This window comes from Bos indicus x Bos taurus, chromosome 27, assembly GCF_003369695.1.
Source record: "Bos indicus x Bos taurus breed Angus x Brahman F1 hybrid chromosome 27, Bos_hybrid_MaternalHap_v2.0, whole genome shotgun sequence".
Lineage (NCBI taxonomy): Eukaryota > Metazoa > Chordata > Mammalia > Artiodactyla > Bovidae > Bos > Bos indicus x Bos taurus.
The window spans coordinates 14,278,797-14,419,153 of record NC_040102.1 but is presented as its reverse complement, the minus strand read 5'-3'; the positions used below and the strand labels follow the sequence as shown (position 1 = coordinate 14,419,153).

The 140,357-nt window shown below is 42.1% G+C and overlaps 2 protein-coding genes and 1 long non-coding RNA gene across 6 annotated transcripts; 2 read left to right on the top strand and 1 right to left on the bottom strand.

Moving 5' to 3' along the window:
- The first annotated feature begins 25,184 nt into the window (after window positions 1-25,184).
- Window positions 25,185-34,869, top strand: LOC113885065. The gene is made up of 2 exons (XR_003509123.1): window positions 25,185-25,350; window positions 34,426-34,869. It is a non-coding gene; the product is annotated as an uncharacterized LOC113885065 (long non-coding RNA).
- On the bottom strand, window positions 34,695-74,108 carry TRAPPC11 (trafficking protein particle complex 11). Of its 2 annotated transcripts, none has more exons than XM_027530201.1 (30): window positions 73,871-74,108; window positions 68,595-68,819; window positions 67,555-67,724; window positions 66,222-66,292; window positions 65,295-65,409; window positions 64,441-64,540; window positions 64,008-64,081; window positions 62,342-62,438; window positions 60,191-60,324; window positions 59,393-59,540; window positions 56,927-57,020; window positions 55,904-55,983; window positions 55,718-55,796; window positions 55,556-55,610; window positions 55,055-55,200; window positions 54,512-54,573; window positions 54,283-54,415; window positions 53,555-53,685; window positions 52,168-52,323; window positions 49,926-50,113; window positions 49,674-49,822; window positions 49,368-49,489; window positions 47,934-48,053; window positions 46,770-46,835; window positions 46,505-46,661; window positions 43,950-44,061; window positions 40,592-40,683; window positions 39,209-39,342; window positions 37,604-37,771; window positions 34,695-35,659 (listed from the first exon to the last, which is right to left on the bottom strand). In XM_027530201.1, the coding sequence occupies exons 2-30, from the start codon at window positions 68,796-68,798 to the stop codon at window positions 35,615-35,617; spliced, it is 3,402 nt and encodes a 1,133-aa protein (XP_027386002.1). In that variant the 5' UTR covers window positions 68,799-68,819; window positions 73,871-74,108; the 3' UTR covers window positions 34,695-35,614. The 2 variants fall into 2 exon arrangements, with proteins under 2 accessions (XP_027386002.1, XP_027386001.1); XM_027530200.1 differs by lacking the exon at window positions 73,871-74,108 and adding an exon at window positions 73,658-73,735.
- A 120-nt stretch (window positions 74,109-74,228) lies between these two features.
- RWDD4 (RWD domain containing 4) lies at window positions 74,229-84,010 on the top strand. 3 transcript variants are annotated; one of them, XM_027530202.1, is made up of 8 exons: window positions 74,229-74,505; window positions 75,874-75,954; window positions 77,973-78,082; window positions 78,167-78,314; window positions 79,459-79,576; window positions 80,446-80,495; window positions 80,634-80,636; window positions 82,184-84,010. In XM_027530202.1, the coding sequence occupies exons 1-8, from the start codon at window positions 74,482-74,484 to the stop codon at window positions 82,214-82,216; spliced, it is 567 nt and encodes a 188-aa protein (XP_027386003.1). In that variant the 5' UTR covers window positions 74,229-74,481; the 3' UTR covers window positions 82,217-84,010. The 3 variants fall into 3 exon arrangements, with proteins under 3 accessions (XP_027386003.1, XP_027386004.1, XP_027386005.1); XM_027530204.1 differs by having other exon boundaries at window positions 74,248-74,505; window positions 77,977-78,082; XM_027530203.1 differs by lacking the exon at window positions 80,634-80,636 and having other exon boundaries at window positions 74,238-74,505.
- The last annotated feature ends 56,347 nt before the right edge of the window (window positions 84,011-140,357 follow it).

Sequence of the window (140,357 nt, the reverse complement as noted above, 5' to 3'; positions counted from 1 at the left end):
CAACAGTGGAGACGTACTAAAGCCATTGAGCTGTACACTTTAAAATTGCTTAAAATGGTGAATTTTATGTTATTTAAAATGTATTGTTGAAACATCTCTGGAAACTTACATCTCTTCCTTTGGAAACTGGAAAAGTTCTGCTCAGGCTATCCACAGAGTTTTAGCTATTTTGAGAGGAATCCCGTTTGCTCTTTGTTGAAACCCAGCAAGGCAGTGGCTCAGGGGCAGGGCTGTGGCCACGCCCGTATTCCCCTCTCCGCAGGTCCTTCCCTCCGCTTACCACATGCCCCCTCTGACTGCAGCGCCGAGCTCAAGCAGCTCTTTGTTTGAACACTTCCATTCCTTCTGTCCCCAGGACTGGGGCATGAGCTCCTCAAGCATTCTCTTGGGCTGCCTTCCAACCTGCTTAAGCCTCTGTCTTAACTACATTCAAGTCCATTTCCTCCCCTCCTCTGACATTTGCCAACCTCCCTCACTTGCCTCTCACCCTTGAAAAACAAACCCCAAAATGAAACACAAACAAGTCCTGCTACACTTTATTCCGCTTGCACTGAACCTTACTACACCAAGTTAAAACTGAAATCTTCATGAGTTCACGGTTTCATTCAACAAATGTTCCTGCACATCTGCTAGTGGCAGGGATAGAGTTTAGCTCGGAGACTATAAAGACAGTTAAGACACAATTATGCTTCCCAGGTGGCTCAGTGGTAAACAATCTGCTTGCCAATGCAGAAGATGCCAGGATGCATGTTCGATCCCTGGGTGGGGAAGATCCCCTGGAGGAGGAAATGGCAACCCACTCCAGTATTCTTGCCTGGAAAATTCCATAGACAGAGGAGCCTGGTGGGTTACAGTCCTTGGGGTCGCAAAGAGTCAGACACAACTGAGCGACTATGCACACGCAAGACACAGTTTCAGTCCTCGTGAAGTCTGTGGTCCAGCGGAGGAAACAAATACTCAGGAAATTACAACCCAGAGTAAAAATGCAACCGGAGGAGTGAGCACTGGGTGGGGTGGGGCACAGAGGCTGGGGTGGGATGAGGGCACACGACCCAGTGAAACGATGGAAAGAAGGGTATTTCAGAAAGAGGAGACAGTGTGTGAGGAGCCCGAGAGCAGCTGCTGCTGCTGCTGCTAAGTCGTTTCAGTCGTGTCCGACTCTGTGAGACCCCATAGACGGCAGCCCACCAGGCTGTCCCATCCCTGGGATTCTCCAGGCAAGAACACTGGAGTGGGTTGCCATTTCCTTCTCCAGTGCATGAAAGTGAAAAGTGAAAGTGAGGCACTAAAACAGGGCCTGTAACCAGGTTAGTCTTCCTCCTGGTTCTAGCATTGTGTGCAGGATAGGAAATGCAGCCTCTGAATAAAACTGCTTCTTTGGTTTCCCTGTGAAGTTCTATGGCCTCACCTTAGGAGCTCACAGCCCCAAATTGATTTTTCCAGTTTTCTTGTTCAAAATTTCAAAAGAACCGTAAATATCAGTGTGAGAAAGACCGCACGTCATCTTTGGAGCTTACCTCCTGGAAAAGATTCTGCTTTCAGGACCCTGACGCACAACGTCACCTCCCTTTCCCTGTGATTTCCTTCTTTACTTCACACTGGGTAGAAAGACACTGAAAATAATGTGCATAATGTGAAAGCAGCTTGAACGCTCAGAAGTATGGTCCGAGGGTGAGGGATGGATCGTCATAATTAATAAGCAGATACGTTGCTCAGTGGAAGGGAGTAGAGTCTGAAATCTTGGGTGTGGTCCCTCTTCCCTGAGTCTGTGATCTGGAGTACATTTGACACCTCTCTGCAGGGCACCTTGTCATTTTTTACTGTCTTGCATTCCATATTCTTAAGAAGTCGTTCATCCCTGACTGTACACACACACACAGATACAGGTAGATGATGCAAATGTGGATACATTAAAATGTTTAATATAAATAAGTCATTTTCTAGGTAATCAGTATACTATTCTTTTAATTTTCCTGAATGCTTGAAAATTCTTATAATACAAAATTTGTAAACAGCATTTTTATCTTCTGAACGGGAAAGTCATCACTCAGTCATGTCCAACTCTTTGCAACCCCATAGACTATATAGTTCATGGAATTCTCCAGGCCCAAATCCTGGAGTGGGTAGCCTTTCTCTTCTCCAGAAGATCTTCCCAACCCAGGGACTGAACCCAGGTCTCCTGCATTGCAGGCAGATTTTTTACCAGCTGAGCCACAAGGGAAGCCCAAGAATACCAGACTGGGTAGCCTATCCCTTCTCCAGTGGATCTTCCCAACCCAGGAATTGAACCAGGGTCTCCTGCACTGCAGGCGGATTCTTTACCAATGGAGCTATCAGGCTGGTTTCTAATCTGTGATCTGTGACCCTCTGTTGGTTCAAGGCTCCCTTTCGGGTCCCGCGTCATTTCACGCCACCTCTCCCTGCCATATCAGCATGTGCTCAGGAACGGACAGGAGCCCGCTACCACATCTCCTTCACTTGTGGTATGTTTATGCTAACTTCTTACCTTTTTAAGGGGCATTTTATCTCCAACTGTGACATAAAGGCTTTTAGGGATTTCAGGATGAACAAGTATTGAGAGGAAGTGGGGGAGGCAGATGTCTTCCCAAAGCCCAGAGAGGACATCACAGAGGCCAGATCCCCTGTCTACACGCATGTGGGCACACCGTGTCCCTCCTGAAGCCACATGTCTCAAAGCGGGTTCTGCTTTAACTTGGCTGCTGTTCTGAGTCCCATGCCTTCTCCGGACCACCCACTGCTCCTTTGGGAAGTACTGCCATGGTCCCAGCTGTGGACGGGCCGACTCTCCTAGGCTACATATTCAGCTTGTGCATCCCAGGCAGTGCAGCGGTAAAGAACCTGCCTGCCAATGAGTGCAGGAGACGCAGGAGACTCGAGTTCCATCCCTGGGTCAGGAAGATTCCCCTGGGAGGAGGAGACAGCAACCCACTCCAGTATTCTCACCTGGAGAATCCCATGGGCAGAAGAGCCTGGTGAGCTACAGTCCATAGGGTCGCTAGCAGTCAGATGTGACTGATGCACATGGTTGAGACACCAAAAACACTGGGCTGACTGACCTCCAGGACTCCGTCGACATGTAAGACACCGTAAGTTCATGACAAAGCAGAGCGGTTTGTGTCCTCACAGGAGTATCTCCCCAGGCCTTCTCCTACTTCTTCCTCACCCCCTACTCCCTCCCCATTATCTCATTACCCACACTGGTGACCTTGTTCTGAGCCTTTCATTCCCCAGGGGCTGGTTCTCCTGGACTCTGCTGATGTGTGACCCTAAAGCAAAAACGTTCAGAAGCAAAGTGGAATTGAGGCAAGTAGTCTAAAATCCAGACTTTTTTTTTTTTGGAAGCTGGGGGAGGAGGGTCATCCTTGAAAATAAAATTGCTTATCTCTCTTTCATGACATTAAAATATATTTTTTAAAAGCTAAACTGCCTTCACTATAGTTTAAGAGGGGTTTTCTGTTTTTCAGAACTCTCTTATTATGTCTTTTTTTGAGAAAAGCTTTGTCAAAGCATATTTCAGTCTAAAAATACAAATACTTTCCTTTAGGAAGTCACCGCTCCCTTCCCCTTACATATTTGAGGAAATACTGCAGATCTAGTCATGATGTTTAAAAAGGAAAAAAAAAAAGGAAGCCCTACCACAAAACAAATCCCTCTCCCGTGTTTTCACGGGAGCCAATAACAGTAAAAGCTGAAATGATGGGTGGTGGGTGGGGGCCTCTTTCCCCTCCAGGTCGACCCCCCACCTTCTGTTTTCTGTGGGTTGAACATTCAATAAATCTAAAGGAGAAACAACAAAAGTCCTTTCATTCTGAAAGTATACAAAAACACAGGCTTTAGGCCTGAGGTTTCTGTCTCTTCCGTCGGCTGAATGAACTACAGGAATTCGTGTAACGATCCCTGCGATGATCCTTCTTCAGAGCAGATGTAAACGCCTGGCTCTGTCTGACCGGCTCCAACTCTGACCCTTCTTTCTTCCCTGACTGTTCCCTGCCCTGACTTGCCTGGATTATGTGATTATCACGAGGAATTATCAGCCCCCGGGGGAATCCTTGAAGGCACCCTGACTACTTTCTCTTTGCTTCAGCACATTTCCAAGAATGGACACAGGCAATTCAGAAAAGCCTTCTTTCCTAAAGACAGCTGCTCAGGCCCCAGGTCTGCATACCTCACTCTGACGGTTTTGAGGCACTGAGTCAGTGTGGGAGGTTCTAAGGGGCCTACTGAATGGGCGCTATCAATTAGCTTTGGAGGTGAGCCTGCAAAAAGAAAATTCACACCATCTCTCAGAGAGTTTTATATTCAGCTGGAGGAGATAATTATCAATGAGTACATTTCAGTTAAAAGAAAGTGCATGCAGGACTTCCTTGGTGGTCCAGTGGCTAAGACTCTGCGCTCCCAGTGCTGGAGACCTGAGTTCGATCCCTGGTCAGGGAACTAGATCCCATATGCCGCAGCTAAATAAAGATCTTGGGTGCCTCAACTAAGACCTGGTGCAGTCAAATAAATTAATTAATTTAAAAAAAAAGAATGTGAATGCCATGAATTGCTAAAATCTGTGATTATCACCTGAAAAGAGTGTGCAGTTTGAGTTGAGTGTTTGGGGAACACTTTGTGCCAAATAAACAAAACAGAGGAGCAGTTAATGCCCTGGGCTTAGTCAGAAGGGTTTGGTACTTACTAGCTGCGAGAACCCAGAGAAGGCAATGGCACCCCACCCCAGTACTCTTCCCTGGAAAATCCCATGGACGGAGGAGCCTGGTAGGCTGCAGTCCACGGAGTAGCTGAGGGTCGGACACGACTGAGCGACTTCACTTTCACTTTTCACTTTCGTGCATTGGAGGAGGAAATGACAACCCACTCCAGTGTTCTTGCCTGGAGAATCTCAGGGACAGTGGAGCCTGGTGGGCTGCCGTCTGTGGGGTCGCACAGAGTCAGACACAACTGAAGTGACTCAGCAGCAGCAGCAGCAGCTGTGAGAACCAGGGCAAAATATTTCATCTATTTCTGCCTTAGTTTCTTTCCTCTTCTATAAAATGGAGATAATAAAAGTACTTATCTCCAAAGGCTGTAATAAAGAATGCACAAAAACATATTTACGTATATGTATGTATCTATAGTTAAATCTCTATTTTTTAACCTGGTTTCTCACTAGAATGTAAGCTCCATGAGAACAGGACTATTGATCATTTGCTGCTGGGATGACTATGCAATGTCAGCTTGATTAGGCTGGAAGAACTTGCCCAGCATTTTTTTCCGGCATGTTTCTGGGGTTAGGGTTGACCACAAGAGAAATTTGCACGCTATTTGGAAGTCAGGTGAATCCTGTGCCATGTTGGTAGGCTCTGAATAAAGTCAGTGCAGGGGCCCAAGCACCGTGTCAGCTCATATGTGGTGTCACTGATCTGCTGGCCACACCTGGTACAGCAGGCAGCTCCTTCTCCTCCATTTCCCACCAGATCTTATTGCCCAGCTTCTCCAACCCCTGGGCCAGACGTGTGTGTGGCTTGGTGGTGAAGACCAGCAGCTTCGTCAACATGTATTAGCAGGGTTGGGGGCAGTAGAGATAGACAGATTCTGGTTTGTTCTCATGGGTCCCAGTTGGTCTGGGCTGATTGCATTTCCTATCTAGCTTTCCTGCCCCCACTGTTGGTAACCTAGGTAACCTGTAAAGGCTTCAGGCTCATCACCAGATGCAGAGGCAACAGCCTTGCATAGACCCTGCCCCACAGCTGCCCCCACTACTATGTGAGGTCTCGTTCCTAGAATAAATCCATTTTTCACTTACAGTGATCCTGCTTCTCTGACTGAACCCAGATTATACAGAAATTAGTACCAGAAATGGTTCCAGAGGATGTGTTCTCAGTTCTAGGCCATCTGAAACTGGTTCTCTGATTGTATTCAATTTAAAGGTATTAGTGATGAGAATTATTAATAATGACTAATAATGGTAGTCCATGAGATGAGGTGGCAAAAATTAATTATTATTTGCAATCAAACGTTCATAGAAAGCAAGATTCTAGGTGACTAAGAAGCTTCTTCAATAAAAAGAAGCCCTTTATAGACAATGAGGTTGTTGGGCTACAGTCTGGAGAACGTGGGTAAAGAAAATGATGAGCTCAGGGCTTTAAATCCCCAGCTGAAGGTCTGGCTGAAGGATAAGAAATATTTTTTGAGCATGCGTGCTCAGTCTTGTGTGATTATTTGTGATCTTATGACTGTAGCCTACCAGGCTCCTCTGTCCATGGGGATTCTCCAGGCAAGAATACTGGAGTGAGTTGCTGTGTCCTCCAGGGGATCTTTCCCACCCAGGGATCAAACCGGTGTCTCTTGTGTCTCCCGCATTGGCAGGTGAATTTTTTTTTACCTCTAGTGCCAACCTGGGAAGCCTGAAACATTCTATAGTCACCCTAAAAACAAACAACCTTTTTCCTGTAGCTACAACACCAAGATTTCTGAAAACCAAACCAAAGTCCAATTCAGATGAATTCTAGTCTTCCAGGATCTCTTTTGTTAAAGTTAAGGCAATGATGGAAAGAAGTAGGACCCTAAAATTGGAGGAGACATACAGGCATAGTCAGTACAGCTGGGAACCTTGAGTTCGCAGATTCTGCCAAGTCTTCCATGCCAGTAAAAGAAATTCCATCTCCTATGTCTAAGGAAGGGATTGTCCTTGAGCCAGAAGATCATGCAATGGTCTCTTCCAAGATCTTTCAAAAGACCGGTGACCCTCTGCAGGATAAACTCATAGATCCTGTGCGTGCTCAGTCAATTCAGTCGTATCTGACTCTTTGCGATCCCATGGACTATATGCCTTCCAGGTTCCTTTGTCCATGGGATTCTCCAGGCAAGAATACTGTAGTGGGTTGCCATGCCCTCCCCCAGATCCTCCAGGGGATCTTCCTGACCCAGGGATCGAACCCACATCTCCTGTGTCTCCTGCATGGCAGGCAGATTCTTTACTGCTGAGCCACCAGGGCCAGACTCAAATTCCATCAAGTCCCAACAGATACTAAATATGACTTATGAGGTTGCTATGCACACCAGACGAATTGCAGGGTTTTACCAATATATATCAATAACAATTGGGGGCACATGTGTGGGAATCCAATAAATGTGTTAGATCATAGTGGAAGCTGTATAATGTTGAATTGGACTGAATTTATTTATATAAATACATGAAAATAAATGTTGTATAATGTAAATTAAAACAGAGATCCAAGTGTTCTTCATTCAGTGTGTTAGCCCAGTGGCTGGGAGTGGCCCTAATGGTTTCCTTAACTGACTGACAAAAATCTGGACTTAAAAGTAACAACACAAAATCCTTAAAAAAAAATTAGCAAAGAGAGACTTCTGACACAGAATGAACAGAAGATGGGAAAAGGTAATTCCAATTTCCGACACATTTGGCCTTCAAGAATGAATGAAAAGCAAAGAGTTTCATTTTATCCACGTCTAAGAGATTCAGCCTTTGTGAGGTTTGTCTCTGCTTTTTACACTGGGTCCACGTCGGAACACCATGCGTCATTTTTGCCCAGCTTTGTGTACCATCTGCAATTTGCAAATATTCTTGCGTGCTAAAGTCTGGAGATGCGGTTAATTTTAATGAGCAGTTATAATTAAATCATTTCGTCATTCAAGCACAAGACCCTTCCTTTTCCGTTGCTCTCTCCCCCATGGAACGAGTCCTGTGATTGAGGCCAGTGAGCACTGTCCCATTCCTAAGAACTACGAATTCCACCAGTTTTGTGGCTTTCAGTTTTGACCCCAAATTTCCTACCTCTGTGTGTTAGGAAAATGTAAACTTCTTCATGTCTTTCGTGGCTTTAATTAACATGCCTGGGCCAGAATCCAACAGACAACACGAGCCAACTCTAGACGAGGAGGAAAAGGAGGAGCCGGAATTCAATCCAGCTCTGGGGGCTTCCTCACTCTCCTGGCCCCTGGCCCCAGAAACACTCCAGTCTTTAAGAGTTTCAGCAGAAAAAGCTTTCATGGGTCTAAGAAATAAGTCATCTGCCTGAATTTGTCTTCTTTTAAGCACTTCTGTTCCCAAATACTGTTCATGCTCTTAAATTCTGTTTCTTATTTTGAAAAAAGTATTTACCTTTTTTTTGACAACTCTATCTTCTTTAAAGATCTTTTGTGCCAGTCACTCAGTTGTGTCCAACTCTTTGCGATTCCACAGTCTGTAGCCCGCCAGGTTCCTCTGTCCATGAAATTTTCCAAGCAAGAATATTGGAGCGGGTTGCCATTTCCTGCTCCTCTTCCCAACCCAGGGATCAAACCAATGTCTCCTGTGACTCCTGTATTAGCAGGTAGATTCTTTACCATCTTACTTTAAAAAATACTTGTAAATGGAGAACAATTATGCAGTGGCATTTTAGGAATCAAAATCATAATGTGTGGCCTAGGTGAATAATGTTTTTAAAAAACTCTTGGTGTAAACAGAAGGAAGAAAGTTTTCTGAAAATCATTGCTGAATGTTGAACTCATTTATAACACCCATCATTTATGTTAACATTAGTTATATTCCTTGAAATTATTTGAAGGGCAGAATTTGGTCTGTTTCTCTGAATTTATTTGGAACTTGACAATTTGATTTCATTTTAATTTCTTTTTATCCATTTTTTTATTTAGGAAATTTAATCCTTTATCATACCAATATCATAATGGAAAAGTTAGGCCATTACAGTGTGAGAGATTAGTTTAACATCTACTATTTATTATAAATATTTAGCAAAAAAAAATCTATGGTTTGGTTAAATGCTGCATTATGTAACCCCTAACATATTTGAATTCCAATTTATCTAATTATTAAATTCAGAACAATTTATTGCAATTTTATGTTTTTCCAATTGTAAGATAAGAAAAATATTGACTGCTGTTACCACTGTACTGAGAGTATGAACAGGGAATTCCCTGTTGGTTCAGTGGCTAAGACTCCATGCTTCCACACTGGAGGCGCTGGTTTGATCCCTGCTGGGGGAACTAAGATCCCCGTGTGCCTCAGAGGTGGCCAAAAATATATACAGAGATAGAGAGAGCATGAACAGAGGTTTACAAGCCCCACTTGCTAATAACTGCTTAGTAATCCTGCACTGATTTATGCCATTGTAGCGATTTCATGCTGGATTTTCCAGAATCAAAGCAGGGGTGTGGTCATTCTGTAAACATGAGCATTATGCATGTGCAAACCTAGAGAATCCTGCTCACCAGAATTTAGAAACAGAGACATCGCCTTAGACATGAGACCTTTACTGGAAGGAGACTCCATTTTCTTCCACAAAGCATGACAATCTTATAACAACCTTATAGTCTTTGCTTTATGGTAAATCTCATTGGGTAACAATCATTATATAGTAAATATTTTATAATAATTTCTCCACTTAAGTCAAAATTTTGAAGCTACACACACATGAACTTTCCCCAGAATGTTTCTAATTCAAAGGCAAGATTTATAAAATGTAAAAGTTAGAAGGCTCTTATAAAATATACAATTCTCTCTTCTAAACATTTTTTATAATTTGAAGAAATTTTTAATAAAACAATTTAAAGGTTATTTCTTCTCTTTCTGACCTCTCTGCTTCAACAGCTACAATCAGATTTTTTTTTTAATGATTATCATTAAATCAAGAAATTCTTGGTTTTAGCTAATTGTTAAGCATTTTAATGCCCAAAGTACATAGGGGTCTGCTTAAATCTCATTTAAATGACATTTCATGAGCTATTTATTCTTACTTCTGTGAACTGGTGGTTTCTGAGACATTTAATTGAAATATAACATTGCCAAATAAAATATAAGACATCAAGTTAAACTTGAATTTTAAGCAAACAATAAAAACATTTTTATTATACATCCCAAATATTGCATCAGTTCAGTTCAGTCGCTTAGTCATGTCCAACTCTTTGCAACCCCATGAATCGCAGCACGCCAGGCCTCCCTGTCCATCACCAACTCCCGGAGTTCACTCAAACTCACGTCCATCGAGTAGGTGATGCCATCCAGCCATCTCATCCTCTGTCATCCCCTTCTCCTCTTGCCCCCAATCCCTCCCAGCATCAGAGTCTTTTCCAATGAGTCAACTCTTCGCATGAGGTGGCAAAGTATTGGCGTTTCAGCTTTAGCATCAGTCCTTCCAATAAACACCCAGGACTGATCTCCTTCAGAATGGACTGGTTGGATCTCCTTGCAGTCCAAGGCACTCTCAAGAGTCTTCTCCAACACCACAGTTCAAAAGCATCAATTCTTCAGTGCTCAGCTTTCTTCACAGTCCAACTCTCACATCCATACATGACCACTGGAAAAACCATAGCCACTGGTTGACTAGACGGACCTTTGTTGGCAAAGTAATGTCTCTGCTTTTCAATATGCTATCTAGGTTGGTCATAACTTTCCTTTCAAGGAGTAAGCATCTTTTTATTTCATGGCTGCTATCACCATCTGCAGTGATTTTGGAGCCCCCCAAAATAAAGTCTGACACTGTTTCCACTGTTTCCCATCTATTTCCCATGAAGTGATGGGACCAGATGTCATGATCTTAGTTTTCTGAATGTTGAGCTTTAAGCCAACTGTTCACTCTCCTCTTTCACTTTCATCAAGAGGCTTTTTAGTTCCTCTTCACTTTCTGCCATAAGGGTGGTGTCATCTGCATATCTGAGGTTATTGATATTTCCCCCAGCAATCTTGACTCCAGCTTGTGCTTCTTCCAGCCCAGCGTTTCTCATGATGTACTGTGCATAGAAGTTAAATAAGCAGGGTGACAATATACAGCCTTGACGTACTCCTTTTCCTATTTGGAACCAGTCTGTTGTTTCATGTCCAGTTCTAACTGTTGCTTCTTGACCTGCATATAGGTTTCTCAAGAGGCAGGCAGGAATTCCAGTTGAGGTATTTCAAATCGTGAAAGATGATGCTGTGAAAGTGCTGCACTCAATATGCCAGCAAATTGGGAAAACTCAGCAGTGGCCACAGGACTGGAAAAGGTCAGTTTTCATTCCAATCCCAAAGAAAGGCAATGCCAAAGAGTGTTCAAACTACTGCACAATTGCACTCATCTCACACGCTAGTAAAGTAATGCTCAAAATTCTCCAAGCCAGGCTTCAGCAATACGTGAACCGTGAAATTCCAGATGTTCAAGCTGGTTTGAGAAAAGGCAGAGGAACCAGAGATCAAATTGCCAACATCCTCTGGATCATGGAAAAAGCAAGAGAGTTCCAGAAAAACATCTATTTCTGCTTTATTGACTATGCCAAAGCCTTTGACTGTGTGGATCACAATAAACTGTGGAAAATTCTGCAAGAGATGGGAATACCAGACCACCTGACCTGCCTCTTGAGAAATATTGCATAGGATATACTAAAATTTTGCAGTTAGGGCCACAAATTCAAATTTAACTTGGCATCCTATATGCTTAAAAACAGCTTTATTAAGAAAGTCATGTATCATAAAATTCCAGAACTTTGTGTACAATTCAGTAGTTTTTAGTTTATTCAGAGTTATGCAACCACCATCACAATCTACTTTTAAAAACATTTTATCACCCAGAAAAGAAACCCTGTAGTCATTATCAGTCACTCCTTTCCCCAGTTGCCCTAGGCAACCACTAATTTACTTCCTGTCTGTACAGACTTGCCCATTTTGGACATTTTTCATATAAGAACTCATACAACATGATACGTGATCTTTTGTGATCGATTTCTTGCACTTAGCATGGCTTCATTGTTTATCCATGTTGTAGTGTGTATCACTGCATCTTATTTTATGTGATAAATTGGGCAAGCCATGAAATTAAAAGACGCTTACTCCTTGGAAGGAAAGTTATGACCAACCTAGATAGCATATTCAAAAGCAGAGACATTACTTTGCCAAAAAAGGTCTGTCTAGTCAAGGCTTTGGTTTTTCAGTGGTCATGTATGGATGTGAGAGTTGGACTGTGAAGAAGGCTGAGTGCCGAAGAATTGATGCTTTTGAACTGTGGTGTTGGAGAAGACTCCTGAGAGTCCCTTGGACTGCAAGGAGATCCAACCAGTCCATTCTGAAGGAGATCAGCCCTGGGATTTCTTTGGAAGGAATGATGCTGAGGCTGAAACTCCAGTACTTTGGCCACCTCATGCGAAGAGTTGACTCATTGGAAAAGACTCTGATGCTGGGAGGGATTGGGGGCAGGAGGAGAAGGGGACGGCAGAGGATGAGATGGCTGGATGGCATCACTGACTTGATGGATGTGAGTCTGAGTGAACTCCGGGAGTTGGTGATGGACAGGGAGGCCTGGTGTGTTGCGATTCATGGGGTTGCAAAGAGTCGGACACGACTGAGTGACTGAACTGAACTGAATCATAAGGTAATTTAAAATAAAACCACTTTGCTAGTGTAAGGCCAACGACTATCTTTACTTCCAGACTCAGATCTGAACGGTTCCCTGGAGCTCTTCTTTCAAATTCTATTGTCTCCTTTGTTTGTACTCTTGGGAACTTGTCCTTCTGCATTTGGAGCCTGGGATCAGAGCTATCTTCAAGGCAACAGGGTTGGGGGGCAGTTAGCGGAGAAGTTGCCAGAGTCAGAGGTGAAGGATGGAGAAAGAGCCTTGTGCCCCAGTTGGTAGTAAAAAGGACCTGAAATAACCAAATACACAAATACAAGGCGAGAATGGTCAGAGCTACCTGTCTGCTTCCACACCTCTGGGGCTTTTGTGATGTCTCCTGGCTTTCTCTTTCCTTTGGGACCTCCCCTTTACATTGGGTGTCACCAAATGTCCCCTCTATGAAATGTTAGAAATATTAATAATGCAGTGGGGTTAATACATGACCTAAAGTCTGAGCTAGCCTTGCTTTCGATAGTGGTCTTCAGCCAGAGCATGTGATTTAAAGAAACAAGAACAGTTTTGCTTTGAAAATCGGAAGAGCTTGATTTCACGTCTGCCAGCATCGCTCTGCCCCAGCCCAGACCCCAGCCCTGACTCCATCCCTGCTCTTCTTCCCTCCTCTCCCTGGCTGCCCCCAAGGACAGGACGATCTAAGACCAAGGCCCTGCCTTTGACCCCATCATCCATTCTGCTCATAGCCTTGAGAACTATGGTCTACACAGGACAAACCAAACCATGGCTGGAATTGTTAGGGGAAGCACGCTGACTGAAACCGCCTGCCCTGGCCAGGCTCTCTAGTAACCATTTGCGTGAGTTGTTTTATGACAGGAGGAACAGGGAACTAATAAGGTAAGGAACAGGGAACTAATAAGTCACCACCAACCGGAAGAGTTCAGGAAAGGTCAAAAGGAGACACCGCGTGTCCGTCCACCTCCAGAATCCCTCTCTCCTGCATCCATTTTGGCTGGGTGATGTGTGCGCCACCAGGAAGGACTCTGAGTCAGAATGATTGGCCAAAGACAACCCGGAAACTAATCCCATCACCATAAAACCCAAGACCGCAAGCCACGTGGCAGAGCAGTTCTCCTGGTAAGTTCTCCTTACCCTGCTGCTCTCTGCCTGGGTGGCTTCTTCCAATAAAGTGTCTTGCTTTGTCAGCACTTGGCTCCTTGGACAGTTCTTTTCCAAGTGTTAGACAAGAGCCCGCTCTTGGAGCCCTAGAGGGGGGACACCCCTTCCTACAACATAATTGCTCTCAGATTTTCCTATCAGATGATGAAGGAGAGTTTTAAAACCTCAGCAAATGACAGTCAAATGAATTTCCTTTTCTTTCTTTGTTTCTGTCTTTCTCTGTCTCTCTCTGCCTCTTTCCTTTTTCTTTCCCTTCCTTCTTTCCTTCCTTCCCTCTTTTCCTTCCTCTGTCTTCCTCTCTCTCTCTCTTTCTTCCTTTCTTTATCTCTGTAGCGTTATTCTTTGCCCTCCCCAGACTGAGAGAGCTGACTTGTCATCTGGACAGGTCTTAGAGGAGTTCTGTGATTTTGCTCCTGAGGGTGAGTAAGAGGATCTCTCCTCGCAAGGGATCTGAGGCGTGAGTTCAGCCCCGCTCTCTGCCTTGCGTGACAGGATGCTGCGTGCATGCCTGCCGGAATCCAGGACACCGTCCCGCGCCCTCCACTTGTAAAATATGTATTTCAAACTCTATGTATCTTTCAGCTTAAGCCTTCGTCAAAGCTGTAGCCAGCATGAAGAACTTCCCCGGAGGGCCTCGCTCTAACACTTCTCTCTCCCACAGAGAAAGTAACCTGCTGTCACCCCACTGTTCATGCTCAGCTGGCAGAGTGAATCTTTATCATGTTAAAAGAAGCAGGGGCGGGGGGGGAGGGGCGGGGAGAAAATCACTAATCACAATTTCTCCTCCAGAAACTCTTACGAAAAGGTCAGCTTTAATGCAAAGCATATCAGATGCCTTTTAAGGAAAGCAGGGCTTGGCTAACTTGTTCCCAAACTTTAGTTCTTTAAGGGTTTTTTTTTGTTTTTTAAGTTCCCAATCCACTTCAAACTCCAAATATTTATGGTCTTCTGAGAATGGGTTGTTGTACTTTGCAGCACAGCAACCCCGAGGCAGCATTTTTCCCTGTCAGGATTCTAGAGGGAGATGAAAGAATGATAAATAGAAGTCACTGTGGGCGAGTTTGATCTAAGGAAGTTCTGCTCCTTTTGTGCTGTGGGAACCGTATCCAGCAGCCACGGTGTGTCCAGGACCAGAGATGCCTCACAACTCAGGAAGGCAGTACCCCCACCCCCCAGCCCTCAGCTCCACTCAGCCTCTGCACTGCCCCGCTCACGCCTCACTCCTGGTCAGGTCTGCGAAGAAAGTTCTAGCATTTCTCAAAGTAGATTTCATCATGCTCAGTAATTAACAGCAAGACATAATGAGCCAAGTACATATTGTATGGCATGGTTGGATGGCATCACCAACTCAGTGGACATCGGTTTGAGCAAGCTCCAGAAGATGGTGAACCCCAGGGGAGCCTGGTGTGCTGCAATTCATGGGGTCACAAAGAGTCGGACACGACTGAGTGACTGAACAACAGCAACATATTGTATGTGTAAAGACTAAATAAGAATACTCTAAAAATGAGAAATGCATAAGACGCAAACACAAAACCACTGAATAACCTGGAAGATTGACATTCTATCCCTGGGCCCAGTAATTTTCAAAACTACTTCCCTCAAGAGACCATTTGCAAGGCACAAATGATAGTTATTTTATCAGTTTATCCATCAAGTGTTGTGTATGGAACGCACCCTATAGTATGTAAGGCTCTGTGAAATGATTACCTAAATCTAAAGTACTGGATGCGAGATGTGATTATCTCATTATTTCAAAATAAAATTTCTAAATGCAAAGCATTACTGAATTCCAAGATTTTATAGAGGTTTGTAGTCTCATCAATAATGAGTGAACTCTCACAACAAAAATTCCCAAGGAAGATAATGGTCCACTCATCCCTCCTAGTCAGTAAATGCTATGTCTTGGGTTTGGCTCACTGAACCAGAGATAAGCTCATTTGAGCTGTGTTATCATTTACCAAGCAGGTCTTCTGAGGGAGTAAACCTTTGATATGAAGTAATTGGGAGGACCCCCCCCCCATACCACCTCTGCACCTTATTATACCTATATTGTGTCTGTGTATATGGTCTCTGTGTGTGTGTGTGTGTGTGTGTGTGTGTGTACACACACACAGGCATACTTTAGAGATATTGTAGAACTGACTCCAGACCACTGCAGTAAAGTGAACATTGCAATAAAGTGAGTCACATAAATTGTTTTGGTTTCCCAGCATATATAAAAGTTATATTTATACCACACTCCAGTCTATTAAGTGCTTCCCCCGATGGCTCAAACAATAAAGAATCTGTCTGCAGTGCAGGAGACATGGGGGGTGTGGGTTCAATCCCTGGGTTGGGAAAACTCCCTGGAAGAGGAAATGGCACCCCACTCCAGTATTCTTTCCTGGGAAATCCCATGGACAGAGGAGCCTAGCGGGCTACAGTCCACAGGGTTGCAAAGAGTCAGACATGACTGAGCACACACACACACACACACACTAGTCTATTGAGTGTGCAACAGCACTATGTCTTAAAAAAAAAAATTCATGTCTCTTAACTAAAGGGTCGGACACAACTGAGCGACTTCACTTTCACTTTTCACTTTCATACATTGGAGAAGGAAATGGCAACCCACTCCAGTGTTCTTGCCTGGAGAATCCCAGGGACGGGGGAGCCTGATGGGCTGCTGTCTATGGGGTCACACAGAGTCGGACACCACTGAAGCGACTTAGCAGCAGCAGCAGCAGCAGCAACTAAAGGGCACTGTATTGCTTTAAAAAAATGCTAACCATCATCTGAGCCTTTAGCAAGGCATAATCTTTTTGCAGTAACGACATCAAAGATGACTGATCACAATAATAAACATTAATAATGGAAATTTCGAGATATTGTGAGAATTACCAAAATGTAACACAAGATATGGGAGAAGGCAATGGCACCCCACTCCAGTACTGTTGCCGGGAAAATCCCATGGATGGAGGAGCCTGGTAGGCTGCAGTCCATGGGGTCGCTAAGAGTCAGACACGACTGAGCAACTTCACTTTCACTTTCCACTTTCATGCATTGGAGAAGGAAATGGCAACCCACTCCAGTGTTCTTGCCTGGAGAATCCCATGGATGGAGAAGCCTGGTAGGCTGCAGTCCATGGGGTTGCACAGAGTCGGACACGACTGAAGCGACTTAGCAGCAGCAGCAGCAGCAGCAACGCAAGATATGAAGTAAGCAAATGCTGTTGGAAAAATGTTGTCAATAGACTTGCTCAGTGTCGAGTCGCCACATTGCTTTGATCTTTAAAAAAAAAAAAAAACAATATCTGCTAATGCAATTAAGAGAAGCACAATGAAATGAGATATGCTTGTGTATCACCTATCCTATGCTTAACTAAATTAATCCATCGAATTTATCTCTAAAGTTCCTTCAGCTCGAAAATTCCCGGATTCTGGCTTGTGTCAATGTCTAGATCCGTCTGGAGGGAACAGAATCTGGGACAGGCCTAAGCTTTGAGAACTAGGGGGATCTGGAAAACAAGGGGCAGTCTAAGGCAGTGAGAGCAGTGTGGGGCCTGATCAGAGAAGGGACTGTCGATCGGGGGAGGAGTCAGACAGCAGCTGTGAAGGCAACAAGTGAAACTTGGCCCTGATCATGGTTTCACCCAGAGCCAGACCAACACCTGCAAAACCGGATTTAAGGGCAAAATGTCTAAAACTTGCTCAATGAAAACAGTCTACAGACCCTCTTCTCAGAAGAAATGATTGCTGGACCCAATGGGGTCAGCCTCTGAGCCTGCGTTAAAACGTTAAGCCTGCCTAGAAGAATCTGCATTTATACAGTCAATTTCCTCCTACCCTGGAGTTCAACTTTTGACTTCTCCTTTGTTGAATTCTGGCAGGAAAAGGGGCTGGAGGTTAATGGACTTGAGTGTACGAGGCTCGGTAATCTAAGAACTGTTACATTCCTTTACCACTTGAGCTTCTACATATTATCAGACTAAGTAAACACAGCAACACCTCACTCAGCTTCCATTCAGATATACGGCAAATGCATAACTTGGAATCAGGAAAGCAGAAAAGGGGTGGAGATGACAGGCCCTGGAAAGACCGTGTTTGGATTAGAGACAGAAGGACAGACAGACAGATGGACAGAGCCTTGTGTAACCATCCCCGTTAACTTGCAGGCAGCCCGCATCTTGTAGAGTATATCGAAGGGCAGCAAATTCCTTTAAAGAAATCAATTAATGAAACTTGCATGCTTCAAGACCTTGCTTTGAACAAGGGCATATAGCTGTGATTAGCGATACAAGCCTTAAAGAAACAGGAAAGATTTACTGCGGAAAAGAAGAGCCAGAAGCACAGGAACAACATTCAAAGGTGAAGAATCCAGATGGCTGAAACATGGACCACATGCTTAGCTGCAAGACTGAAATGTTATTAGCTCTTCCCTAATTACAAGGAATAGAATATCAATACATAGGATTGTTTCTAGCCTTCTCCAGGTGAAGTGTGATGTTATTTTGTTGAGTTCAAGCTTTCTCAACAAGTTCCAAGTCAGTAGCCTTTAGAATCTTGTCTTAATTCTGTGTATGCTGCTTGCAACAGGATTTCAAGAGAAGCCCTGTTGGCAGCCTGGATGGGAGGGGAGTTTGGGGGAGAATGGACACATGTATGTGCGTGGCTGGATCGCTTTGCGGTACACCTGAAACTGTCACAACATTGTTAATCAGCTACACTGCCAATATAAAATAAAAAGTTTCAAAGAGAGAGAGAGAAGCCCCTTGGTTGGTTATTAAGTCTGTGTAAGGCTAAATTTTACAGTTATAGCGAACTCGGAGTTCTGGCTTTCCAACTCTCAGAAGATAGAAGTGAGAGAGGGTTTACACAACCACAAATGCTAACATCAAGAAGAAATGACAAGCAATAACAATCAAGGGAAAGAAAATGGGTAAGCTCGAAACAGCCAACCCAAGCGTCAGAGAGCTCAGCCACCCTTCCAACCCCATCACAGACCTTTGTGACAGGCAGTGAATGGCCTACATCTATCGAAAAAATACAACTGATGAATCAGTAGATTTGATGTTTAAATGCTGGGAAATATTTTGTCCAAAGGGGTTAAAGAAAAATGGTCTCTTGGCTACCTAGAGCAAGTTGTCAAGAGATACGGATAAGCTCAGGTCTATACTGGGTTAAGTCATGTCTCCCCAAAATGTCTATCACCCAAAATCTGTAAATGTGACCTTATTTTGAAACAGAATTTTTGCAGATCTAATCAGGTTGAGATGAGATTCTACTGGATTGGGGTAACTAATCCCATGATGGCTGTCCTTATAAGAAGAGGGGAATTTGGAAACAAAGGCGTGGAGGAAAGAGGACCTCATGGGGACAAGGCTGAGGTTGGAGTTATGCTGTCACATGTGAAGGAGTCCCAAGAATTGCCAGCAATGAGCAGAAGCTCAGAGGAAACAAGGCAGGGCCCTTCCTTGGAGCCTTTTGAGAGCGCATGGTCCTGCTGACACCTTGATCACAATCTTCCAACCTCTAGAACTGCAGGATTATAAACTTCCATGGTTTAAAGCCACTTGGTTTGTAACACTTAGTTTTGACAGCCCCAGAAAACTAAAATAAGGTCTTCTTCTCCCTGGTTCATTCCATGAATTCAGAGTCTGTTGCTTTTGAAATAAATGCTGTTTGGTGAGTGTAGTACTTCATATAGTGAAAATGAAAGTGAAGTTGTTCAGTCGTGTCTGACTCTTTGCAACCCCATGGACTGTAGCCCACCAGACTCCTCCATCCGTGGAATTTTCTAGGCAAGAGTACCGGAGTGGGTTGTCATTTCCGTCTCCAACTTCATACAGTAGTAGAGCATACATATTAGCATAACATTAGCCTAGAATAGTAGATAAATTATCACTTTTAGAGTTAACCTGCTTCCAGTTCAGTTACAATCTCTTCTATTTACCTGCTTTGTGACCCTGAAAAAATTACTCAACTTCTCTGAGCCTCAGTTCCTTCTTTTATAAAAGAGGGTAATGCATAAGATTGATGAGGAGAATAAATAAGAATGTACCTGGCACATAGTCAGCTCTAGAAAAGAAAAAATTTATGTCTCTTCCTTTCTCCTGGGTTTATGCCAAAACAATAAATTACAGAATTTCAGGCACCAGTGAAGCAGGAGGAATTTTGGGGGAGGGCATGAGGGAAACAGAAGACAACATTCTGGCATTCCTGAACCACACGTGTTGGGGGGACACCTCTTTGCCCCCACTTTTCCTTTTAAACTTGAGCGTCCAGGAGAGTGCAGTACGGTTTCCCAAAGTGGGCAAACTAGAATGAGATATTACCAGGCAAGGATGACTAGTTAGGCAATTTGGTCAAACGTTTGGATATTTAGTCCATGAGAGGCCAATGATCTGAACACTGCCCTGGATTTTGACCACATATTAGCTCAACTTAAACATTTTTAGCAAATGTATTTGCACTTTAACGCAAATCACTAGCTTTGAGTTAGAAAACCCAAGTTCAAATTCCAGCTCTGCCACACGTCACCTGCAAATGAATAAATCATTTGACTTTCGCGGGCCTGTTCTGTCACCTACAAAATGAAATTATCTTTGCTCCATCTTTCTCCAAAGGAGATTACGTGAAAACTCTATGTAGACTGTACAGTGCTTCTATAAAGATATGATAACATTATTACTGTGTTATAAAGACATGGAGATTGTTATTCCCAATAATATCGTTTCTGGGGGCTTTCAGTCAGGGCAATAGCATTTATAAATATTTCCAAATCCCCATCAGCACAATAGGAGAGCAACATTTAAACAATCCTCAAACAGTATTTTTGATAAAATTAGGTGACATGGTTTACTCTGGTGGTTTGGGTAGGACCGAACCAGCACTATCCGCTGAACCTACTCACAGCCTTTATAGGTTAGCAATTCTAAGGGAATTTCTCTAAGGGAAGAGAAAACGGAGTTCTGAGGGTGTAGGAGCCAGCTCTCAAAACAGTTTAAAACGTTTAAAAACTAAAACACCAAAACAAACAAAACTCAGAAACCAACTTGACATGTAGTATTTGCTGATCTTTAGGGTATAAATACTCCTCAGTCCTCTTGGAATTTGCAGTGATTCTCAATAAGTGATTATTAGTATCATAATCACCACTGTCACCATGACTACCATCCTCATCATCCAAATTTCCCTTATTTGATTTTAAAACATTGGTTAGCTCTGAGCAGGGCACTTTTTAAATTAAACTTTTTATTTTGAGGTCATTCAGTTCAGTTCAGTTCAGTCGCTCAGTTGTGTCCAACTCTTTTCGACCCCATGAATCGCAGCACACCAGGCCTCCCTGTCCATCACCAACTCCTGGAGTTCACTCAGACTCACATCCATCGAGTCAGTGATGCCATCCAGCCATCTCATCCTCTGTCGTCCCCTTCTCCTCCTGCCCCCAATCCCTCCCAGCATCACAGTCTTTTCCAATGAGTCAACTCTTTGCATGAGGTGGCCAAAGTACTGGAGTTTCAGCTTTAGCATCATTCCTTCCAAAGAAATCCCAGGGCTGATCTCCTTCAGAATGGACTAGTTGGATCTCCTTGCAGTCCAAGGGACTGTCAAGAGTCTTCTCCAACACCACAGTTCAAAAGCATCAATTCTTGGTTATAGCTGGGGAAATCTGAATGAGATTGGCAGATTGCAAAAACGTCAAAGTCCTGGTGTGACATTGTACTTTAGGTTTACCTAAGGTAAACCTTTGGGGACACTAGTAAAGAGCACACAAGACCTTTCTGTATTATTTCTTACAATGCACATGATCTACAAAGTGCCCCAAAGACTAGCACAGTACCACATGCATATTTGTTGAATAACTGGCATTGAGCAAATACTAGTTGAATAAATGAACAATTCTGCAAGATATCTATTATTCATCTCAAGTTTCAGATGAGAAAACTGGGGCTTAAAAGTGTTAAATAATACCCAAGTGTCAGACAACATATAAAGAGAAAAGTCAGAATCAGCTGATCACAAAGTCTGCTATTAATAATGACATCATAGTCTCCCAAAACACTAGTCTAACTTCCAATAAACCAGCATGAATATTCTTTATTTTGATATCACCACTTTAAGTGCCTGGGCTTCCCTGGTGGCTCAGACAGTAAAGAATCTGCCTGCAATGCAAAACCTGGTTGGGAAGATCTCCTGGAGGAAGAAATGGCTACAGTCCGTGGAATCGCAAATAGTCAGACAGGACTGATTAAGCACACACACATTTAAGTGCCCAGCATCTCCCCACTGAATCTCATGACTATTCCTATTTATAGTGATTCAACCTCAGCCCTCCTCCATGCCTTATTGTTCTCAGAGCATCCTTGTGAGAGCTTATTATTAGTGCCACTGCATGTGAAGAGAAAAAAAGACAAGTTTACATGTGTTTAGAAAATCTACCCATGACTAACATGTTTAAAGCATGATAGGTACTTTAGGAATGTCCATTAATTTCTGAGAATACACCTGTGACTTTATACTATTCCAGTTGAAGCTACCCATGTAAAAATCTGCAAATGGATCTGCTGCCAGGCATAAGAAATAGTTTGAAAATAATAGGTTTGGCTGCCTTGGACCAAGATGATTCAGAAAATAACCTTCCCTGATGTAAAGAATAAACACTGGAAATAAATTCTCCAAGATGTTCAAGGTATTGATCACTAGGTAATGAGATTATGAGTTCTTCATATTTTTCTGCATTTTCCAAGTTTTCTGCTCTGCATGTATAATGGTACTAAAAATAATATAGTAATAAGAAAGTGAATGGTCTGGGTAAAATTTGACAAAGAAAAATTTTCATTTAAGTGAAAAGGTATTCTGGAATAAACTTATCTTAGCCCAGGTTCTCTAGAAATCAGAATGAATGATCAATATGTGCTGTCAACAACTGTGCCTCTTTGGGGTTTCCAAGAGGGAAATATCAGACAGTGAAAAGTTCTGTTTCTATGTATCCATGACTCACATCCTGATGCCTTGATTTCAATGAGAAAAAATTTTTAATCACTCTATTTTTGCTGCAAAGAATGTAAGTTAGCAAAATCTTGCAGAGAACTTTCACTGAGATAGAGAAATTACACTGGCCAGCAGGATGTCCCACAGTGATGCTCAGACTCAGTGGCCCCAGCCTCTCTGCTTCTAGAGCATTCAGAGCGCATAGCTCTAGGACCCACCAGTCACAAAATTCAGTGTGGACAGAGCTGGGCAACATGGCCGCCTGACCACGCCTCTTCCCATTTCTTACATCAGTAGGGAGCAGACCAGGATCCCAAATGCAGGAAATACAATTTTCTTGGGCTTCCCAGGTGGCGCTAGTGGTAAAAGAACCCACCTGCCAATGCAGGAGACTTAAGAAACTCGGGTTTGATCCCTGGGTTGGGAAGGTCCCCTGGAAGAGGGCATGGCAACCCACTCCAGTGTTCTTACCTGGAGAATCCCAGTAGCCTGGCGGGCTACAGTCCATAGGGTTGCAAACAGTCGAACACAACTGAAGCAACTTAGCAGGCACACACGCAGTTTTCTTACAAATCGGGGTCCCAAAGACATAAGCACAAGAACAGCAGGCAGCAGGAGGGAGAGAGAGCGACATTTGCAGCGGCCTTGGTCCAGCTCCTCCTAACACTGTCCTGCTTTATTTAATCCTTGGGCAGATGACTCTGTTCTTATTTTATGATGATGAAAATGCCATACAGAGTTTTTGAAGAGATTTTTTTTAAAAAATCAAAATATCATTACAACTGGCCTCATATTTTATTTACCTTTGCAGATGAGTCCCACCTCCCCACCTCTTCCCCAGAGACAGCATTTTCTAGAGCTTTCACTGGGGCTCAGGACACAGAAACCCAGCTTGGAGAGAGACAAGGGGATTTTGCAAAGGGAAACAGGGCCCAGTGCCTGTGGCTCCCGAATTACACAAATTACACTGGCCCTCAGCCTGCAGTGTCTGATACAGCTTCTCCTTCTCACACTTTAAAAATAGTATTTATTTATTTATTTGCCTGCCCTGGGTCTTAGCAGCAGCATGTGAGATCCAGTTCCCTGACCAGGAATCAAACCCAGACCCTCTGCTCCCTCTGGGAGCTTAGCCACTGGACCACCAGGGAAGTCCCTCCTTCTCACGTTTTGACAAAAGTCATTGGCATCCCTAGTGTGGGGATACCAGCGTTCCAGTCACCCTCACGTTTACAAGGAGCTGGAAATAAGAATACCGGGCACAGTTGAAAACGCTTGAGTTTTGGTTTTGGCTTTCCCATGTCTCAAGACTTTGTTGGGTGGGACTTGGAAGTTTCGAGGGGTCAGACAACAGCTGTGGCCTGTGGGTTTCATTGTCATTTTTAGTAAATAACTGGATTGGTAGTGAGGAAATGACAAATGGGCATGGGGTGGGTAAGGAAGGAGTTCTCCTGATAGATTGTAAAAGTGAGAAGAAAAGAAGAGGGAGAAAGGATAAGAACTAAGAAAGTAAAGGAAAGAGAAATCTGAACACCTGAGAGGTTTTCAAATAGTAAGTCTACAGTTCATCGCTATATTTATTGATATCAATATTTACCGGTTCCTTCTAATGTGTCAGGAATAGTTCTAGAAGTGAGAGACAGCGCAGGGAATAAAACCTGTCTTTTGGGCACTTACATTCTTGTGGTTCTGCTGGAAGGCCCATTTAGGGTACTATGGCAAGAAGGAAGCTATTGGGTCCCCTTTAGTTAAGACTTCGCAGCTCTTTGGATCCCTTTGACATCGTCCCCAAGGTCAGTGACCTAAATCGAGACCTGCCTCCTACAGTCCAAAAGCTGAGGCATGACAGAGAAGTTCCCCAGCCATAGAGGATTGGAAATTGGAAGAGAACCAATTCAATGAACATGTTGCCAAGCAACAGATCAGAGTCACCAATATCCTGAGGAATCTTCTGGGTAAGAGAAAAGCATCGTGGTTATAACAGCAGTGGGGGTTCATCTGCTTCTTCCTTGAGTGGCCACAAAACAGGAACCGATCTGTATCTTCTACGAGATAGAGTGTCTCCAGCAAACTACACGGGTGCTTCTCGTGGGTATATTGGCAAAGTATCACCAGGTGTGCCCACCCATGGACTCTCTTCCCACTGGGCCTGTGACACTGTCTTTTTGTTTGTTTGATAAAATTTTTCATTTTTTTTCTGATTAGGAAAAAACCATGTCTACTGTTGAAATCACTGTAGAACAGATAGGTAAGATTAAGAAAATTAAAATCACCTATCATCCAATAAGCCAAAAGTAGAATTTGATGCATATACTTCTGGTGTTTTTCCTTTGAGTATGTATTTGTATTTTTGTGGTGTTTGACAAAACAAGATCAGATCACACACTGTTTTGGAACTTGCTTCCCCCCTCCCCCCTCCGCCCCGCCACCCCACAACACTATAACAGCAACCATTTTCCGTGTTATTAAAGTATTTCCCTTTGATCAGACCTATGTATCTGGATAAAGGTGATTTCACCAGGGAGGAGGGCCCTTCTAACAAAGAAAGACTTGTCTGTGAGGGTTCAGGCCCCGCTGAGAGCTCTGCAGATCTGCCAAACCAAACAGGAAAAGAGAGAATGCAGGCGGGACCTGAGTGTAGCTGTGCTGGCGTCTGCAATGCAGGCCACGCTCCCTTCCGGGAGGGAACATTCCTGAGGCACCTGTGTCCGCTGCCCTCCTCCCCTGGCCTCTGTCGACTGAAAAAAGATGCACAACATGCGAGTTGCCAGTTCAGTTATAATTGGGGCGAAATGAGGACTGCAGACTGGAGACGGCGCCTCAGATGGCTCTGGGAGACAGCTCCAAAGAGGCAGGGGGGAAAGGTCAGTATATATGTGATTTTGGTGCAGGGGAATACATGTAATCAAGCACATATTTTTTCCAGAAGGTTTCTACTAGTCTCGTGAAGCTTTGCTAGGTCACGAGAAACAGTCGTCACCGTGAAGGATTTTAGTGCTTTTCTAGATATGAGGAGATACAAGAATTGGGCTCATAAAATTAGTTCCTGAGCATAGCTAACTCTCTGAAGACCTGTCCTTCCAGTTCACCCCAAACACAGAGTGCCTCCTTTCTGCTCTCCGCCCTCGGCCCTTCGGGGGTGTCGGAGGTCAGCAGTAGCACGTGATTTAATCCTTGTAGAGGGAGATGGCGACCCCCCACGGCAAATGCCAGTTTGCAGCTGACACCCGGTTCAGATACTAGCCGCCTGCCTTCTGGACACAGAGCTTCTCCACTCTTCTATCAGCATCTGAAGCGGGTGGGGGTGAGCTGGGAGCTCGGGAAGGCCAGGGTGTTAGGACACTCGGTCCCTACATCTGCGGGTGGCCTGGAGGTTCTAAACTGGACACAACCTCTGTCTTTCTCGACTATGATACCTCCTCCTGGAAAGAAAAGGTAGATTTAATAGGGCTCCACACCCTACATGGGCTTGGCAAAATCCTTAGAAGCCTTTTTGCATTCACTTTGAAAACGCCCCCAGGGGCCTCTCTCAGCGTAGCAGCAGGGCCGGCTTTCTGGAAGAGGCTGCACCATGTTCAAGCCAGGGGTGATCCCACTGGGGTGAACGTCCGTCTAAGATGCACTAGGGGTCCTCACGCTGGAGCCCAGCCTGGTTGCCGCTGCAGCGGTGGCATCCCTTTAACTGCATCCTCGCATCCCTTCAGCGCGCGCTGCGGGGGAGGCAGGGACCCGGGGGTGCCGGGGACCCGGGTGCAGTGGAGGGGAGCCTGCGTGCGTGCGTGCGTGCGGAGTCCGCGCTCACCCGCCCAGCCAGGGTTTCTGCAGGTCATCCCAGCAGGTACAAGAAAACCTTTTCGCTGGCTCTTCACAGCTGGGTTCCGATTTTAAAACATAAAGGCGCCTTGTCCTGAAGTCACCCAGCCTGTCTAACCACTTTGGAAATTTCTTTCTGCTTCGAAGAACTCGGAGTCGGTCATGCGACAACCGTCCTCCTGCGTCCTAAGCTAGCATTGTTCATGCACTGAGCCTCTCGCAAGGGGCGGCCCTGGTTTCATCTTCTGGGAGGCAGCAGGTGGCAACACTTGAAAAGAAAGGTTCAGCTTGCCCAACCCGCTCAGACACACTTGACTTTGAAAACAGCAAATACTCTCCTACCTGATAGACGAAGAATGATTAACCTGAAAAATAAAACATCGTGGTTAATGGTTGTAAGTGGGCATGGGCACCTACCCCTCCTTTGACCAAACTTTAGTCAGGCTCCTCTGGGCACCTCTGCTCAACCAGGTCCAACTTGGGCTTCTCTGCCTGTCTGTGGAGAATCCAGTTTGGGCAAGAATCCTGCTAAATCAGGAGGAATTCCCCACCTTGGTACCTGACCATCTCTGCTGCCTTCAGCAGGCATTCTGTTGAGTTGGTCTAGCAAAAATCCCTCTTACCCCCTAGGGTTTGCCTCAGCAATAAAAAAAATTTCCCCAGGTGGCTCAGTGTTAAAGGATCCACCAGCCAATGCAGGAGATGAGGGTTCGATGGCTGGGTTGGGAAGATCCCCTGGAGAAGGAAATAGCAACCCACTCCAGTATTCTTGCCTGGGAAATCCCATGGACAGAGGAGACTGGTGGGCTACAGTCCATGGGGTCACAAAGAGTAGGACATGACAGAGTAACTAAACAACAGATTTCCCATCCACTGATGCCCACCGGCTCTTTGCCTTCAAACCCACACTCATCTCTGTCAGAGTTGAATCTGATCTCACTCCCCGACAAAACCCCTTTGCAATAGCCCCTCTTGAATAAGTCTGGCTAACTGTCATTAACAAGTATCCCAAATAATTTTTTAACAGTATCTGCATCTGTGTTGAAAGAGCCACCATGCTGTGATAATCGGTTTTCAAAGAATTCATAGAAAATCCATTTATTAAACATCATTGAATCTTTCCTCTGTATCAGGTTCTTGCACTAATTCCTCTAGGGAATCACTTGGAACCTCTGTAATATTGATTTGTAGTGTGTGGTTGGCCCAGGTTTGCAGAAGTGATTGTCTGACAAAAGTTTATAGAAGTTTTCTTGTTGGTCTCATTCTTACAGCTGAAGATTCCTTGTCAAATTTCTTTTCAAAGCAGAGGCTTTACAGGGGTAAACACAGGCATAAGAATCCCTCTGGGGACCTCCCTGGTGGTCCAGTGGTTAAGAATCTGCCTTCCAAGACTGGGGACATGGATTGCATCCCTGGTCAGGGAACTAAGATCCCACATGCCATGGGGCAACTAACCCATGCACTGCTACTGACCCCACACTCTGGAGCCCATGCCCAGTAACCAGAGAAGCCCAGGCACCGCAAGAAGACCCAGCATAGCCAAAATGAAATAAAGTTAAAAAAAAAAAAGAATCCCTCTGTTCAGATGAAGCCAGATGGAGGGCACTGGGTGTCCCTATAGAGAAGGTGATAAAGCACCAAAATGTCAGAAAGTCCTCACACCAACTCCCCTGTTTTGCAGTCTTTCATTTACGTGATTATTTCATAAGAAGAAAGGAGAAAAGGAGAGGACCAGTAAACCAAAACAAAAACCAAAGTTCTTGGTTAACAAAGAGTTAGTTAAGGCACCTCTCATTACCCTGAAAATTATAAAGAGAAAGAATCAAGTTATTAAAAATTCTTTCTTCCCTATAGGAACTATTTATTAGAGTAATTACATAGACCTAGTAGGTGAGGGGGGAAGAATGCTTCTCGACAGCATAATTCTAGCCAATAAATGCAGGCCAGTATATTAAAATTATATTTTGCAACTTCTAATTAAGTGACTGATTCAGACAATTGCCATTGATGGATGTTTAGCTGAACCTCATAATGAAGGGATTAGGCCGTCATCCTGTAAGCCCACTGATCCATTTTAGCATCACTAAAAGTGAGGCAATCAGGTCTGTGTGGCAATAGATATGCAGATCAACTGTGAGATATTCTTTAAAAAAAAAAAATGGGGCAAGGTAGGTAGAAAGGGACTCAGGCAGGCTTTAAACCCTAACTCCTAGTCCACAGGAAATCCAGAGAAGAGAGAAATAAGCCCAATGACACCGTGGGAAGCAACCAGCCAACACCAGGGTGTGGACTTTACAAGACAACTGATCCCGTTTCTTCCACAGGTCAATGATAAGGCATAGAAGTGGGGAAGGGACTGTTACAGTAAATGACGCTCGAAAAAGCCTTGGGGCATAATTAAACATAATGATTGACCTTGTTAGGATGCTGATTGAAACAAACCAACTCTAAAAAGACTGCTTAGTCCATTAGGGAAAATTGAACATATGTTGTATATTAGGCAACTTCTAAAGTGACTGCCTGGAGAATCCCAGGGACAGCAGAGCCTGGTAGGCTGCTGTCTATGGGGTCACACAGAGTCGGACACGACTGAAGCGACTTAGCAGCAGCAAAGTGACTGCAGCCATGAAATTAAAAGACGCTTACTCTTTGGAAGGTAAGTTATGACCAACCTAGATAGCATATTCAAAAGCAGAGACATTACTTTGCCAACAAAGGTCCGTCTAGTCAACCAGTGGCTATGGTTTTTCCAGTGGTCATGTATGGATGTGAGAGTTGGACTGTGAAGAAAGCTGAGCGCCAAAGAATTGATGCTTTTGAACTGTGGTGTTGGAGAAGACTCTTGAGAGTCCCTTGGACTGCAAGGAGATCCAACCAGTCCATTCTGAAGGAGATCAGCCCTGGGATTTCTTTGGAAGGAATGATGCTAAAGCTGAAACTCCAGTACTTTGGCCACCTCATGCGAAGAGGTGACTCGTTGGAAAAGACTCTGATGCTGGGAGGGATTGGGGGCAGGAGGAGAAGGCGTCGACAGAGGATGAGATGGCTGGATGGCATCACTGACTCGATGGACTTGAGTCTGAGTGAACTCCGGGAGTTGGTGATGGACAGGGAGGCCTGGTGTGCTGCGATTCATGGGGTTGCAAAGAGTCGGACACGACTGAGCGACTAAACTGAACTGAACTGAAGGAATTATTGGCAACTTATTAGATGTAATAATATTATTGCATTGTATGTTTTTTAAGTCCTTTTATTTATGGGTGAAATTATTTAATAGGGGGATAGATGTGGGTCCAGTGCTATGTAGACAGTAGAGAGCAAAGTATTAATGGTTACAGAGCTGAGTAGAAGATGGAGGTGTATTATAGCCTCTGCTCTTGTATATGTTTGGAAATTTTCTCTATAAAAGAATAAAATGAATTAAGTGGTAGGAATTACAAGCAGAGAAAATATTGTAAATGTAGTCTGAACAACTTGTAGGCACTAACACCTCTGATACACACATGAGCTATCCTGTGTTTAAACAATATTAAACACATCTTGAATGTAGGGCTCCCTACTGTTTCCTGGTAAGTTGGGTATTTGGGATTCAGTCCTTTGTGGAGACTATGGTTTTTCATTATCACCCAGGGTCAAACATTTTTCAAGCTACAACTCTTCAATACTCTAATGAGAGCATTCTACAACTAACAAGACGACAGACTTTGTTCAAAATTATCAAATTCTAACAGAAAAAGCCCTGCTCTCCAGAAGCAACAGTGCTGAAGAGCAGCGAGCATTCTTTCAGTTTTCAGAGTTTCATTCCTCCCCTAATTCTCTTATCACTGATTGCGAACCTCTCCGGTAGGGAAAACAAAGCCAGCCTGTCTACACTGAGAGAGCTTGGCATGCGAGGAGGTGGGCAGGAGCCGACACCAGCCAGCACCCCTTCGTCACCTTACAAACTTTTATGTTCCCAAAACCCAGCTCCCGTAACATTGTTGGTTCAGGGGCGATGGAAATGCATTCCCTACAGGAAAAACTCCCAGTAGTTTCATTAGGGACACGGAAGCCACTCCCGTGTCACTCCAGGAGTCAGCCCCTCCTCTCGGCTGCTTCCTCACTCACACCCTATAATCACCTCCACTGGGCTTCCTCTCTACCTTGAATCTTCTATGAATTTTTTTATCATGGAAAATTGCAGACATATCCAAAAGTACAGCCCCCAGGCACTCTTTACCTGCTTTAAAGAATGATCAACGATTTTCAGATCTTGTTTCATCTACTTCTTGCTGACCTAGGTTGTCTTCCGGTTTTTGATGTTGTTTTCTGGAGCATTTTAAAGCCATTCCCACACATCTCATCAGTTCACCGGTCTTGTGCCCACTTCTATTGCATTCATCACATGGCAGCATCTCGTGCTGGACTGGCGGTCCTCAGGAAGAAGATTCCTTTATGCTTTAGCTGCTGACACAGAAACTGGCCCGTGGCAAGCACTCTGAACGCTTGGAAGTCAATGTGTAATTAAGGGCAACAGCGTTGCTGCCATAGACTTAAGAATAGGTCTCAGTCACAGAGTGCGCAATGCCTCAGTCATCAAACCCGTATTTAGCCAAAGCTCATTTGTTTAGGAGCAAACACTGGCAGCCTTAGAGCGGTGGCTGCGTAGTGTGGAGGTTCAGTAAGTGGGCTCTGCAGGCTGCTGCTGCTGCTGCTAAGTTGCTTCAGTCATCTCCGACTCTGTGCGACCCCAGAGACGGCAGCCCACCAGGCTCCCCTGTCCCTAGGATTCTCCAGGTAAGAATTTTGGAGTGGGTTGCCATTTCCTTCTCCAATGCATGAAAGTGAAAAGTGAAGTCGCTTAATCGTGTCTGACTCTTAGCAACCCCATGGACTGCAGCCTACCAGGCTCCTCCGTCCATGGGATTTTCCAGGCAAGAGGACTGGAGTGGGGTGCCATTGCCTTCTCCACTGCAGGCAGAGGGCCTTGATTTGAAACCCAGCTCTTCCACCACGTGTCATGTCATTGGCTAAGACAGGTTGCATTTTCCAAAGATTGCAGTGAGCTCTCCTGTCCCCGCTATTCTTCTAGGATGTGACCATTTCCCCAGTAAGAGGCAGGGTTCACGTTCCCTCCTCTTAAAGGTGGATGGGCCTGTGAGCATTGTGGAAGCGACGTTCTGTGCTACCCAAGGCCAGGTCGTGGAAGGGAATGAGGCTTCTGTCTTCCTGGCTGCACCAGCCACACCAGAGCTCCGTGCCGCCATGGGAGCAGCCAAGCGTTCTGAGACCGTCATGCTGTGAGGAAGCCCAAAGACCGCCTGCAAAGGTCCTGAGACTACACGGAGAGACGCCTGGCTAACCCCATGCGGCTGCAGCCTCCTTGTTTTCACCCTCCTCTTTCCTCCTTCACCCACTGTCAAACGAACAGCTGCATGAGTGAGCCCAAACCAGAACTGCCCAGACAAGCCCTTCCTCAATTCCTGACCCACTGACACCATAAAAAATGATTGTTGTGTTGGCCACCAAGTATTGGGATGATTTGCTGTGCAGTGATAACCAGAACATCGGGCAAGTTACCTTCTCTGTGCCTGCTTCCACATCTTTAAAATGGGGATGATAATAATAGTATCTACTCCACAGTGGGCTTTTTTGAGTATTAAACAAATGAGGTTAAGACCAAAGATCACCTGGTACTCTATTCAGTTCAATTCAGTCGCTCAGTCGTGTCCGACTCTTTGTGACCCCATGAATCGCAGCACGCCAGGCCTCCCTGCCCATCACCAACTCCCGGAGTTCACATGACTCCACGGAGTCGGTGATGTCATTCAACCATCTCATCCTCTGTTGTCCCCTTTTCTTCCTGCCCCCAATCCCTCCCAGCATCAGAGTCTTTTCCAATGAGTCAACTCTTCGCATGAGGTGGCCAAAGTACTAGAGTTTCAGCTTTAGCATCATTCCTTCCAAAGAACAACCAGGATTAATCTCCTTTAGAATGGACTGGTAGCCCTCAATAAATACTGGCAATTATCATTTGGGAAACATACATGGTTTATGTTTGTTATCCTGGCCAACCTAACAAAGGTTATCATTTCCAAGTTCTCACATGCCAGACAGGCTGATACATTTGAGAAGTGTTTTCCATAAATGAGAAACCAGCTGCAAGGTGGCTATGAGTTTTGCATTCTCTGAACGACTGGGGAGAAACTAGAATTTAAAGCATGGCTCAACCTATCATTTGCATGGTATATGTCACTGGAAACGCAGGCGTGCCTGGCAGGGCTGACTCTGGTAAAACACGCTTCAGAAAGCAGACACAAAAGGCCCGGTGAACACTGTCTCTTTCGCTCTCAGGCGCAAGTAAATTGAGTGGAAGGGAAAGTTTCTCACCAATTTGACCTTGGAAGAGAACTTGAACATACTTAAGCCAAGAATGTCTTTTCTCGTGCGTGAAAACATGGGGCTTTACACTCGTTTGGCAAATTGTATGCAGCCCTTCAGTAGCTGTCTGAGAATGGCATCGTTGACTTAAGTACAAAGACGATGGTGGCCACGGGGCTCACTCATCAAAGGATGGCTTGAGTATCCCTTGTTGGAAATGTTTCAGAACACAAATGCACAGCAAGAGCAAGTCACATTTCTGTTTGCTATCACATATTCATTCAACAATCTCTAATCACCAATGTCGCTTCCTGAAAATTACAGTCGTTACCATCTATTCTCTCAACCGGTAAATAACACAATCCATCTTAAGCATTTTTTTTCTTACCTAGTGTAAAAAGTACAAGGAGTTGGGACACTCTTGGTGCCTTTTCTGGGGTTTTAGGTCAAGAGAGGAAGCTTCAGAAAGGTACATGTGGAGACCACCTCGGCGCTCCTCATTGAAAGAGTGAGTTTAGCTTTCCCACTTGTTTCTTCCTTGAAAGCACCCCCTCTTTCTTTGCAATGCCAATGTGGAAATTACAGCTCAGAATTCTTCAGAGCTATTGTTAGGGACAGCATCAAGAAGAGAGGCTTTTCATATTCTGGGTGGAGTTATGAATGGGCCATGAAAGAAATGACTGAATGAGAACAAAAGAATCTTTTTTTCAAGTAAGCTGAAGACATTAAAAAAAAAAAAAAATCCATCTAAGAGCCATGATCCCATGATCCCATACAGTCCCTTAAAAAGAAGAATTCAAAGATAAGGAACCTAACACTTCATGAGGAAAACTGAGTTGAAGTTGTAATTTTAGGATCATAAAAATATAAAATGAAGCAAACTGGAAATTTTTTTTATTCCAAAGACATTACCGTCCCCATCCTCTTGGTAACACTCCACACTGATTAAAAACCAGTGCTTACTTTCAAGAATCAAAAAGCAAACTTTAGTCACTCCCCCAAAGGCCAAGTTTTAAATGCTTTATTTAAAAATGTGTCCCCGAGTGGTGCATAGTACTGGTAAGGAGTAGTAGTGAGACCCAAATGGTGACACAGGACTCAGAGAGGAGATAGGAGCCTCTCAGGAGGGACACAGGGGCTGTGGCTGAAGCAGAGGCTCCAAGGGAAAGGCTCCGCGGTCCTTCTGGACACTTGTAACCTCAGTGAGTCAACGGCTCCTGCAATGCTGTGATATCTCTGTCTGGGGAACCCAGGCAAGATCACTATTTCATGTATTTCTGAATTAAAATTTGCTGTAATTTAAAATAAGTAAATGGAATACATTTGCAGTAAAATGAACGACATGGAGGATTCCTGGTTGAGAAAGGATTACACTACTGAGGGAAAGTGCAGGCCAATTTATGTGGTGTATTTGCACTCACAGAGATCACACTGACATCAAGGCTAGTGATGCTAAAGTGAATGCCAGAGATCCATGTGTCCTAACATGCCCTGGGTACTTCGTGTCTGACAATGGCGGTGTACACACAGGAGACGTTTATTATGTGAGTACGGCATCAGATGCACCTTTGAATTTTTCAAACTGCAGGTTACATCCTGTTAGTGAGTCATGAAATCAATTTGTTACACCAGGAACATCTTTTAACAGAACAGAGTAGGATATAAAATAAAAGAGCACAGATAAGACATTACTTCATGGCATTTTTGTTTACAGTCCCTCTTGTGTTTTTAATTTTTATTATCCTCATATCATCCATGTCTTCCAGGTAAGAAGCTGAGACACACAACGGGCAATGTGAACAAAGTCACCAGAGCTGGGACTTGGCCCTGGGACGATCCGACAAGCTCCTGTGGTCTCCACCTGAGCGGCAGGGACAACAGGGAGCTCAGATCCCCCCAGCGCATCACAGCCCCTGGCTCCGGAACACCCCCCCCACCACACACACTTCTGCAATGGTGTTTCCCAGCAAAAGCCGCTCCACAGAGAAGCTATCCAACAAGCTCAAAATAAATAAAAGGTACACACAAGCATGTCTGAAAGAGAAAGTTATTTATTTACATCATTCTTTTCCTTTTTACAACTCCTATACTTTTAAATAAAAATTTCTGGACAACAGGGGAGTTTTAAATTAAGATATTTTAACAGAGGATTTTCACAATATGTTTTTTTATGTACATGAATTTTCAAAAGTTTTAAACAGTTCTTTTCAACCTACACAACATAACTAAAAGCTCTAGAACTTTAGATTTAGACCTTGCATCTTTCTCTAAAACTTTCAGTTTAGGAGATTATGCTTAGCATCTTGCAGTTCAGATCCTGACAGGTGAGGATCTGGTTTATGAACCTGCTTCATAAATGAACCAAGCAAGCTGAACCTATCTGAAATGTTTTGGTGGTAAGCAAAGGTTATTTTTTTTTAGACATCTTAAACTGCTTTCATTAAAACTTTTTGGAAGTTGTCTCTGTCAGTCCCGTGACTGCTTTCTGGTTCCTGTGTATGGACTCTGAACATACGTTAGATGCATGAGAACAGATTTATTCTATCTCTGGTTTAGCCAACTCTCAAAGACACCCACGGGGGTTCCCAGCTTTCCGGGGCAGACACTGGTGCACGGCTCCCCTTGTCCAGGAGTATTTCAGAGACTTAACTTTCCTTGGCTACTGCACATACAAAACCCCATTACTGTGAAGATGCCCGTGTCCACAAAATGACTTTCAACAAAAACAAAGGGTTAACACCCTTTCACGTCACGCTGACAGATTTCAAATATTTATTAGTCAAACTAGAAGATTTTCCTAATATTTTAGCATGACTTCCTCTGAAGACTTGGTGTAACATCCGTTAAAAAATAGAGAAGATTAACCTGTACCATGATCAAGTACAGCTCACCAGGAAACAATCACACAGTTCTGCCCAGTTTCTCCCTGAGAATGGCTGAGGCCCGTCCTGAATCTCACGCAGCCGCGATGGAGGCGTCATCCACGAGCCGGCCCTGTGGCTTCGGAGGGGAAAACAAGGAGGGTATGCAAGGTAAGAATGACCACAGAAGCGCTGTTAACTGGAGAGGGTCTGCAAGTACTTGGAACTGTTTCACGGACACAGAATAAACGTGTGCAAGTTTCCAAACAAGATTATGTTCATCTGTCTCCTTTCCCCCACCTTCTCTCGCCAGGTGAGCCTGGGGACGGTGACCTCGCAGCCTCCGTGCGGCCCGCTCCCTCTGTTCCTAGTGGCAAGCTCACCAGCGCAGCACATCCTCTGCCCGTGGAGCCCCTCGCCCCCTAGCCTGCAGCCGCCACCCACCCGTCAGTGCACCGTGTGTGACAGGGCGCCTGGCCACCACTCCTGCTCAAGAGGGAAAGCTTTACCCTCCCTCTCGTGCTCAGCCTGTGTCCCGAGCTTTAAGCAGGCCACAAACCTGCGCTGCCAGCAAGCTCCTTGGGACTCAAGGGCTCCCCTTCTCCTGTTTGGGAAAGAGTGATGCATCGTGAACTCTACGGTGCATAACTACAAATACTGCGAGGACTGAAGTGGCGGATAAACGCAGAATGCCCTTTTCTCGAAGTTCACTGACTGAAAAAATTTAAAACGTGACATCAGAAGAGAAAAAGCTGAGTCAATAAAAGATATCGTGACTGCTTTTAGGTGTAAAATTTCTGACAAGTCAGAAAGTCTGACAACACCCCAGAGAGTCATCAAGTAGTTAAAAGAATAAGATTCCTGCAAATGACTTTACTGCGCTGACGGACTTTAAAAGCGGACCTTTGTGGGGAGAGCAGGAGAGGCGACTGACCAGCGTTAGAACCGCAGCACCACAGGCCGACAGCTGTGATTTAAGCCGACGGTTCTGGGGGTTCCCTGAGGCCGGGAAGGGGGTCTCCTGCTCTGTTCTGTTGCTGGGAGGTTTCATACATGTAGGTACACACGCATGCATGTGTGAGGAAGGCAACTGAAGCTCAGTGCAGGAATGGAATGAACGGAAGACTAGGTCAGTCAAAGAACAGGAACCTGGAAATCATATCACTGTTTAAAACAATCAAAACGTTAAACCCGAGTATAGTTTCTGACGGGTGATCATTTTTAGAAAAGATCCAAATCCAGTAGCACTACATAGTTATTAGAATCAGAAAAGTTCAGGGATTGTATCCAGAAAATTAATCCATTTTGATTAAAAACTAGTTACAAATTAACTAAAACTTTAAAATATATTTCTAAAAAATAAATTATAAAGTAAAATAAAAATTTTTAAAAAGAAAAACAAAAATAGAAATATATTTTACGAAGCCAAAGAAAACACATGTTTAAGGATGCCATCAAGATAAATCTTCATTTGCCCAAAGGAATAAAAACCTTTAAAATTAGATCTAAGAAAAAAATCTATAAAATAGAAAATAAAAAATTGATAATAACTTAATAAGAAACAAATAGCAATATTGCCAAATTTATAGTAACAGTCAAGATACTAAAATTGCTAGTCTCAAAATACTATTTAGTGACATTTACGTGAAAAAACTGTGGTGTTGGAGAAGACTCTTGAAAGTCCCTTGGACTGAAAGGAGATCCAACCAGTCCATCCTAAAGGAAATCAGTTCTGAATATTCATTGGAAGGACAGATGCTGAAGCTGAAACTCCAATACTCTGGCCACCTGATGAGAAGAACTGACTCATTTGAAAAGACCCCAATGCTGGGAAAGATTGAAGGTGGGAGAAGAAGGGGACGACAGAGGATGGGATGGTTGGATGGCATCACCGAATGGATGGACATGAGTTTGAGCAAGCTCCGGGAGTTGGTGAAGGACAGCGAAGCCTGGAGTGCTGCAGTCCATGGGGTCGCAAAGAATCGGACACAACTGAGCAACTGAACTGACCAACTGATGTGAAAAAACATCTACTTGCATTTGTTTCCAAGACAATAAAAAACAGAAAATGTCTAAACCTTACCTTTACAAAAATACTGGTTGGTATGAAGCGCCTGAGCAGTTGATTCGTGAAGTTGGGAAACCTGAGCAAGTTGATGTTGAGAGACGGCAGCTGCTGGTACCCAGCCATCAGAGGGTAGAAGTTATATAACATCTCCTGTTCCGTGCCGGGGAGGATACGTAATCGAATCTAAATCACAAAGTGACAGAAAAAGATAAACAAATCCATGTATCAAATAAACTCGCAACAGCTACATGTTGTCACCTATCAAGTTCTGGCAAATGATCAGACGCTTAAATCCTTCTGGAGAAATATTTGCACCCTCTCCTATTCCATCTTCTAGACAGACACCAAAATGTAGGGCTGAATTAATGAGGCCAGAACCACACAGGTAACAAATGTAATACAAACACGTGCATGGTTTCTCAGTTTCTACCAACACGCAAAAGGCAACCTGTTCTTGCTTAACAATGCAAACACTAGGCAGCTCAGCACTTCCCGTGTCTCAGACCAGGCAGGCTTTACAGCCACAGTGCGCTACAGGATAATGTGCAGAAGAGCATCTCTGCAAACATTACATCAACGTGAGAGGAGCTGGTTGTTTCCTGTGTTTTGTCTTAGGGATTTTACCTTTGTGGTAAGGTAAGTACCTTCAGGGCAAAAGGAAAGAGCACTATCTGGTAAGATTTTCGGTACTTTAATTATTTTCAAGTCAATACGTGAAACAGATCAGGACAATCAAGAAAAGCCTACTCATTTGCAAATGATACATAAAGGTATGTGATGCATCAGAGATAATATATGTGTTTGTGAATCAACATATTCAGCCAATGTTATACTTGGTGTATATTAATATTATACATTTATATCAGTGTACAGACCTATAGTACACTTCACGTGTAATTCTACTTTCATTTAACAGCAAACACAGCACTCAGGACATGCCAGCCAGATGGTTGACTCAGGGTGAATACTACTTGGCATTATTACAAGTTTGTGCTCTAATTGCACCCTTATTATTAATAATAAAAAGCATGTGCTGACCACTGTGGTGTGTCTCTGTTGCCACTCTGACAGAGGAGGACAGTATTCTTACTGAAAATATGGTTTTGCCTGAGAGCATGTTCCACCCAAAAATCTGATGAACTTTTCCACCTCTGATATGAACAGATGAAGAAAAACATCTGAATCACATATTTTTCTATGTAGATACAAAATTGTGCCTACACGTAACACAGATAACTTTATGCAGGATCAAAATCTCTAAAAAATTATACTGATAGTTCAGAAGCAAATTAGGCTTTTAATCTGTGCAGTTATGCTTCAAAAGGTCTCAAATTAAAAGACACACACACACAAACTCGTTAGCAATAAAAAATTTCCAGGAATTCTATCAGTCCAAGGGATTTGTGAACTCTTGTTTTATATAGAGAAAGAACCTCTATGTGTGATCTCAACATGGAAAGGGTGGCCCATTTAACCCACTTCTACAGCAAGTTGTAATTAAATCTTCAAAAGTGACTTAAGATTCACCACTACCAAAACAAGAGCCATTTCTGACAGCTCTCCACTTTCTGGCCACACTCCTCTGTCTTCACAAGCAACCCCGTGAGATACAACCTGTACCTGTTTAAGTCCTGAGAACATGAAGGCATCGCTGGGCTCCACGGAAATCTCGACATCTTGAACTAAGTCAGTCTTATTCTGCAGGTGATACCTGACAGGTAGCGACTCTCTGACACGCCCGAATGACGGCAGATCTGCAAAGGTGACATTTCTCTTGGTTAAAAAAAACAACAAAGCTCACCATTCATGGGTTCCTTTTGTAAATAAATTTCATTCCATAGACATGGAATTATTTAAATTAATGAGAGCACTGCACTGTTGTTAAATAAGAAAATTCTCTGATTGTAAAATAGCCACAGGGCTATGATAAAGCAGGCTAAGAAGAATCAATGTCTCCTTCTAAACTGATTTGGCTCAGAAAGGGTCTTGGCTACCAAGAGCTGAATTACCTTTTAGGATTAATTTCTTAAACCTACAAAAAATTTCCCTAAATATCAATAATGGCTCGAGATGGGATGACAGACATTATGGGCCCCTTGGTGGAAACTATGATGTATTTTTGTCAAAATCTTTAACCTGAATTTGATCAAGACTATAGATCTAACTGGGCTTCCCAGGTGGCACAGTGGTAAAGAATCTGCCTGCAATGCAGGAGACACAGGGTCGGGAAGATCCCCTGGAGGAGGAAATGGCAACGTGCTCCAGTATTCTTGCCTGGGAAATGCCATGGACAGAGGAGGTTGGCGGGGAGTCACCCTGGCGGGGAGCACTACAGGGAGTCACGAAGACATGACTGAGTGACTCAATGCACACACACGCACAGTTACCAATTTATAGGGGCAGAGAAATACTTAAAAATGATGCGATGCAAGTCAGCAAATCCAGACTATAGGCAGCTTTACAGGAGGACAGTTTCTTCAACAAATGAACATCAAGGAAGCAAAGGGGGGAGATGAAGGGGGTAGAGGAGGTGATGTGGGGTAGAGGCAGCGCAGTGGGGGAGAGGCTGTCTGCCTGCCTAGGGATTTTAAGAGTCTAGACACCAACGCCAATCAACAGCAATGCAGAGGCCTTATAACAAACTATGAAGAACATTCAGAGTCAGCTAGGGAAATTTCAACACAGGAATTTGATCATATTGCAAAATTATTGCTAATTTTTAGTAATCATAATGACTCTGTGATTATGTTTAGAAAAACAGCCAGTGATGTTAAAGATGCATACTGAAATCTCTATAGATGAAATAACATTCTGGCATTTGCTTCAAAATGTTGAGGGCAGGAGGGTCGTGTAGAGGTATAGATAAACAAGACTGGTCACAATCTACTTTTTGTAAATGGTGGGCATTTCTCGTAATGGGGAAAGTTAGAAAAAAAATCTTAGCAGCTAAAATAAATATTCTTTTTGGATTCCGCAGATCAAATAAAAGGTGAGTGGAGGCACCTGCGTTCACGTGGAGAGGGATGTTTTCCACGATCACGTGGGGCAGGGTGATGACGGTGCTGATGACGGGGACGCCGTCCGTGGCTGAAGTCCTAGGCAGAAGAGAGGCCCCTTAGGTCCACGTTTCATGTGAGGAGTAAATACATCAAAACCAGGGAACGTGGGTATTCACCAACCCACTGCAAAGCAAATACAAATGACCCCTTTTCTAAAGGTTTAATGGAAGGAGTTTTGTGAAGTAGGAGCTTTTCCAATCCCATTTTTGAGAACTTTCAATGAAAGAGCGTTACAACTCAAGGCTGCTGTTTGGTCTCAGTGATGAAGTCAGGACTTGTGTCAGAACATAAGTCAACTGTACCACAAAGCACACCATCTAACCCAGCGTTTTGGTAGCAAAATGTCCTCTATGGTAGCAGAGGTATTTACATTATGACCCAATGTCTCCTTACACTGAGGACTGTGCCCAGAGGAGCCCAGGCCACTGGACACGCGCTACTGTAACGGCACCGTGGGTGTGCAGGAGAAACTGCAGACCTAAAAATATGTCACTATCAGCAGACACAGTGGCATTCAGGCATTACTCAGATAAAGTGAGTAACGTTATGAAGCGGTCAGATACTTTCCCTGTAGGACAGTCAGGGTGGGAACCACAGGGGCGGCTGCCAACTATCTGACAACCTGTGGGAAGAGCCTGTATGCAGAGGTGGAACAGGTGACACTGCTTCAAAAGGGCAAAGCATTACTGAGCAAGCGCCACGGGCAAAACAGCCAACCCTCCCTTTTAAGAAGTACATGTCTTTACAGTATTACGGTAACACGACAGAGTAAACGAAGCAGTGCCTTCAGAACAGTTTTTTAACTCCTACAAATGTGAACTGAGCTGAACATCAACATGGTAAATTCAGCAGTGTGGAAAAAAGACAAGGTATTTTTTTAAGAAAATTATTTTTAACTTTTAATAATTAGTTTTAAGATTTATAAAATAATTAAGCCACACAAGAAAATAACCCATGCAATGCCATGTATCCACCTCCTAGTCTAAGAGAACATAACGACAGAGCTGAAGCTTCTCCTGGACCCATTGCTGCTTGGACCCCCCTACCCTCTGCTCCAAAAGTAACTACTAGCTTGAATTTGGCATCTATCATTCCCGTTTCTTTATGCTTTTCCAAATTATACATAAAGCCTAGGAAGCATATGTTTTACATGTTTTCTAGTTCTGCACAATTTGTTCATATCCTGAACATCTGCAGTTGCTTTGTTTCATTTAACATTAACAGGCTGTTAGCTATAGCTCTCGGAGAAGGCGATGGCACCCCACTCCAGTACTCTTGCCTAGAAAATCCCATGGACGGAGGAGCCTGGAAGGCTGCAGTCCATGGGGTTGCGAAGAGTCGGACACAACTGAGTGACTTCACTATCACTTTTCACTTTCATGCACTGGAGAAGGAAATGGCAACCCACTCCAGTGTTCTTGCCTGGAGAATCCCAGGGACGGGGGAGCCTGGTGGGCTGCCGTCTATGGGGTTGCACAGAGTCAGACACGACTGAAGCGACTTAGCAGCAGCAGCAGCAGCAGCTATAGCTCTCGTTCCTTCATTTTCACTGATATATAATATTCCACTGTACAACTGTGCCACATTTACCTAATTTCCTGTTGGTGGACATCTAGGTTGCTTCTAATTTTTTATTATAAACAGTGCTACTATGAACACTCCCAACCACGTCCCCTTCCTGTATGTTTGAATCTTTTCTAGGACTGCACGCTATAGCCATCAGCTTACCAGGTATTGCCAAACAGATTTCCAGAGCAGCATTCTAATTATACTTCCCCTCTTGACAAACTCTGCATTGTTAAGCCTCTTTATTTTTTCCAAGTAGTGGAAGTACACAAATCTCAGATTACTTGTAAGGCTGACCTTCTTTCCCCTGTGTTTACTGACCATTCAGCTTCTCCTGATCACTATGCCTACTCAAGTATTTTTCTCAACTTTCAGCTTAGAGGTTTCTTTTTAATGATCTGAAAAAGTTCTTGATCTGAATTCGAATCCTTTGTTCATTTCAGATGCTGGGAAGTAGCCTTCCCCACTTTGTACTGTCTTTTCACATTCTTCATGGCATTTTCTAATGAACTGAAAAACTTAATTTTAAGAAATCAAATTCATCAATTTTAGAGGCTCATACTTCTAGTGTCCTATTTAAAGAAATTCTTCCCTACACTGAAGTCATAAAATGATTCTCTTATTTTTCTCCTAAAAGTAGTAAAGTTTTGCTTTTTACAATTAGAATTTCAATAAATCTGAAATTAATTTTTATATACAATGCCCAACAGATATCCCATTTTCTCCCCAAGTCAATACTCAGTTGTTTACCACCAATTATAAAACAGTTCATCCTTCCCCTAGTGGTAACAATGCTACCTCTATGAAACGTTATTTCCATATGTGCATCTGTGGAACAATTCCTAGACTCGCTCTTCTGTCCCACTGGTTCATCTACCTCTCCCTGAGCCCACACCATAGTGATGTCCACTGTAGCTTTACAATAAGTCTTAGAATTTGAATGGCCAAGTACCCTTGCCTAGCTGTACCTCTTCTGAGAATTCTGACGATTACTGACATTTGGCCTTTCTATACAAATTTTAGATCCAAGAGTGTCAAGTTCCACAGAAACAAAATAAGCTGCTGAGATCTTGAAGGAAATTGCACTGAATCTACAGACAATTTATAATATTAAATCTTAACCAAGTCCTACTGAGCAACTGATCTGATCTGATCTGATCAGGGACTACTTTGTACCTCTCCCGTTTGTTTAGGTCTTCCTTTAATGTTTTAAATTTTTGTAATTTTTTCCATACAGGTAATACATATCTTCTACTAGATATGTTTCTCATCATTTTGCTGTTACATAAATGATACCTGTTTTAAAAGTACTTTGCCTTGAGGTTTATTATTGATATATAGAAATCCAACTGATTTTTGTATACTGATGCTATATCCACAGCAGTCTTGCTGAAACTCTTTATAATTCTAATAACGTATTGATCCCCTTGGGTTTTCTGTGCAAACAGTCCTACTGACTGCAAATGAGGGCAGTTTCTCCTAATGCTTTTACTGGTCCTGTCATCAGAATTTGGCTAAAATCTTGTCAGTATATAGATCACAAGCTGTAACAAACATGAACGAAAGTTATCCTTTTCCATCTGCGTGTTTTTGACAAATGGTCAGTGGCAGCATGTAGCTTCTCGTCCGTTCTACAGGCTGGCAGAAGCTCTCACCTGCTAACTGAGAGGGACACACAATAAAGGCATGAGGATGACACGGATAATGGAGAAAAGGCAGGGCGGACACAGTCTCACCTCTTCCAGGAGATAACATAATGCCCGGTTGCTACTCCGCCTTCAACATTTCCAACCGATGGGCATCGGAGACAGAAGCACTCACTGGCACTCTCTCCAGTCTGCAAGACGACTGCAAAACAGAGACTTTATAATCCTCCAGTTATTTCATCTATAAACAGAGGGCTTTACATCCAAGTAATGTAACAAAAAAAGGATATCTTATCAATTTTTTGTATATTATCTATAGAGACTTGGAGATGTTAAATGATTTTTTCAAGGAAGACAGATAGACAGAGCAACTAAAATAACCTGCTTATATTTGGTCTCGGGCTTCCCTGGAGGTTCAGATGGTCAAGAATCTGCCTGAAATGCAGGAGACCCAGGTTCTATCCCTGGGTTGGGAAGATCCCATGGAGAAGGGCATGGCTACCCACTCCAGTATTCTTGCTTGCAGAGTTCCATGGACAGAGGAGCCTGGCAGACTACAGTCCAAGGGTCACAAAAAGTCTGACATGACTGAGCGACCCACACACATATTTGGTCTTAAGACTACATCGTGATTTTTTTAAACCCTCACAATATTTGTCCTTATATCCAGTTGACCAGAATACACAGAAGAACTGTACAAAAAAGATCTTCACGGCCCAGATAATTACGATGGTGTGATCACTGACCTAGAGCCAGACATCCTGGAATGTGAAGTCAAGTTGGCCTTAGAAAGCGTCACTACAAACAAAGCTAGTGGAGGTGATGGAATTCCAGTTGAGCTATTTCAAATCCTGAAAGATGATGCTGTGAAAGTGCTGCACTCAATATGCCAGCAAATCTGGAAAACTCAGCAGTGGCCACAGGACTGGAAAAGGTCAGTTTTCATTCCAATCGCAAAGAAAGGCAATGCCAAAGAATGCTCAAACTACCGCACAATTGTACTCATCTCACACGCTAGTAAAGTAATGCTCAAAATTCTCCAAGCCAGGCTTCAGCAATAAGTGAACCGTGAACTTCCAGATGTTCAAGCTGGTTTTAGAAAAGGCAGAGGAAGCAGAAATCAAATTGCCAACATCCGCTGGATCATGGAAAAAGCAAGAGAGTTCCAGAAAAGCATCTATTTCTGCTTTATTGACTATGCCAAAGCCTTTGACTGTGTGGATCACAATAAACTGTGGAAAATTCTGCAAGAGATGGGAATACCAGACCACCTGACCTGCCTCTTGAGAAATTTGTATGCAGGTCAGGAAGCAACAGTTAGAACTGGACATGAAACAACAGACTAGTTCCAAATAGGAAAAGGAGTACGTCAAGGCTGTATGTTATCACCCTGCTTATTTAACTTCTATGCAGAGTACATCATGAGAAACGCTGGGCTGGAAGAAACACAAGCTGGAATCAAGATTGCCGGGAGAAATATCAATAACCTCAGATATGCAGATGACACCACCCTTATGGCAGAAAGTGAAGAGGAACTCAAAAGCCTCTTGATGAAAGTGACAGACGAGAGTGAAAAAGTTGGCTTAAAACACTCAGAAAACGATGATCATGGCATCTGATCCCATCACTTCATGGGAAATAGATGGGAAAGCATTGGGAACAGTGTCAGACTTTATTTTTTTGGGCTCCAAAAGCACTGCAGATGGTGACTGCAGCCATGAAATTAAAAGACGCCTACTCCTTGGAAGAAAAGTTATGACCAACCTAGACAGCATATTGAAAAGCAGAGACATTACTTTGCCAACAAAGGTCCGTCTAGTCAAGGCTATGGTTTTTCCAGTGGTCATGTATGGATGTGAGAGTTGGACTGTGAAGAAGGCTGAGCGCCGAAGAATTGATGCTTTTGAACTGTGGTGTTGGAGAAGACTCTTGAGAGTCCCCTGGACTGCAAGGAGATCCAACCAGTCCATTCTGAAGGAGATCAACCCTGGGATTTCTTTGGAAGGAATGATGCTAAAGCTGAAACTCCAGTACTTTGGCCACCTCATGTGAAGAGTTGACTCATTGGAAAAGACTCTGATGCTGGGAGGGATTGGGGGCAGGAGGAGAAGGGGGCGACAGAGGATGAGATGGCTGGATGGCATCACTGACTCAATGGATGTGAGTCTGAGTGAACTCCGGGAGTTGGTGATGGGCAGGGAGGCCTGGTGTGCTGTGATTCATGGGGTCGCAAAGAGTCGGACACGACTGAGCGACTGAACTGAACATTCAAACTAGTTTTTATTCCTTTTAAGAAATACAAGAAAGCCCAAAGTACCCTGAACCAGAAAGGTATTATCTCCTCTATAAACTGTTTTAGTTGGATGATTTAGAAAACTTGTCTACTTTTCTGTTTTCCAAAGTTTCTTTGATAAACACCTTTTCCCATTTCAAATTATAAACAGTAGTAAACATCAATTAAGAATTAATTGGAAAAAATCTATTAAAAATCCAAACAGGAAAAAATACTGTATTTTCAAGTACATTTCTTAGTCACTTTCTTAGAGTATCAAGAACCTGATCCTTTAAAACAAGGTCAACTGTAAACAACGCTAACTGTCCCCCACTGTCTTCTGCTAGTGAAGGGGGATGAGCCACATTCTCACCTCTGTCCACCTGGGACTCCAGCTGGTCCACGGGGGTCATGGAGGGAGCAAGCTGCAGCTCACTGGAGACGATGGTCAGGGCCCAGGGGGAGGCACTCAACAGGTCCGTCATGAGCAGGAAGGGGATGTCCGCATAAACCCTTTCCAAGTGCTCGAACTGTCGCAGATGGAGACAAAGGTCTGTCAGGAAGTACATTGACCCACTTCCTTTTTTCTGTTAATTTCTTTCAGCTAAGTGATTTCCAATGTGCTTCCCAGGACATACCTTTGTAGAAACAAATTTAACTGCAACGTCAAATGGAAAGACCGTTTCTATTGTTACAGTTTCATCCTGCAGGGAAACGGAAAGGGCACATCGATGGCTTTTCTCAGTCTTAACAAAAGAAGACTACAAAACACAAATCAATTACTGATCAATAAATAATCCCAACTTAAATATTACGAAACTAGGACCTTTCCCTTAGACAGTATTTGTAAAAACCTATGTAGAGAGTCCAGGTTAGCATTTCTAACAAGGCACCTATGGTTGTGTAACAGCTCACCCTGCAGAGCGCTTTCTCATACATTATTTATGGCAGGATCCAGCAACAGTGGGCACGGCAGGCACCATCACCATTCCACAGAAGAGGAACCAAAAGTTAAAGACTTAGCAGTTGGCCTTAAACCATGACGCTAGTGGTCTGAAGCCTAGAATCTGGGTCTTCTTTTTAAGTCCCTTACTTCACCTTGGCTCAAGATGACTAGAATAAGGATAATGATAATAGCAATAATGTAATATGACATAGCATCACTGTGTGTGCTCAGTCCTGTCTGACTCTTTGCAACCCTGTGGACGGTAGCCCGCAGGCTTCTCTGTCCATGAGACTTTCTAGGCAAGAATACTGCAGTGGGTTGCCATTTCTTCCCCCAGGGGATCTTCCAGACCCAGGGATCTAATCTGGGTCTCCTGCACTGGCAGGCGGATTCTTTACCACTGAGCCACCTGGAAAGCCCCTTATAATCACTGTACACGTACTGTAAAGCTCACAGTAACTCAAGAAACAGATGTCAGTACTACTGCTGCTTTAAGACGGGTGGTGTGGGGTGCGGGTCACAAAGCTAGTAGGTAACAAAGGCAGAAGCTGAACGGAATCTGACCCTGGGGTCTGGACTCTTAACCCACCTGTTCCATCTCCTCTGCCAGGGTCTGTTCATAAAACAATGGGCTTTTATTTATCTTTGCTTCCCAGTGACTTTTAAAAGAGGCCACAGCCCAGACTCTCTGCAGTGACCAAACTACAAACCCCCAGATCTCTGGGTCTCCTCCTCTGTTGGGCTGGGAGGACACTATAATCACCTAGACTGCTTATTTCACAGGTTAACTAAAATAACACAAAATAGGAAAACACTCTACATATGATATTTGTCAAAGTCGCCATGAAAAAAGTACCTTGTGACATTTGCAAACAGTTTCTTTTCCTTCAATCGCTGTATTGATCAGATAAGAAACATACACAAGAAACATTCTTGAGCCCACTGTTCCACAGCGAACGTATACCGCTTTTTCCAGCTGCAACAACATAAAAGTATTTTAATTTAATTAATACTACAGAGATTGCCTCCTGATATATATTCTAGGATAATGCTCCCACCTTCCAGAGTTTACTGGACTAACTGGGTAATCACCTGAACACTTTCTTACAGCTGTTCCTGCCATAGCCTAGGAATGGGGTCATTATCACACCATCTGTTTTTTCTATTATCATTTTCAACTTCTCATGAACTCTGTATTATGTGTTGGAAATAAAAATTGACTGAAAGGTTCTTTCAAGAAGTTGTAAAGTTTATGTTATTTAGTTATTTTATCAGGCAATGGATTTCCAATATCAGGATCATTTGTTATAAAACCCCTTGTATAAAAACTGTTGAAGATATTTTATACATTTAAATATGTGACACCACCCTTATGGCAGAAAGCGAAGAGGAACCAAAGAGCCTCTTGATGAAAGTGAAAGAGGAGAGTGAAAAAGCTGGCTTAAAACTCAACATCCAGAAAACTAAGATCATGGCATCCGGTCCCATCACTTCATGGCAAAAAAATGGGGAAACAGTGGAAACAGTGACAGACTTCATTTTTTTGGGCTCCAAAATCACTGCAGATGGTGACTGCAGCCATGAAATTAAAAGATACTTGCTCCTTGGAAGAAAAGCTATCAGCAACCTAGACAGCATATTAAAAAGCGGAGGCATTACTTCGCCAACAAAGGTCCATGTAGTCAAAGCTATGACTTTTCCAGTAGTCATGCACGGATGTGAGAGTTGGACTATAAAAAAAGCTGGGTGCTGAAGAACTGATGCTTTTGAACTATGGTGTTGGAGAAGACGCTTGAGAGTCTGTTGGACCGCATGGAGATCAAACCAGTCAATTCTAAAGGAATTCAGACCCAAATATTCATCGGAAGGACTGATGCTGAAGCCGAAACTCCAATCCTGTGGCCACCTGATTGCAAAGACCTAACTCATTTGAAAAGACCCTGATGCTGGGAAAGATTGAAGGCGGGAGGAGAAGGGGATGACAGAGGATGAGATTGGATGGCATCACTGACTCAACGGACATGAGTTTGAGCAAGCTGCCGGAGCTGGTGATGGACAAAGAGGCCTGGAGTGCTGCACACAGTCCATGGGGTCGTAAAGAGCTGGTCATGACCAAGCGACTGAACTGAACTGAACTATGTCTAATGTGTGTATAAAATGTGCGTTAGTTAAATGACTTGTTCAGTCTCGGGATGTGCTGTTAAAATGTGCCAAAGCTGTCTAAAACCCACTCCATATTTAACACTACAACCTAACCCATTTCCTCTGAGTCCCGGCTGGCCGAGTTCACCTGTTCCCCGGGCTGTAAGTCCCCGACGGGAATGTCAGTGAGCAGAGCCGGGTAGGACTCGTCACACAGTTCTGTCCCATGAAGAGTCACATGCGTTTTCTGAGTTAAATTGGCATCCTGTCCTGAAAGTACAAATGTTGACATTTTAAAAATACAGAAGATTCAAATGTTGTCCTGCGAATCAACACTACTGCAGAGAGAGCACTCGATCATAACCATTTTCAAAACAGATTTCCTGAAGTTAATACCGTGATGTTTATTTCATGTTGGATCAACGCACATGAAATTTTGAAAAGAAAAGTTTACCAGGTTTTAAGCCAGCAGTGAGCTTCACGTCTCTGATCGGGCTCTTCTCGTGGGATTGAACGGTCACAACCAAACAGTACATTTCGTTAGTCAGGGCGGGGGGGTCATGTCGCAGATGGACCGAAATGTTTGGAACTCTGGAAATGATCCTTTGGGGGGAAAAAATGCTAGCTAAGTAACTGATCTAAAAACAACAGCAAAGTATTCAAAGAAGTGAGCCGGCCCTCCACGACCGGCCACAGCCCGACTCACATGGTGCTCGCCTGGATCACGATGCCGTCCCAGTGGACCTCGCTGTCGGGGAGCCTGGGTCTTCGTTTGAAAGAGCGAGAAGCCTGCAGGGCCTCCTGGGCGGATGCGGCGTCCCCGCCGCCTCCCTGCCAGTTCAGGACCACACACCTGCCCGCCTCGCTGCCCAGAACCAGATCCACGGACGTAATCTGCGAGAAGGAGGTCTGTCAGAAAGGCCACCTCGTATGGTTTGTCACCACCCCCTCCCAGGAAGCCTCGGGGTGGGCTGCTGCGCTACGGAGATCCTGGGACCCGCGACGTGACACACAGGTCGGAACACCGTTCGGAGAGCCTGCTCCCGGGTGCCTGTCAGCTGGGACGCTGGCTAGTAACCCTGCACCAGGTTTCAACCTCTTCACCTTCACACGAGGATAATAACCCGACTCTCCAGCTGAGACGGGCCGAGCGGCAGTTACCTCAGCACCTGGGGTGGTGCCCGAGAGAGCAGACACGCAAGCAGTGGCTGCTGAGCAAAACTAACGAATGTTCTGGTAACCACTCACCTCCTCCGAACCTAACTCCGACTTCCACACGGACTTTTCCTGATGACACCAACAGTACAAGCAAGGAAATTTTTTACTAACTGAATAAATGTCCTTTCCACTAAATCTATTTGCAAATATATTTAATAGCATTAATTTTGATTTGCATCTGGTAGGCTTCCTTGGGGTATCTTGCAAAAAGATTTTTTAAAACTTCCTTAGTTTCTCATAAAAAATTAAAATATGACATTAGGGGTTTAGTCAAAATCATGAAGAATTTTTTTAAATGAACAAGCAAAAACTCTGGATACTGGTTTATAGATTATATAATAAACAGATTCACAAAAATTGCTATGGGAATACTGGGGGTGCAGTCTTATGTTTCTGTCTGAGAAATGGTCCCAAGTTCAGATTAGGCTTACCTGTCCCATTCCAGCCATGGGAAAACAACATTTCCTGAGAGGCTTACCCCGTCCTAACTGCTATTCCAGGAAATTTATACTAACTGATTTTAATCCTCATGAAACACTAAGAGGTAGGTAACATTATTATCCCCACTTTACAGATGAATAAACTGTGATAAAAGCGGTCAAGTAACTGCCCAGGGCCACAAGCAGGTGAGCTGGAAAGCTGGAACTGAAACCTGTGGAGTTTGGCTCCAAAGTTTATGCTCAAAAAAATGAGTTTCATCTTATATTCCTGAAAGACATTTTAATTATCTACATTAAATGAACTCTTTAAAGTACCAATCTTTTTAAAAAGATGCAATCAGCAATGTTTACACATCAAAATGATATCACACCTTAGTGTGAATTATGTCATATTTTACAAAATATAATTGCTACATTATAGAATGCTTGTGCTCAGTCACTCAGTCATATCTGACTCTTTATGACTCCATGGACTGTAGCCCGTGCCAGACTCCTCTGTCCGTGGAATTTCCCAGGCAAGAACACTGGAGTGGGTTGCCATTTCCTCCTCCAGGGGATCTTCCTGACTGAGGAATCAAACCCAGGTCTCCTACATCTCCTGTGTTGGCAGGTGGACGCTTTACCTCTGTGCCACCTGGAAGCCCACATTACAGAAAATATATCCACACACATATACATGATATATTGGAGAAGGCAATGGCACCCCACTCCAGTACTCTTGCCTGGAAAATCCCATGGACGGAGGAGCCTGGTAGGCTGCAGACGATGGGGTCGAGAAGAGTTGGACACGACTGAGCGACTTCACTTTCACTTTTCCCTTTCATGCATTGGAGAAGGAAATGGCAACCCACTCCAGTGTTCTTGCCTGGAGAATCCCAGGGACGGGGGAGCCTGGTGGGCCGCCGTCTATGGGGTCGCACAGAGTCGGACACGACTGAAGCGACTTAGCAGCAGCAGCAGCAGCATACATGATATATATAGTTTAAAATTCCTCAACTGATTATACAGGCATTAAAGATAAGGTTGGTCTCATGTGTTAACAGGAAGTGATGTCTAACACACAACACTATCTAGCAATTTAAAGCCAACTACTGAATATTACGTATAATATATTTCCACTGAAAGGAAACCTATCAAAAAACTGTAATGAATGGTTTCCCTTGGTAAGTCCAAATGGAAGATTTTCATTTTTAACTTAATAAACTTAAGTATTATTGAAGTTCTTTCTCATGCAAGCTCATTAATACTTGTATCATTTAAAATATTTTTTAAACACATTTTATAACTAACCTCAATTTTCTTTCCTACATCTTCAGTTTTTGCAACAAATTTAAATAAAAACTTCCTTGTTTTACCAGGAACTAAACACATCTTGCCTTGAGTCAGATTTTCTAAAACGTCACTTGCTTTGGATGCTTCTTCGATTACACAGAACTGGTTGTATTCCTGAAAAAGACAAGAGTGAGGGTCACGGTTTATGTTTCTTAAACATAAATTTCATGCTCTTGCTTTAAGATTCTCCAATTAATCAGAAGGAATCCTTGGGTAATGGTTTGTAGTTGAATAAAACATACTAATCTTCAAGTGACCCAGGCTTGGTCCTGCCCTTGTTCTCAAAATGCTTCTATTTTAATGGGGTTGACATACACTAAATTTTCTCAGGTTCGCCACGATGCTAAGAATATTGAAACTCAATAAATGCTTGCTGGTTAACAGCTCAACATATTTTCTGGGTCACCAGAAAATTAAAAGTGGGCTTATAACTGAAACAATATAATCAAGCACTTGCCTACATCACACTACAAAAAGGCTCAAATGTGAGAAATATACTATCCCAATTCTGCAGAAAAAAGTTGCTAATATATGGGCACTATACCATGTTTGAGCTATTCGAGAAGTTAACTGTGATGCCCCCAAAGGAATGAAACTGGAAGAGCGCACGTTTACACATTTACTTTATATCCATCTATTCCACTTTCATTTCTTTAAAGTCAAAAAGATAACAGTTTTATGTTGCTAAGTTGCTTCACTCATGTCCGACTCTGTGCAACCCCATAGATGGCAGCCTACCAGGCTCCCCCGTCCCTGGGATTCTCCAGGCAAGAACACTGAAGTGGGTTGCCATTTCCTTCTCCAATGCATGAAAGGGAAAAGTGAAAGGGAAGTCGCTCAGCCGTGCCCGACCCTTAATGACCCCATGGACCACAGCCTACTAGGCTCCTCCATCCATGGAATTTTCCAGGCAAGAGTACTGGAGTGGGGTGCCATTGCCTTCTCCAAACAGTTTTATAATGAAAAGCTAATACTAATGTGAGAATAAAACAAATGATTTTGAAAATCTAATCACACTCATTCTGAATATATCTTGTTCGAAATTTAAGTTACATATTACAAAACTTTTCTCTATGTATAGACAAAGGTCATAGGTTTCCTAAGCAGGAAGTGAAAACAAAAATTAGAATAGGAAAACTGTAAGACTTGCACTGCGGACACAGAAGTTGAAAATTATAAATACATTTATTTTTAGATAGACTGTATCATACACCTATTAGCGAGAAACCTACTAAGACCTAAAAGTCACTAAGTTCATTTTACTTCATTTAATGCCAGTTATGGTACAATACATACATGGTAAAAAAAAAAACACACACACACACACATTAAAAGGTACCATTACCTGATTATTAAAGCTGATACAGAGCTTAGAAAACCGAATGGGATGTGGACAATCAGCCTTTAGATAAACATCAAACTGCACAGGAACATCGACATGAAAACTTGGGGCGTGGAACTTGGCTTTGCATTGCACTAGGAACGGAACAAAAGGGGCCAAGTCAGACACCACCAGACGTGCTAGCCCCACACATGTTATTCTCCAACCAACATCTGCTCCTCAGAAAGGAAACATCTCTCCTGAGTATTCTAACTGACTTCTGAACTTGAAGCATTTCAACAGACATAAATGCAGTTAACTCTTTAAAAAAAAATTTAAATGAACTCTACCTCCAAAACCTCTTTAATTTTAAAAGCATGCTTGCTCCTGAAATATAACTGACATATGATTTTAAAGAAAAAAGAACCATTCTGTTATTTTTAGCTTATTTCAAAATACCTGCCTAGATAGGAAAGCATAAACCTTTTAAATAACTGTTTTTTCAAATGTGTTTCAAATAACATCTGAACTAAAAATGAACCCAGCAGAAAATTTTAAGACCTAAACTAAGTATTTAAAATTCTGACCATCTTTGTATGTCGATGTGGAAAGTAAAAAAAAAAAAAAAATTCGGTTTATCTACAAAATGACTGTATTTGGAAAATTCTTTGACTTTTATTATTCTGCATCTATTTATTTCTTAGAAAATGGACAATTTCTCTAAGATAATACTATAGATGCTGGTTACCCACCAAATGGCACAAAGTCCTGTACTCCTATTGTGAAAACATTGCTGCCAGCCAGAGAGATTCGGTCCACCCACAGCTTCTGAGCAGTTTTCACAGCTAAGATATCACAGTCAGGTTCAGGATCAGGACTTTCATTCTGCACCAACATGGAGTTAAACATTTGTTCAGCTAGTTATAAAAAAAAATACACATATCCAGATACAGATTTTATATATAAAGAGTTCCAACCTACCATTAAAACATTTATGAGGTTTTTTTCTATCCGAGATTTCTGATCATCTTTCAGCGTTGAAGCTAATAGAAAGGAAGAAGCAAAACATCAGAACTATAGGACAGGCCAAGTGAGCCCATGACCCTGTACAGGTATTAGGAGGGTAAGCCCCAAGTAAGCCCAATACCCCACCTACAGGTATTAAAATGCTGTAGATAAATATCTCTTCTAAGATGGCTAAGCACAATTTCAGAAAACTGACAGCTCAGCTTTCTAAGTCAGCCTCAACACTTTATGTATGTGCATTTGAACTCTTCTGTGAACAATTATCTTAAGCAATAATTTGAAAAGTAAGGCAGAAGAAATCTGTTCTTCTCAACTACAGTATGACCTTCAACTGTATCAAGTTCCATTAAAGTATAAACCCCTTCTCTCAGCAAAGTGACCAGCAGGTGATATAGTACTATCAGATATTTGATACTGAATTATGTTTCCAATTATAAGAAGCTTAAAGAGTCTCTGTAGTTGTTAAGATTCCAGATTTTACTGAAAGAATGTTGTTACCTCTGCCAAGGAGTTCCAGGGAGTAAGTGATGTAATCTTTCAGCTGGGCCATGAGGTAGGAACACTTCAGAGCCGTGGTCAGTATAGACGTGAGCAGGGTCCACCACCCTTCACTCCGATAATCACACATCACGTAATCCAGCAACCTGACAGAGGGCGACATGTCAGACATGCTGAGCCAGCCTCACACGGCAGTGTAGGAAGAGTTCATGGAGAAACGAAAAGCAAGTGCTTTACTCGTTTTATATAAACTTCAGAAAAATCTCCCTGAAATAGTTCAACAGGTATTTTCACATTAAATAAATGTGAGGTTTGCTAGGAGTCTGAAAAGGACTGTACCAATAAACATTACTTGGAAAAAAAAAAAAAATCACAGAAACGGTATTTAACAGAAGTGGGAATAAACATGGAAGTAATAAATCCTCCACTACAAATTTCCGTTCTCATTTAGCTGCAAGGGAATCAGAATGCTTACAAAAATAAATAGTGAACAGGACTCACTTCAAAGCTTTGGTATAATCCTTTGCATAGTAATACTCCTCTCCCATTTGAACCACTATAAAGGAAACAAAGATTGTATGAATGTAATCTGAAATCTTGTATGAGTATAATCTGAAATCCCTCAAAAGTTGCATGAAGTCATGGCATGTCAGGGATACATACTCAGGTGACTCTTCATTCTTGGACACTTATATTTCTTAAACTGCGCAACAGCATTGCTTAGAAGAGTTATTATTACTTCCTGTTGGGAAAGATAAAAAGTGTTAAACATTCCAATAAAAATAATCTCATGTTTTCCTTGAAAATACAGTTTGTGTTGAGGGAAAAAAAAAAAACACAAAAACTCACAGAGTGAACAACACTTCTCTCCTTTAGCTGAATGGCAAGAATCCCCACCTTCTCTTTTTCGGGATCCGAAAGATCAAAGCCTGTGTAAGAGAGGACACAGCCCATTTCAGATAGCTCATTGAACACAGATCCTCCACACGGACATTGGATGTGTGCACTCCTTGAGGCCTTTACTACAATGTACTTCAGACTCTTCAACATTCTAGAACTCTGAAGAGTCTAAGAGGCGGCTCTATCAGCATGGAATCTTCGGTGTGGCCTCTGTTCTGAACGGTGCGATACTGAGCTCAGTACTCTTTTGCTCAGTGGAAACGACCACCTCAAAAGTGATATTAAAAAAAAAAAAGTGGTATCAATATCATTCTCTAGATAGAATATATTTCCTAGACACCAAAGTAAATAATTTCTCTCTTTTTAACTTTTTATTTTGCATTGGGGTATAGCCAGTTAACAATACTGTGATAGTTTCGGGTGAACAGGGAAGGGACTCAGCTGTACATATACATGTATCCATTCTCCCCCAAAGTAAATGATTTCTTAACACTTAAGGTTTAATGGCCACAGAAATTGCTCCAAATAAGTGTGTATAAAACAAGAAAGATGCAGAGAAATTATTTTTAAGGTAGTACAAGTAATGTTTTAAAGTGTCAAATATAAAAATTGGCCACAGTGGCTTACTAAATTCTTTAAGACAACAGATGTCCACATGTGTTGATCACATCATTAGCTATGTTATTCTAAGATGCAGTGATAGAAACAACACATTCTAAAAAGTAAATCTTAAAAAAATGTTTAGAATCTAAAAAAGACTGAATATATGTATATGTATAACTGATTCACTTTACTGGACAGCAGAAACACAATATTGTAAATTAACTGTACTTCAATTTTAAAGAATGCTTAAAAAGCAAATATTGTTACCTCAACATAATTTGTTATATTAATGCAGCCAAAGGAAAAATTAAGATAGCAATCTCTTGCCTTTAGAGACTGACAGAAAAGGAAAAAGGAAAAATCATTTACTGAGTATTCCTTGTCGCCATGATCGTTGTCCATAGAAGTCAAGAACGCCTGCTTGTGTTTCTAAGGGATCAGGGTTGGGATACGTTACAGAAGCCTGTAAGTTAAAACACAACCCTGAATAAGTTTATACAACCCATCACTAACCAACTCTTCCCTAATCATTGTCAGAATAAAAAAGCTTTCATAAATACAAACCACACAATTAAATATCAAAGTTGTGACTATTTTAACACAAATTGAACTTTCACAAAATTAAACAAAAACTGTTTAATATTCCATGTGGGCGTTCTCAGTTGCTAACTCATGTCCAACTCCTTGCGACTTCATGGACTGTAGCCTGCCAGGCTCCTTTGTCCATGGGATTTCCCAGGCAAGAATACTGAGAGGGGTCAGTTCAGTTCAGTTCAGTTCAGTCACTCAGTCGTGTCTGACTCTTTGCGACCCCATGAATCGCAGCACACCAGGCCTCCCTGTCCATCACCAACTCCCAGAGTTCACTCAAACTCATGTCCATCGAGTTGGTGATGCCATCCAGCCATCTCATCCTCTGTTGTCCCCTTTTCCTCCTGCCCCCAATCCCTCCCAGCATCAGAGTCTTTTCCAGTGAGTCAACTCTTCACGTGAGGTGACCAAAATACTAGAGTTTCAGCTTCGGCATCATTCCTTCCAAAGAACACCCAGGGCTGATCTCCTTTAGAATGACTGGTTGGATCAGGTAGTATCATAAAAATAAAACTGAATAAACCAACCTGATTCTAACAAATGATTTAATAATAACTTCTCTACATTTTCTTTTTATTTATAAACCAGTAAAAATATATTACAAATTAAACTTGATAGTTAAACCATATATATTTTTGTGTAAATAAAAATGTTATCAGAAGTTTTTTAAAAAAAGATGATTTTCTTTTATTGTAAGTGTATTAAGTCCTGGTATTGGTGGAGGAAGGATATTTTTGGCACCAGGATTCACAAATTTATGCTGCTTTCCTTTTCTTTTTTTTTAAAATAACCTTCTCCCCTCTGAAACCAAAACGTAAAAAGAGTTTTTGTTGAAAAATAAAGAAAACTTCCAAAAGGAAAAGGATAAAAATTTAATTACCTGTAGACCTACCAGCACTATTAACAGTGTGTACATTATTCTTCCAGATTTTATATGTGAATGTTTACCTGTCATCAGCTAAAATAATTTTTCAACCTACTTTTTTCATTTAAATACATTCCCTATATCTCACCATATCACTGAATATTCTTCCAAAACATTATTTTTCATGGCTATGAAAAATAGCCATGCTATTTTTTATAACAGCATCTTCTATTCCACATTTTAACAGACTTCCTACAGTTGTTTACATTATTATTATTTTGCACTACAATTAATAGCTTTATAAATAACTCTTAAAACTTATCTCTTAGGATCCCTTATCTGCCTTAGGCTTCCTGAATATGAAATTCTAGGTCAAAAGGTAGGCATGATTATATAATTACTTGACAGAAGTAATTACTTGACACAAATATAATTACTTGACAGAAATATCATTTTACACTCCAGCCAGGATTTGCAAATGCCTGTTTATACATATCCTGACAAGACCTAGTTTTAATCGCCTTTTAAAAACTGTGCTAAAATGATAATATGACAAACTTTAAAAATATAAAACATACAATGAAATTATACACCATATCCAAATAACATGGTAGAAAATAGTCTTGGTATATTATGATTTAAGGGGGAAAAATTCAAAAATTTAAAGTACTAAAATGAAAATTGCTTTTTTTTTTTTCTAAACAGTTTTTTAAGTAGCACTGTTGTTTAAATTCCCCTAATTTCAGAGAAGAATTTTGAGATCTTAAGTGAAAATAAACTGATATAACTATATGAATGCAAGTGTCTCTATCTATGTACATAAACATACACATACCATGATTCTACTTTAAAAGGTGCTTATGGAGTAATTGGTATTTAGATATAAACATGCAAGAGAAAGGCAATATAAAATGTCAAGTTTAAAAAACTATGCAATTAGTACTCTTAAATAGATTCTTTAGAGTTTTCCATGGAGGAGAACCCCAGGAAGAGAAAGAAGTCCAATGATGTCCTCTCCACTGGGTCAAAATAAAGCACGTTGCTCAGTGTCCTTTGCACTGCAAAACAATGAATTTACAGTGTGGCAAAGGCTAAACTGTGGCTTTTATTTTAAAGCAACTTTTCCTGGTCAAAATCACTAACTTATGGCTAATCAAAAATCAGTTCTTCAAAGAAAAATGTCTGCTTAGTTCATAGGTGAAAAGAGAGTACTCAGGCTAAAACTGAAAATAATCCTAATTCCTGAAAATATCTACGATAAAAACTCGTTATAGGCAAAGGCTTGGAAAAAATTATCAATGCCAACCAGCTTTATCCTCTTTCAAGAGAAGGTTAATAAACTTCCTAATTGCCAGGTAATACAGGAGTCAGTGACTTACTTCATGGTTACAGAGGGCTTTGGCAAGCTGTTTCCGTTCCTGGGCATAGTACGCTGCCTGCTGATAATAGAAACCAGGATTCTGAGTTTGAATAGCTGTCAACCCCAACTTAATAGCTTCATCAAATAAATCTCCGAAGGCCTGGAATCTTCAAGGGGAAAAAAAAAATCAAGAAATTTTAAGAGAGAAAAGAAAAAGAAGCTTACTTCTATTAATACTAGTCTTTCACCCGGAAACCATAACCTCAGAAGACTGTATCCAGAAAATGCCACTGGTGAGCTGTAAACTGTGGGGATTGCTTTGTAAATACTAATACACACTAATTGTAGGTTACAGAAAAATTCTCTAAGTCAACTCTCCCATGCTAGCGAGTCTTTATAAATGTATCCTCAAACCAGATGTCAACACGGTTCCAACCACTCAAATACATTCACGTGTCTGGGAAACTTTTCATTTTAGCAATTTTTTGTCATCAGTCTCAGAGAGCAAATTCCATATCAGTAGGGATATTGTCTATTCACTGCTATATTCTCAGTGTCTGGACACATGGCAGAAACTTGATATATATGTGTGTGTGTGTGTGTTGAATGAAAGAGATGGGACCAGTAAACAGCTGATTCCCATTAAGGAACTGTATGAATCAATATCTGCCATTACACCAAACATGCTGGATCATTAAAAACCTACTTACTGACAAAAATCTTAGTGTAATTTATAACCAAAGTCCATGCTAACTCCATTCCTCCAAATTCCAAGAATTTGATTAAAAAAAACTCTGAAAATAAATTTAAAACATACTGTTTAGACATCCATGCTGCATGCTCAAAAGCCAACTCCGCACTTCCAATTTTTTTCTTACACAAGTCAATATGCTTTCGGAACTGAGCGATTGCATCCAGCGGGGTGTTGTGTTGAAAACACAACCTACAGATCTGCAAGATGTAAAACCAACGCCAAAGTTAAGAAAACGAAACTCAAAGGTGTGTTTATTTAAAAGTATATAAAATTTGAGACTAACTTTAAAAAAACTACGGAATGTCCATCTCTGAAGTTCAATAGAATTGAAGCACAACAAAACGGATTTTCTGTTAGAAAAGTTATCTAAAAAGGTTATGTCCCATCGATTAATGAAATGAAATTATTCACTATTTGTAGTCAATCTATTCTATACCTTAGAAAGTTTTGTTAAGGTATAGCATAAGGAAATATTAAACCCAGTGAAGAGCATGAAGATGGGCAAAAATAAAATATTTCCCACAGGTAACTGAGAAAGGACAGATGAACTTTCAGTTGTAGAATTGCCAGAAAGCTAAAGATATTCTGCAGCACAATAAAAGCACAGTAGCCTCTGTATCAAAGAAGGATCACAGAAATTCTTGAAAAATTTTTCTCTGGGATACTATTTCAAAGTAATAATCTATACGTATGTAGGGTAAATGAAAAAAAAAAGAAGAAACAAAGCCTACATTTATTTCTACATGCTTACTGTTGTGGCTTGGTCACTCAGTCACGTCCGACTCTTTTGCAACCCCATGGACTGTAGCCCACCAGGCTCCTCTGACCATGGCATTCTCCAGACAAGAATACTGGAGTGGGTTGCCATGCCCTCCTCCAGGGAAGCTTCAGGGATCGAACCCATGTCTCCTGCTTGGCAGGTAGATTCTTTACCACTGAGCCACCTGGGAAGCTCACATACTTATTAGCAGTTTTGATTTTATTTTTTAGGTAAAAAGGAATAAATGAAAAGTTGTTCTCTCATCCATCCCTGTCCCTTGGGGGTCCAATTTCCCCCTCTAAAGGCAACCAGCTCCTGGCATTCGTGGTATAGTCTATGCTCAGACAAGTATGTGCATGCATTTACATGTAAACTATTAATATTATTTTCATAGAAATAGCATTTCACTAAATATACTGTTCTGTGCCTCACTTTTTTCACCTACCAATATATTTTCGGTATCATTCCATTTCAATATGCGGAGCTGCCTCATTCTTAACAGTTGTGTATTTCATTGTTTGGAGTTATTTATGTTGACCAATCACTTACTGCTGGGTTTCCAATCTTTTCTTATTACAAGATGCAATAAATATCCTCATACACGTGATTTGTAAGTCTTAGCACAGACGTGGGATAAATTTCCAGAAATGGAATTGCTAGGTCAAAAGGAATGTGCAAATTTAAATCTTCACAGTCATTATAAAAAAATAGTTTCTGCAGAAGGTGTACCAAGCTACACTTACACGAGTAATGAATCAAGTGTCTGTCTGCCCTCACATCACTAACCCAGAGACAGCCTCTTTAAAAGATGGGTGCAGAAAGATGAAAAGCACAACAAACAGCCTCTCTCATCTTCCGGAGGTGTCTACTTCTGCCATATACAATCTTAAAGTGCTCACGTAACAGGTATCAAACTTTTCTCTACGGGGCATAAGTACACTCTTTCTGGACCTATGCCATTACACCAAGGAAGCGTACCCAGTTCTAATAGATCGCATCTTTTAAAGTTCAGTACTAGAGGCAGCTTTCTTCTCACTGTCTCCTGCACCCACTTAAATACAAAAGACCCTCCTGGAGGAGTTTTACAAAGATAAAACCGCTCTAAATGAGAACTCTGGGACCCATAGCTCATAACCAAGCACTACAATTAGGCTGCTAAGAACCAGGGCAGCCCTTGAGATAAGGGACATAAAGGAGCACAACACAATTAACCACCTGGAGAAGGGAATGGCAACCCGCTCCAGTATTCTTGCCTGGAGAAGTCCAAAGAAAGAGGAGCCTGACGGGCTACAGTCCAGGGGGGTCACAAAGAGTCGGACACAACTGAGTGCCTAACACAATTTATCAAGTGATCACTTTTCAGAGCAAGTGACTAGTCAGGATTTTCAAACCTTAAGTGGACAATCCCATATTTAAAGCCAAATATTCCTTATTCTTGGAAGTAGAAATATTACCTTGTAGTTTATAAATCCTGCCATGGTCTTAATTTCCAGAATGTTAGTTTCATGGGCTCTCAATTCATGTACAAGGTTATAGGCAGTCCTGTAATTCCTAATATAAACACAGGGAAGGCAGTTAATCATGATGCCGGTTGATTTTAAGGAAAGATTCCTATCAGCAAAATTGCCAGAAATAACAGAGTCGATATTTACTCAACATGTCTTAACACTCAACAGCTTCAGCAACAACATACACAGATCAGTCTCTGATGTCCTGGAAAATGACACACTGATTCGTTATATGTGGGATGAGTCAATGTCTTTTCACTAAGAACAGAACCCACGGCACGTTGTTCGGTCACTAACATCTGTCTACAGCTGACAAGAAATAAGTTGAAAAAACAAAAGTAAAGTTGAAAATTGACCAAGAGTTACATGGCAAAATTAACATTCTGTTAAAAAACAAGTAATTTTTAAAAGCATCATTGTTGAGCTCCTCAAACAGACATTGTACGAGCAAAGAAGGAGCCATCAAGACAGAGATGGGTCAGCAGCTTTAAAGCCAGGTTTCTCTCCACGTGACGTGGGAACCACTGGTCTAGAGCACGGGCTCAGTGGAGACACCGTCAGGGCAGCTAGTGCTTACGGAGAGAACAGGGTGAGAAAGCAAAGTCTGACAGAAGACAGAAGGTAATGAGAAAAATCGCAGTCTTCTCCAAAGAAAACTGCGCCTAACTTCTCCAGGTAACAGCTTTCTTTCCAGCACTGTTTTTGAACAGAATTAGAATTGAAGGTGTTTCACTAATACCATGGACAATAAATACACTACCTTTTAAAACCAGGTAAAACTATATATGAAGTTGCTGAGATTTATAAAACACGATTTGGTGTTTAGCACCTCATCAGAAACAAAAAAGAAGAGGTTCCTGCAATATTCTTCTGAATGACAGACTTACTTATAGTTTTTCTCTATTCCACTCCCAAGTATACTTAGTCCTTCCTCAATTTTAGGATAGAAAGCTGGTTTTTATCCTTTTGCTACACTGGCACTGTCAATCTTAAAAAATTCAGTTAAGCTAGAAAGAGATGTTTTACTATATTCTGTGTAGCAAAATAAAAGCAAAGGGATAAAACATCTAACCACTGCCAACGCCTCTGCAACTATTCTTCAAAGTGCTAAACAGAGCCTTTGAATAACAGATGATGCTACTGGCAGGTATTATAAACTGAAAACAAATTAATTAAAATCATAGTTGAATTGAATAAATGTACTACACACCTTAAAAAATTCAGTCTGATTCAGATAATGTTCAGTACATATTAAACTTTGAAAATCAGTCTTAACACAAGGGTTTTACTGAATATACAAATGAGAAGCAGGCAACAGGATGGGAAAAATTTTAGTATTCTATTTCTTTAGATCATGAAATTAATTAAATTAGAACAGAAAGCTTTCTAATACTATAAAATTTACTTCTGATAATAAAATGGATATTTTTCCCCAAAATTCAAACATTATATTCCATTTATCTCTAGAAAAATTAAAGTGAATATTACGAACCTGAATCTAACCAAGATAAACATTTTAAAAATTAAAGTTTGGTTGTGATTCAGAAATTGCTCTTAATATGTTATTGTTAACATAAAGAAAAATCTAGTTTGACAACTGTTAGAAACTTACTTCAGAGCATTTTGTGTATCTTGTTTCAACTCACTGAAGAAAGCTATTTTGAACTGATGTCTAACAAATAAAAGCTGAAAAAATAGGAAAAAAAATACATTACACATCTTCTCTTAAAAATATAAAAATAACAATGCTTGTTAAGAGGAAATCTAAAAGTATAAAGGAAAATATTCGAAAGTAAGGTTCAAGGATTATTCCAGTAAACAAATGTAGTTAAGAAGGCTATAAAAGTACATCTTCATGAGCTTTAAGGGCAAAGAGGACAAAAGGTAAATTAATTTTTAAAAGCTTTAAAAAAAACTTCAAAAGTACAGAAGCCATTTAAAAACATCAAGTATTTAAGAACTTTAATCTCCTCAAAAATAACTGATGATGAATAATCTGCTCTAGAATGCTGCTACTATTTCCTTCTCTAGGAAAAGACATGTACCTGGTGTGTTGTTTTATTCAAAAATTCTTTATGAGATTTCACTCTTCTAATCTCAGTGTAGTAATAAGTCTGTGCATGTTCATAAAAGGCATTTTCTAATCTGTTAAAAAAAAACAAACATTCAAACACTAAAGTTACTTTAAACCAAAGTGTTTTCAAGATTCACATTTCTAAGACCTGAAAGTAAATCCTGACAGAAATAATGCCTGATTTACTTCTTAAGATAAAAAGTAAAACAAACTATAAACTAAATTTTTAGGGAAAAAAAAATCTACAAATAAGACCCACCAAAAGCCATTTAAAATTATTTACTGTCTAAGAAATAATCAATAAAAATAACTCTTACAATTTGTAAAAATTAGGTAAGCTCTAATATTACTCCCACTCCAATTATTTTATTATTTTATAAGTATGAAAGAAATAAGATATCTAATACTCAATTAGATTTGACTGTTTTTGCGACTGTAACTTTTAGGGTTTAAAGATAAAGAAAACTAACAGGAAAGGGACCGGAAGTGAGAACTAGCAAATGAGGTGAAAGTAACATTTGTGTAAGTTAAATCCGGCTTCATTCTATAATTATGAGATTACAGAGGAACCAAATTGCCTGAAGATGGGTAAACAACTCAAAGTTCTGCTTATGAAAATAAGTATGTATCAGAAGTATCTTCCCAGGGATGAAAGAAAGCTGACTTCAAAGTCAGACAAAGATTGATCTTCAAGGCTCTTCCTCCTTGGAAGAGTTCTGAAGTTATAAAAGGGTTTCAATACATCTAAGCAAAATGTGCAAAAAAGTAAAATAAAATGGATTAGTCAAAACTTAAATAATTCAATATATTGTCTCGGTTATTCACCTTATAATATAACCCACAAGGTGGTCTGTATGGGGCAGTACGAACAAAGACTTTCCTGACAGCTCACACGCGTTGCATAAGGCTGCAGCCCTTTCTGAAGCAATGACATCTTCTCCTGTTGACAACAAGTTCCATAAAGAGAGATAATCAATATATTTTTCTTAATGAACACTTCCCCAAATTGGTACAACGTAATTAAAAAAAAACTCAAGTCACTTTTCACCACATCTGTAGGACCCCAGGGGCCTTGAGAGCTCTGTGGGGTGCTTAGAAGCTGTACCATACATCTCTGTCATAGAAAAACACTGTGGAATTTTCCACAGAGCCAAGACAGGCCAAGGAATAACAACAGATATACCACATAACAGTTTCAAAAACCGTAACTAAAAATAAAAGCAATAAAACCATTCATGAAAATGGTTTGGAAAACTATTTAAGACGCTTCAAGTTTCAACACAGAAACAAAAATACATTTTGGCTTCTAAAGTTTGAGATGGTAGAAGAAATAAGCACTTGAAATAAGACATTTTCTTATAGAAAATTAGAACCACCCACTCCCCCCCAGCACTTTTCTTTGCCCTACTGGAAATTTAAAAAAAAAAAAAAAATTATGTAAGGAATATAATTTCAACGAAATCTCAAAAGCGAAAACAACCTATAGTTGTTCACTATAGGGTCAATTAATGTGTGCCTCCCTAGGTAAGGTGAATGGAACTAGGGAGCAGGACTTGAGAAGATCGGCACTCTTTAATGTTTTTAATTTTTTTATAATAAGCATTTACTCCTGTGTCATTGGCACTTTTTTAAGGTTAACACACCATCTTTCGCATAACTGAATGCAAAAGATTTTAATATTAAAGATGATGCCTTCTGGTAATAACTGGAAGGATAAACCAATCAATTAGTTGTTAAGCAACCTTCTGCTACCTGGGGGTAAGGGGGTTTTCTTCTGAATCAGAACCACTGCAACTTTGGTGTTTCTCCCTTGTAAACTCTGCCTGCATCGGAAAAAGAGCAATAAGAGGAATTAATAATTAAACTGTTTTTACTTAAAAAGTGTATTCAAGATTTTACGTAAGATACAAGATTGACAATTTAGTCCAAGAAAGACAAATTTAAACTAAAAAAAAAATCAAGATTAGGGGAATTTTTTCCCCCACATATAATGAAACATACATGCCACAATGATTTAAATCTTAAAAGTATAATCTCACATTGAGCTCCTACCGCTAAGTCGATTCAGTAGTGTCCGACTCTGTGTGACCCCACAGACGGCAGCCCACCAGGCTCCCCTGTCCCTGGGATTCTCCAGGCAAGAACACTGGAGTGGGTTGCCATTTCCTTCTCTAATGCATGAAAGTGAAAAGTGAAAGTGAAGTTGCTCAGTCGTGTCCGACTCTTAGTGACCTCATGGACTGCAGCCTACCAGGCTCCTCCGTCCATGGGATTTTCCAGGCAAGAGTACTGGAGTGGGTTGCCATTGCCTTCTCCCATATTGAGCTCCTATTTCTTACAAAAAAAATCTTCTTAGAAGGCAAAAGTTTAACATATACTTTAATATAAAAGTTACACAACAACTTATTTCTTTATAGTGATATGTTAGAGAAGTCATCCAAAAGAATTATTTAGAAACAAACAGTGATAAAGCAAAAAGTGCTTTATGAGGCTAAATAATAAACCACTGCAGTTCAAAAAAATATATAAATGCAAGAAAAAACACTTGGATATTCAGGCCAATTTGTCTTTGAAATTTCTTCCCATTGCTTAGCATACTGTAAGTTAAGGTCAGTTAATGCTACCTGTCGGAGAAGGCAATGGCACCCCACTCCAGTACTCTTGCCTGGAAAATCCCATGGATGGAGGAGCCTGGAAGGCTGCAGTCCATGGGGTCGCTGAGGGTCAGATGAGGGTCAGACACGACTGAGCGACTTCACTTTCACTTTTCACTTTCATGCATCGGAGAAGGAAATGGCAACCCACTCCAGTGTTCTTGCCTGGAGAATCCCAGGGACGGGGGAGCCTGGTGGGCTGCTGTCTATGGGGTCACACAGAGTCGGACACGACTGAAGCGACTTAGCAGCAGCAGCAGCAGCAGCAGCAGCAATGCTACCTGTTAGCCAATCAACAGGTTTCCCCAGAGGCCAGTGATACCAGAATGACCACTGCAGTCTTAACAGCACTCAGCTGCCTTCAGTAAGTGTCGGTAAGCTCCAGAGGTAGGTCTGACCTCACACAGTCAACCTGACAAAGGGGACCATACCTGACTATTTCCACTCTGGTGGCACATTCGGACTGCTTCTCCTTCCACTGGGGCTCATCCCAGTCCAGTTCATAAAACACGACCACCAGGGCTGGCACCAGATTCAAATGTTTGTTCATCCAGCCCGTCTTTAAGATCCCTTTGGGGATGTACCATTCATACGAAGTTCTCTGCAAACATTGGCCAAAGTTGAAAAGAGGTACTTGACAACGAGAACAGCAGAGACCACTTGTTATGGAGTGCAGGCACTTTCTGTGTATTTCTCTCATTCCATACACACACGCCACACTTTTTAAAGGTAACACTTTTTACAGAGACCAAATAAGAGACAGCAATTTTTGGAGGTCGACACTCAACCCTAGAGCCAGTACTTTAAAAGCCAGTACTTTAAATGTAACCATTTAAAGAAGGACCAAAGCCAAAGCATTTCTAATGACTTCAAGTCTTTTAAATAACTATGTCAAGCTTTCAAATTCAAGAGGCTGAATTAAACAGCCCTTTCCCCAATAAATTCTACTTATATTCCTCACTATCCCAGATTCTGCTCTTATAAAAGCTGCTCAGGTGTTCTCTAAACCCCAAAATGGCTTCATTTGTTTCTAAGTCATGTGGCCAGGATGGCATTATTCCTACTTGTGGGTCAAAGAAAAAAAGGAAGGATAATTCCTAAGTACAGGGGCAGAAGGGCAGTCACTGCGGGTCAGCAGGAGTGCCATGTCATGGGAGGGGATGGCCTGAACCACCCAGAAACTCTCGAATCACCCCCAGAGCACCTGCACCAACCCAGACTACTCCAGCTCATGCTGGTCCAACCTTTACTCCACATGAGGAAAGAGAGGACAGGATACAAAACAACTTGGGAACTTGCAGCGTATTACACACATGAAAACATCTAGAGTTTTCTTCATGCACCTCTGTAACCATGCCCTTGATACACTCAGGGGGTCCCCTGCACAGATACAGGAACAAAAAAGATATACACACTCAAAGAAGGGGAGACAGAGGGAGAAGGAGGGTCCCCTTGCAAGTAACGTCATTACCTTGGGTCTACATTTAGGATACTCGTGGTCACCTGGGAGCACCTTGAAAGAAATCGGTACCCGGTCAGCCCTCCGGTTGGCACAGAAGGCATCCCAGACAGCGCGATGGACAGCATTATAGACCACATCCAGGCCTGTGAGAGTGACGAAAGCCATAGGCCGACAGCATAATTCCACAGGGAAGTCCCACTGGGTGGGGCTCATGTTTAAGACGTCACGAAAACTCTGAAATGCAAACATTAATACATCAATAATCAACTTAGTAAAAGCCCACATCCTCATCTAACATATGAACCTCTACCATTCAGGAAATATTACAAAAAGGCAAAAGACTTTGAGTATTTACAAACTGTCGAGCAAATCCGAAAGAAGAGAGCAAATGGGAAAACTTTAATTCTTGAATTGGGCCTATTACAATTTAATAACTACACATGGACATCACCAGATGGTCAATACCAAAATCAGACTGACTATATTCTTTGCCGCCGAAGATGGAGAAGCTCAATACAGTCAGCAAAAACAAGACCGGGAGCTGACTGTGACTCAGATCATGAAATCCTTATTGCCAAATTCAGACTTAAATCGATGAAAGTAGGGAAAACCACTAGACCATTCAGGTATGACCTAAATCAAATCCCTTACAATTATATAGTGGAAGTGAGAAACAGATTCAAGGGATTAGATCTGATAGACAGAGTGCCTGATGAACTATGGACAGAGGTATGTACGGACACTGTACAGGAGGCAGGGATCAAGACCATTCCCCAGAAAAAGAAATCTAAAAATGAATAGTTGTCTGAAGAGGCCTTACAAATAGCTGAGAAAACAAGAGAAGCTAGAGGCAAAGGAGAAAAGGAAAGATAAACCCATCTGAATGCAGAGTTCCAAAGAACAGCAAGGAGAGATAAGAAAGCCTTCCTCAGTGATCAATGCAAAGAAACAAAGGAAAACAATAGAATGGGAGACTAGAGACTCCAAGAAAATTAAGAGATACTAAGGGAACATTTCAAGCCAAGATGGGCACAATAAAGGACAGGAATGGTATGGACCTAACAGAAGCAGAAGATATTAAGAAGAGGTGGCAAGAATACACAGAACTGTACAAAAAGATCTTCATGACCCAGATAATCACAGTGTGATCACTCACCTAGAACCAGACATCCTGGAATGTAAAGCCAAGTGGGCCTTAGAAAGCATCACTACAGACAAAGCTAGTAAAGGTGATGGAATTCCAAATTTAGGTTGAGGTATTTCAAATCCTAAAAGATGATGCTGTGAAAGTGCTGCACTCAATATACCAGCAAATCTGGAAAACTCAGCAGTGACCACAGGACTATAAAGGTCAGTTTTCATTCCAATCCCAAAGAAAGGCAATGCCAAAGAATAATCAAACTACCGCACAATTGCACTCATCTCACACGCTAGCAAAGTAATGCTCAAAATTCTCCAAGCCAGGATTCAACAGCATGTGAACTGTGAACTTCCAGATGTTCAAGCTGGATTTAGAAAAGGCAGAGGAACCAGAGATCAAATTGCCAACATCTGTTGGATCATGGAAAAAGATAGAGTTCCAGAAAAACATCTACTTCTGCTTTACTGATTATGCCAAAGCCTTGACTGTGTAGATCACAACAAACTATGCAAAATTCTTCAAGAGATGGGAATACCAGACCACCTAACCTGCCTCTTGAGAAATCTGTATGCATGTCAAGAAGCAACAGTTAGAACCGCATATGGAACAACAGACTGGTTCCAAATAGGAAAAGGAGTATGTCAAGACTGTATATTGTCACCCTGCTTATTTAACTTCTATGCAGAGTACATCATGAGAAACTCTGGGCTGGATGAAGCACAAACTGGAATCAATATTGCCGGGAGAAATGTAAATAACCTCAGATATGCAAATGATACGACCTTTATGGCAGAAAGTGAAGAGGAACAGAAGAGCCTCCTGATGAAAGTGAAAGAGGAGAGTGGAAAATGTTGGCTTAAAACTCAACATTCAGAAAATGAAGATCATGGCATCCGGTCCCATCACTTCAAGGCAAACAGATGGGGAAACAATGACACTCTATTTTCTTGGGCTCCAAAATCACTGAAGATGGTGACTGCAGCCATGAAATTAAAAGACGCTTGCTCCTTGAAAGAAAAGTTATGACCAACCTAGACAGCATATTAAAATGCAGACATTACTTTGCCAACAAAGGTCCGTCTAGTCAGAGCTATGATTTTTCCAGTAGTCATGTATGGATGTGAGAGCTGGACTATAAAGAAAGCTGAGTGCCCAAGAATTGATGCTTTTGAACTGTGGTGTTGGAGAAGACTCTTGAGAGTCCCTTGGACTGCAAGGAGATCCAACCAATCCATCCTAAAGGAAATCAGTCCTGAATACTCATTGGAAGGATTGATGCTGAAGCTGAAACTCCAATACTCTGGCCACCTGATGCAAAGAACTGACTCACTGGAAAAGACCCTGATGCTGGGAAAGATTAAAGGCGGGAGGAGAAGGGGATGACAGAGGATGAGATTGGATGGCATCACCGAATGGATGGACATGAGTTTGAGCACACTCCGAGAGATGGTGAAGAACAGGGAATCCTGGTGTTCTGCAGTCCATGGGGCTGCAAAGAGTGGGAAACTACTGAGCGACTGAACAACAACATGTACAACGATTGTAGTCAACTTTAAGCAAATCACTATTTCTTGTTACATCTCAAAACCACACAGAACTTCAGGATGAACAGACCAAAATCGCAGGAGGGTGATCAAACTACCTACTTCAGTTATTAAAATAATAATAGTAATGACTGACTGACTTATACAATAAAGTACAATTATCTCTAATTTCTTTGTAACTGCTAACGTCTAATTTCTGATTTCCTAAGCTATCATTAAAATTGTATGCTAATTATCTAAGTAGCTATGTTTTCTCATTTCTCCACAATTAGTGCAAATACATCACTTCAAGGAAAATCTACAAGGGAAAAATTAATAATGAATGGAACCCTCCAGGAGAACATATTTCTATTGTGTCCTTTAGCTGAGAAGCGGTCTGTATCAATCCAAGATGCACTAAGTTTACAAAAGCAATCATATAAAGATGTGTTTATTGCAATCAAAATTATCACTGTATTATAAGAATAATTTCTTGATTCCATACACATGTACCATAAGACTGGTTTCAGAGGTTATCTTCACCAGCATGTCATACAGGACTCACACACAATTTCTGTGGGAAGCACGTAGGCCACTGAAACAGTATTTTTACCTGAAAAACTGATTTAGGAAAGGCTATTAGGCTTCTCACCTTAGGTACTAAAGGAACATTGGGTACCAGATAAATGGTTTGGAAAGCCTACCAGAAACAACAGATGTGTACAATAGACAGACGTTTCAGAACTGCTTCAACAGATATTCTGAGGACAGGAGTAAGCTATGAGGGCAAAGGGCTGCATGTTCAGAAAAATAGCCATTCTAGTTTCAGTGAATTTGGGGTGAAAATAAAAAAGAGATGGTCAAAGCACAATCTGAGTGCCACTGCTTGATCCCAAAGAATCTAGATTAGAGTCCTAAATGCCCACTTCCTTTAGTAACCCCAAAGACTCAAAAGAATTAGCTGTGGTCCTTGAATAAGGAGAAATAAGGTGGAAATAAGGAGAAACAGAAATGACTATTAATCACTTAAAATCAAAATCCTGTCCAAGAGTTTATGTTATGTCCATAAACATATAAACTAATATATAATATAAACATAAACTAATATATAATCATTTCAAATTTTGTAGTAGTCACATTAAAAAAGGATGAAATTAATTTTATTAATATGCTGTTTAACCAATGTCCAAAATATTATCAATTCAACATAACTATAAAGTTACTAGTGAAACCTTTTACCTTTTTTAATACTAAGTCTTTCAAAGTCTGGTGTGTATTGTACACTCAGAGCACATCTCAATCAGGCTAGTCTATTTCAAATGCCATTTATGGCGACTGGCTATTATACTAAACTATGCAGCTCTAAATGATGGTAACTGTGTACCAAAAATTACCGTATGAAAATATATCAGAAAGTCTTGCCACATACTACCTTAGGAAGTTTTTGCATTTGAAATGGCTATGCCTAATCAGTGGCCAAAAAAAATGGGAAGAATATCAGCAAAGGCCAACTGCAGAGGTTCTATGGATCTCGATGACAGCCTATAGGAGAAATTCCCAGATCTCCTGGAAGAAACCAATGAGGCAACTAACCAAACTATGACCTGAAAGGAGATGTAGAAGTAGGAAGTACACACTCTGGATGGGAGAGCAAGTTGTGCAAGGGAAGTAGTCTGGAAGCTGGCGTGATCATATAATTATAAGGAAGACTCTCAGAAAGAATGCTGCTGCTGCTGCTAAGTCGCTTCAGTCGTGTCGGACTCTGTGCGAGCCCATAGACTGCAGCCCACCAGGCTCCGCTGTCCCTGGGATTCTCCAGGCAAGAACACTGGAGTGGGTTGCCATTTCCTTCTCCACAGAAAGAATGCGTGAGTACTAAATCTCTTCAGTCGTGTCAGACTCTTTGCGACCCCATGGACTGTAGCCCACTAGGTTCCTCTGTCTATGGGATTCTCCAGACAAGAATACTGGAGTGGGTTGCCATTTCCTCCTCGAGGGGATCTTCCCAACTCAGAGACCGAACCCACCACCCTTATGTCTTCTGCACTGACGGATGGGTTCTTTACCAGTAGCGCCACCAGGGGAGCTCCCTTAGAAAGAATGACAGACTGCAAAAAAGTGGCAGGTAATAACAATAATAATGCAGTCCCTATTTTTTAGTTAACGGAGGTTCAGGATGCGCAGGACACAAGGCCGGTAAGGATGGGACTCAACGATGTCCAACTACAAAAACGATCAAAAGAGGAAGGACAGCTTGAGGCCGGGACGGTGAAACAAAAGCTGATGTTGAGGGTGTGAAGCAAAAAGCCCGACTTAGGAAAGACATGGCCCCCCCGCCCCGCGGTCCAGAATCTTGCTCCCCGGAGCTCAAGTGAAGAAACGCTGCAGCCCTAAAGGCAGACGCTTACCTTCCTCCTCTCCTCCCCGACCCACCCCCTTTAAAGCTGGGGCGTCTTTTCTTTAGCAGCTAAAACAGGAATGCACTCGCTGATGCCGTAGGATATCACAGGCTCCCCCCCCTTACCACCCCCCCCCCCCAAAAAAAAAACAGCATCTTTAGGCGCTAGCAATCTTCCTCGGCGGTTTCTCTCGGCCCCGGAGGTCTTCCGACTCGGACTCACTCAGGTCGCAAGTCCCAGGCCAGCTGCGGCTGTGGCCGCTCACCGCCAGCCGGCGGAGGACGAGAGTAAGCAGGCAGAGATGTCACAGAACGCCGCCGGGGAGGCTGGGTCCGTCGTCCCTTCAGCCGCCGCCCCTGCGCCGGGGCCAGCAAGTGAAACTTCCCAGAGCCCACCTGCGCAGGCACAGGAAGCACTTTCCGGACCTGCCTGACAGCGCTCTGCACCAATCGCAGCACCGGAACTGGACGCCGCTCCCGGAAACGTAAGGAAGGGGCTCCGAGTCCTAGAGGAGAAGGAGCTGGGGGGGCGGGGAAAGGAGTAGCCAATAGGAGCAGCGAGAAGGAGGAGAGGGCGGGGCTTTTGTGGTCACCGCCCCGCCGCCTCTCATCCAAGCCTCCCGGCGTCCCGGCTGTCGCGGCCTCCCGTCCCCAGCCAGCGGCCCGACGGGTTTGCTCAGCCCGGGCATCGGGGGCGCGCGACTCTTCTTCTGCCGCGCGAAGTGTGTGTCTCAGCAGCCCAGGGAGCCGGAGAGGGAGCGGCCCGGCCTCGGGGCCACGGCCCTTGCTTCCTTTTCGTTGTCACGAAACGCTGTGCGCCCCGTGACTGGGGCGATGGGTGCCAACGAGGACCAGGAGGTGAGTCCGGGCACGACGCCCCTTCCCCGCGCAGGCGCGGTGCCCCTCTCCGCCCGCGCGTGCCCCTAGCCCCCAAGGCGGCAATCTGGTTGGAGCAGCCCCAAGTTTGTCGGCGTCCTGCGGGGAGAGGCCCCGGTACGCGTGCCGGGGTGGGGGCCCGCCTCTGCTTTTTCTCCACCACCACCCCCACCCGCCCCGCAGTTTTGGATTTTTGCAAAGCCGGGGATCCGCCCCCCATCTCCGGGGCTCTTGAGAATAAGGGCAAGTGTCCTTGGCCCGCAAGCTGGTGCACTTGGTTGGCCTTAAACCCCGGAGTTGTTTAGCGCCCGCGTTCCGAGTTAGGCTTCTTAGAATCCTATCTCGTTTACATCTTAGAATCTGTTGTTGACCGGCAGAGAAAGTTAATTGAGTTAGTTAAATTTCTGGTGCCGGGAAGTAATGACCCTAGTGTCTTCTGGCCATATAGCTTGGTGGAAGGAATCATTTATTCACCTTATGGTTTTCCAGTAGATACGAGGTCTGTTTTGAGCATCCATGTACTAGGGTAGTTGTATGGTTTACACTCAAGTATTTTCTAATGAAATGCCACCTTGACATTGAATCATATGACGTGAGAGTTGGAAGGGATGCTCCAGGTCATCTCTAGAGGGAGCTTCTAAATGTGTAATGTGTACAGATGAGAAGAAGGGTCTACAAACATAAAGTGACAGTCCCAGGGCTGCACAGTGAGTTTGTGGTAAAATCGGGTCTAGAATCCCAGTCTCCTAGATAAATAATCCCAATCTCACTCTTCATTTAGAATATACTGCTTGAAAGTTAGCACTTTTATCAGTGTATGATAGAAGTAATGGAATCTCGGGGTTGAAAGTTACCTTTAAAGAAGACCCACAAGCCATGACGTCCAAATGCTTCTAAAATACTCTTGCCAGGTTAGTTTCTAAGCTAAGGCTTGAACAGTTCTTACTGTGAAGCGTGCAGCGTACAGTGTAATGTTCTTTCCAGTTTGGCCCAGGGACCACCACCTAGAACCATTTGGGCAATTGTTAGTAAAACAGATGCCTGCTCTCTGTCTCAGATATACTGAAGCAAAATTCCTGCGGTGAGAACCAGATCTCCATTTAACAATAAAACTCGATTCTTCTTTCATAGGACCGATTTTCAGATGTTTGGAGATCATTTTCCTGCCCAGTTTTTCAGACCTCCTCTTCTCACACTGACTGGTTCCTTTTAGCTTTTCTCCATTCATTCACTCTTATTAGTTCCTTCAGTCGTCTAGAATTGTGTGACCGTGGACATATTATAAGTTTATGTTCTATTTCTAATCCACTTGTACGATTAAACAAAACCCTTTTAATTCATTTCTTTCAGATGGAACTGGAGGCGTTACGCTCTATTTATGAAGGAGATGAAAGTTTCCGGGAATTAAGTCCAGTTTCATTTCAATACAGGGTAAGACCTAACATAAAGAGGAGCACTTGCTACTTTGTTGGGAAGTTGTTTTTTAAAATGCTGGCTTTTTGTTTTTGTTTTTTTAATTTAGTGGCTTACATTTACTATGTCTTTGGATTTGCTGACACATTTAAATGAAAATGAAAACTCATCACCATGACATCAGTTATTTTCAAACTTTGAAAACTTAATTCAGAAGCTTTTTCAAACTAAGTTAAATGTGTTTAGTATAAGAGAAATATAAAGTATTAGAAATGGAAGAAACATTAGAAATTGTGGTTTTTACCTTCTAATCTTAAAGATAGCATCTCAGCCCTGACTTCCCAAGTTTCCACAGCGATATTGATAAATGTTAGGGTTAAAATCCAGGTCTCTAGGCCAAGCCTAGTTTTCTTCTTACTGCTTTACAGCTTAGTCAAGAAAAGTTGTTATTTTTGTAGTTCTGTATTATCAACACGTGTGAATATTTTTCACATATATGAAATGTCAATTTTTCTTTAAAACACAGGTTGCTTATAATTTTCAGCATGGAACAGCACCAGTATTTGACTTCATAAACAAATAATATAGACCATTTATCCAAACTGTTAAGTAGTGGCGGGTGGTAGGGGAAGGTTTTTTCGTAAAAGACTTAAGAAAGGTTTATGGTTGCTGACATTGTCACCATTTAAAATAAATTGATCCTTATGCATGATTGTTACTGACCTCACAGGAAATAAATCCTTTATAGTTATTTCCTTCAGAAACTCCCCTCTCTGCTCACTGCTTCTCAGTTCCCTTTCAAGCTCCACAGTCCTCACATCACCCCACATATAGAACAACAGAGACTTAGTGGCCAAAGGTAACAGTGAAGTTAAGCACTGGGCCCTTCTCTTTGCATCCAGTCACCTCCCCAGACTTCCCCATTCATGGCCTCCCTACCCTAGTGAATGGAGAGCCCCCCGTCCTCCCCCGATGTCTGCGCTAACACCAGCAGTTACTCACTGAGGATGTTGCAGGATATGTGAGTGTCCTATCGTGTAGACACTGATGGATTTGTATGCAGTGAAGTGTGCGTGGTGTTCATGGTTTTATTCCAGCTTTTCTGTAAACGTTTTCAAAATAAAAAGCTGGGGAAAGCAAAAGAAAAAAAAGAGATCTTTAAGCAACTCAGGTCAAATAGGCTGTTGAAAGATATAAACTTCCCAATTATAAGTCCTGGGGATATTGTGTACAGCATGATGACTGCAGTTGATAATCCCTATTGTGTATTTGAAAGTTGCTAAGAGAGTAGATCATAAAAGTTCTCATCATAACCAAAAATAAACCCCTGTAACTGTGTGTGTTGGTGGATGTTAACTAAACTCATTGTGGTGATCATTTTGCAGTGTATTGAAATGTCAAACCATTATGTCGTGCACCTGAAATTAACATAATCTATTTCAATTACACCTCAAAAATAGAATAAATAAAAAGATAAAAACTTAGGAGTTGTTGCCCAGGCTAAGGCCCTCCTTCCTTCTCTCTCTGCCCTTTCTTTATTTCTCTGAATTTTACATTTCATTTTCTAGTTTCTTGAGATTGTGCTAACTAATGCCTATCCATTTACATGTTCCTAATGTCTATTATAATTTAGCAGTTGGAAAACTGAAGAGAAAGATGAGGTATTTCAAGTGTGTGGATTTTATCTATTCTCTTCCTGTTGTCCATGGTTGATATCTTCTCTTTGTCCTCAGAAAGCTTTGATGGTATAAAAACTGTACGTATAAGATATATAGTTGCTGCTGGGAAAGACTGGAGGCAGGCCGTGGACATCAACCAAAGCTGTTAAAACAGGCTCAGAGTGGGTTAAAAGTCACACACGTTTACACTGCCCTCACCCTCAACAGGGTCTTACTTAGCTCATCCCCTTGAACTTTTAAAAATAACGACATTTCCGATCTGATCACAAGCTTTTGAGGTCATCATTTTAACAATCATCATTTAATATTCTGTTTTTGTAGAACTTTTTACAAGCCTAAGATTCCCCTTTTCTTCAGATAGGTGAAAATGGGGATCCCAAAGCCTTCCTCATAGAGATTTCCTGGACAGAAACCTATCCGCAGACACCTCCCATCATATCCATGAATGCCTTTTTTAACAACACCATGTAAGTACTGTTACGTTGTCATTTCAGTCATGGTAACTCCCTTTTTTACTTTTCTCTTAGCGGTGTATTTCTTGTGCATTGCAGATCATCAGATGTAAAACAGAGCATATTAGCCAAGTTACAGGAAGCAGTGGAAGTCCACCTCGGGACGGCCATGACCTACACGTTGTTTGAATACGCCAAGGACAATAAGGAGCAGTTCATGGAGAACCATCATCCCGTTCATTCTGCTGTGAGCAGGGGATTCGACTTTGCCACGTTTTGTTTGTTTTGGTTTTATGCTACTAGTGATTCATTTTTACTACTTATTTATTTATTTTTTTAATTGGAAGGAGACTTTGTTTTTGGTGGGGTTTTTTTAGTTTATTTATTTATTTGGCTGTGCTGGGTCTTCCTTGCTGCATAGGCTTTTCCCTAATTGCGGTGCATGGGCTTCTCATTGTGGCGGCTTCTATTCTTGTGGAGCAGGGGCTCCTCAGCGTTTGCACGTCAGCAGTTGCAGCTCCTGGGCTCTAGAGCAAGGCTCAGTAGTTATGGCACACGGATTTAGCTGCTGCTCAACTTGTGGGATCTTCCCGGATCAGGGATCAAACCGGTGTCTCCTGCATTGGCAGGTGGATTATTTACCACTGAGCCACCAGGACAGCTTGGGAGGAGATTTTGTATTACATTCAAAATGATAGTTACAGCTGGACCCTGAGAGGCAGCTAGAGGAGCAGAGAAGGGCGGTGACTCCTGCACTGGAAGCGAGACCTTGTGGCCCTGAGAATGCACTCTTTGCTGTGTGACTTTAGGCAGCTTTCTTAATCTTGCTGTGCTCAGTTTTGTCATCTGTAAAATGGGAGTTATAATAGTAGTTACTTCATAAGATTGTACTCAGAATCAAATGAGTGATATATGTACAACCTTTACAGCAATGCTTGGCACCTGGTAAGCATTTTCAGTTTTGTCTCTCTGACTCCATGAACTCAAATATTTAAAAATTTTCCTTCATTTCCTCTGGGAACCAGAAGGCTCTAAGTAGGCACACAGTGATTTTTCTAAAGACATATTTAAGCTTTCAAATAATAGCAAATGAACTGAGTTGTAAAATTACCTCGGCACTTCAGAGCTTTAGGATAATCCTGGTATCAGATCTTCTTTCTCAAGGATCTGGTGATAACAGTGTAACAATATTATGTCCTTCGGTGTGAACTTTTAGGGGAGTAAAACCAGTCATGTGCTGAGCTTCCTGACCAGATTAATGAACATAATAATTAAAGAGTCTTTTACTTCACAAACCTAAAAATTGTCAGCTCATTTCAGGATGTGGGCATATTTAGTTTAATTCAGTAAGTTTTAAGGCAAGAGTCTAAGAATTATTTCTTTTTTTCTAGACATCCATAAGCAATATCATCTCAGCTGAAACTCCTAATACAGCTCCATCAAGTAAGAAAAAAGATAAAAAGGAACAACTTTCAAAAGCCCAGAAACGTAAGCTGGCAGATAAAACAGGTTTGTGTTATTTTTTTTTCTTTTATGATACACTTGACTGCTTTTTGATGTGATATGGGTGCCTAATAAGTATTATTTAGATTTAGAATATTGGTTCTCTGCACTCTTTATTCTTAAACCATTTGGATCAGAGACAGTTTTAAGTCACAAATACATATTGAAGATATTTACTACTACTTTACTGAGTGACCGAACTGAACTACCACAAGAGAGAAGCATTTAAGAAGAAGGTAAAGTGGCCAAGTGTACATCAGTCTGAATACTGTAGAATATGAGAATAGTGAACAAATATGTGTCCTACCGGTACCGTCTCTGACATGTTTGGGATTTTCCTGTTTGTTTACCTTTATGACAGATAAGTATATTGTTGACATTTTTTTTTGAAATACAGCTTTCATTTGAAATGAAGTCTGGTCTACCATCAGATCATAATACAATAAATAACAGATTTTTTCTGTAATTGATCTATTTATATAACTCACAGAACAGCATAGTGACACAACTTATTTCATTAAGCGGGGACCTTATATAAAGCAGGGAAGTTGTGCAAGGGCATCAGACTAATAAATTAATTAGCTTCTCTTCCTGGCATTACCAGCTCACCTCCATCTTTTTTCCGTGATGTCAGGTTTTGTCTTGAATGGGAAGAGGATAAATAAGAAAGGCAGTAACATCTAAAACGCCTTGCAAGTACTCCCAGGGGAACAGTGCTTTCAGTGCAGAATGACGATAGGGTGTTTTTCCTCCTTAATAATAAATGATTTAAATTTTTAATCCATTTGTGGTATAGAATAGTATAGAAAAATCGTATTTAAGTTTAAGTATTACTGATTGTTCTTAGCAATAAAGTTACCGTTTTTCTCCCCTAGATCACAAAGGAGAACTTCCTCGGGGATGGAACTGGGTTGATGTGGTGAAGGTTTGTAACATTTTGTTCTCCTCTTCATAAGATTGTTACAGTTACTGCTGTCAAGTAATGAAATTCACATCTTCCATTTTCTCCCCCATCAATCTTTGCATTGGACCCTGATGTCTGTGTTTCCTTTTTCACATTCAGCATGTAAGTATTTTTGAAATATCCTTCACATTTTTCTCTTCCCTAGCCCCTCAGTTTTAGGTTTTGGTTTTTTAAATAGTGAAAAATCTGTAGAAGTGAGTTGTAACTACAATAAAGGGTGACTGTTTATGTAAAACATAACTCTAAGTTATAGATAATACGGAATTTGAAGGAACAAGTCACGAAAAGGAGTGTTTTGATTTCTCAGTGGAGGTGAAGTACTTTTTTTAGGACAAACCCCTGAATGGGGTTGCCCACCATCCTCAAGAAAGGTTTTTTGTTTCTGTTGTACAGAATTGTTTACTTTCCACTTGGGCTTTTCGGCCCACTTCTCTCAGCGTTTGTCTTGGATTCCTCGTCAACAGATCCTTAACACAGCGAGTTAATGCCCTATCTGGGACTTTGTGAAATGAGTTTTTATGCCAGTTAGTGTCACTGTGCTATGTGAAATAATTCCTGTGATCCAAAATTAGGATCAATGAGGACCCACAAATACGGGTGATTTAAAAGCAGTGTTTTCTTAAAGTTTATTTTGAAGCCAGCTGTTTGGGCCTTTTCTATAGAAACTATTTGAAGCAATTGATGTGGTTCTAAAACCAAGTACACAGTCATCTGAGAGTGAGGAGCCATGAACTGCACTTGGAATAAAGAAACTCAGTATGGACAGACCTCATCTTCCTGCAGTTCACTTTATTCTGCTTCATAGATACCGTTTTGTACAAATTGTAGGTTTGTGGCAATCTAGCATTGTCAGACGAGGGTTTGTATTTTTTAGCAATGAAGTATTTTTTGATAAAGGTATGTGCATTGTTCTTTTACACATAATGCAACAGTATAGTGTAAATATAACTTACATTCACTGGGAAGCCAGAAAATCTGTGTGACTTGATTTATTGTGATGTTCACTTTACCGCAGTGGTCTAAAACCCTACCCACGAGATTTGAGGTTGATCTTTATTTCTTATCGTCTTCTTGGGCAAAAGGCTGACCCTGCAATTTAAGAGTTGTACCATTTTCAAAATTTTAAGAATTGCCTGGTTAAGATGATAAATCTTAATACGGTTTTTTTTTACCACAATTTAAAATTTTTAGAATTTATTGTTTTTTTAAAAAAACACAAAAATATCATTCCTTTTATAAATGGCACCTTTTGTATACTCTTGGTTCCAATTTATTTCTTGGAAAGCTTTAAGGAATTTTTTTCCCTCTTTCTGTTGAGGTTATATTATCAAAGAATCATGTTTAAAGTAGTTGAGCCTGAATTTTAAAAGTGTTAGTATTTCCACGTGGTGAAATCTTTAGGTGGTACAAGTTACCTGAACGCTGTTGCCTGTTCTGTTAACTATAAATGTTGCTGCTGCTAAGTCACTTCAGTCGTGTCTGATTCTGTGGGACCCCATAGACAGCAGCCCACCAGGCTCCCCCATCCCTGGGATTCCCCAGAGAAGAACACTGGAGTGGGTTGACTTTTGATTTTAAGTGGAAAAAGTGAACTCAGATAAGACGATAGCTTAAACTTGTTGAATATTTGTTTTCATCTTTTTTTGTAGTTGAGCAAAACTGGCTCTAAAGACGATGAATAGCCCTTGGGATCTGAGACGAAGAAAGAGCATCCTTTAATAAGTAAATGGGGTTCAAAATCTTTCATTACTCTTTTCTGGTATCGAGGTGGCTTTTTATAAAACAATTGTTTTGTATGTTTCTTACGTAAAAAAAAATGTTTAAAGCTGAAAGTTCATGAAGGGAATCTGGTTGTATTAAATTATTTTCACAAACTTGCCTTAATAAAAGGTGAAAATGTTACTGTTTAGTATACTTTATGGAACCAATTATAAACGGACAAATACAAGGAGTTACAAATAATCGATGTCAATTTATGTGATCTTATTCCAGTGGATGTGATATTTTTTAAAGGGGTTTCCAGCCTTTGCAAATTCTTATCCCAGTGGAGAACAGTGAGTGAACAGTGTTTTCACAGTATGATCCGTATTAACAGGCTTCTCGTCTTTAAGTCTTTGTTCCTTCTTTCTCTTAATTACTGAAGTGTAAATTGCTTCAGAGAAATTTAAATACTAGTATTTGAACTTTATACGTAATATTCTTTCTAGGTCCTTTTTATTTTTCAGGGGTGAACTGCTTTTTAAGAAATGTATATCTGTTAATACTTTTGATTTGGGTAATGATGTTTGATCCTGAGAGCTTTCAATGATACATGGAATCAGAGAAAGGAAAAAAATTAAAAGATCTGCCAAATACATTAGAAAATATTTGAATAGAAGTGCTGGTTCCTATTTAAACCATTTCTCTTTGCTGCATATACCTAGATGGGAGTAAAAGATGCCTTAATATTTAATTTTTATATTGTTAAAGACAGCGGTTTTAATAAATTCCTATTTATCCATTGTGTATTTTTAGTTGTTTGGTAACTGAGTTCTTCTAAGTGGTTTCACATAAAACCGCATTTTAAGCCTTGTTGCTTTTCCAGTACCCAAATGTATGTCTCAGCCCGGGCATCCATGTACAAATAGACTTGGAAATCTTTCAAATGCTGAACTGTAGTACTTGCTGGAATTTTTTTTTTTTTTTTAAGTCATTAACAGAGGAAGCTATTAGTGCAGTTTTACCAGGAAGTTACTGACATGTATGTGAGATAGCATATGCTCCCCAGCTTCAAAAATACTTAGACTACTGCCGTGGTTTCTGGAAAGGTTGGCTCTTGGTCCCTCAAGTTATACCTGTGCAGCTTGGGTCTAAGTTTCTAACGAATAGTAAACTTTTAAAGACGTTTCCTTAGCAAAAGAGCAGATTGTTGTAGCCGTGGTTTTTGCTAGGTTCACATAGGCGTCAGTGAAATCGCTTGAATTCTAACGTAAGCATAACTACAGGAAGAAACTCAGTCTCATTCTTAAATGCCGAATTACATTTGTGTTGCTTGGATTAGTCCGACAGAGACATCAAAATCCAGGACCACTGGAACACACTAACTTTTGTCTTCATGTTGTGGGCGTGGTTTATGTTGTGCCAATTTGCTTGTTTTTCGAAGAAGCTGAAACTGCTACATCTGCTAGTAGGAAAAAATGCTTTGTTTTATGCAGAAGATTCTGAAATCATTCAGGTGTGTCGTGGCTCATAGATTACAAAGAATAATGCTAGTTAAATGCCAATGAACTATTTTTACTCTTTTTATATGGAGTGTACAAATTCCGGGGCTGACGGTGGCAGTGGCGCCTCTTCCTGCCTTATGTAAAGCACTTGAACATCCTCACCAAGGTCGCCGTCATCTGGTTAATACTCCCACTATATTTTCTCAAAGTCTGTTTACGTAAAACTGTATGGAATGATGTAATAAGCAATAAAACCTGAATTTTACCCATTGACGTTTCTGTATGTTTTATTTCACGTACTTGAGAGAGAACTGTTGGTTTTATAACTGCTCTGACTTACAGCGCAAGATGTACCATCCAGCTAGAAATGGTGCAAAATGTTGGACCCCCCCCCCCCCAAAAAAAAGATATTTTAAATGAGCTGATGAGAGGATAAGAAATGCCCAGCATCTAAAAAGTTTAAATGCAAGTTGGAAACCTTTAGTTCTCACAGCCTCGGGGGCCCAGAAGACAGGAGATGAAGTCCAGGATTAACTCAGGGTAGAGACACACGCATGCACAGCACACATGAGGCTGACCCTGGCCCTCGTGGGGCCCCTGGGGAAGAGTTCTTGTCTTGAACGTTGGTTCTGGATGGAGCGGTAAATGTAGGTATATATACATGTGCTCTTCTGCAACTCATAGCAAGTTATCTCACTCTTGGGTTTCAGCCTAAATTCCTCCCCGCTGTGGTGGTGGTGGTTTAGTCGTTAAGTCGTGTCTGACTCTTGCAACCCCATATACCATAGCCGGCCAGGCTCCTCTGTCCATGGGATTCTCCAGGCAAGGATACTGGAGTGGGTTACCGTTTTCTTCTCCAGGGGATCTTCCCAACCCAGGGGTTGGACCTGGGTCTCCTGCACTGCAAGCAGATTCTTTACTGACTGAGCTGCCATCTCAAAAAAAAAAAACCCTCAACGCAGGATGGTAAGGAGTGGGTAGAACCTCTGGGCAGCCGATAGAAAGGGCCACAAATCTACTGTGGAAGGTGGAAAGAAAGTGAAAGTGAAGTTGCTCAGTCTCGTCCGACTCTGTGACCCCATGGACTGTAGCCTACCAGGCTCCTCAGTCCATAGAATTTTCCAGGCAAGAGTACTGGAGTGGGTTGCCATTTCCTTCTCCAGGGGATCTTCCTGACCCAGGGATCGAACCCAGGTCTCCTGCACTGCAGGCAGACGCCTCAGAGAACTAGATCCCATGTGCCAGAGCTAAGACCCAGTGCAGCCAATTTTTTAAAAAAAAACATACTTTGACAAATTATAATCTGCTTATGAAAGTAGGAAAGTGAAAGTCCTCAGTCATGTCCAACTTTTTGTGACCACATAGACTATACAGTCTGTGAGATTCTCCAGACCAGAAAAATGACATGGGCAGCCATTCCCTTCTCCAGGAGATCTTCCCAACCCAGGGACTGAACTCAGGTCTCCCATATTGCAGGCAGATTCCTTACCATCTGAGCCACCTATGGTGGTGATGAAACAGACAGGAAGCATCCCTGCCCAGCCCGTGTTCCTCTGTCTGTAACTACTGGCATCTGGGGAATTTGAAGTGACCTTGCACGTTTCTCTGTGTCCTTCTGGACGCTATAAAGGATCTATTTCTGTGGCTCCCGCAAAGATTGGGCCTGTTGGGACACTTCTTGATACTTGAAACCACAAACGGTTCTGTATGATCAGTTCTTTCTTCTTTCATAAAAGAGAATGCAAGTTATAAAGTAAGGAATAAACTGTCCCAGTGAGAGAGCAGAGGATACAGATGAGAAACGTCTTGCTTCTTGATTAAGTGTTAGAAATTAACCTCGAAAGCTTTAATTGATGACACCGTTTAGAGCCCCGGAGATAAGGAGAAAGGTTTTCCTGTGTGAAATTACAAGGGCCCAGCCTTACCACCCTGTGTGTAGCCTAAAGAATCCTGTCCTCTAGCGCTTCATTCTGCTGCGACTGCAAAGTGATAGTGTGTGTGTTTTGACAGAGCACAGTCAGTGTCCTGAGTCACTACCTACCTCATTGGTGAAGGAACATACTTAAGACTCAGACCTTGTATCCGGGGAAAATCTGAGTCCCTTTGAGGTTTCAGTGGCAGCAAACTCTTGATTAATTCCTATATGCTTTTCCCTGTCTGTTTTGAACTCTTAAAATCACGCCCTTTTCAAATTCTACCCAATAGAATGATTTTTTTTTTTAAAGCACAAATGTGAATGAAATTAAGTGAATCCTTTTCCTCTTTCTGTCCTGTGTCTCTGAGGATCACTAAATCTAGGATTTGCAAGTTGGCCATTTCATTTGATATGTGCTGAATACACTAAATATTCCTTCCCTTCCAGGGGATGCTCAAAGATACAGTTTTAAATTGGTGGTTGTTATTTATTCAAAGTCTCCATGATAACGAAGAAATCATAGAGTTTGGTTACAAGAACATTCACCCATCTGCTAAAAGAGAAGCTTCACTCCCACTAATTGCTGACAAATGCCATCTGTTAAAATTTACCCTAGTTTCTATCTTTTCCTCCAAGTCTGTTTTTTACTCGGAGTAAGGTGGACAGCCTCAAGAGGGGTTCCCCCCAGCTCTATTGAGCTGTAACTGACATAACATTGTGATTTGATACACTTACACGCTTAGCATATACTCAACACGTATACACTTACATACACGTATTTAACACTTCCATCTCTTCACATAATTATTTTTCCGTGTGGTGAGAACATTTTAAGATCTATTCTCTCACCAACGTTCAAGAATGAAATCAGCGTTGTTAAGTACAGTCACCATGCTGGACATGACTTATTCATCTTATAGCTGGAACTTCGTTCCCTTGGACCAGCATCTCCCCATTTTCCCAACCCTCCAGCCCCCAGCAGCCACCAACCTACCGTGTGCTTCTATGCATTCGAGTTTTTCAGATTCCACATACCCACCACACCATAGTTGTCTTACTCTATCTGACATTTCATTTAGCACAATGCCCTCAATTCTATCTGTGTTGTCACAAATGGTGGAATTTCCTTTTTTTTGTGACTAATACTCCATCAGATAGAGGGCTCTGAGCTGAGGAGTGAAACAGGATGACTTTTGTTTGAACTGTTTATTGTGGCTTGAGTGTTGGGAATGAACTGAAGCTGGAAGGCGGGCAGGGAGAGACCAGTGCGGAAGCTGTTGCAGAAATGTGGAAAAGTGAAAGTGGAAGCTAGTCGCACAATCGTGTCCGACTCTTTGCAATTCCATGGACTACAGCCTTTCCTGCTCCTCTGTCCATGGAATTCTACAGGCAAGAGCCTTGGAGTGGCTGCCCATTTCCTTCCCCAGGGGATCTTCCTAAAGTGGAGATCGAACCCAGAACTCCTGCATTGCAGGCAGATTCTTTACCAACTGAGCCAGAAGGGAAACCTGCAGAAATGTGGATGGAGATATCAATGGCTTGAACTAGGGTGAGGGGGTGGAGGTGGGTGAGCAATGATCAGCTTCTGAATGTGCATTGAGAGAACTGCCACGGGCCTTGCTCACAGATCAGATGACAGATGTAGGAGAAATGAATAGACATGTATCAACAAGGACTCCAAAGCTTTTGACCTGAGCAACTGAAATAAATTTGGTTTTTTGAAATACCAATTCTCCCTAAATTATCCTATAAATGTAAGGTAATCTCAATTATCCCAATATTGCATAGGAACCTGGAATGCTAGGTCCATGAATCAAGGTAAATTGCAAGTGGTCAAACAAGAGATGGCAAGAGTGAACATCAACAGTTTAGGAATCAGTGAATTACAATGGACTGGAGTGGACGAATTTAATTCAGATGACTATTATATCTACTACTGTGGGCAAGAATCCCTTAGAAGAAATGGAGTAGCCTCATTGTCAACAGAAGAATCCGAAATGCAGTACGTGGGTGCAATCTCAAAAACAACAGAATGATCTCTGTTCATTTCCAAGGCAAACCATTCAATACCACAGTAATCCAAGTATATACCCCAACCATTAATGCTGAAGAAGCTGAAGTTGAACGACTCTATGAAGACCTACAAGACCTTCTAGAACTATCACCAAAAAAGATGTCCTTTTCATCATAGGGGACTGGAATGCAAAAGTAGGAAGTCAAGAGATATCCAGAGTAACAGGCAAATTTGGCCTTGGAGTACAGAATGAAGCAGGGAAAAGGCTAACAGAGTTTTGCCAAGAGAATACACTGGTCATAGAAAACACCCTCTTTCAACAACACAAGAGACGACTCTACACATGGACATCACCAGATGGTCAATATCGAAATCAGATTGATTATGTTCTTTGCAGCCAAAGATGGAGAAGCTCTATACAATCAGCAAAAAAAAGAAAAAGAAAGAAAAAGAAACAAGACCAGGAGCTGACTGTGGCTCAGATCATGAACTCCTTATTGCCAAGTTCAGACTTAAATCGAAGAAAGTAGGGAAACCACTAGACCATTCGGGTATGACCTAAATCAATCCCTTATTATTATACAGTGGAAGTCACAAATAGATTTAAGGGATTAGATCTGATAGAGTGCCTGAAGCACTATGGATGGAGGTTCATGACACTGTACAGGAGGCAGTGATCAAGAACATCCCCAAGAAAAAGAAATGCAAAAAGGCAAAATGGTTGTCTGAGGAGGCTCACAAGTAGCTGAGAAAAGAAGAGAAGCTAGAGGCAAAAAAGAAAAGGAAAGATATATCCATCTGAATGCAGAGTTCCAAAGAACAGTAAGGAGAGATAAGAAAGCCTTCCTTGGTGATCAATGCAAAGAAATAGAGGAAAACAACAGAATGGGAAAGACTAGAGATCTGTTCAAGAAAATTAGAAATACTAAGGGAACATTTCATGCAAAGATGGGCAAAATAAAGGAAATGGTATGAACCTGACAGAAGCAGAAGATATTAAGAAGAGGGGGCAAGAATACACAGAAGAACTGTACAAAAAAAATCTTCATGACCCAGATGATGATGGTGTGATCACTCACTTAGAGCCAGACATCCTAGAATGAGAAGCCAAGTGGGCCTTAGGAAGCATTACTGTGAACAAACCTAGTGGAGGTGATGGAATTCCAGTCGAGCTATTTCAAATCCTAAAAGATGATGCTGTGAAAGTGCTGTACTCAATATGCCAGCAAATCTGGAAAACTCAGCAGTGGCCACAGGACTGGAAAAGGTCAGTTTTCATTCCTATCCCAAAGAAAGGCAATGCCAAAAATGTTCAAATTACCACACAATTGTACTCATCTCACACACTAGCAAAGTAATGCTCAAAATGAAGCCAGGCTTCAACAGTACATGAACTGTGAACTTCCAGATGTTCATGATGGATTTAGAAAAGGCAGAGGAACCAGAGATCAAATTGCCAACATCCACTGGATCATAGAAAAATCAAGAGAATTCCAGAAAAACATCTACTTCTGCTTTATTGACTATGGTAAATCCTTTGACAGTGTGGATCACAACAAACTGTCTTAAATTCTTCAACAGATGGAAATATCAGACCACATTACCTGCCTCCTGAGAAATCTGTATGCAGGTCAAGAAGCAATAGTTAGAATTGGACATGGAACATTGGACTGGCTCCAAACTGGGAAAGGAGTACACGTCAAAGCTGTATATTGACACCCTGCTTATTTAACTTATATGCAGAGTATACCATGCAAAATGCTGGGCTGGATGAAGCACAAGCTGGAATCAAGATTGCCGGGAGAAAGATCAATAACTTCAGATATGCAGATGACACCACCCTTGTAGCAGAAAGTGAAGAAGAACTAAAGAGCCTCTTGATGAAAGTGAAAGAGGAAAGTGGAAAAGTTGGCTTAAAACTCAACATTCAAAAAACTAAGATCATGGCATCCAGTCCCATTACTTCAAGGCAAATAGATGAGAAAACAATGGAAGTAGTGAGAGACTTTATTTTGGGGGGCTCCAAAATCATTGCAGGTGATGACTGCAGCCATAAAATTAAAAGACACTTGCTCCTTGGAAGAAAAGCTAAGACAAACCTAGACAGCATATTAAAAGCATACTTTGCCAACAAAGGTCCATCTAGTCAAAATTATAGTTTTTCCAGTAGTCATATATGGATGTGAGAGTTGGACTATAAAGAAAACTTAGTGCTGAAGAATTGATGCTTTTGAACTGTGGTGTTGGAGAAAACTCTTAAGAATCCCTTGGACTGCAAAGAGATCAAACCAGTCCATTCTAAAGGAAATCAGTCCTGAATATTCATTGAAAGGACTGATGCTGAAGCTGAAACTCCAATACTTCGGCCACCTGATGCGAAGAACTGACTCATTTGAAAAGATCCTGATGCTGGGAAAGATTAAAGGCGGGAGGAGAAGGGGATGACAGAGGATGAGATGGTTGGATGGCATCACCGACTCGATGGACATGAGTTTGAGAAAGCTCTGCAAGTTGGTGATGGACAGGGAGGCCTGGGGTACTGCAGTCTGTGGGATGGCAAAGAGTCAGACAGGACTGAGCGACTGAACTGAATCTCAGTGAACTTGCAACTTGATTTTTTAAAAGAAAAAAAAAAAAAAAAAACAAGCTTTTACTGAAGTTCTTAAGGAAAATCATGCAAATTGTATACCCTACAGCCTACTCACCACCAGAAATTTAGTTTGCTTGCAGTAGAGACCCTTGACACATTCTGCCCTCCCTACCCAAGACCCTTGCCCCTCTGGTAACTGCTACTCTGATCTTGATATCTATGTGTTTGTTTGGTTTGATTTAGTTTGACTAATATATTTTCCAGACCTGTGTTTCTTTTAACTGGTTCACAACCCAATGCATGAGTGGATATAAATTCAATTTTGTAGGCTTCCAACAGCTTTTCTTTTTAATGAACAGAGTAGAATAGATCAGAATACAATATACATTCTAAGAGTAGATAATGGTCTGTGGGACGTTTCCAGCTTGCTTTAGAACCAGTGAGTATTTACACACTGGGCTGTGATAGAAAATGTACCATGAGTTCTATTTTCTAAAAAAATTGAAAACCACTTTTCCAAATCCTTAATTGCTGCTTGCCTTGAGTGCCTGTGAGAACTACAATGGAATCTGATCAAATAATCCTGTATTTAACCAGAACAGTGCTTAGATGGGACCAAAGATACAGAAAGTCAATAGGAGTGAATTCTAACAAACCAGTCAACCAGAGCATGTCCAGGGTGCTTTATTCTGATACAGTTTATCCAATAGAGTCCTACAGTTCATTAAGAGATGGCGAGAAACACATTCTACCACTTGTATTGTCAACAAATGGATCCTTGCTTGACATTTTTACTTTTTTTCGCATTTAGAGCAGAATCGTGCATGTTATTTAAGCTTCCTGTGTCTTTGACAAGCTGCAAAATTAGTGTCCCACTGTTCACCACCTGAGCTGTCCCTCTGAGTCATTCTGACCACATCAAGCTTTACGGCAGAATCCCTACTTTACTACTGGGCTGAGTCAGTGATTAAAAAACAAAAATATACTCCATTTTGCCACCCACATAGCGATTCTGCTGGCAAAAGGAGAAAGTCATTCCAAAGCATTCCAATGATCATTTTAGCATTTCTTGCTGCACTTTCCCTAAATCTCACCCTTCAACAATGTCTCTTCCCATACGTGTGGTTTCATCGATCAGTGAAGGCACTGCTGAGTGGCAGTGTTCAGTCGGCAAGGCCTGTCCAGCGTCTCCGCTGAGGCCCCGGTCCCAGGCCTGGCTGCAGAGGCGTGCTGGAATCTGAGTCACTCCCTGGTGACACGGACTCTGACCCTCCTCCCTGGGCCATGGGGCTGAGGTAGGTTCCCCAGCACTTGTCTTAACTTCTCTCCCCACTGAGGATTATTCCTTCTTGATCTTCATTGATCAACTGAGCAGAAGTTGGTTTCTGAGAGGATTTCCAGTTTAGATCAGGAAGAGGCAGTCTATGGGCACTCATGTCAAAGATTCTGGAACTATTCATCAGCTCAGCCCTAGTGCTGGCAGCCTCAGTAAAACCACAGAGAGAGAAATGTGTTTCCCCCCGGGGTTCCCCCTCCCTGTGCCCCTCCTCTGTGCTTTAGACGCTCAGTGCCCACGTGCTACTTTATTGTTGTTTAGTCACCAAGTCGTGTCCAACTCTTTGCCACCCCATGGACTGGAGCCTGCCAGGCTCCTCTGTCCATGGGATTTCCCAAGCAAGCTTACTGGAGCAGGTTGCCATTTCCTCCTCCAGGGATCTTCCCAACCCAGAGATTGAACCTATGTCTCTTGCATCTCCTGCTTGGCAGGCAGATTCTTTACCCCTGAACCAAGTGCTACTAGGAAACCGCAAAATTTCCCACTTCCCTTCCCCCTCCTGGACTGCCCATGTCCTAAGTTCCACATTGATTAAATGCCACTCCTCAGTCTGGGGGAAAACCACTTGCTTAATGTAACGCATCTCCCACCATCATGCGACCCGGGTTGCAGCTGTACTCAGGTCCACCTGTGTTCACTGCTGCACCGAGTAAAAAGATCCTCATTCTAGCCAAGGCTCACCTCCCCTCGTAGGTTCTAAATCCCGTTGCCTCTCACGCTCTCCAGGACATTGCCATCACCCCTTTCTCCCTGCAGCATCAGTTGCTATCTACTAGATCCTTCCCTTTCCCCAACAAGCATGTTCTCTCTCCTCTCAAACAAGAAAATCCCTTCTTTGACCTCCCATCCGTTTCCACCTCAGCGGTCCCATTTCTCTACTTACCCGCACATCAAAGCTTCTCCTTAATAACTGACCTTTATGCCCAATGAGTCGCAGCCCTGTCCATCTCCACACAGCATAGGAACCCTTTTCATTCCCATTTTATAGTGGATCCTTTCATTCCAGGTCTCCTGTCACTTGCCCAGGCCTGTGTCTTTCAAGCATCACAAATAGACAGCATTTTGGTTCCTCCCAATGCACCATGCTGACCAGCAAGCTTCTTCCTTGATTCAAAACGAGATACCTTCACATACACAGTGGCTTCTGGAAGGCTTGTACTCTCCTGGCAGTTCTGGAAAACTGGCGAGCCTGACCTCGCTGGCTTCTGGACATCTACTGAAAACCAAGGAGTGTCCAAGCCCATAGGGAATCAAAGTCAGGTCTGCCTTCTCTAGAATGAATTCATTTTCTTGTTTCATATTCCCTGGGAGATCCCTACAAGTTGGCATTCAGCCATGAGAACAGATGGCCTTTATTTCAGCAAAGCGTTCTGGCTGATCGCTTGTAGGAGGTGTGTGTCACAAATAGGTCCAGCTTCTGTAGAGAAGAAGAGAAAGACACAGCCCAGAATGTCCTCAGGAGTGCCAGGCAGTGGCTCTCCATCCTCACCCTGAGCACAGATTGTCCCTCCTTGTCCCAGCCTCTCAGTCTGAAATAGTCATCCAGCTCCTGGGTTCCTTCACCCTCCCCTAAAAATAGCTCAAGAACAGTGTCCTCTTAGAAACCTAACTCTCCCTGAAATCTACACACAATGCAAATCCATTATCCTTTCTTCAAGCCACCATAACCCTAAAGATGTGAACAATGTGGGACTGCAAACAATAGGAAGCCCAGAAATGCAACATTCAAGATAACCCCATGCTATTGTGAGGTTTGGACTGGCCCTACGTTCGCGCCTGCTCAGTCACTTCAGTTGTGTCAGACTCTTCTGCGACCCTAAGGAATGTAGCGCACCAGGCTCCTCTGTCCATGGGATTATCCAGGCGAGAATGCTGAGTGGGCCTGCCATTTCCTCCTCCACGGAGGAGGGATCTTCCCGACCCAGGGCTCGAACCTGCGTCCCTGCAGCTCCTGCATTGACATGCGGAATCTTTACCACTGAGCCACCTGGGAAGCCCTAGTCTGGCCCTACTAACAGCAGATAGTAAACCATGAAATACAGTAGGCCTCAGAGAGATGCTCTTGCTTTTTGTCCTCCAACCAAGAACCAAGAGGCTGAAAGGTTTGAACTTGCTGCGGTATGTCACCTCGTGATCAAAGGAGAAAAGAAAAGAAAGTGAAGTCACTCAGTCGTGTCTCACTCTTTGCAACCCCATGGACTGTAGCCCACCAGGCTCCTCCATCCATGGAATTTTCCAGGGAAGAGTACTGGAGTGGGTTGCCATTTCCTTCTCCAGGGGATCTTCCTGACCCAGGGATCAAACCGGGTCTCCCGCATAGCAGGCAGATGCTTTACCATCTGAGCCACCTGGGAAGCCCCATGATCAAAGGAGAGACAGATTGTAACAAGGGCTGGACGCTTAAAAGCCTACAGTGGCTGAGCAGTCACAATATGAATGAAGCTGGTCGACTTTAGGAAAAACAATACAAAGCATTAAGGAAGGACACTTTCTACTGGGTCTCTGAGTCTGAGACAGCTGGGGTGATGGGGAGCACGCAGGTCTGCAGAGCAAGAAGTTAGCAGCACGACTTGACTCCAGCCTGTTGTTGCCATGGAAGAAGGAAAGTGGAATATTACCAGGTCTTTCAAGAAAAGTCCAAAATCTGTATTTTTAGATTGGGCCTCCTGAATTTCAAACGTAGCTGATTAAAACATATTTAAAACAGGGCAAATAAACCTAGCCATGGGTTAGGGCCCTTGGCTATGAAGTTTATGATTCCCACAAAGCAAGGCCATCATGTGTGTTTGTGCCTTACACTGACCTCAGGTTGGGTTAAAATCCCATGCTGATCACCAAGCTGCCTGGCCCAGCCTGAGACCACCTTCCACAAGCGTGGGAGAAGGAAAATGCTTTTCCGGTTGGTCTACCAAAAGGAGGGATCCTCTCTTCTTAGGGGTCACAGAGTTGCCTGTATGTACCAGCAGTGATCTTGCAGCAAAGATAAACATCAGAATGGTAAAGTTACTTGGGCTTCCCCGGTGGCTCAATGTAAACAGTCTGCCTGCAATGCAGAAGACACAGGAGATGCATGTTCTATCCCTGGGTAGGGAAGAGTCCCTGGAACAGGGCGCTCCAGTATTAGCAATGCACTCCAGTATTCTTGCCTGGAGAATCCCATGGACAGAGGAGTCTGGCAGGCCGCAGTCCACGGCGTCCCAAAGAGTCAGACGTGACTGAGCACAGCACAACAACCAAGTTACTTTGGGGTCTCCTAGGACACATGACTTTCAGTGATAACACTGGAAAATTCACAAATTGGTTGCTCTATGTACGACTGTGGCCAGACTCTGTTTCTGGGGTTCATTTCTTTGGTTCTGAGTATAGCTTTGTTTCTGTCTGCACAAGGTTTTATGTTGAAAATAAACAGAAATGCTTTTGCTTATAATTACAACTTACAGTAAATTTTATGGAGGAAAAATCAGGGTCTGCTGAGATAGATTGACAGGAAGGTCTCTCTCTAGTTTGGCAATGGCCAGGTGAAGGAGGTGAGTTTATTCCAGGAAGAGAGAACTAGGTGTTTTTCCTAGCCCTTGAATTACCCATCTTTACACCAGAAGAAGCCTCCTCTTTGGGCCCCTGGGACTCTGATGTGCCATCATGGGTGCTGGGTGAGATGTCCGGAGCTGACCTGCTAATGAACATCGGCTGTTTTGAATATCATTAGTAAGTTCTAACAGTTGACCCCAAAGCTGCATTTTTCTACTCACTCCCTCACCTTACAGATAGTTTTAACTTTGCCGTTTGTATCTTTTTTCCCTAAACAACTATGAGGGGGGAAAAAATCATGACTCATGCTACCACTTTAAAATCTTTGCCATATTTGTGAGTCCCTTCCCACTTTTTTTCTAATGTGACCCAGTTCTTCTCCAATATCATACATCAGAGTATCATCCATGAATGTAACTGAACTCTTCAGGTGGTTCCCTCTTTCTTATGCTGTATTTCCACATGCTAATTTTATATTTATTTCCAAGATGGTTTAACTCTTGCCTGAGAACAAACCATGCAGAGAAGACCTTTGTGCATAAGTGAAATGACCTCCTGCCCTCTGATTCTCACCTTTGGCAAAACATTAAGGTTCCTCTTTGTTAACAGCTGCAGTCACGGGGATCGACTGCCTAGGTTTAACCTTTGATTCCTCTGCTTCCTAAACTCATCATCCTGTGCTCTCCTTAACACCTCTGGGCTTCAGTCTACCCATCTGCAAAATGGGGAGAGAAGTAGGAGCAAGCATCTGGTGGGATCGTGTGCACATTAAGACAGGATGGACAGTACAGATAACAGGGTCTAGAATCTAGTCATGCTGAAACTGAAGTTGTTATGTATCTGCTGGCTCAGACCACGGAGGATGTGTGACAGATGACTTATAAACACACAGACAACCAAAAAGACTTCAGGATGAGGAAAAGATAAAAAGCACAGAACCAACGGGGATAAATAGAACACAGAGCATTTCCTATCAGGTCCTATATGTTTGCTGTAGTTAGCCAGAAATTTAGTCTTTTAACGGGCAAAAAGAGAAATGATACAATGTTTGGGGGAAATCAAAGCTTTTCTAGCTTTTAACTCTCTAAGAACTTTCTCATATTAAGTTTCACAGCAGGAAAGCAGAGAAGTTTAAACTTCCCCCAATGTATATAGTCATGGGCTTCATAAGATTATTTTTTTATTTCCATTTTGAATTAATTTCAAAATTAATTAGAACTAGAGAAAAATGGCAAAAACAGTACAATGTCCATCATACTTTCACCCGAACTCTCCAAATGTTGCCTTGTGTTATCATTCTTTCTCTCTCCCTGCTCTTTCCTCCCTCCCCACCCCCCATCTCTCTATTTCTCTATACATATATACATACACATATACATATATGAGCCTTTATTCCTAAATACTTCGGCGTATATTTTCAAGGACAAGGATGTTGTGTTACATAACCACAGTGCTGTGATCAAAATCAAGAAATTAACATTGATACACCACTATCCCCTAATATAGAGATCATTTTGGATTTCATCATTTTCCTGGAATGTCCTTTATAACAAAGAACAAAATTTTCTGTCCCAGGACCCAATCTAGGATCAGACTTGTACTCTGTTACCTTGTCTGCTTGCTCTCTCATCTGGAACACTTCTAGTCTTTCTTTATCTTGCAAGACCTTGACATTTCTGAACAGTACGGGCCAGATATTTGTAAAGTGTCGCGGGATTTTGGTTTGTCCAGTGTTTCTTCACAATCATATCCAGGGCAAATTTTGGCATGAGAATCTCAGTAGTATCGTGTTCTCAGTGTGACCCTTCAGGAGGTACAGAATCCCTGCTCTTCCCATCCTGATGATGTCAACTCTGAACACTTGTGTGAGATAGTATCTGCCAGGATTCTCCACTGTGAAGTCACTACTTCTTTTCTTTTTCTGGCTGCACTGCGTGGCATGTGAGATCTTAGTTCCCCCGCCAGAGGTTGAATCCACATGTCCTGCAGTGGAAGCCTGGAGTCCTAACCACTGGACCACCGGGGAAGTCCCTGAAGTCACTATTTCTTACCTTCATAATTAAGAAATAATTTGTAATGAGATACTTTGATCATAAGCGAATGTTTTGTTCCAACTTTCTCCCACTAGTTTCTGTTGCCAATTCTTTTTGAAACTGCTATGACCATGGAGAGTGTTCAGCGATGATGTTCTCAGTCCATCATGCCTTCCGCATTTACTGTTGGCATTTTACAGTACAGCGTCCTCCTCCACACATCAGTGTAGACTCATTTCCATGCTGGGCTTATTCTTCAATCCATTTTTTCCTTGTCTATTTTGCTGCTCAATTTCTCCCAGATTGATTGACCAGCAAATGCTCCATTAAACAGGCACTTGTATCCATTTGACAGGCCCCCAGCATACTTGAGTGGCTCTACACTTTCTGGCACGGCAGTACGCAAGGTTATAGGTTAATGAGTTCTTGGACAAAATCCCAAAATGGTTCTCACCGAAAGCAGTTTTGGTGAGAGCCAAGACTCTGGGATCCAAAAATGCTGTTGATGATCTTGTTTGATTTGAGGCTAGAGTGAAACCAGAAGAATGGGCCCTCTTCCATCAATCTTCTGTAAATATTGCTTCTCCTAAACAGGCTTTTGATAGGATTTGGACATTTCAAGATTTTATTTCCTGGCAAAGGTCAACAGCACTCTCCAACAGAACTTTCTGCATGTGACCCTTGAACACTTGAAATGCGGTTCGTGGGACTGAGAAACTAAACTCTTAAATATTAGTGCATTATAACTGTAATAAATATAACCAACAGTATGTGACTCGTGGCTACCATGTTGGATACACAGGTCTAGAGGGAAGATTTCCTATGGCAGTGGTAGAGGACGGATTTAGATATGATCAAGGTGAAATGCTGAAACTGCAGCCCTAAATGATTAAATGGTTAAAGAATTTTGTGGGGACTTCCCTAGCAGTAGTGGTTTAAACTCAGTAGAAGGTACAGGTTGAATACCTGGTTGGGGAACTAAGATCCTGCATGCCACACCGTACAGCAAAAAAGAAAAGATAAAGAAGAATTTTGTGGAGTTATTCAACTTAAATCACTTGAGTAGCTGTACTTCTGCATCCTGTAAAGAGTAGCTTATAAATCACCACGCTCCCCTGAGGCTACTCCTCATTCATGACAAAGTCATCACAGCATTGGCTCCAGGGGTGCTTATTCCTGTGGTCTCTCCCACAGGGACTATGTGTGCAGACCATCTAAAAGTTGCTTCAAATCTGTAACCTTTGGGAGCAATCATGGAAGGAAGAGAGGCAAAAAAAAAAAAAAAAGTCCTATTTATTGTTGCCTCGGGGCACCTCCAGTGGCTCAGCGGTAAAGAATCTGTCTGCAATGCAGGAGATGCAGGAGACACAGGCTCCCAGGATCGGGAAGATCCCCTGGAGGAGGACATGGCAACCCACTCCAGCATTCTTGCCTGGAGAATCCCATGGAGAGAGGAGCCTGGCAGGCTACAGTCCATGGGGTTGCAAAAGAGTCAGACATGACTGGGCACACGCATGCAATGTTCCCTCAACAATCTAAGCTTTACTTAAGATAGGTTTTCTTTACAAACTGTCTATATACTTGTGGAAAGACAAACAGGACTGTCTGACCCTGAAGCCTTAGGTTGCCTGGCAACAATCTGAATGGGTCCAGAACTTCCCCACCCCCAGCAGGAGGGGCTGTGTCCAAAGGCAACTTCCCCCCAGGTCAACAGGTGCTGGCAGCAGGCACTGCAGACTCGCTCCCTGAACAGCTGCCACCTAACTTCGGACTGCCTGATGCTCAGGCAGGCATTGTGTCCCCGTTGGAAGGCCACGCAAATGCTTGCTGTATAAAAAGGGAAAGCAACTGAGTGGGGGTGGAGGACTCAAGTCCTTCTCCAGGGGTCCCAGCCCAAACTTCCTTCCATGGAGCCCTGAGATCAGAGACAATGCTTATGTTCCACCCTTACTCGTGTGTTCCCACCTGTTCTGGAAAACTCTCACCTTATTTGCTCAAGAACAACGTGAAGGGCACATTTTAAATAAAGATAAACTGTATTTTCCCTTGAGTAGCTAACATCAAGGAAAGCCATCAAAGAAGATTCAATATGTGATCATAGAGAAAAAGTGCTTGCATGAAATCTATGGATTACAGGGTATGAGGGTTTCACTGTTAACTTCCTGATTTTGATGGTGGCCATTTTGCATAGGAGAACGTTCCTGTTTGTACAAATTACAAACTAAAGCATTGAGGGGTGATGGGGTACTATATCAGTCACTTACTCTCACACTGTTCAGGGGAGTTTCTTCTATTCTTGAAATGCTTCTGTATGTTTGAAATTATTTTAAAATCAGCAACAAAAGAAGTATGTCAAATAAAAAAGGAAATCTACTCCCCTCCCTGGGATAAGCCCTCTCGCTGGTCTTTCTTCCTGTGGGAGACAAGTTTCTGCACATGTGGGAGGGCTTGTGGAGGCAGGGGACAGAGAGACCCGAGAGGGACCCCACACGTGAGAATGACCACTGTGCCCAGCAGGATCAGCCTTCTCTGAGGTGGAGAAGATACCACAGACCACACGCGCCGGGGCTGGCTAGGGAAATAAAGACTCCCGTGGAGGAGGATGGGGGAAACGCCGGTGTCCTGTGGCAGCCAGGAGACAGTGTGTACGTGTAAGCCGTAGGAAACGGGACCCCATGAACATGCCATGCATTGCAGGTGGCCACCAGAAACCAGGAGAGACACAGGGGAAGGGTTTTCCCTCAGAGCCATCAGAAGGAACCAAGCTTGCCGACACCTTGATGGTATGTTTCTGGCCACCAGAGCTGGCAGACAATAAATTCCAATTGTTTTAAGCCACCCAGTTGGTAATGCAGAGCGTTTTGCAGAATTCAAGGGAAGTTGAACAGCATGGGCATCAGGAAAGGTGGGAACCAGGGTCATCTTAGGAACCCAGCAGTGTCACGTGGGCCTCCGAGATTCTACTCCTCTGTGTCCCCTGCTCCAGCTCTTTCAGTGATTCAATTTAAATAAAATAAGAGAAAAAAGTTGGCCCGGGTTATGCCACAATCCTTCCCTTGGTCAAATCTCCATGGCCTGGAAGAAAGTCCGGCACTAAAACTCCGCGGGTCAAGACCCACCCCTTGTGGATGAGGGAAGAGTCCTCGGTAAAGCGGCATCTCAGGGGAGACTGGGTAATCCCAGACCTCACCTCCTGCGCTTCTGTCAAATAACAGATGGTTGAGAGAGACCAGCGGCTTCTAATTCTAATGATTATAATCTCCTGTTTGTCGTTCTTGTTGTTTAGTTGCTCAATCGTGTCTGACTCTTTGTGACCCTGTGGCCTGCAGCCTGCCGGGCTCCTTGGTCCATGGGATTTCCCAGGCAGGATTACTGGAGTGGCTTGTCATGCCCTCCTCCAGAGGGTCTTCCTGACCCAGGGATCAAACTCACATCTCTTATGTTGCCTGCATTGGCAAGCATGTTCTTTACCACTAGCACCACCTGGAAAGCCAGGTGGATTCTCTACTGCTGAGGCACCAGGGAAGCCTGATCGTAATGCCCTAGAAAACTTGAAAAATGATAAATGTCTGGTCTCTACCCCCAAATCCCCTATGGGAATCTCAACAAGTGTGGCCTGAGATTTTTGTTTCCCCCAAAACTCATTAGGTAGTTATGATGATGAACCCATAGGAACGGAGGGCCAAGGCTAATTTAAGGCTGTTGAAGAAGATTCTCCATCTGAGTGACTTGAACTTCCTTAGAAGAAGCACAGGACGTCGTTGGCCCGGAGGATGAAATTCCAGGCAGATTTTTGAAAAGGTTCTCTGAGTCCTCGTAAATTAAACTGCTGTATAGTCCCCAAAACAGCTGCACAGGAAAGACACGTGGGTGTGTAAGACAGATTCATTTTTACAACCTGACTTTCCTGCACGGGTTGGTCTTTGAATTTATTGTGTGCTGTCAAATGATGATCAGCTTAATGAATCAACTGATTTATCCCTGTTTTGATAAGTGTGTCACACCCTGGGGAAACCAAGGTACCTGCACCCTTGAATTCAGAGTCATTAATGGAACATGGTAACCTCTACCATATATCGTCTGGATTCGATAACATCTTCTACTGGAAATACTGACATTCTGCCAGCAACTGGGAACATGATTTATTGAAATACCTTGACCAAAAATCACTCTTCAGTTTCAGATTTGAAAAGATTTTTTTTCCTTCATGCTTACTGAGAGCAATGGTTTGAAACTTATCTGTACTGACAGGAATAACTGAAAACATAGATATACACTTTCTAAATATTTGCATAACGGAAGATGGAGTTCAATAAAAGTCACTCATGCACTTGCACAAAGACACACACACACATACACACAAAACCTATGCTCCCCAAGTTCTCCATTTAGAAGAAAGGACATGCTAATCAAACTCACTTCTATCTAACACTTATTAAAGTACTTGCTTGGAATAATATGAAATTGAGGCTTTTGCAAAATACTTGAATGTCATTTGGAATTTGGTCTGTAGGCACAGAGGGCTTAGAATTTTATCTTACTATGGGCTGAGCCAGGGATTAGATACCAATTAAACACCTTCAGCGGAGAAGGCAATGGCACCCCACTCCAGTTCTCTTGCCTGGAAAATCCCATGGATGGAGGAGCCTGGTGGGCTGCAGTCCATGGGGTCACTAAGAGTCGGGCACGACTGAGCGACTTCACTTTCACTTTTCACTTTCATGCATAGGAGAAGGAAATGGCAATCCACTCCAGTGCTCTTGCCTGGAGAATCTCAGGGACGGGGGAGCCTGGTGGGCTGCCGTCTATGGGATCGCACAGAGTCAGACACAACTGAAGCAACTTAGCAGCAGCAGCAGCAAACACCTTCAGATTGCTTCCTCGGAGGGAGGCGTCATCCTAAGTGCTTTTGTTAATTCATTCACAGTCCATAGAAATCTCCAGGCCAGAATACTGGAGTAGGTAGCCTTTCTGTTCTCCAGGGTATCTTCCCAACCCAGGAACCGAACCCAGGTCTCCTACATTGCAGGTGGATTCTTTACCAGCTGAGCCATAAGGGAAGCCCCATTTAAACTTCAGAGCAAATCTATTAGATTGGTAATAATAGGACCATTTGTTACCATCATTTAACAGATGAGGAAACCGGGGTACCTGGAAATGACTTAATGCACCCAAGTCACACAGTTCATAAGTCACGGGCAGTCAGTTCAGTTGCGCAGTCGTGTCTGACTCTTTGCGACCCAATGGACTGCAGCACGCCAGGCTTCTCTGTCCATCACCAACTTCTGGAGTTTGCTCAAACTCATGTCCATCGAGTCAGTGATGCCACCCAACCATCTCATCCTCTGTCGTCCCCTTCTCCTCCTGCCTTCAATCTTTCCCAGCATCAGGGTATTTTCCAAGGAGTCAGTTCTTTGCATCAGGTGGCCAAAGTATTGGAACTTCAGCTTCAGCATCAGTCCTTCCAATGAATATTCAAGGGTTGATTTCCTTTAGGATTGACTGGTTGGATCTCCTTGCAATCTAAGGGACTCTCAAGCGTTTTCTCCAGCACCACAGTTCAAAAGCAGCAATTCTTCAGCACTCAACTTTCTTTATAGTCCAACTCTCACACCCATACATGACTACTGGAAAAACCATAGCTTTGACTAGATGGACCTTTGTTGGCAAAGTAATGTCTCTGCTTTTTAATATGCTGTCTAGGTTGGTCATAACTTTTCTTCCAAGGAGTAAGCATCTTTTAATTTCATGGCTGCAATCACCATCTGCAGTGATTTTGGAGCCCAAGAAAATAAAGTCTGTCACTGTTTCCATTGTTTCCCCATCTATTTACCATGAAGTGATGGGACCGGATACCTGGGTTCAAACCCAGGCAGGCTGGCATGGGGACTCTGGTTTAATAAGAAATGCATTTGATTGCTGTCCTGGTCCTACGAATTTCCTGATGATAGGAAGTTCTTTTGTTATTCATAATGAACCCCCTGCCATCCCATCGAAGTTTATGTTAAAGAGTGGACATAGGGTGGAGCCCCTACAGAGCCTCAGGATAGGGCTGGTCACCAGAAAGACCAAGTTATTAGAAGATTGGAGTTTCACCCACTGACCTTTGGGAAGCGGGATGGTAGCTGGAGGTCTTGTTGCTTAGCCACTTAATCATGTCCAACACTTTGGGACCCTATGGATTGTAGCCTGCCAGGCTCCTCTGTCCATGGAATTTTCCAGGCAAGAATACTGGAGTGGGTTGTCATTTCCTTCTCCAGGGGATCTTCCTGACCCAGGGATTAAACCCGCATCTCCTATATTGTCAGGTGGATTCTTCACCACTGATCCACCTGGGGAAGCTCAATGCAGGGGACATGGTTTCAATCCTTGGTCTGGGACGATTCCACATTTCCCTCGCAAAACTAGGCCCCAGGTGCCACAACTACTGAGACCAAAATCAAGAGCATGTTCCCTGCAAGTAGAGAAAGTCTGCATGCAGCAACAAAGACCCAGCCCAGCCAAAAACAAATAATTAATAAATAAAAATGAAAAAGCAAAAAGCGATACAGAATATGCAGAGGACTGGAGACACAGGACAGAGGGTTCAGATGGAAATCATGGGAAAGATTGTCTTTTGGAAAATTTTCTGTTGCGAAGAAGAAGACAGAGTTCCAAAGAAGACATACAGATGGCTAACAAACACATGAAAAGATGCTGAACATCGCTCATTATTAGAGAAATGCAAATCAAACCCACAGTGAGATATCACATCACACTGGTCAGAATGGCCATCATCAAAAAGTGTACAAACAATAAATGCTGGAGAGGGTGTGGAGAAAAGGGAACACTCTTTTCTTGGAGAAAAGGGAACGCTCTTGTGGGAATGTAAACTGATACAGCCACTATGGAAGACAGTATGGAGATTCCTTAAAAACTAGGAATAAAACCACCATATGACCCAGCAATCCCACTCCTAGGAATACACCCTGAGCAAACCAAAAGTGAAAAAGACACATGTATCCCACTGGCTATGGTTTTTCAGTGGTCATGTATGGATGTGAGAGTTGGACTGTGAAGAAGGCTGAGCGCTGGAGAATTGATGCTTTTGAACTGTGGTGTTGGAGAAGACTCTTGAGAGGCCCTTGGACTGCAAGGAGATCCAACCAGTCCATTCTGAAGATCAGCCCTGGGATTTCTTTGGAAGGAATGATGCTAAAGCTGAAACTCCAGTACTTTGGCCACCCCATGCAAAGAGTTGACTCATTGGAAAAGACTCTGATGCTGGGGGGGATTGGGGGCAGGAGGAGAAGGGGACGACAGAGGATGAGATGGCTGGATGGCATCACTGACTCGATGGGTGTGAGTCTGAGTGAACTCCAGGAGTTGGTGATGGACAGGGAGGCCTGGCGTGCTGAGATTCATGGGGTCACAAAGAGTCAGATACGACTGAGCGACTGAACTGAACTGATCCCATTGTTCATTGCAGCACTATTTACAATAGCTAGGACACGGAAGCAACAAAGATGTCCATCGACAGAGGAATGGATAAAGAAGCTGTGGTGCATATACACCATGGAATATTACTGAGCCATAAAAAGGAACACATTTGAGTCAGTTCTGATGAGGTGGATGAATCTAAAACCTATCATACAGAGTGAAGTGAGTCAGAAAGAGAAAGATAAATATTGTATTCTAACACATATATATGGAATCTAGAAAAATGATACTGAAGAATTTATTTACAGGGCAGCAACGAAGAAACAGAAATAGAGAAGAGACTTATGGACACGGGGAGAGGGGAGGAGAGGGTGAGATGTACGGAAAGAGTAACATGGAAACTTACATTACCATATGTAACATAGATAGCCAATGGGAATTTGCTGTATGGCTCAGGAAACTCAAACAGGAGCTCTGTATCAACCTAGAGGGATGGGATGCGGGGGGTGGTGGAGATAGGAGGGAGGTTCAAAATGGAGGGGATATATGTGTACCTATGGTTTGACAGAAAACAACAAAATTCTGTAAAGCAATTATCCTTCAATTAAAAAAAAAGAATAAGACAGGGACGTGGAAACAATAAGCCATTATCAAAGCATAAAATCTTTGTATGTTTGTTTGTAAGGATAGAAAAGACATAGTAGGTGCTGAGTTAATTCACAAACAAAATTAAAGCTCACTCTTATTTTGTGCTTTCTCCACGTACAGCACTGCTCTAAGCATTTTACATATATTAATTTATTTTTTATTCCTGCAATCCTATATGAAGTAGAGCTTTTATTCCCATCATCCCGATTATATGTGTGAGGAAACACGCACAGAAGACACTTGCCCAGTTCTGTGCTCTGAAGCTCCTCAGTCCTGCCTGGAATGATGAGTGGGAAGATCAGACTTGAGACAAGACTTTTAGAAGGTCTTCTTTTAAAAAATAAATCCACAGTAAATGGAATTAATTGTATTAATGATTTCATCTATTACCCAGGAAATGAATATGACCATGAAAGGCATTAGCGAGAAAACCTTGTAGATTTATAAAACAGCAGTATTTAAAAAACCTCTCTTCCTCACCACTGTGTTCTCAGCATCCAGTTCCATGTGCAAAACGGGCATTCCAGAAATATCTGTTGAACAATAAATAAGTAACTCCCAGCCATAAATTATTATTACCTGCTTGGTAATATTTACTGGTGCTGACATAATTTTTAGTCATGATAAAATGATACTGTGACAGAGAAAAGTACTATTTTTTAAAAGTACGTTCCGTAACCTCTCGTTTAGTGTTTCACAGGAAGGTTACTTTTAAAAATCTAAAAAGGGATATTTCTTACTGTCCTGTCTTTGTCTGTTCGGACTGCTGTAATGAAGACCCCATAGACTGAGTGGCTTATAAACCACAGGAATCGATTCCTCACAGTTCTGCAGGCTGGAAATCCAAGGTCACTGTGCTGGTAGGCTGCGTGTCTGGGGTGAGCCCACTTCCTTATCCACGGCACCTTCTGGCTGTGTCTTAGCGTGCTGGAAGAGATGAGGGGTCTTGCTCAGGCCTCCTTTGTAACCACAAGTCCCACTCATGAGGGCCCTGCCCTCACGACCTAATCATACCCAAAATCCTCACCTCCAAACACCGTCCCCTATGTTAGGACTTAAGCATGTGACTTTAAGGGGACATGTGCAGGACCTTGGCCATCTCCAGTTAGTTTCTAGGTTTTTCCTCTCCTTAAACGTTCCTTGGGTTGTGTATGTCTGTGTGTAGGGGGTGGTGTTTTTTGGTTTTGTGTTTTGTATTTTTCCAAAATGATCTGTGTTGCTGAAACAGCAGAGGGAGTTAAAATTAATGAATTGAGATTGCTGCTATCATCCAATGTTTCCAAGGCACAAAATATTTGAAAACTGAAAGTGTCAGTTTTCTATTCTACTAGAAACGAGTTTGAACAGGGAGCAGGAGAGGGGGCTTCGTTGCTCAGTTTTGTCCAATTCTTTGCAACCCCGTGGACAGTAGCTCATTAGGCTCCTCTGTGCATGGGATTCTCCAGGTAAGAATACTGGAGTGAGTCTCCATTCCTTTCTCCAGGGGATCTTCCCAACCCAGGGATCGAATCCAGGTCTCCTGCATTGCAGGGAGATTCTTTATTATCTGAACCACCAGGGGGAAGCATGAGAGGAGGAGTAGTTAAAATAAGATGCTAGTGTTGAAGTATTGCTTCCTGTGTTGAGAACGCCTAACTTGTCCAATAAAACCTTCTAGAGGGGACCTGAAGAGACAGCACTCTGACTTGCAGACCCACAATTCCACACAGCAAACCTCAGGAAGTGGCAGAGAAGGTAGACCCAGAGGCCCCTGGGAGTCTGCTAGGTCACCTCCAAAGGATATAGTTGTCAAGTGGGAAAAAGAGTTCTGGACCACAGAACTCCTTTAACTATAACATGTGGTCCATCTGCATGTAATGTAATGACTGATACATGCTTGCTCCATCACTAAGTCGTGTCCGACGCTTTGCGACCCTAGGGACTGTAGCCCGCCAGGCTCCTCCGTCCATGGGATTCTCCAGGCAAGAATAATCGAGTGGATTGCCTTGCCCTCCACCAGGGGATCTTCCCCACCCAGGGACTGAACCAGTATTTCCTGCCTCTTCTGTGTTGCAAGCAGATTCTTTACCCGCTGAGTCACCTAGGAAACCCAATACCTAATACGTGTGACTTTAAATCTACCTTTATATTTGTTCCACCAATTCATATATTTTGGGGGATGGTTAGTTATATGTGCCAATTTGACAGGCCTGCAGGGTACCCAGATATTTGATCAAACATTATTCTGGGAAGGTTTCTGGGAGCATATTATGGGTGAGATTAACATCTTAGTCCACAGAGTAAAGCAGATCATCCTCCAGAAGGTGGGTGGGCCTCACCCAATCAGTTGAAGGGCTGGATATAACACAAAGCGCCCTCCTCTCCCAGTGAGAGAAAATTATCCAGGAGACTGTCTTTGAATTTCATCTGCACTGTCGCTGTCCTGGGTCTCCAGGCTGCTGGTCTGCACTGCAGAGTTAGACCTGCCAGTCTTCATCATCTTGTGAGCCAATCCCTTGTAATAAATCTCTCATCTCTTTCTCTGTGTATCCACATCCTATTGATTCTATTTCTCTGGAAAGAATCTGAAAAAGGAGATAGATAAATGGATACCTATATCTATCTGTCTATCTATATCTGAATCACTTTGCTGTATACCGAAACTAACACAACGCTGAAAATCAACTATCCTTCAATGTAAATTTGGGAATCATATCCTGACTGTGATATCCTGCATAAGCTGTTAGGCCCTGTTTATGAGTCTATTTATTGGTCCACAGCCCTGTGTTACTCCAGGAGGAACATGGCTGAGGTTACATCGTAAGTCTCTGGTAGGGTAAGGGGTATGCCTCAATTTTTTGATTTTCCATTTATTGATCCAGACACTAAACAAATCGAAGACAGTATATGAGCCTCTTTTTCTTGCTCTGAGAAGGTTCTCAGCACTTTTTATCAGTACAGATAAAGGGCCAGCACATTGCTCTTATTAATATGCTGAAAATATTTGCTTCCAACATCTGTCATTTTGCATAACTATGAATACAAACCATAGACACCATCTGGGATGTCAGAGCAAAGGGGAATGTGACTGTTTGAAATTCCCTTCGAATTTAATTTCACAGTTTTTAAAACTCTTGTTTTTCCTTCCATGATAATCACAGGGGAAAATAATTAACAATTATCCTCTGAGTGATAAAATTACTGCAAATTAAGAAACTGTGATGAATGTAATTTCCAAATAATTATGTGACAGGAGCATGAAAAGTTCAGAACTAATGAAACAAAATTAATTAAAGCTACTGAGGGATCATTTTGGTGTTTATTTGTTTTGGTCCCTTGAGGACAGACTGTCCCAAGAGGCTTTACAACCCTGAGAACTACGATTCAAAAGAAATATGAGGGACTTCATGGAAATCAAGTGGTTGAGATTCCAAGCTTCCAATGCAGAGGGCTTGGGTTCAGTCTCTGGTCGGGGAACTATGATGTTACATGCCGTGTGGCAAAATAATAATACTCAGCAATAATACTAGTAATAATGGTAATTAAATAAATAAGCAAATAAATAAAATTTTTAAAAAATCTGAAGGGTTTGCTCAGAGTATCTGGCAAATGTGTTGGGTTGCATTACCCATGGCACATGGCATATAGGTCTCCTCAGAACCTTCAGGAAAACATAGCTACTGTAATGCAAAGTGTTAAATTTGTTGATGTGAATATGAGATGGGGTCAGATGTGTTGATGCCTAAACCAGTGCTTCCAAATTGGGAGTTAACATCAGAAAAATAAACTAAGTCAGACCTCTGAAAATTATTTCGTCTATAAAAGCAATGAGAAAATGGGTAAAAAAAAAAAAAAAAAGAAAGGTCAGAATTTAGTCTTTTCAAAAGTGGTTCTGATTTAGTAGCTAAGACTCTGCCTTCCAATGCAGTGGGTACAGGTTCCATCCCTGGGTGGGGAATTAAGATTCCACACGCCAAGGGGTACAGCTTTAAAAAAAAAATGTGCTGGAATAACCAAACATCTACGTGTTAAAAAAAAAAAAAAGAATCTAGACACAGACATCATACTATTCACAAAAATTGAAAATGAACTATAGACTGAAATGTAAAATGAAAAAACTATAAACTTCTAGATGAAAACACAAGAGAAACTATAAATGGACTTTGGATATGGCTGTGACTTAAGACAAAACATCAAAGGTACAGTCCATGAAAGAAAGGGTAAGCTAGTCTTCATTAAAATAAAATTTAAAACTTCTGCTATGTGTAAGACAATATCAAGAGAATGAGAAGACAAGCCACATTCTGGGAGAAAATATTCATGAAAGACACATTTGATAAATGACTGTTTCTAAAATATAGAAAATACTCATAAAACTCAATACTAAAAATAAGAAAATGCTGATTAAAATGGGCCCAAGACCTGAACAGACATCTCACCAAAGAAGATACACAGATGGCAAATAAGCATATAAAAAGATGTTTCACATCCTGGGTCATCAGGGAAATGCAAATTAAAACAATAACAAAATCGGTTTTTTTTTCTTTTTTCTTCCAGCCACCTTCAAGATTTTATCTTTTTCCTGGTTTTTAGCAATTTGACCATGAAGTGCCTGCATGATTTTTTTTTTCTCCAGCTTAGAGTTCTCTGAGTTTCTTGAATCTGTGATTTGTTGTCTTGCATTAATTTTGGAAAATTCTCAACAATTACCTGTTTCACTGTTTTGTTGTTGTTATTGTTGCTATTCTCTTCTCCTTCTCGGACTCCAACTTCCACTATTGTCCAACAGTTGTTTGATATTGTCCAACAGCTTTTGTTGCTCTGCTAGGCCACTCAGTCATATCTGACTCTTTGAGACCCCATGGACTGTAGCCTGCCAGGCTCCTCTGTCCACGGAATTCTCCACATAAGAATACTGGATCGGGTTGTCATTCCCTTCTCCAGGGGATCCTCCCAATCCTGGGATTGAACTTGGGTCTCCTGCATTGCAGGCAGACTCTTTACCGTCTGAGCCACAGTGGAAGCTACATGTTGCTCTAGGCTTAAAAAAAACAAACAAACAAAACAAAAAAAACTTGGTTTTCCCTTCATGTTTCAGTTTGGATAATTCATATGAACCTATCAGCTCTTCCCAATCTGCTATAAGCCCATTATAGGAATTCTTCATCTTTAACATCACGGCGTTTGATTTCTCAAATTTCCATTTTACTCTTTTTTATAGTTTCTATCTCTCTGGAAAAAACCTCCCTTTTGTTCATGCATACTGTTCACATTTTCCTCTAATTTCTTTAGCATGAAAGTGAAAGTCACTCAGTCGTGTCCGACTCTTTGCAACCCCATGGACTACACAGTCCATGGAATTCTCCAGAATACTGGAGTGGGTAGCCTTTCCCTTCTCCAGGGGATCTTCCCAACCCAGGGGGATGATTGAGCCCAGGGATCAAACCCAGGTCTCCCCCATTGCAGGCTGATTCTTTACCAACTGAGCTATCAAGGAAGTGTTAATCATAATTATTTTAAAGACCTGTTTGATTGTTCCAACCACAGGAACAATAATTTTTTATAATTTTGAATTTTGAAAGAGACGAAACCATTTGAGCATTTGTGGTCTGTAACAACATGATAAATTTCTGATATATTATCTTGAAATTTAAAGTTTAGCACATCTAGAGATTATTCTCACAGAATAATTTTTCTAAAAAAGATTTTACTCAATACAAAATATATTTTATGTAAGTCTGAATTCTTTTAAATTTTAAATTATACCCTGGCATTTTAAGGTTTTCTCTAACTTATGGAGGTTTTTTAAATTGACTTCATGATTCTCACATAACTTAAAATGCTTATTTATGCATTCTATAATTACACCTTCAATTACAATGAAAATTTAATTTTAAGAATTTCTCCCTTATTAGTAATTGGTTTATTTGAAGCATCTTATGAAAGTAGTATTCTTTTCCATTGAATGCAATGACCTTTAAATTTAATTTCCAGGCCTGTGGATGTTTGCTTTGCTTTGCAATGTTCCAGCAGTTTTATAAACTGAAGATCCAAAACTCTGAGAATTCTAATAACTCCCTGATATGCTTTGCTGCAGTTCCTGTGTGTACGCTTTCCTTTTGTAATAACTCACTGACAAACTTTAACACTTGAGCCCCCGCAGCTCCTGTCCCCGTTCTCAGGCCAGAGAGTGTTTGTGCAGACACTAAAGGATGGGCTCTGGGGACAGAGGATCAAGACTCCGCACCCCGGATGCTGGCACTGCCCCCATACCGCACCACTCTTTATGACGCAGCTGTTGTCTCCGCCACCACGGCTTCTGCTACTGCAACTCTCACCACCACTGATCAGGGCCCAGTCCCAGGCCCCGCGGAGCCCAGGCTGTCCAGAAGATACGCGTATGTATGTGTGCGTGGCCATCGGGCCAATTGCTCAGTGCCAGGCCCCTGGTTTATCTCTGCTGCTGATATGCTTATTTCCATCGTCCCATAGGACTTGCTTACAAAACGCAAGTGCAAAGATGAAATTATCAAAACTTTCAAGATGGCAACTGCAAAGCCTAAACCACACACACTGAGTCAGAGACCACACAATACCTGACTCCATTCATATGAAACCAAGTCACAGACTTGGGAAGGCAGCCCTGGCTTCCATTTGCCCTTTTCTTAGTGTGGTGCCACCTTTCAACAGCAGTGCCAGAGGGGCTGGAGGCAGGCATCGTCTACCCCATTTAACATCCCCCTCCTCACCCTGTTGCATTGATCGGCAGTAAGCAAATACTTTAATACCTCTCCTCCAACCATTATTCTCAAGCTTCATTAATAAATCAGTGAATGATTTCTTAGTTCATATGAATCCCTAGATTTTCTAATATATTTTTAAAATCACATTGTTTATATAAACAAGGGACTTAAAAAAATTATTTGCCCACAATGTGCGCATGGTAGGGATAACCCTGACTTCCTATAAGCCTATAAGCTTCTTGACAATAGGAATTTTGTTTGCTTTGCTTATTCTGTGTCTTTAGTTCCATATTGTTTTGTACTGATTGTTCTCTACTAATCAACTCCTAGTGAAATTCATGAGTGCCTCTAAATGATGTGATAGATTGTGTAGAAGTCACTCTGCTGGAAATGATTGTAGTAATCAGGATTTAGAAATTATTTTGTAAGGCAGAGATTGCCATATTGCTCTTTGGGTGCGTGTGTGTTTAGTCACTCAGTTGTGCCCAACTCGTTGTAACTCCATGGGCTATAACCCTCCAGGTTCCTCTGTTCGTGGAATTTTCCAGGCAAGATTACTGGAGTGGGTTGCCATTTCCTTCTCCAGGGGATCTTCCCGACCCAGGAATCTAACCTGTGTCTCTTGCATCCTGCATTGGCAGATGGATTCTTTTTTTTTTTTTTTTTGATACCCTAGGTGGGACATGAAGCAGGTGGATTCTTCGAGTCACTTGGGAAGTCCTATATTGGTCTTTGCACAAGCCAAATTGGAATCATGTAGCTCTTCTCTGATTTAGTTAATGGTTTATAGAATGCCTGCCAGATTTCAGGCACTTTTACATATATAATTGCAGCTCACCATTCTGGCAGTCAGTACACCATCTGTGTGTACAGTGGAGTGAACAGACACGACAGCTTGGTGTCATCATGTCATTAGCAGAACAAGCATGAACACATAGCACTTGAGTTTCTAGGGGATTCGTTGCCTGTGTCTGAGAGCTGCTAGGCTGCCCCCCACGCTTGCCTCTATAGTCTAGGCTACAATGTTTTTTTAATAAGTTCTTCAAAATTAGTTCAAGCAGCCTCAAACAGCTTTGAGGGTGCCATCTCGCCCATACCATTCACCCCGGGATTATAAAGGTGGTATTCAGCCTCTCCTACTGCTGCTACAGCCAGTGTCATATATATACGAATCTCCAGGCAATGAAGAAGTATCATTTGTGAAAACTATTGTTGTTGTTGTTCAGTCGCCCAGCCGTGTCTGACTCTGCAACCCCACGGACTGCAGCACGCCAGGCCTCCCTGTTCTTCACCATCTCCCCAAAATGATAATTGGCAGGTCAGCTACACATCTCTGCAAAAATTGTTTGAGGTTAAGTTTGCAAATGAGCTCCAAAGTGTCCTTTATAGATGGTGAGTCATCACTTCTGTAAAGTCCCTTTTGGACTGGCATCTCTTTTCAGCCTAGTAGGCCACGCCAACCTTCCCTCACCAGGGTCAGAGCAGGGCAGACATTTGAAAGCTTTGAATCTAGAGAATGGGTTTGGTTTTGGAGAGTCTAGAAGCGCCTGACTATTTAGAACATCCTTGATGAAGCATTATCAGGTAAAAACTGCTCACTTTGTGTCTCTCACAAAGTAAGAATTACCAAATTTTGGTAATTCTCCCAATATTTCAAACTTTTCATTTCTGTTGTGTGTGTGATGGTGATCAGTCTTCTTTGATGTTATTCTGTAATTGTTTTGGGGTCCCATGACTCTCACCCATATCAGACAGCAAACAATTGACAAATACTGTGTGTGTTCTGACTGCTCCACTAACCGGTGTTCCCCCATCTCTCTTCCTCTCTTCTGGCCTCCCTATTCCCTGAGACACAACAATATTGAAATTAGACCAGTCGATAACCCTACAGTGCCCTCTAAGTGTTCAAGTGAAAGGAAAAACCAACCAGTGGGGCAAACTTCACTGCTGTCTTATTTTAAGAAATTGTCACAGTCACCCCAGCCTTCAGCAACTACCGTCCTGACCAGTCTGCAGCCATTAACCTCGAGGCAAGACCCTCCACCAGTAAAAAATTAGTTTGCTGAAGGCTCAGGTGATGATGACCATTTACAGGCAATAAAGTATTTTTAAAAACACATACATTGTTTTTTTAGACTATTTATGCTATTGCACACCTGAAAGAGTATAGTTCAGTTCAGTTCAGTTCAGTCGCTCAGTTGTGTCCAACTCTTTGTGACCCCATGAATTGCAGCACACCAGGCCTCCCTGTCCATCACCAACTCCTGGAGTTCACCCAGACTCACGTCCATCGAGTCAGTGATGCCATCCAGTCATCTCATCCTCTGTTGTCCCCTTCTCCTCCTACCCCCAATCCCTCCCAGCATCAGAGTCTTTTCCAATGAGTCAACTCTTCCCATGAGGTGGCCAAAGTACTGGAGTTTCAGCTTTAGCATCATTCCTTCCAAAGAAATCCCAGGGCTGATCTCCTTCAGAATGGACTGGTTGGATCTCCTTGCAGTCCAAGGGACTCTCAAGAGTCTTCTCCAACACCACAGTTCAAAAGCATCAATTCTTCGGCGCTCAGCTTTCTTCACAGTCCAACTCTCACATCCATACATGACCACTGGAAAAACCATAGCCTTGACTAGACAGACCTTTGTTGGCAAAGTAATGTCTCTGCTTTTCAATATGGTATCTAGGTTGGTCATAACTTTCCTTCCAAGGAGTAAGTGTCTTTTAATTTCATGGCTGCAGTCACCATCTGTAGTGATTTTGGAGCTCCTCCAAAAAAGTCTGACACTGTTTCCACTGTTTCCCCATCTATTTCCCATGAGGTCATGGGCCCAGATGCCATGATCTTCGTTTTCTGAATGTTGAGTTTTAAGCCAACTTTTTCACTCTCCTCTTTCACCTTCATCAAGAGGCTTTTTAGTTCCTCTTCACTTTCTGCTATAAGGGTGGTGTCATCTGCATATCTGAGGTTATTGATATATCTCCAGGCAATCTTGATTCCAGCTTGTGCTTCTTCCAGCCCAGCTTTTCTCATGATGTACTCTGCATATAAGTTAAATAATCAGGGTGACAATATACAGCCTTGACGTACTCCATTCCGGTCACAGCTGCCCGTGCTGAAAGAGTACAATATAGTGTAAACACACCTTTTTTGCACTGGAAAACCAAAAAAAATGTGTGAGCCTCACTTTAATGACATCTTGTCTTTATTGCGGTGATCTGGAATCAAACCTGCTTTATCTCCAAGGTCTGCCTGTATAATTTAAATATTAGAAGAGTCTCACTTCAGAACTGGGTCCTTTAGACCAAGAGCTTTGGGTTAAGGCCATGTTCATACTACAGGACGTGAAGAATAAAAAGGGCACATTTATAAATAGGCTGGTTGTCAAGCTCCTCCCTCTCTGGAACTTTACTACTGTTCTTCTCTGACGTTTTGTCAAATTCTGATGTTAGGCTCTCATGAAAGCTGTTGGAACATTGGAAGAAGGGGGACCTGTGTAGTGTGACATGTGCCTGGCAACTGAAGCTTATAAATCAAGCTGAAACCTGGTGAATCTACAAGATTTATGGCTCATGGGAAAATATGCTAACTCAACTGCAAATTGATACCACACCAAACTGGCCTCTGTCTTCTTACATAACACCGCTCAAATTGTCAGGCCGTCTTTGGGGGAATTTATTGCAGCACGTTCGATGGAAACAGAGTCTCTGGCCACTTGACTGAGCCCTTTCAGACCAACTCGAAATGATCTCTGACCAGCTTGCAGAAGAGATGGGCAGAGCCTCCAATACACACCTTCAACCAAAACAGTGGAAGGGATTTGAAAAACTGAATTCACAGAGTCATCAAAAAGCGATGGAAATTTTTGCCCTGAAATTTAATTTCATAGAACCCTTTAGAATACATACAAAGATTCCACACCCCTTTACTTAGGAAAGCATAACCTGGCTTTAAAATCTTTTGAACACGATCATAAAGGATGACAAATTAGGCATGTTGAACAAATTAGGAATTGCAATGTCTTCCTCTATCACTTTTTCTTCCCCCTTTCTGTTTCTCTGATGGAAATTACAACATTTGAAACTGCTTCTTGAAGAAGCTGGAGTTTCAGCCAGATTTCAGGAATCCCCATTTCCTGGGCAAGTTTTATCTCCTAATCATAGGGCGTCCCTGGTGGCTCAGACGATAAAGAATCTCTCTGCAATGCAGGAGACCAGGGTTCCATTCCTGGGTAAGGAAGATCCCCTGGAGAAGGGAATGGTTACCCACTCCAGTATTCTTGCCTGGAGAATCCCAGGGACAGAAGAGCCCAGAGGGATATATTAGTCCATGGGGTCACAAAGAGCTGGACATAATTGAGCGACCCAAAAACAACAACAAACACAATCATAAGTCTAGAATGGCAGGCACTCTCTCTGTGATGAGCTATTCATGACTGGCTATGAACCTACATCCTCTGGGTTTCTGCTCATTTCTGGCTCACTTTTGGGGGACTTCCGTTCCATCTGTAGAGTAAAGCCTTTGTATCTCTAGGTGATGCCAGGCCTCCCTTCATGATAATCAAGAGTCATGTAAGCATCAGTTCTGCCTAAATCAGAAAGAGCCTCCGTGGAACTTTCTGCCTCTCCCTCTGAATCTTCTGCTGTTTTGAATAATGATCTCAGATCTATTTTTGTTCATGCAATCCTGCATCTTGAATTCATGACATAAAAGTCTTAGGATTTGATATCCTGTATTTCAAATTATCACTTCTGTAGTTTAAAATAGTTTATGCTTTTATGCTATCAATCACTAGGTTGAGTTATTTTGTAGGACAGTCTACTTTCTTTATATACTCTCTCTGGCGAGAAATTGAAGAGAACTCTTTTTCACAGATTCATGTTCCTTCCAGCCTGACTCAATTGTATTTTAAGGGGTGTTTTCAGGTCTGATGAACACTGGAATCTTCAGGATTCCAACAACCCTCTTCTTCCGTCTGTTTCCCTGTCTTCTATGTCCACGGCCCTTTCTCTTCTTTGGTCTCTTTTAAATATTTATTTGGCTACACCAGGTCTTAGTTGCAGCATGTGGAATCTTAATTCCTTGACCAGGGTTTGAGCCCTGGGCCCCCTGCATTGTTAGCTCAGGGTCTTAGCCACTGAACCACCAGGGAAGTCCCCTGCCTCTTTAAAAAAAAAAAAAAAAAACTGGTCATAAATTAAAAATATAACTCATAGGACTTCCCTGGCGGTCCAGTGGTTAAGACTCTGCACTTCTAATGCATGGGGTGTGTCTTTGATCCCTGGTGGGAGAACTAAGATCCCACGGGTTGGGCAACCAAAAATAATGTTGCTGATACACTCACAGGTAGATGCCGTCTCTGACAAGGACACCCCTCCGGAGGCAGGCAAAGGTGTGAGTGAACAGAGAGGCCGTGGAGGCGGTCCACACCTGAGCGGAAAGTATTCCTGCAGATACCTCTATTCTGCCTCATGCAGCTCTGTGCTGAAAACATTGGCCTTGCTTATCCTTGTCATCTGAGTACAAGTCGGTCTTGTTGACAGAAGCCAAAACCATTCAATGAAACGTGGGTGAGAAACTTCATAAAGGAGGCATCAGTCTGACAATCTGGCCCGTAAAGGTTGGTCTTGGCCTTTGTAAAAGTGGAACAATAAGCCATTATGGACCCGTAATGTGATGCCAAAACAAGCACACAGCACCTCGTGTAAAGGGTTCCTGACCGTAAAGTTGAAACTAACTTCATGTACAGGAAATACACGAGTTTGCAGAAGAAATCAAATTACACCACCAAGAAACAGCCAGGATAGATTGTAGGAGAGTCTTTTGTCAAATGAGTCATTTTCTTTTACATACTGTACGTAGCATGTATAAAAGAGACGGCTATACAATAAAAGAGAGATGTCAATGTAAGGTGTGATACTTCGTTGGATCCTGACTCAAAAAATAATCTGAAAAAAAGCATTTTTAAGATAAAGTGGGGCATTTCAAATGTGCTCTGAATTTAGACTATATTAAGGAATTTTTTTTTAATTTATTTATTTAGGCTGTACTGCTGCTTAGTTTTGGCTTGAGTGACCTTCTGTGCAGTATGTGGACTCTTAGATTCAGCATGTGGGGTCTAGTTCCCTGACCTAGCTCCCTACATTGGGAGCCCAGAATCTTATCCACAGGATGACCAGGGAAATCTCTCTCTTTTTTTCTTTAATTGAGATACAACTGCCATATATTGCTTTATTAGTTTCAGGTATACAATATAGTCGTTTGACATTTGCATATATTGTGATGCAATGGTCACCACAATAACTTTATTAATAGTTAACATCCATCACCATATATAATACAGAATTTTTTTTCCTAAGGAATGATTATTGATCTTTTAGAGTGATTATGTCAAACCAGTTTTTGTTTAATTCCTTTTTAATTGTCACTTAGACATGCACATTGAAGTATTTACAAAAAGATAAATTGTTTGAGATTTGCTTCAAAATGCTCAAGAAAAAAGCAAAACAGAAATATATGGGGAGATAGATGATGTAAGATTGGGAATATTACAAGAACTGTTGAAATTGCATCATGACGGGTATATGGGGACTCATTATATTATTCTCTTTCCTGTTGTGTATGTTTAAAAGATTCCATAATAAAAGGTTAAATAATAAAATAAAATAAGTTTTCTTCCTAGGAAACAGAGGTAGATTCAAATTTTACACCACATGGTTTATTAGGGGGGGACATTGAATGGGGGTGGGTAAACATACAGTTCCTTATTTGTTATTTTTTTGTATTGCTTTGGGGAGATAATTTGGTGTTAACTCATTGACTTAAATATTATAAGAACTCATAATTCTACAAGTCACTGAAAGAGTCAAATAAAACAAAATTCCCTCCAACTAAATGAAAGACAAAGTATAGAAAAACTCCCAGTGATCAAGCTGTGAAAAAGAGGTGTCATGCTGAAAGCCTAAGAAGTCCAACTGTGTAGGGTAATGGAAGAACGGGAAATATAATTTTAACCCTGGAATTGTACAATTAAGAGATTTTTAGTTGATGTTTTTCACCTTGATTCCCTATTCTTGTTACTTTTCTGACAATGACACTTTCTGCTGTAGGCTAAAGTCATACTTTTGGTTGAGTAGAATGAATGCCTTGGAGTCCAACATGCACACGTCCTGGAATTTCACTTTGTCCCCTTGGTAGGAAGTTACATAACTTACAGCACGTCCAGTAACTTCTTTTGCAGCTGGCATCTCTTGCCAGGAAGGCTGTAACCAGAAGCTCGTCATCGGCTCTAATCTTTCCTAATGCCCAGTTGCTTGCTTGGACAATGTTTGACGGAGGTGATTAAGCCACATGAAAGAATTCCCACAAGTGCAGATGAGATCAAGTGTTCTGACTGAGGGAATGGGGCAAGGAACCGATGCCAAGAGACCCAAAGCCAGCTTCTAGATCAGCGCTGTCTACTAGAACTATGGGAGCCACAAAACTAATTCTAAATTTTCTAGGAGCCACATTTGAAAAAGTAAAAAGAAATAGATCAAGATCAATTTAAACAATATATTTTATTTAATCCAGTACATCCAAGGTATTACCATTTGTACATGTAATCAATATAGAAACCATCATGAGATATTTTACCCTCCTTCTTTATACTGAGTCTTCCCAATCTGGTATGTACTTTATGTTTTAAGCACGTCTCAGTTGGGACCATTCCCATCACGCGCACTCCATGGCCACAGGAGACTACTGGCTACCCTATTGGATAGCACGTTTTCAAATGATTGATGGTGGAATCGTATAGATAAAACCCAGAAAACCTTCAGCCACCCATGAGTACAAATTAAGTATTTTATTAGCAAGGGAAATATTCAATATAAAATATATATTCACTTCAGTCTTATGGACAGTGGGATGACCAGGGAGACTCTAGTTAGTATCAGACACAACAAGCTAAGTTTTCTCCTATTAGGACAGAGGACTGGGTATTGGGTATAAATGACCTCAGGAATGACCAAACTTGTTCATACAGGCTTATAAATGTGGGTCCTGGTGAATATATAGTTTGTAAGTCTTAGGAAGGAAAAGAATAGGTAATAGCTGGAGAATTCTTAAGAGAGAACCAGACAGAAACCTAACCCCCAAGCTTTAAGGCTTAATGACATTTATAGAGCCCAAACTCCGGCTAAGAAACAAGCTCTTCCTGGAGAGTTACAATACCCAGAGATATACCCACGGGGCCAGTTCATCCTTGTTCTTTTTTTACCTTTATTTTCTTGGCCACACTGCATGGCACCGTGTAGGAAGAGCAGTCTCAAGCACTGGACTGCCAGGGAAGTCCCCAGCCTTGCACTTCTAGCTACATTAAATCTGTAACTGATGTGTTTTAGAGTCTATACCCCCATGCCTGCAATCCTATTCACTGAGCTTCAGGAAAGACATCTACCTGTCTTGCAGGAACAGTAGGGTACCCTGTTAGCTCATTGCCAGACATTCTGAAAAGATCAGGCAATTCCAAGTTGGGGTCAAGCAAGTGTCTGCACCAATTAAATCAAACCTAATCAAGTTGCCAACAGTGCCCCTCTGAAGGTTTTTTTTTTGCTGAAAAAAATTAGCGTGTATCAAAATATAACACTTAGTCAAATTCATGAGGACCAGAATTGTCATCTTTGGACTCAACGAGCTGTGACAAGTCGGGAGCTAGTTTAGTTTGAAAACCATTTTTATCAAGATTCAACAGAACTGAAACAATCTTATCTAGTATTAATTTAAAATTTAATATGAGCATCTGCTTCATATTTGTGAACAGTGGCTTGCTGGGCACTATTCTCATTAGTGGATTGAGTGTCATTATTTTATTTATATCAGTCCTATAATATTGCTAAGACAAAAAGATGTAAACTCCCATTTTTTGTTTTCCCATGGGAAAGGCCAAATACAAGGACTTGCTGTATCTTAAGAATATTGCACCCAATATTGCCAAATACAAGAATTTGCTGTATCTTAAAAATATTGACTAGATGTCCCATTGCATGAGGAAAAAAGAAGGTAGTATATGCCAAGGAACCCATGGAAAACCTCTTGTAGGGGCTTCTAAGCCATTTGTCATCTGCCACCCTCTCCTTCATCAGGAAAAACCATGGCTTCACAAAGTGTTGCTAAAGTTCTAAGAACATGATATTTCAAGGTGTGGGCTGTACAATTCCCCAAAGATGATTAATAGAACTTGTAACAAAGAAAGGAGTACAATGTATTTGAGGTTCTGCAAACTTTTATTTTTCCTGCCTCTTGAGAAATCTGTATGCAGGTCAGGAAGCAATAGTTAGAACTGGACATGGAACAACAAACTGGTTCCAAATAGGAAAAGGAGTACATCAAGGCTGTATATTGTCACCCTGCTTATTTAACTTATATGCAGAGTACATCATGAGAAATGCTGGACTGGAAGAAACACAAGCTGGAATCAAGATTGCTGGGAGAAACATCAATAACCTCAAATATGCAGATGGCACCACCCTTATGGCAGAAAGTGAAGAGGAACTAAAAAGCCTCTTGATGAAAGTGAAAGTGGAGAGTGAAAAAGTTGGCTTAAAGTTCAACATTCAGAAAACGAAGATCATGGCATCCAGTCCCACCACTTCATGGGAAATAGATGGGGAAACAGTGGAAACAGTGTCAGACTTTATTTTGGGGGGCTCCAAAATCACTGCAGATGGTGACTGCAGCCATGAAATTAAAAGACACTTACTCCTTGGAAGGAAAGTTATGACCAACCTAGATAGCATATTCAAAAGCAGAGACATTACTTTGCCAACAAAGGTCCGTCTAGTCAAGGCTATGATTTTTCCAGTGGTCATGTATGGATGTGAGAGTTGGACTGTGAAGAAAGCTGAGTGCCGAAGAATTGATGCTTTTGAAGTGTGGTGTTGGAGAAGACTGTTGAGAGTCCCTTGGACTGCAAGGAGATCCAACCAGTCCATTCTGAAGGAGATCAGTCCTGGGTGTTCTTTGGAAGGAATGATGCTAAAGCTGAAAGTCCAGTACTTTGGCCACCTCATGCGAAGAGCTGACTCGTTGGAAAAGACTCTGATGCTGGGAGGGATTGGGGGCAGGAGGAGAAGGGGACGACAGAGGATGAGATGGCTGGATAGCATCACTGACTCGATGGACGTGAGTCTGAGTGAACTCCGGGAGTTGGTGATGGACAGGGAGGCCTGGAGTGCTGCGATTCATGGGATTCATTGCGAGGGGCACCTCGGGATTGCTCACGCATTGCTGCAGGGATGAATAGGGCCTCATCTCGAGTTGAGGCCGGAACCTCAGGCTTCCTCTCCATTTCTGACTTCGATCCCAGGGTCTCTGCAGATTGGAACATGAGGGGGTCACAAAGAGTTGGACACAACTGAGTGACTGAGCTGAATTGAAACTTTTTTTTTAATTCTACAGAGCTTATTTATTTTTTTAAGTAGAATTGATTTACAATGTTGTATTAATTTCTGCTGTACAACAAAGTGATTCAGTTATATATATGTATATATATATGTATTTTAAAATATTATTTTCCATTATGTTTAATCGCTGCAAAACTTTTTCACCTAGTAAGCATGTCTTGCTTGGTACCTTTACTAGAAAATAGAGTGGGCCGTCCTCCCAGTGTCCCAAATGAGAGGAAAAGTTCTAATAGTATTTCATCACTGTTATTAAAGCCAGCTGTTTATTTTTAAGGGTCAGGAGCTCACTCTGAAAGACAGCGACAGTTCATCGCCTCCACGCCTGGCCATGCATGACTTGTCTCTGACTATTCTTCTTCTGAGACAGAAGGAGCCTTCAGTATTTAAACTATTAAGAGAGAATGAAACTAGGGCTGAGAAATTGGTGTATGCGGCAGCATATTGCATAGAAAACAAAAGGGATCTATAAATGAAATTGTGTTGTAACTTTAGTTCTAGGTGTAAATGATAAAAGCTATACAGTTAACAAGACAAAGTAGGAGAAGTCTTTGTGATTTCGAGATGAGAAAGAATTTCTTAAATCTCCAAGAGCATAAACCATAAGTCAAAAAAAAATCAATTGAACTGGTGACATCAAAATTAAAGTTTTAGGTTCAACAAAGAACATCAAAAATAAAACAGATCACAGATTAGAAGAAAATGTTTGCAGTATTCATATCTTAACTATTTTAGAAAGTCCTGCAAATCAACAAGGAAACCTCTTACACCCCATCCCTGGGCTGATGTAAAACACCATCTAAGAGCAGGAGATTTTCACTTTTCTCACCTTGCTATACCCAAGCCTTTTACTTAGAAACCCATTCCAACCTTCAGCGAGCTCACTGGGGAGTTCACAATTGCAATGGGTTCTGGGGGACATTGCATAGAGAACAAACCCCACAGCACAAGGGGCTCTGAATCCTGACGAGGTGGTGGGTGAAGGAGGAGAATCCCGGGAATTTTCTGGAAATAACAGTTCTCCCTGAAGACTGCAGGGAGAAATGATTACAATAGAGAGGGGAGAGTCTGTGCAAAGTCCTGGAAATAGGGGGGAAATAGGCTGTAGAGAGAAGGCAAGGGGTATATTTCTAAATTATGGAAGGGTAAAAAGCCACACTGGCTCTCAAAGGCATGTCAAGGAATTTGGACTTTATCCTGAGTGTGGTGCGGCTAAAGGATTTTAAGCAGGGAGAGATTTATGTGAGTTTCAGAATGGTAACTCTGGTGAACATGAACCCCAAAGATCTTCAAAGAGCAGCAAAAGGATTCTATGAGGTGTATAACACGGTCTGCTGAAGAGTAGGAAGAAAATATTAGCTCTCCATTTTCTAAAAAAGGAAAACATTAAGCTTCACTGAAGTTTAATATATAACAGTTAGCATAGTATCGTATCTATAATTTAGAAGTAAATATGATTAATCCTTGAGCGACTTGGGATTAGAGGTGTAACCACTCCCCTCCATGCCTGCTAAGTCTCTTTGGTCACATCCAACTCTGCGACCCTATGGATTATAGCCCACCAGGCTCCTCTGTCCATGGGATTCTCCAGGCAAGAATACTGGAGTGGGTTGCCATGCCCTTCTCCAGGGGATCTTCCCAACCCAGGGATAGAACCTGCATCTCTTATGTCTCCTGCATTGGCAGGCAGGCTCTTTACCACTAGCGCCACCTGGGAAGCCTCTGTCCACCTTCCACTCAGTCGAAAATCCCTGGATAACTTCCCAGTCACTAGTCTGCCTCCAGAGACTCCACCAGGGATCAGGTAGCATGTATTTGTTGAAAAAATTCCATGTATAAGTGAACACTTGCAGTTCAAACCTACTTGTTCAAGGGTCAACTTGAACATATTGGGGATACATGCTCAAAACATTTTCTGATAGGGAGGTCTATTTAGAGACCACGGAGAGATGACTTGGAAGGACGCATAGGAGATAGTTCCTTCTCACCTCCTGGTAGATTTGATCCGGCCTTCAGGAAGAAGGGTTGCAACCAGAGCCTGTTCACCCTGCACCAGGACCCAGGATGGAGGAAGTGAGAGGGTTTCAAGGCTGCCACCCCAACTCTGGACTTGCCTGGAAATGGAGGAACCCCACTTATCTAAGATAGAAGGAACAGACATGGGCAGTCCTGGTGGGACCCACGAAAGGAAGCCAGCAGAGCCATTTGGCCAAGGGAGGCTCAAATTTTGGCAGCTGTTCAGTGACAACTTTGTGAGAGGAATAGGATCTGGCTTCTTCACAAACATAGAGTTTGACCTTGAACTACATTTTTTCCCCTAAGAGGCACGGTGCTAACCTTTCCAGAGGCTGTTGTCATGGTTACTCAGGGTTGGCCACTCAGCACAATATTGCAGAGTGTTTGGTCGCCAGGCTGTACTTTGGGGAGAGAGAGGGTTTTTTCGTGTTAAAAATACTCCCTCACATTTGATAGCTTGTCTCCAAGAGAGCACTTTGAGATTGGAAAAGACTAATTTAATTGTTTTCATTGCTGTATATTGTACTAGCATTGCCTGATGAAGCCACTTTGAAAATATTTTTTTCTCATTTGAATTTGCTTTGTACTAAGTTTTCATTTAGTATTTATGTTTTTCTTAGTGTTAAATTGAGAATATGTAAAATAGGATATTGCACTCAAGTTCCATTCATCGGTGCTTTCCATTAAAAAAAAAAAATCTGCTCTGTGTACAATTTTCAGCTTATTTTCATCTTTTACAATTCATATCACTTACCACTTAATAATGAATTGTTGTCCCTTATACTCTTCATTTTTTCAAATGTCAGCCTTATTCGGAATATAATTTAAGCAGAATGTAACCAATGAATAATGCAAGGATTTAGCTATTATAGGCTTATAATTTTTCATTCTGCTCATAATTTAAGTACTCATGTATAAATGTTCATAATATAAAGTCATTAGGCAATGACTTGATCGTTATCCCATGGTTCATTCTTAGATCCTATGGAAACTGATAACCTTTAGCATACTAGTTAAAGGGAAGGTAGAAGGGTATTTTTGAGAGGAGACCTCAAAAAATTTGTGTGCTCCCTGGTTTCACCAAGGTTCCTTAGATGTTGTTTAGACTAGTGTTTGACACTGGAGGGAAAAATCCACTATTTAGGAGTTTAGTGGAAGTGTGTTGTATTACATTTGGAAGATAATGACAAGTGAGAGATTGAGGATGACATGTAGGTTCTCGCTTGTGTAACCTGCTTGGTGATTCTAATCATGAAGGTAGAAAATATAGGAAACGGATCTGCTTTGAGCAGGAAGACAACAAACTCAGTCTTGGACATGGTGAATTTGAGAAATGTTCGTGCTATTCAAGTGGAGAAGTAAATCTAGAGTTGAGAAGAGAGGCTTGGAGAAGTCAATTTGGGGGTCACTGGCATATAGATAGCAATTAAAGATACTGGAAAAGCTGAGATTTACCCAGAAGAATATGGAAAGAGAACAGCGCTAAGGATAAAGACTCAAGGAGTCCTGATAATTAATGCCAAAGGATGATAGTGTTAAAAGAAATAGCCCTGGTATCAATGGTACTCCTAAATGGGGTAAAACGAGTAGGAAATAATATCAAGGGCCCTACGGACCCTGACATAAACTTCATGGATGTGATGGCAGCCGATCTATACACATCCATCAAGAAATCTGGCTACAAAGGTGAGAAGAGAAACATGGTGTTAGTTTCTGCTGTACAACAAAGTGCATCAGCTATGTGTATACACATATCCTCTCCCTGGGAATTCCCTGGTAGCTCAGTTGGTGAAGAATCTGCCTGCAGTGCAGGAGACCCGAGTTTGATCCCTGGGTTGGGAAGATCTCTTGAAGAAAGACACGGCAACCCACTCCAGCATTCTTGCCTGGAAAATCCCATGGACAGAGGAGCCTGGTGAGCTACAGTCCATCAGGTAGCAAGAGTCGGACATGACTGAGCGACTTTTTATACATGGTGGTGTATATATATCAATGCTACTCTCCCAGTTTGTCCCACCCTCCCCTTCCCCACATGTCTGTTCTCCACATCTGCATCTCTATTCCTGCCCCATAAATAAGTTCATCTGTACCATTTTTCCAGATTCCATATATGCACTAATAAATGATATTTGTTTTCCTCTTTCTGAGTTAACTTCGCTTGGTATGATAATCTCTAGGTCCATTCATGGAGCTGCAAATGGGATTTCATGCACTTTGCTGTGCACCAGAAACTAACACAATGATATAAATCAGCTATACTTTGATTAAAAAATTCAGATTAAAAAATAATTTAAAAATAAAATGCCCCGCCTAACAACTTCTCTCCATTGCCCTCATCTGGCTTCCCCTTCCCTCTTTTCCTCTGTGATCTTCTAATTCTTAATTCCAGTCTCTATTTACCTATTGTTTACTCCAGAAAGCCTTCCTGAATCTAATCATTTCTTCTAGACTCAAGTTTTCTTTTTTTAGAAAACATTGCTACCAAGAAAGCCCTGTCAAGCGTTATTATACCTATTGGGTTGAAAGCTCTTTGTCAGTATCACATCAGTTTTGCTCAAAGCTATATTCCTAAGCACAGCAGTTGGGCTTTAAGAAGCTTCCAAAAATATTCAATCGAATGAAGAAATGATCAAGTGAATTTCCAAGGCAGCCCACAGCTTTTTGGAATTTAGAAACTAAAGTGAGTCAGTGTGCCAGGTTTGATCAGATTTGGGGGGAAAGCCTGGCAAGGCAATGAATGATATTAATCAAAATTTGAATTTATTCATTTCAATAAGAAATATTACTGACAAGTAGGCCTAGAGTTCATGTAGCTCTTATTTTCTCTGTGGATTTGAGAAACCAAATCATAGAATAGTTTTTGATTACCATAGATTCAGAGAAAGGGAAGTTATGATTTAAATGTTTATGACATTAGGTATTAATTGCCTGATTCGTTCATCTTTTTAACTGATGGGGACACCTGCCAGGTAGACTCTGCATCTGGTTCATGGATGATACCACCACTGTGAACCATTCTGATCTGACTGCTGTTTTGAGCCGTCTCTGCTAAGAAACAGTGACTCGTATTCAGAAAAGCAAACACCTTGTCTTGTATTGTTGGGGTCTTCAACCAGCCTGAGAGTCATCAAAGAGATCTGCATATTTCTCTTTGGATCCCTTGGAAGTGTTGTTATTTCCCTCATTTCCAAGTCCTTGGTCGTCACCTGCCCCAAGTGATGTTTTCCACTTGAGTATTCTGAGCCGGTACCAGCGATTGCTTATTGGAGCTACAGGCTGCATTAGGTAATTTACTGGGTCACTGACTCGTTTGAAATTGAGGGCTTCTTGGCAATGATATCTGAAAAGAGAAAAATGTTGAGTCTAGGAGACAAGATAAGCATTAGAATAGCTTTTGAGGGCTAAAGACAGGCTGGTGGCAAAATGCCGACTCTTTGGAGCTAGAGGATAGTCATTTCAAAATGAAAAGCCTGAGGGACTTCCCTGGTGGTCCAAAGGTTAAGACTACAGCTCCCAATGCAGGGGGCCCAGAGTTCGATCCCTGGTTCTGGGAACTAGTGTTCACATCCCCCCGGGTGTGGCCAAAATTAAAAAAAAAAAAAAGTTAACAGGAGTTCCTATAAATAAATAAAATGAAAATAAAAAATCCGGGGCGGGAGTGGGAATAAATTAAGATTTGGGGATTAACACACACATACTACTCTACATAACATAGATAACCAACAAGGACCTACTGTACAGCACAGAGATCTATAATCAATATTTTATAAAAATCTATAAGGGAAAATAATCTGAAAAAAAAATATATATATATATACCTGAAATAGTGAGCTCCAAGAAGATTCCAGGTAACAACTATTTTGTTTTCTTTAGTCTCTTACCAGATATTCATTAACTGTTGTCCCATCAACTTATACAAGTCAGCATGCATAAGAGGGTATGCTATATGATACTGTGCTTTATAATTATATTAAAAATAAACTAAATAATGTATTTATACTTAGAATGATACATGCTTTTTTTTAAAGCAGCTTTTATTTATTTTTTTTATTTTTATTTATTTATTTATTTTAATTTTATTTTATTTTTAAACTTTACAATATTGTATTAGTTTTGCCAAATATCGAAATGAATCCGCCACAGGTATACCCGCGTTCCCCATCCTGAACCCTCCTCCCTCCTCCCTCCCCTACCCTCCCTCTGGGTCGTCCCAGTGCACCAGCCCCAAGCACCCAGTACCGTGCATCGAACCTGGACTGGCGACTCGTTTCATACATGATATTATACATGTTTCAATGCTATTCTCCCAAATCTCCCCACCCTCTCCCTCTCCCACAGAGTCCATAAGACTGATCTATACATCGGTGTCTCTTTTGCTGTCTCGTACACAGGGTTATTGTTACCATCTTTCTAAATTCCATATATATGCGTTAGTATACTGTATTGGTGTTTTTCTTTCTGGCTTACTTCACTCTGTATAATAGGTTCCAGTTTTATCCATCTCATTAGAACTGATTCAAATGTATTCTTTTTAATGGCTGAGTAATACTCCATTGTGTATATGTACCACTGCTTTCTTATCCATTCATCTGTTGATGGGCATCTAGGTTGCTTCCATGTCCTGGCTATTATAAACGGTGCTGCGATGAACATTGGGGTACACGTGTCTCTTTCCCTTCTGGTTTCCTCAGTGTGTATGCCCAGCAGTGGGATTGCTGGGTCATATGGCAGTTCTATTTCCAGTTTTTTAAGGAATCTCCACACTGTTCTCCATAGTGGCTGTACTAGTTTGCATTCTCACCAACAGTGTAAGAGAGTTCCCTTTTCTCCACACCCTCTCCAGCATTTATTGCTTGTAGACTTTTGGATCGCAGCCATTCTGACTGGCGTGAAATGGTACCTCATAGTGGTTTTGATTGATACATGCTTTTTTAAGACAAGGAACAATGGTGGTGCTTACAAAAAAATTATTAGTTAAATGTTACTCTCTTATCTTGCTCAAAGTGTATATTCATACGCAAAATCATGTTATCTTCCCAAAGACAAAAAGGTCACATTCAGGAAAGTAACCATTCAACAGTCTGGAGACAAAACTCTGGGCATAATTATCTCCTTTCTTCACTACATGATTCTTATTAAACTATCCACAGTTTTTTTCATCCTTTATGTAGCTTTGATTGCAAACTCAGAATCTTCTTGAGTAGGCTGGCTTTTAAATACGCATGCATTTTAAAACAAAACTACCCTACATTTACTATATATCAACTAAACAAGAGTTTCTTCACAGACCAGAGTTGAAATTTTTTGGTGTTCAAAAAGTTTTTGGGGTGGAGAGTCCCAGGGCTTACTGGTTACTGTAACAGTGATATACTTCTGTACTTATTAAGTGCCTACTGTTTCCACAAGGTCTGAATAGGCTCAGAGTTGGAGAGAAACATTAGAGTAGTCGAATATAATTTCCTTTTCCTTGAAGGATTATAATCCGTAGTGTTTGAGGAGATATAACCTGGGAAAAAACTCTTTTGAAGCAAAATAAATATTAATTATATAGTTTTGAAGTTTGGTTGACTTTGGAAAGTTCTATGGACTTAAAATTTGACCTTAATGGAAGTGTAGGATTTAGATGAAGGAAGGTGAGGAAAGAATTCTTGTTTGAACAATGGAAATGCATAAACCAAGTTTACATAAAATAAATCAGGAATGAGATATGGAAGTGTCTATGACCAGAAGTGGGCAAGATGGAGAGAGATCACAAATGGAGAGTTAGAAAGAGTTAGAAAGAGTTTGGACTCTGTGGGAGAGGGGGGGGGGATGATTTAGGAGAATGGCATTGAAACATGTATAATATCATATAAGAAATGAATCACCAGTCCAGGTTCGATGCAGGATACAGGATGCTTGGAGCTGGTGCACTGGGATGACCCAGAGGGATGGTACGGGGAGGGAGGTGGGAGGGGGATTCAGGATGGGGAGCACATGTACACCCGTAGCGGATTCATGTTGATGTATGGCAAAACCAATACAATATTGTAAACTATTTAGCCTCCAATTAAAATAAATAAATTTAAATTTAAAAAAAAAAGAAAGAGAAGGCAGACTCTCCTAATAAGATGTTGGTTGGGGCACTTCCCTGGTCGTCTGGTGGTTAAGACTCTTTGCTCCCAATGCAAGGGACATGAGTTTGATCCCTGGTTGAGGAACTAAGATCCCACATGCTGCCGGGCATGACCCAAAACACAGCAAGAACTTTGGTTGGAGGGATGACTGTGGAGCTGGGAAATTGGGGGTTAATCCCTCAGTCTGATGTAGACTGAAGAGCCATAAACTCACGATGAGAGCAGAGAGATAATGGAAAGGGTGCTTCAGAAAGAATCCAGTTGGTGAGATGAGAGGTTTCGTAATTACAAGATAGGAACAGGATGTAACGGTTTTCATCAGCATCAAGAGCTCTCTGAGCTATCGAAAATCTCTAGCTTCATAGAAAACAAAGGCTTACATAGGCCAGCAGAAAGGAGAAGAAACAGGATTAAGTGATAATGTTGAATTCAACAGTGCATACTCCACAAAAGACTCAAGTTTCTAGCCTAATACTAGTGACACAGTAGAAAGGAACTATTAGTTATCATCATTGCAATATTATTTTGTATGTTTTCACAGAGATAGAAAGTGAGGGAATCTTACATCTGTTGGGTACCAGCTCGATTAGAATGTAGATGAGAATCGTATTTCTTTCAATTGTCACAATTAACCCTGAGATGTAATATTAATATTCCTATATTTTAATAGTTGAAGACAGAATGGCTAAGACGTGTATAGCCAGCAAATGGTCAGAGCCTAGGTTAGGACTGAGGTCTGCCTGGCTCTGACAGCCCTGCTTTTTCTCCTATCTCTGAATTAGAAATCAGAAGATCTTCCAGGAGCTAGAAAAGCAGATGGATAATGAAAGCCAATGAATGCTATAAACATTCCTGCAGAAAAGTTGTCAGCGAGAGGGAGAATGTTCAACAATGGAGCACAGAAGGGACGTCTGAGAGACAGAATTGAGAATGGATTTAGCTGTTTATAGCAGAAAGACCGATGACTCTGATACACACAATCCAGTGGTTTCCTTGAAATATACTTGGTGCTGCGACTTTACAAGGGTGAGAAGCTATTTTCCTTATCTTTTAACTCTTACCCAACGATTTCATTGTTGGTTTGCCAGATAACAAGCACATACTCTTTGTACTATAGAGAAATTGCCCGTTTTTCCAGAATTAGTTGATACTTGTTCTACCAACATTCTCTTAAAACACCAAGCCTGCCAGCGACAGCATGCATTAGGACAGACTTGGGATTGCTGTGTTGGGAGTTCCAAAAAGTTTAAGTCCTGATCTCTGCCATCCAGAGGCATGTAGTGTGGTGGAGAAATAAAATCCCAACATATGGAACAATTAAGAAACAAAATAGACACATAATTAAGTGCTAATTGTTTGGGAACGACCGCCTATTTTAAGAGGGAGGATAATGAACTCAGCCATATAACCGGTGCATAATTTATGACATGCTGTGCACACCATGGTTGAACTTAGCGCAGCAGCAAAATAACTTTTGATACTACAAACAAGGCTTTGCCCCTTATCATGGGAGAGGAGTCAGACCTGTGGAAAAACAGACCTGTTCATCTGTTCCTAATGTGAAAGGAACCTCCTCTCTCGTGATGGTATGTAAAAAGAAATAGCAAACGTACTGTAGATTGGGAGTTTGACTGACGCGTTCACCCTGCTGTATGTAAAACAGATAACCAACAAGAACCTGCTCTGTAGCACAGGGAACTCTCTGCTTAATGTTTTGTAATAAGCCAGAGTTCAGGTCTCACGGCTACCTGAGCCATGTGGTAATATAAAAGGCAGCTCAGTTCAGATCTTCAGTATTGCTGGCCCTTTGTCCACGTTTTTCCAGAAATGGATACAAGATTATTAAAAGTAGTTTCTTCTAGCATTTCTCCGATTAAAATAGGAAGGCGACAATCCCTGTGTACCTAAGAAATCTAGGCCAGTTCTACTTATCAAGAAACTGAACAAGTTAAATTATTTTCAAGGTTGAGGTAACAGGCTACAGATAATTCTTATTTAGACAGTATTGTTATTTGTTGCATCAGATTCATTTAGGAAGGCTTAAAACATGTAGACTTCCTCCACGCAATTAAGTATTACTGCCTAACAGAAAGATTGTGTAAGTTCCTACCCCTGATTAATGTCTCCTAAATAATGGTGTAAATGGTATCAATACTGAGGATATATTGCAAGGGCAAGGGCTTGGGTGTAACTCCCTATGCAGTACAATTATCCAGAATATTTGATGGATGGTTTAGGGCAATATTCTCAAAAAGTATGAAATGCCCCCTACTTCCTTGGGATATGAGTAGGTATTATAGGGGAAGCAAGTAATGAGTTTGAGTAGGTATTACAGTGGCAAGATTTCTCAGAACCTCTAATATGTACCTTTCGGAATTTGCAGGCAGTCAAGGTGTTAAGACTCCATGCTTCCGGTGCAGGGGGCATGGGTTCGATCCCTGGTGGGGGAAACTAAGATCCCATATGTTGCATGGTGCAGCCAAAACACACACACACACACACACACACACACACACACACACACAAGCCGTGTCCGACTCTTTGCAATCTCATGGATGGTAGCCTGCCAGGCTCCTCTGTCCATGAGATTCTTCAGGCAAGAATACTGGAGTGGGTTGCCATTCCCTTCTCCAGAATCTCTAAGAAGTGGGGTATAACATGCAGGTTACCCCAGCTTTGTCGGGCAGATTAGCACTCTAGGATCCATGGAACACTTTGAGCAACTCTGGTTTGGAGCAGAATCCCACCCCCAAGACAGAAGATGTTGCTTAGTTACCACAGGAATGCTCTTCCAGTTCTATGTGATATGATTTTGCAAAATATTTTTTCAGGCTACTTAGATTATCTTTGAATTGTCTTATTAATGTCAAGAGTCAGGACAAGGTAGGTCTGAAATGGGAAAATATGTTAAGGAAACAAATGACACTCAGCTTATGCCTGGGGACCATTTACAAACGATTTTGTGCAATAATACTCCCTTTTATAGCTTACCATTTGCATCCTATACCCTGAGAAGGACTGACCTCAGTGGAGCATTACAAGTAAAACAAAGATTCAAGGATCTGGTAAAAACAAATCAAAAACCCGCAACAAATCATCTACCTTAATCCTGCATGTAGAGAAGTAAAATTCACCTTTAGCTTCTGTTTCACAACACACTAAATTAACCAACCGCTTGTTAAGGTACCGCAAACTCTCTCACACATAAAGTAGCTCTGCACAAAAGTGCTTTTCCACAATCCTAAATGTACTCTCGGCTCAAAAGGAGCCATGCCTAGTTTCAGATCTTCAAATGGTGTGAGAGTGACGTTTTAAAGAAAGCTTTAAAATCTCAGTTCCAGATAATTAAGAATTTAATCTACTACTGGAAAGAGAAATCTACTTAAGATGAATTTTAATAAAGAGTTAAGTAGAAAGAAAAGTATTTAGATCCTTTCCTTTTAGATTCATCATTTTTTTCTTCTCTTAACCAGCCATTGGAAGCTTCTTTGTTTTTCATGGTACAATTAGAAAAATTCCACTAAATTACACCTTAAATTTAGTCAGAATTACCCTGAAGTAACACGAAACTGATGTGGGTGTAGAAAATACTCGGGGCAATATGTAGGCACCATGAATTCGGACCCAAAGCTATTACAAATTTTTTGTAGTCAAAACTGAGTAACTTTTCAATTACTATTTTGCCAGAGTTTACAATCAGTAAATCTGTGAGAATTTCAAATTGATAGGAAATATGAATTTACAAAAGCCAAAAGGCAAACACGCTCTAAAAACCCGTGAAGAAACTTTCTGCCGTTTGGAGGATGTTATGTTTCGGGAAGGCACAAAAGCACAAAACCGTCTGTTTTCAAGGCTTGGGATTATCTGCTACCAAGTTACAACCTTGGTAAGTAAAACAGCAAGTTCTCCTCTCAGTACCAAAAGCACTGCTTCCCACTGAGGCCATCAGCCTCTATCACGCATCGAAAATCTGAGCCCCTGGGGAAAGCCAGCCAGTTGGCCCGACACCACCATTTATATGTGGGGAGTTTTTAAGATTAGTGTCCCTGTAAAAATAAGCTAAGGGCCCTGGTCAAATAATTCGATCTTGCTGTTCAAAGCCAAGTATATAGCAAAATGCTGCTATCTGAAGACAGTCAAGAACAGGGAAGAAAAAAATCCACATGTTAAAAAAAAAAAACAGAAAAAGGTCCCAAAACAGAGGGGTGATTTGGGCCTCTGCTTTCACAGGTAATACTATCGAGCTGGAGTTTAATAACACAGCTTTGTTTTCATTATATTTTATAGTGTTTCACTCATAGAAAACAATACTAATTTTCCATTTACCTTTTAAAAATAAATTGACATCACAAAGTGAGTCTTTTTGTTTTCTTACAAGAAAAATATAGAGTAAATAGACATTGAAACACAAAATTAGAATGGTTTATGGAAATGGCAAAAACATATCAGGCTCATTCTAGTGTCTGCTGTTTAGAAAATGCTGCTTAAAAGGTCTTGGTTCTTGAGAGTCCCTTGGACTGCAAGGAGATCCAACCAGTCCGTCCTAAAGAAAATCAGTCCTGAATATTCATTGGAAGGACTGACGCTGAAGCTGAAACTCCAATCTTTTGGCCACCTGATGCGAAGAGCTGACTCATTTGAAAAGACCCTGATGCTGGGGAGGAGAAGGGGATAACAGGATGAGATGGTTGGATGGCATCACCGACTCGATGGACATGAGTTTGAGTAAACTCCAGGAATTGGTGATGGACAGGGAGGCCTGGTGTGCTGCAGTCCATGGGGTCGCAAAGAGTCAGACACAACTGAGCAACTGAATTGAACTGAACCATATACATGGATTAAAAGCTGTTATTTTAGGACCTCCCTGGCGGGCCAGTGGTTAGGACTCTGTGAGTCCATTGCAGGGGGCGTGGGTTCCATCACTGCTTGGGGAACTAAGATCCTGCCTGTGGCATGGCCAAAACAAGAAATCCTGCTATATTATAAACTAGTTAGTGAACTAACCAGTTAGAGAACTTTGTGACCAAAATTCTCTCCTACGAGTAATGCTGAGGCATGGATAACAATAACCACATTTTCAAGATAACCATTTCTTCACTCATTTTACAGCTGAGCAAACTGCAAGCCAAGGACAGGTGACCTGACGGGGATCCCAGAGGAGCCCACAGCAGGAGTCCGGTCCAGAGCCCTGGCTGCATGCTGTGGGCTCCTCAAGTGGCTCTGATCAGTAAGGAATTTGCCTGCCCAGCAGGAGACCAGGGTTTGATCCCTGGGTGGGGAAGATCCCCTGGAGAAGGAAACAGCAACCCACTCCAGTCTTCTTGCCTGGGAAATCCCATGGACAGAGGAGCCTGGCGGGCTACAGTCCATGGGGTCACAGAGTCAGACACGACTGAGCGACTGAACAGCAGCAGCAAAGGAGGTTTGGTTTCTCTAACTGATGTCGAGTTTAGGCAACCTAGCAATTTCGAGATAACTTGTAGTTTACTTAAAATAGATTTTGAGTGATATCAAACCCTAAGGACTTGATTTAAGGGATGAAGGGCTGTGGAGTTTATTAATACCAATTGCTCCTCTTATTTCAGGTGGGAGAGAGGAAGACAGATTTCTCAGAGGAAGCCACCTGTGGGTATATAAAAGGATGGGGGGGGGGTGCCATTTTCCCAAGTGCCTACTGTGTAGAGGGATTCCCTCATAACCAAGTAGGTAAAGAATCTGCCTTCAACGCAGGAGACCTGGGTTCAGTCTCTGGGGCGGGAAGATCCTCTGGTGAAGGAAATTGCAACCCACTCCAGTATCCTCACCGGGAGAATCCCATGGGCAGAGGAGCCTGGTGAGCTATATAGTCCATGGGGTCGCAAGAGTCAGACACGACTTAGCGACTAAACCACCCACTGTGCAGAAATTTTGCAATTTTCAGTTCTCCTGTCCACCTCTTTTTTCACACCTGCATCCAGGCAACAAAATGAGTTCATCTGAAGGTTACGACCAGAGACTCCAGTTGCCCTTGTGCTCCAACCGGCACTCTGGGCCCAATCACCTGCCCTGTCTCCCCAGTGAGAGCTGACACACACCTCCCACCAATGCCTGCAGACTTCCACTACCTTTCCCGTCTCAGCTCTTCACGGGCAACACGGAAGCTGTGAGGACAATCCCATTTTCCCAGGACTAAATCTAGCAAGCTCTCTGCACTGACGCCCATTCACTCCAGAACTTAAGCACCTCTAGCTTTACAGACTTATCATTCCAGTCACTGCTTTAGCCTCAGTACTGAAAATGCTTTAGCCTCAGTACAGACCCCATGGACTGTAGCCCACCAGGCTCCTCCATCCATGGGATTCTCCAGGCAAGAGTACTGGAGCGGGTTGCCATTTCCCTCTCCAGGAGATGTTCCCTACCCAGGGATCGAACCCAGGTCTCCCACATTGTAGACAGACGCTTTACCGTCTGAGCCACCAGGGAAATCCTTAGTACTGAAAATAGTGCCTTGTAAATACAGTACAGGTACAACAGGTATGCAGTCAGTAAAGAATCTGCCTGTGATGCAGGAGACCTGGGTTCGATGCCTGGGTCAGGAAGATCCCTTGGAGGAGGGAATGGCTACCCACTCTAGTATTTTTGTCTGGAGAATCCCAAGAACAGAGGAGCCAGGCGGGCTACAGTCCAGGGGTCGCAGAGAGTCAGATACGACTTAGTGACTAAACCATCACCACCTTAATGGATATGCAATAGATATTTGAATTAATGAGCAAAAATACCACCCTCCCTTCTGCGCCTTAGCTGGCACTTTCCCTGGGCCTGAGGCTAAGCCCTCACAGTCTTAGCTCTCGCTCCTTCCTGCCTGCCCACTCGGACTCCACGCCTGCAGTAACCCGCTGCTCTCCAGAGGTCTCATCTGTCCCCTTCTAATGCAGTATTCCATATAGCACATAATCATGTGGCTGTCTCCTTCAGTTAGAACCCTCCCTGAGCTGCCTGGCCCCTCATCCCACGGCGATTCCCTTGATGTGAGAACTGGAGTTGCTGGCTCTGCTGCAATCTTCTGCTCCGGACTTCCCTGGTAAAGTCCAGTGGTTAGGACTCCGCGCTTCTAATGCCAGGGGTGTACATTTGACCCCTGGGCTAGGAAGTTTCACCTGCCCCGGAGCTTGGCTCCCCCAAAAAGTAATGGAGCTGGCCCAATTTATCCCAGCCAAGCCTTCACCCCAAACCCTGCAGCCTGTTAAACTTAAGTCTCCCCCACCTAACCATGAGTTCTCAGTCCTCACCTAACTTGATAAACACTTGAAAGATCACTCCTTTCCTGAAACACTTTCCTCACTTTTGTTTCTGGTGTCGTTATGTTTCCGGTTTCTCTCACCCAGAACTTGGAGTCTCCTTTGGCTGGCCCCTTTCAAACACTGTGGTACCATCAGGCAGGTCCACGCCTCCCTTTTCTGGATGTACATGGTCGCTACTCAAAATGTGGGTTCCTGAACTAGCAGTGTCCACCTAGGAGTTTGTAGGATCTAGAAATGTAGGATCTCAGGCCCCACGCCAGGCCTACTGAGTCACGATCTGCATTTGCAGAAAATTAGATGACTCACAAGTTTGTTAAAATTTGAGCAGCACTGATGTATTTACATGAGTGATTTCAGTCACATGACTTTAAACTCCCTTCCTAGGCAAACTCCCCAATGTTTAATTTCCCGTATCTTCCCCTAGCGTCAGCCCCCCAACTCCATGATGGAATCCCACTAGAATTCTATCAGGCACCTCGAACGTAAGTGCAAAACATAAATCTAGATCTCTCAAGCCCAACACTCGAGTCATGCTTCTGGGCCAAAGTGCTCCAAACACCTGTACCTTTAAACACAGAGTCCTACCACCCACCACCACCTCCACTGTTCCCACCCTAGTCTAAGCCAGTAAAATTTTTGGCAGAAAGACCTGTCTCCTGTATCTCCCTATCTTCACCAAGGCTCCCTGTGATAAATTTGCACACATTTTCTACCATGGCTACCAGGAAGGCCCTCCCCCATTGCGTCAAATGCTCTAGTCAAACTGACATGCCTGTTCCATTTCTCCCTCCTCTAAAATTCTTTGCCTGCCTCACTTCCTTATTTCTGGTCTCAGCTTAACGATCACTTCCTTAGAGACTGTCTTTAACTACATAACTGTAAGACTCACCTCCCTTTCTACTCATTTTCCATCTCCTTACTGTCCTTTCCTCTTGGGATCTAACACCAGTGTGTGGGTGCTCAAGTCACTAAGTCCTGTCCGGCTCTTTGTGACCCCACGGACTGTAGCCTGTCGGGTTCATTTGTCCATGGGATCTCCCAAGCAAGATCTTCCAGGAGTGGGTTGCCATTTCCTTCTCCAGGGGATCCTCCCGACCCACGGATCAAACTCACGTCTCCTCAAACAGCAGGTGGTTTCTTTTCCTCTGAGCCAGGGAAGCCCACTTTATTCCCAGTACCTGGAACTATCTATACTCTCTCTTTATATATATACATATATGATATATTCACCCCTAGACTGTCTGGTCCATGAATAGGAACTGTTTCTTTTTTTAATAATCACTATTGAGAAAACAAGAAGCACCCAAATACTGATTCTTCAAGTATTGTTGGTGGAACTTTACGGTCCAGGGACAAAACTCCCAGGTATGTATCCACACTTACCTGTGCTTCAGGCACACAAACCTAGATGCAGAGAATCCACTAGCGGTTTTCAATCGGCCCAGAGTTTCATAGCATGGCAGAGGCTCTACTTTTCTGTACATTAGGGGTCTTAAAAATTGTAATATTAAAACTACATTTAATAACAGATGAGTTAAATCACAACTGCTAAGGGTGGGCCCCAAGTATCAGTATTTTGTGAAGCTCCTGAGGTTAATACCAATGTGAGACAAGTTGGCGAACCATTGGTACATACTATGAGTTGGTAAGCATGCACTGAAATAGTATATGAAATCTGCTACTTAAAAAAAGTAATGCCAGTCATAATGTTATACAAACTTAAGGCTTCTATTTCCTGTGTGGTACAGAAAACAAAAAAGAAATTCATAAAAATAAGTGTTTCAAACATTGGGTCTGAAAGAGAACACACCTTTCAGGACTTTCCGTTGCTTTTCCTGTCAAGCTTAATCCAAATTTGGAGACTTCAATTTGTAGGTTCTTCTTTTCCCCCACATGCTGAGGCAAATTGATGCACAGAAGTGTTGACCTCTATGAGTCACACCTGCGAGTTTTGGGGGGCTTTGCACATACTGCTGTTTTCAACAGTGGCAGGTAGGCAGCTCTATCCGGGTCACAAGGACATAATCACTAAGACAAAATGCTGTATCTCAGAAGAGAAAAGGATTTCTCCACAATTCAATATTTCTTGCTCAACATAATCAACTGTAGTCATCAATCAAAATATCCTTAGGACAGAAGCTAATCAAATACTGTGTGTTTACCCATCTCTAAGCTCACCTTTGAACTGTCCTCATACCTCAGAATGAAGGACAAAATTAGTGAAAAACAAGTTGATTATTTAAATCCCTGAGTGTTAGTTGCTCAATTGTGTCTGACTCTTTGTGACCCCATGGACTGTAGCCCACCAGGCTCCTCTGTGAATGGGATTTCCCTGGGATTTTCAAGGCAACCCACTGGAGTGGGTTGCCATTTCCTCCTCCAGGGGATCTTCCCGACTCAAGGATCAAACCTGAGTCTCCTATATTGCAGGCGGATTCTTTACCTTCTGAACCACCAGGGCAGCCCATTACTACAATAGAAAATACTCTATAGATTTCAAAAGAACCATAGAGATACTTAAGGCAACTGCATACTACAGATGAGCAGCCTGACACCCAGATGAGCT

Excerpts from the sequence above, each read along its gene's own strand:
- RWDD4 (XM_027530202.1), top strand. The coding sequence starts at position 74,482 with ATGGGTGCCAACGAGGACCAGGAG. Across the intron at positions 74,506-75,873 it reads GTGCCAACGAGGACCAGGAG|ATGGAACTGGAGGCGTTACG; the intron begins GTGAGTCCGGGC and ends CATTTCTTTCAG. Across the intron at positions 75,955-77,972 it reads CAGTTTCATTTCAATACAGG|ATAGGTGAAAATGGGGATCC; the intron begins GTAAGACCTAAC and ends CCTTTTCTTCAG.
- TRAPPC11 (XM_027530201.1), bottom strand. The coding sequence starts at position 68,798 with ATGAGCCCCACCCAGTGGGACTTCCCTGTGGAATTATGCTGTCGGCCT. Across the intron at positions 49,823-49,925 it reads GTGATCCAGGCGAGCACCAT|GATCATTTCCAGAGTTCCAA; the intron begins GTGAGTCGGGCT and ends TTCCCCCCAAAG. Across the intron at positions 46,662-46,769 it reads TTAAATTTGTTTCTACAAAG|TTCGAGCACTTGGAAAGGGT; the intron begins GTATGTCCTGGG and ends CATCTGCGACAG.